Below are 128335 nucleotides of genomic sequence, written 5' to 3'. Positions count from 1 at the left end.
TAGCTGGAGTCGCACAGCCGAGTCGCTTCGTAAAGGCCAAATACTGAGCAGATGGAAAGCAGCCCGACATGGTTCGATGGATTGGCGGCCTGGTGAGACTGAGGGTGGCCGTTGGTGGCGCCGATCGCCGAAGAACCGGGCGGAGAACAATTTTCGGCTGGTATAAAAATCTGTTCGTCGAATCATAGTTCTTTTTGTGGTTCTTTGAAACTCCAAGAAAATCTCTAGTAAGGGAAAGGGTATTCGGCTGATTATAGGAGGACCAAGTTAGTCCCTTTTGTGGGTCTTTGGGTGGTAACGGTGGTGATGTGGGACGAGGCAGAAACAAAAATTCGAGTGTGATGGTGGTTTGTTGTGTCCTGATGGTGGGTCGTTCAACAGTGGGTATGGATTTGGGTATTGGTGGTGGTTGTGGGTTTCGCGGTGAGGGTATCAACGGTGGCTATTTGGAATTTTCTGATGGGATTTCTTTTTGAATTTGGGTACTTGCTTCGGTTTCGTTGTGTTCTTGAACAGAGGTTGTTGATTTGGGGTGGATTTGGGTGTTTGGTGGTTTGTGGTGCACGACATGAACTACGATGTTGGTGTTTGGGGTGGATGCGGGCGTGTCTTAGATGCTTGTGGTGTGGGTTGTGCTAAGATGCTGAATTGATGGGCAACTAGGTGCTGGAGTGGTCGAGATTTGTGGGATTTTTGGCGTTGACAGTATCGGGTGTGCTAAAAATTTGGAGTTTTGTGGTTGTGTTTGGGTTACAAAGTCTGAACCTTTTGGTGAGATGTTGGCGCACAGTGGTTATAACGGAATGTCTGATGGGGCTTAGCTTTGGGTTTGGGTATTTGTTTGATTTGTGTGGATTGGGGGTGGTGGAGCGATTGGCTGACTGAAAGCTCGATTGTTTTTCGATAGTGGTTTGGATATCAAAGATGGCTGTGTTTTGGTTTGTTGTGGTTTATGAAGGTCAGTGATTGACAGTTGGGCTTTGCCAGAAAAAATGCGTGTGAAACCATCATCTAGCCGAGCAGTGCAAAGACGTACTTGGTTTAATGCATGAATAAGGGCGGAATCTCGTTGTTGTTGAATATAACAGTTATCCCCGTACTTCTCTTTCAACTTGAATTTCATCTCTTCCCAATTGGCGATTGGTGGTAGTCATAGGCGGTGATGATATTCTTCAACACTGTGCCACCATTCATATGCTTCACCCTTGAGCGCCATCTTGACGAAATGCACCTTTCGATTTGGAGAGCTACCAATCCATCCAAAAAAGTCTTCCAACGCATCGAGCCAATCTTGGAACGCACGTGGATCCCTTCCGCCATAAAAATTTGACACAACTCTGCCCCCGTATTGAGAATGCTCAGAAGATCGACCATTGTCAAGTTCCTCATACCGCCAATAACTCATTGACGGATATTAAAATCGGATCTCGCAATTGTTGATAGAAAACAATTGCAGGATGCTCTGATACCAAATTCACACAGCAGGAATTCAAAACAAACAGAAAATTAAAATAAATCTACGTTAATTCAGAGTCTCACCAAATTAACGAAGACGAAAGAATAAACCAGCATTTCACTGGCTTTGGTAGCGTCTCACCACCAAAAGATAAAGGAATCACACCTCAGAGAAACAAACATATTTTTTCTTCACTTCATAAACTGTCTTTTACAATAGAATAATACTCTTAAATAGGCTCATAAGCTAAACCCTAACCCTAACCCTAATGCGACTCAGTTTGGGCTAAGGGCCAAGCCCATTATTAAATAACAAATAACCTAAGCTAATGTGACTTTTTTTTAGGCTAAGCCCATTATTGAACAACAAATAATTTAAAACTTTGGGCTAAGCCCATAATTAAATTCAAATAAAACTAATAATTTAAAGAAACTAGAATGGCAAATTTATTCTTGTTTCACTCTGCATCAAAAGGTTTCTTAGGGGTTGTGCGATTGGGCTTGCAGTGTATTGCGTGGGTTTTAGTAGCGGTGGAGGCGTTGATGTCTCAAGGGACCAAGGATTTTGTCAAATCTTTTTGGGAAGAGGCGAAGGCTTGGATCGTTAGGATAGGTAGCAATAAGGATGGTCGATTTTTGGAGTTGGCGGTTTATGCAGAGGGTGGCTGGCAAGGATTCATTTTGTTCTCGGAGGGAAAAGGAGGGCGGGGGTGGAATAGAATGGCCAAGGAGCTAGGCAAGGTGTTGGTTTTCCTGGACACATCGTCTGGGTCTTCTCCCGTTGGTGTGTTCTTTTCGATGGAGAGGAAGGATGGTGAAAAATAAAGATGACTTCTATTTTACCAAGTGTGTGATAGTGTGCAACAAAATATTTAACTTGTGGAATTTAAATGACACAAATATTTTGTTGACGAAGTGAAAACTCAATTAAGAGAAAAATCACTTCGGGGCAGCCAAACCCAGGATATCCATTATTCAGAAGACAAAGCTAGTTACAAAGCAGTAGCAGCTACATACCCTTATGCAGTGGTCGTACCTTGAACTTTGATGTGTAACCCAACACGAACGCTTTCCAACCAAGTCACCTGCTTAAAGGGGTCTTTAATGGAATCCTTTACCTTAGAGCCAACCCTAAGATAGACTTCAATTTCAGCACAGCAATAGCACTTGGCAACGGCTTGAGAGTGAGCAGATCAACACAACAACTCCTAAAATAAACTCTATAAGCACTATGATACCAAATTCTTACAAATTACATATTTAAGGGCCTCTATTTATAGGCTACATAAACCTAAATCATGTCTGATTCGATTTTCCTAGGCACTCTCTGGACAGTAGCTGAGAGTGTTTGGACGGACAATTGTGCAACCGGCTTTCCAAATTTGCTTGAAATTCTTTCTTGAATAGGGCCGCTTCTGGACGGTGTTGCCCTAGTGTCTGGACGGTTGCACTTCAGCTGCACGCAATTTCCATATTAAGGCCTAAGCGTCTGGACTATGGAATTTGACATCCGGACGATTGAACATCTTTTTCACGACTTGCCTTATCAAGGATAGTGTCTAGATGAAATAGCCACATCGTCCGGACGGTTGCAGCTATCTTCCCATATTTATGTTTTGGAAAGAAATCCTTTGACTTGTCGAACATTAAGAGTCATCCGGATGTGTTGCTAAGACATCCAGACGGATGCAACCAAGAGTAGTTTGAAGCTTTTGGACACAGAGGGACATCCGGACGGAAAGTTCTTGTCGTCCGGACAGATGATACTTTAACAGATGAGCGTCCGAATGAAATTCCACGTCGTTTGGATGGATGCAAGGGAACTGAACTACACTATTTTGAATTCTGCACAAAGTCTTCTTGAAGCTTATAACTGAAGTGTAGACTCTGAATAAAACAACATCCCTGTAGAAAAAGCATCATTACATAGAAGTGATTTTGTCCAGTAGAATGCAGCTAGTCACAAACTAACAAACTCCCCATTTGGCCAGTCTGGGACAAAAATCACTTGACCGGTTAAAAATACAATCTCGGTTCAAATAAAAAAAATACTTCCTATTTTTGTCACAAATGGACAAAGGGTAAACTAGAGTATGAGAAAAGTCACAAAATAATTACTCCCCCTCAATGTCTCAGTAGGACAAGGGAAACAGAGTAAAAATAATCCAAGAGTTAAAAATTGTTTACAAACATCCAAAGCAAAAAATAAAAAATGTCTCAAAATAAATAAAACAAAGCACTACATAAACTCAATCATCCTACCCATGGGTGCATCATCCTTATCATCACTACAAGACGGATAATGGTGCTTGAGACACTCCTGGATGTCCAGCTGGCACAACTCCACACGGAGGTTAATAGAGTGAACCTCCTGTTGCATAGAGGAAATAGCCAGCTGCATAGAACTCATGCCCCTTGTAGAGACGTCAGCGCTGCTAAAATATGAGGATTACCTGCATCCTGCTGTGGAGGCGGCGAAGCAGTCTGAGATGAAGAAGCTATGTTCGACATCTCAACATGAATAGAAGGCGGGCTGAGGAGCTTCATCCTGATCTTCACGCCTCAGTTGGGCATTGAACTTCATCAGAGTCTGTTTGCTGAGCGGATCCTGAATCTTCATTTTAGGCTCTCCAGCCACATCAGTGCCTGACTGCAAAATAATTTGGGTAATCAAGCAGCTAAAAGGGAGATTGATATTACTCTCATCTCGGGCCTCCAGCATAATACCCAAGAATATGCGTGCACATGTAGAAAGGCAATCGCAGACAGATGGCATATAAAAACTGTGCCCTCTTCAGAATCATATCACTCTTCCTCACAATAGGCCAGAGATTATGCTGGATGATCTTGGCAAGGGATGGAGACAAAGCACTAATCCTGATAGTAGAAGCTTGCTCCTCGCCATGTGGGACAGCATGAAAGAACTTACTGAGTCCAAAGAAGGAGCAAACACAACTTCATTGAAGGGACTGGCTGAAATTTGAAGCACTGGCTCCCCAATAATTTGGCTGATCACCTGAGGATCAACCAAGATAACATGCCCCGCAATGGTAGACTGTAGGACAACCCCATTGTCATCATTCTACACCACCTCAAGATGAGCACAAAATTCTCAGACCAGTCTGGTGAGCACAATGTAGGCATAGTTGTGGAGGTAGACTCAGTGATAGGTCTGGATAATTTGATGGATATCATCCAGGGGAGCGACCATAATATCAGCTTGAACAACATTCCTCTTTGGAATGACTGGCCTGTTCATTATCTTGGCTTTGAAAGTTGCCACATCTTCCTCTATCCTTTGATGAACTCTGCACTGTGGACTGCCAGCAAACATGGTTCTGGAAATGAGATAAAGAAGCACAAAAGGACAAAAGAGGCTGAGATTATGCGAGAACCCACAAGAAAGCTCACCAAAATGACAAGAAAAATCGAGAAAAAGGTGAGGTGATGCTGCGGCTAGGGCTGAAATGCGATATTTAACCCTGTGGGGTCCCTGTCCGGACTAATCACTAATCTGTCCGGACACGAGTTGCCACATAAGCATGCGACAAGGCAGAGCTCGTCCAGATGTGTCACCTAATTGTCCGGCCGTTTGAGTCGCACCCGTCTGGACGCAAGAGGAGACAGTCTGGACACTTCACACTGAAATACAGAAACTAAAAGAACATTTGTAGAAAAATAATTTTTCCTAAAGTCAGCTTGAGACCATGCATGTATAATCAACTGATATAGCAGTCAGATAGCATCTTTAAAATATGCAAAGATATAAAAGAGAGTTAAGAGTTCAATCAGCACAAAAATTCTCTGTAGATAGAAATTTTAAATAGATTACTCAACTCGTGCAATACGTGTGTGTGTGTGAAGACCTTTTCAATAAGATATGAAGTTCATTGATATGACTTAAAGCAACTGAATTTTCTAAACAAGAGAGAAAATTAATGAAAATCAGTCAAAAGTCAAATTTTATTTTATTATGGCCTAGCAACCCTTATTTGATACACTCCCCTTAAGATGTAGCACTTTTCTTTTACTTAGTCCTTTAGAGACTGTCTATTTCCACAATGATTTGGTCACTGATTGTTTCTATAGGGACAAGTGCAAGAACAGATTTATAACACAAAAACAGTGGATCTTGTTATTTATCCATATTTATTTATTTGAATGTTTTTTATCACTTGGTGCTGCAACCTAGAGAGATTGCTAGAATTTTTAGGCTCTAGGTTCAACTAACAAGTTGGTCAATTTGACCATCTTAGAAAAAAAAATCTGTCTTATCAAATTTTCAGAAGCGAAAAAACAGAGAGTTAAAAAAATATACCTTAGGGGAGCTTTGGATAGTGCACAATTTTTCATCACATGAGAAAAGAAACTATCTAGCATTAAGATGCACAGGAAAACTTAGCAGATATCATGCATAAACTCTCAATCATATATAAACATATTTAATTAATGCACAATGAATTGAGATATCAAGCAAAAACACATACAATATCTGAAAAGCTATCAAAAGAAAAAATAAATAAATAAATAAAATTTTGCATCTTCTCCCCCCCCCCCCCCCCACCCCATTTTTTTTTAATTTTTATTTTTATTTTAATTTTAATTTTTTATTTTCTATTTTCTATTTTTTATTTTTATGTTGAAAATAATGATGTGCAAATTTTAATACTCGCAAGCGCACGAATCGTTTGCAATATAGTGTGTGTGCAAGTGCGAGATCGTATCCACAGGGAATTGCGTTGCAAAAATTAATTTATATTTAAACTAATTTTATTTTAACCTAGTTCCAAATTTGGTGAATAATAGAAAAATAAAATAAAATAAAACAAAACAAAAGAAAAATGTACTAAGGTTTTAGAATCCACACCCACCTAATCACAGTAACGTATTCTCATGTTCGTTAATAGATATCCGAAGTTCTCACTGTAAAAATCTTATGAATGTTCTACTATGCTTCAAAAATTAATTAAATCATTCATTGAATCCGTTTTTTGCACAAATCACAAAAGATATCCGGTTTAAACCGAATCATCAAATGTATCCGTAGAACAAAACACAATGAATATCCAACATTTTGATAAATGAAAAATCCAAGCAATCAATTAAATGAGACAATTCTCAATCATCACATGTATCCGGAAATCACAATAGATATCCAAGAAATAATCTCAAAAATTGAAAAGAAGTAGAATATTGAAAATATTAAATCCAATAAAATTGGATAGCAAAAACTCTCATGAAAATATAGTTGCTCTTCTAAGGTGAGGTTTCATCCTCAACCTTAGTTGAAAAATTAGCTACTCATTACTAAAAAGAAAATACTAAATTTCATTAAGAACATAAAAATAAAAACTTACAAAGAATAGAAGCCAAAGAACCCAACTGCTGTTATGTACAATGTTGAGATTTTCTTAAGTAGCGCCTAGCAGGGGGTATTTATAGCAGAAGATTAGGTTAAACCCAACTTTTACAAAATGGCACCTCTACCCCTCTAAACCCTAATAGGAGAAAAGAACGCTAGGGTTTAGGGCCATATTTTCAAAATGGCACCTCTACCCCTTAAAAACCCTAATAAGATAAAAGAATGCTAGGGTTTGAAGTGTCTGCAGCCGCCAGGAACAAGGAAATTCGTGCTCTTATATTGCGGGGAATTTATGATGTAGCATAATTTCGAATTAGGAAAATTCTATTTCACAATGATTTGTAGTATTTTGAATTAGCTTTCCAACGCTGCTGATTTCACTTTAATCCGATCCTTGAGCTGAAAGTTATGATCAAAATACTATAACTTGTGCAGAACCTGAAATTTGATCCAATCCGATTTTGACTTCCAAACTTTACACTTTTCACTTAAAAATTACCGTTTTCTCTCCATGATCTATAAAATACCAAAATACAAAAACTAACAAAAAAAAACATTAGAAAATAACAAAGCTAAAGGTCCAACTAATGCAAATTAAGGGGTCAAAATATACAATATTTTACACTCATCAAATACCCCCAAACTTACATTTTGCTAGTCCCTTAGCAAAACAAAATGAAAAATAAAATCAAAGCAAGAAACATAAATCCGCTTTCGTGGGAGAGATGATTGCATTTAGCGTATGCAACAAGCCTTTTAAACCTATAAGACTCCCTAGAGGACGAGTAAAGTCTCGTGAGGGTTTGCCAGAAATGATACCCACAAACATTGAAACACTATGTTGTCAACAAGAAAGAATTTCACACAAACCATGGTTCATACGTCATTAGCATGCTTAAAAAGACAAACACCACCATCAACATCAACAGGGGATCCAACATCGAATCACTCATAAATGGACAACTAAGACATCACCTATTCTCAAAAGTGTAAAGTGAAATTAACATACAATCATGGGGTTTCATTTTAATCTCAAGATAAGTACTTCAAAAATTATTGGAATCCCTATCAAATGAAACAACCAAGGCAAGATATGTAAATTATTTTATTTTATTTATAGTTTTTTTTTTTCACTTTTTTTGTTTTGTTTTGTTTTTGTTTTTGTTTTTGTTTTTGTTTTTTTTTTGTAGGCTGTGCAATGCTCGACTCCCTTAAGCTTTCTAATTGACCCATGTAACGGGTGTTGGGCCAGTGACACCCAAACCAGATGGTCTTAGGGCACTAGATGTAAAAACATCCCTACGGGCTTAATTACTCAAGTCAAAAAGGCTACGAAGCCAAACTAGCCATACAATCAACCAAATTGAAATTCTCACCTTTTGACGCGAACACTCAAAGCTTAATGAGGCAAGAGGCCCGGTTACTCAGTGAAAAACTCAAAGTGATCTTTTTTTCTTTTTTTTTCTTTTTTTTTTTTAATATGTAAATATATCTTGCAAGCCAAGGTTATTTATTAATAGATCATCCAACAATTCTAAAAATACACAATGATTAAGCACAAATTCATACCCCACGGATTGCATGCTAATGTGCTCATGATAATTCATCTCAAACAAGTGAAGTCTTACCTAGCCCAAAAATAAGTCAAAAGACATAGATTCCTAATGACATGATGAAATGTTCAACACTTTAAGCAAGCCAATGAAATGCAAACCACAGCTACGGTTTAACTCAAACTTGACAACAACAATTTTTTCTTTCTTTTTTTTTTTTCAAAATTTTAAGAACAAACAAACAGCACACATAAAAAATAAACAAACAAACAAACAGATTTTTTTTTTTTTTTTGCAAAATTTTAAGAACAAAAAGACAGCTATAAATAATCAAACAAACATAAAAATATAAACAAACAAACAGACAGAGTGTTTTTTTCATACCCTCAAACTTGAATCGCACATTGTCCACAATGTGTAGTATAGAAATACATTACCAGGAATAAGGAAACATCAAAGTGTGAAAAAGGTCAGGGCGTCCCCCAAACTTAAACACGAGCACACCTGTCACAAACTAACAGCAATATTTCCTCATGGAAACAAACATCAAAAAGTGAATTGCTGTCAGGGACAAAAAATAAAATAACAAGAAATCAACTGAAAAAAAAAATGAAAGAAATCAAATGTACAGAAAATAAAAGAGAAAAGAAAATTTACGCCTTCCCCGATCACATGGATGTCCAACCAATCCCTTCCACCCTTTCTTCTTTAGAATCTGATACCCCTCTGGAAGAATGTGTCGCCTTCTTAGGTGGCCAACTTGCTTGCTTCGAAGGATCTTTGTAGGACGATGATTCCTAGATTGTGTGTATCGATCCTTGAGGCTTTTAGCAGAGGATGGCTTTTGGAGACATTGAAGAACTGAAGCTTGGGGCTCATTAAATGTCTCAAGAGGGATTGTGATGATGGAATGAGCTTCAGTACTCACTTCCTTGTCAGTGGACAAATTGGGATATGATGGGGGCTCTGTGTGCTCAAGGTGTTCATCTTTTTCTTCCTCTTCATTGCCATCCACAATTTCCTTACTCTCAAATGTTGCGGTGGCTTGGACAAGCTCATGATGAAGATTACTAGAATCATCCTCATCAATCATGTAGTGCCCTTCAGCCATCAGCTGACTCTGAAACTCTTCTTCCTCCAGTCTGTTAAACTCAGCAACCAGATGATTAAGTTGTCCTTCCAACCTTTGAATTGCTGAAGTATTGGCCATAGTGACATCTTTGATCTCTCGAATGGCTGAGCTATCAACCATGGTGACATTCTTAAGCTCTTGCAAGGTTTAGCTAGTGTTCTCCATAAATTCCTTCAGCGTATCCTCCAATGACGGCTCTGGTTGTAAAACTTGAATGGTGGATTGGCCAGTTATCTCCATAAATTCCTTCAGTGTATCTTCTAATGATTTTTTAGGAAGGGGATCGTATGATGAATGATTGAGGACTTGGTTTCTGAACTGCAGATATTCAGGATGATGCAGTTCCTGAAATTGGGGAGCATAATTTTCCATGGCTTGAGCTTGCCATGAGAAATTAGAACGGTTGCTCCAGTCCAGGTTGTAAAAATTGAAATTTGAATTGAACCCTGGGCTGGAGAAGTTTGTGTTCATTTGCTCATATGACAAATTATAGAATTGTCCCCAAGAGGGACAATTATTGGCACAATGATGAGGATCAGTGCAACGTGAACATGGTCCATATGGGTGATAATTCATGTTTTACAATCACTTCCTACCAAAAATATGAACCTTTTTTTTTAAAAAAAAAAAAATGCGAAATCACAATAGATATCCAAGAAATAATCTCAAAAATTGAAAAGAAGTAGAATATTGAAAATATTAAATCCAATAAAATTGGATAGCAAAAACTCTCATGAAAATATAGTTGCTCTTCTAAGGTGAGGTTTCATCCTCAACCTTAGTTGAAAAATTAGCTACTCATTACTAAAAAGAAAATACTAAATTTCATTAAGAACATAAAAATAAAAACTTACAAAGAATAAAAGCCAAAGAACCCAACTGCTGTTATGTACAATGTTGAGATTTTCTTAAGTAGCGCCTAGCAGGGGGTATTTATAGCAGAAGATTAGGTTAAACCCAACTTTTACAAAATGGCACCTCTACCCCTCTAAACCCTAATAGGAGAAAAGAACGCTAGGGTTTAGGGCCATTTTTTCAAAATGGCACCTCTACCCCTCAAAAACCCTAAAAAGAGAAAAGAATGCTAGGATTTGAAGTGTCTGCAGCCGCCAGGAACAAAGAAATTCACGCTCTTATATTGCGGGGCATTTATGATGTAGCAGACTTTCGAATTAGGAAAATTATATTTCACAATGATTTGTATCATTTTGAATTAGCTTTCCAACGCTGCTGATTTCACTTTAATCCGATCCTTGAGCTGAAAGTTATGATCAAAATACTATAACTTGTGCAGAACCTGAAATTTGATCCAATCCGATTTTGACTTCCAAACTTTACATTTTTCATTTAAAAATTACCGTTTTCTCTCCATGATCTGTAAAATACCAAAATACAAAAACTAACAAAAAAAACATTAGAAAATAACAAAGCTAAAGGTCCAACTAATGCAAATTAAAGGGTCCAAATATACAATATTTTGCACTCATCAAATAATAAAACAGAAAAACAACAAGGACATGCTTATGGAAAAGGAAATAACATCTAGTCTCAGCATGTAAAGTAAAATCAAACCTACCCTCAGGGAGAGAGGTTTAGAAATACCAAGACAGGAAAGCAGCCGCCTAATGTGCTTTAAACTGTCATCCCCAAAAAAATATCTGCAGAAGTTTCTCAAGATAATAAGAGAAAATAAAGGGATGGAATAAATGGTTCCTCAAACAGAATGCAAGGCATGAATAAGATATGACATGATAAACAATGCAATGCAAACATACCTGACATGTACTAAGATTTTGGAATCAAAATCATAGGCATGGTGAGACTTCACCTTTACTAGGTGAATCCACTCCCCCCTCAAAGGGTGAATGGTCTCATTATTGTTGACCCATACCTGCATGACCCGTGGATGTGGTTTGCAGGTCTTGTCCATGTCGATCATTCTCATTAGCATACCTTGCTTCAGGCTCAGCAACCCCTCAGCCATGGTTGCTGTTGGGCTTCTGTGGCTTTCTCTTGTAGCGTCTTGATTTGTTCTTCATAGGTTTGCCACTTTGATTGGCAGGAACAAACTTCTACTGATGCCGTGGAGCTTGATGTGCCGCCGAAGGTAGAGTGTCTGATGTAGCTTTTGTTGGCAGCTTCCTCTGAACCTTCGTCTTGGGAGCCTGGAGTTGTGGACATTTGGGTCGGATGTGATCGGTGATGCCGCAGTGATGACAGGTGGGCAGGTTTCTTTTGTTGGAATACTGCTTGACTTTCTCTGCAAAAATATGGTTAGCATTCTTACAAACAATATTGCCCTTACCTTTTATATGTTTCATATGCGGAGGGACATATTTTGATAAGGATGAATCTTCAACTTCACTTTTCATTAGAGCATCTTGCTTAATCCAAGGCTTGTGGAATTTCAACACATAAGAATTTGGCCTAATATGACCATTCTTCCCACAATTATTACACTTATTAATAAACTTACCTTGTATTCTTGATTCCTTGGATTTATGCATCACACGATTAGTTAAGTAAGAATCTTCTATACAAGCTGTATCTATTATCACATGTTTAATAGCAATAAAATCTAATTCAAAATCAGAAGCATGTGAAGTAGAAATACTCAAATTATCAACAATTAAATAAGGCTTGTTTGAAATATCTGTATGAATTCAAAGCATGCTTTTCAAATTATCACTAGAAAATTTTTCCAATTTATTCTCTAGTGCATCAATGGTATTAAGCAACATGGTATTCTCAGATTTCAAAGAGTCAATCAAAACATGTTAGTTTTTGTGTTGGCTGCATTCTGTTGGACAAAATCACTTCTATGTATGTTGCTGCTTTCACAGGGATGCTGCTTTATCCAGTGATGGAGATCAAGGAACCGCTTCAAAGGATCTCGTTCAAGTACCAATTGGGCCGGTTACGAGAGCACGAGCAAAGAAGTTCAAGGATGTACTCAACGGACTCATTCAAGAGTATGGGCTCAAGAAAATTCGTGGAGGCCCAATAAGCATGTTCCACGTGGGCAACAAAGAATTGTCACCTTGATTCAAGTTATAGAAGGATCCGGCCAAGGCTAAGAATTGGCAAGAAATATTTTGGGTCTATTCTAGAAGGATCGGATTGCATGGCTATTCTAGGTGCCACTTTCTTTCCATTTATGTTGTCCTCAAATGCATTAGAAGGCAAAATCCCTTGGTCATTTGGTAATTTGACTCTTGAAATATTAGATCTTTCTTATAACATGTTCTCAGGAACAATGCCACAAAGTTTGACTAGAGATGGCAGCCACCTAGGATATCTAGATCTATCAAACAATAAATTGCAAGGAGAAATGCTCCCAAGGAACTCCAACATGACATGGTTGAAGTGTTTACTACTTGGCAACAATCACTTTGAAGGAGTCATCGCACCCACAATATCAAACAGTCCCGCTTTGGAAATCTTAGATGTTCGAAATAATCACTTGTCTGGTAATATTCCAAAGGGGTTGTATGATCATCCTAGTTTGGCGGTAGTTATTTTTAGTGGAAATCGCTTTGAAGGTCACTTACTCCGAAGAATCTGTCAAATGGAACGTTTGCGAGTTTTTGATATCTCTAATAATAATGTTTCAGGCCGAATTCCCTCTTGCCTTGACAACATTACGTTTTGGAGGAAGACTTATCCAATCAAAGGGTTTAAAAATTCTACATGTCCATTTCGAGTTCACTCTTCATATGAAATTGGAGTGTCTTGGCGAATAAAAAAAATAGTATATAATTTTAAAGGGGCACCATTTTGGTTGATGACCGGAATTGACATGTCATCCAACCAATTGACAGGTTGCATTCCTTCTGAAATGGGAGACTTGTCACTGCTTCGATTCTTGAACTTGTCAAATAATTTTCTAACAGGTCCCATTCCAAATTCTTTCAGAAACTTGAAAAACGTGGAGAGCTTGGATCTTTCTCACAACAAGTTGAGTGAGAAAATCCCTTATGAATTGGTTGGACTCACTTCTCTATCTACATTTAGTGTTGCATATAACAATCTTTCAGGAAAAATCCCATTTGAGAGGCAGTTCTCAACGTTCAGGATGCAGTGCTATGATGGCAATCCGAATCTTTGTGGAGATCCCCTGCCAAGAAAATGCTCAATCACAAACAGGCTTGAACATGAACATAAGGGCCAAAGTAAGGACAAAGAAGAAGGGACTAGTATAATTGATAGCCCTTTATTTTTCTATGCATTTGTTGTTGTCTCTTATGCATTTGGATTTTGGGTTTTCTTTGGGATCCTAATCATTAAGAAGAGTTGGAGGCATAACTATTTTAGAGTTGTGGACAGATTTATTGAGTCTTGTTTTGAAATGCTTTCCAAGTATTGGTGATTTACAACCAACTTTGTAATGGAAGCATAAAAGATATATGAACTTCAAAGTAATGTTTATCTTTAATAAAGTTGTTGTATGGCAGAGTGGTCATAACTTACATTTGGAAGTAAAAGTTGTATATAAATTGTTTTGGGTTCTGGGATTTTATTATAGATTATGAGATTTATTGTTGTTAAATGATATGGCTCTTTACTATGTTGTTAAATGATATGGCTCCCGAAAAGAAGCGTGACAATTGGAAAATTAATAGTCAAGCCGTACGCTAAAATAATCTTTTTAAGTCTAAATATTCCAATGGCAATAATAATGTGAATATTAAAGAAAAAATTGTTAAATAGTGAACTAAAAATAATAATATTACCTCATTGATGACCAAAATTTAACATTTTAAATGGTTTTAAGGTGGTTAAAATTGTTAAATAGGACAAAACTTTCCAACATGCAATTTCATATTTGGGTGCATATTAGTTCAATAGGTGTGCAAAAATTTAATTAACAACGAATAATAAAAAGTAGGTTGAAAAATAACCAAAATTTAATATATCAAATGGTTTCAGAATGACTAAATATATGACAAGTAGCATTTAATGACTGTTTTTGTTGTTGTTTAATATGGGTTTAATTCAATACTCAACCATCACCATAGGGCAAAAATCAAGAGCTATTTGAATTTCATAAATTCCTTTATAACCTTTTTTTTTTCTTTCCCTTTTTCATTATTATTATTTATATTTTTTACTTTGATCTTTTCTAGAACGTTTTTCAAAAAAAAAAAAAAAAAATTTAATGAAAAACTCACGCTAGTTAAGCTTATTGTTATTGTAATATCTATACAAATAGGAGTTAATAGTTATTAAAATCCACTAATTTCTTATCAAGATTCCAATGCACCATACTCTATGGGTGTGCAAGCGGTTATTACTTTTTAATAAGCGCACTCGTTTTGTTAGGGCCGGTTAGCTGCAAACTAGTAGCAATGCGGTTTTTGAAGGCCAAATAACAACCGTTAACTATTTATAAAGTAATAGGTTTTTTGGGGTATTTTTTTTTGGACATATTTTAAACTTTTTTTTTTTTTTTTTTGTATGCTTTGTGAGTTTGAGTGTTAGATTTTTGAAATCATAATTTAATTTTTATTTGGTGTACGAATTTCGAAATTTGAGTTTTTTTAAAAAATTAAATAAAATATGATTTGTTTAGAAAAAGTTTAATAAAATATGATTTGTTTTTTAAAAAAAGCAAAATTAGTATCATATTTATTTTTTAGAATTCTTTTACCAAACATTAGAATCTATAGACTTAGAGTGCTTCAAAATCTGATTGACCACATGCAGTCGCTATGCCAAAATCACAAATTTATATATTTGGTTAGTGATTATTAACCGCTTTAGCTTATGTTTAAAATCGTTAACTTAAACTGACTTAGAAGATTGTAGTTATGATTATTAGCAGTTAACAGTTAATAATTGCTGCGCTTGTACTCTTCTGTCATACAGCCCAAACTTTATTGAGTCTATTCCAACTTGGTGTTGTAGCCACATGACTTGCTTTGGCCTCTCTGTATGAAGATTCTGAATAAGTAGTATTGGAAATAGATTCATAGTATTGACCTCGAGAGCATTATGTTTTGATTTCAAATCGAGAGAATGGGCTATTGGGTATCTTGCCATATGAGCTTGATTATACATACAAGACCTTTTACAATTCCTCACCAAGGCTTGCCTTCCCAGACTGTTAAGTAGATAAATACAAGTATAGTTAGAAGTTGTGACACTAAAATGAGGTTGCCCTGCTCAAACATTCTAACAGCCATGACCTTTTAAGCCCATTCTTACTGGATTTTGCCATTGGAGTCTTCCCCTTTTTAAAGTTTGGTTCTATTTGTACTATTTTATGTTTTTTGTAATTATTTTTTTGCATATATATTTTTTTTTGGTCAAATTTACTATTAAATTTATAAGACCACGTACACATATGTTGTGTGGGGATGAAAGAATGTTGAATAACAATTCTTAAAAGGAAAAAATAAAATAAAAAATTCTGGTTTATTACTTGCGCATAAAGAAAAGGAAAAATCTTGATGATTTATCTCTTTCTCCCACAGTCCTACAAATCTCTTTCCTTAAAATTTGGTCTGAGCGGAAAAACCAAAATAATGATGTACTGAGGTTTCCCTCCATTTTCAAAATCTCAAATCCCCCACAAACCAAACCATATTTCAAACACTTTTCACTTTCCCTCTTTCTTCGCCCCCTCCCCAATACAAAACCCTAGAATTTCCCAAACTCAAATTTGGAGCCAAAACAATCTCTGAAAGATCTCTTCAAAACCCACTTCTCATTTTCACATTTCTTACCAATAACACACGCAAAACAGAGCGTCTGAATCTGCCATGGAAACCCATCTCAGAGAAACCCTAGAACCCGACTCTGCTCCTTCAGATTTTACTATTTCCGAAGAAATGTTTGATGGGTCTTCATCATTGTCTCCTGAACTGCCTGTTTCTGAAGAAATTCTTCGTGGGTCTTCAACATCTTTTCCTTGCGAAGCCCTTGGTGATCTTTCTTTGGTTGCTGCATCAAATCAAAACGGGTCTTCTCCACATTTAGGTAAAAGAGCCCAAGATGATCGATCTTTGGTCCTTTCGGCATCGAATCCAACTGGGTCTTCAACAATTTTACCTCCTATTAACGAAACCCTAGGTGGGTCTTCTTCTATGCCCGCGCAAACAGAACCCGTTGATGATTATCCCAATTTCTCTATCTGTAGTGATGAGGAAACCCTACAACTGGAACCATTTACCTCTTCCCCTGATCGCTTTTTGGGTAACAATTTATTGGACTCTTCGTCATCGCGATGGTCTTCTTCACATGGTTCTTCGCCATGGCCATCTTGCTCTTCCTCCAGAGGCACCTGGTCTTTATCGCCTTCTTCCGAAGAAACCAAGCCTTCAGCCCTTTCATTCTCTATCGGCGATATCAAGCCGTATATGGTGGTATGCTTTGTATGCTTTGTATGTTTTTTTTCAGGATTATTATATAGGTTTGTGTATACGTGTGTATATATATACAATTTGGGGGTATTGAATTTTTTTTTGGGTCTGAGTGCTGGTTTTGTAGGGTGCAGGGCTTGCAAATCTAGGCAACACATGCTTTATTAATGCCGTCTTGCAATGCTTTACGCATACTGTGCCACTTGTCCAGGCTCTTCGTTCTTGCCATCATGCCACGCCCTGTGACCGTAAGATCAAGGATTCTATCGCATTTTCGCATTTTAATTTAACCCTTTTTTTGGGGGTTGTTTTATGTGATTTACTCCTGGAATTAGCACCTTTTTGTTCAATTTTCAGTGTTGCAATTTTCAGGTGGTAGTGAAGGGTTCTGTGTTCTTTGTGCTCTCCTTGACCATGTTGAACGGTCCTTAGCTTCTCCAGGAGGGATTATTTCACCTTTGAAACTTGTCGATAATTTGAACTGTATCCTTTTGAACTTCTGTTTATGTTTTTTCTGAATTTATCCTTTATTAAATATAATGGTAGATATGTCATTAGTTACTAGTTTAGATTTTGGTGCGTTATCCTGAATTTTGTTAGTTATTGTTATTTTGATGACTAACTGGAAAATAGCAATAGCATTGTTGTTATGATGATACAGAATGTGAGCTTAATTTGTAATCATTAAGCTGTACTAGTGCAGATCTCTAAATAGTTTAGCATCCCTTATTCTATCTGTTGTTAATGAAATGCTATTTGTAATACATGATTTCTGTTATTTGAAAATTTCGAAGGGCATTTTTTTTAAAGAACCTTTGTGATTCTTGATGTTGAACAATTAGATATATCATCTTGTTTTCAGAGATACCAGCAGGAAGATGCCCATGAATTTCTGCAATGCTTTTTAGATAAACTTGAGAGGTGTTGTTTGGATTTGAAGATAAAGGATAAGAGTCTCTTACCCCAAGATAATAACCTTGTGGAAAGGGTTTTTGGTGGCCGTCTTGTAAGTAAGGTATGCGCATAGAAGTGAGTTCCTCTTATTTGCAACAATTAAATGTTTATTGTGAAATCATTGCTCTCCTTTTTGTTTGTTTGTTTTTGTTTTTGTTTTGCTTTTTTTAATGTTTGGGTTGTGTTCAGAAAATAATATCATTGTTTGAATTTCAGCTTCGATGTTGCAATTGTGGACACTCTTCTGATACATATGAACCTCTGATAGACCTGAGTTTGGAGATTGAAGATGTGGACACTCTTCCACGTGCCTTGGAGTCTTTTACCAAGGTGGAAAAGATTGAAGATTCAGGGACAAGATTTATATGTGAGAAATGCAAGGAGGAAGTGTTGATGGAGAAGCAATTTATGCTGGACCAGGCTCCTTCAGTTGCTGCATTCCATTTGAAAAGATTCAAAACTGATGGGTCCTTTGTTGAGAAGGTTGACAAGCATGTGGAATTCCCTTTGGAGTTGGATTTGCGGCCCTACACTACTGTCTGTCGGAACAATAATGTGAGCTGCAGTCTATCTATTTCATAAAAATGTTCTTGGCCTCAAGATTTGTTTTCATGTGATAATGGCAATTATATGAATTGAATGATTTGTAAGAGTAGTCATTTCACTCATTTTATAACAGAAAAGAGGAAAATATCTTCATCTAATTTGGAGATCAAGGCTATTTATGGGTTCATGTGCTGAGAGAAAGAAGTATAGTTTGAATGAGTTTATAAGCATGTATAGATTTGGTTGGAATTTTTTTGTTTAATTCACGTGCTATATCTTGTGCAATAGCTGTAGTTGTGTACAGGTATTTGGTAGATTGTTCGTCTTTAGGTCTGCATTTGGTAGATCGTTTTACTTTAGGTCTTCATTTTAAATTATCAAATGCTGAAGTGCTTATTTCCTCTCTCCTGCTTTCTACTATAGGTGGAATTGAGGTATAACCTGTATGCAATTGTTGTGCATATTGGGTTTTCATCTACTTCTGGGCATTACTTCTGCTTCATTCGGTCCTCCCCAGAGACATGGTATAGGTTGGATGACTCAAAGGTAATAGCTTCTAGCTTCTAATTCAATATCTTTGCTAGCTATTAAGCATTACTATGTTGCCTTAACCATGGAGTTAGCCTGTGGTGCCTAAAACCAGAATAATGGATCGATATTGCATTGCCAACCCTTGAGATTTTGGATTTTATTTTATTTATTCTGGTGAACATTTTCCTACCTCAAATACTTTTTGGGTTTGATTAGTTTGATGTTCAACTTGAAACAGTTCTCAGATATATGCGGTTTGCATTTTGAAAATTTTCCCAAAAGGTTTTTGCAGCTTTCCTTGCCAGTTTCTTTAGGTTATAAAATTGGCTGGACAACCTCAGTTTAATGCTTTATCGATGTTTTCTTTGTGGTTAGATTGTTGTATCTGTACTCACCTGTTATTTTGTGGTGTGGACATAAAAATTTGCAAATGTTAAAATTTTTCACTGGTATTCTGTAAAAAAAGTGTTTTTCTGGTTGGCTAATGTCCGTCAGTTTTTGTCTTAAGAGATTGTAATAGCTTATAAATTTGAAAAGAAAACTTATTTTTTGACTGATCTCTTCTAGGTCACTAGTGTTGCAGAAGAGTTTGTGCTATCTCAGGAGGCCTACATTTTGTTCTATGCAAGGGAGGGTACACCCTGGTTTTCAAGTTCAATGGAAGCACAAAAGCCATTCTTTGATCCAAACATATTGAATACATCTCCCAAGTCAGTTCTAGATAATGCGGATAGTGTCTGTGCTTTGTATCCTAGCATGGCTGGTACCATTAATTGTGATGCCAATGAATCCAGAAATGCTGCTGAGGGAAATTCTTCTGTGTTACCCTGTGGATCAAGACAAGAAGGGTTTGAGGTCAGTGATGTTAGAGATGCCGCTGCTGGGAGTTCTGTACATTTGTCAAAGCAAGATGAACCTAAAGATGATACTCCCATGGATTACACTTCAGCACAACTTGGGGCTCGTAATCGCTGTGATGGATCATACAATGATGAGAAATTGTGTACTACATCCTCTCCTGGGGGAAATAACTGGCGTAAGGGGATTGATGAAGTTAAAGACGACGGTTTTCACCCGCTAACTCCACCTGGATCTCCAAGTCCAGAAAAGGTTTCTTTGGCATCTCATGGTAAACCGAATGAACTCCTATAAAAGATTTTTGTCACCTTTTCTTATTAAATAATGCAGTAAAACTAACACAATGAACTGGTGTGGATTTTGTCAGGTGTGAAGTATCATATTCCCCGTGATCATCTTAAAAAGGAGAAGCCAGTTTGCAGTAAAATACAGTTGAACGAGAGTGTGGAAGATTCAGAGAGAAAGGCAGCTTTGAGATGCATTTCAAAGAGTGCGCCCAGTAGGCGCGCGAAACTTATGGCTGCTCTGCTAGACAAGCCGAGTGAAGGTTCTCTGAACAAGAGGAAAAGAATGGTATCTTCCCCATGTAAGAAGACCGGCCCCCATAGTGCTCGCCGTAAAGCTAACCATAATTCAATGATGCAGCCTGTGGCAACTGCAATTTTCCGCTGACAGTGAGTTTTTGCTTAAAACGCTCACCTGTCTTTTGAGACTTGAGAGCTCTGCTTTTGTGATTGATATTACATGAGATGCAATGCTTATGTGGAAGCCTTTGATAGGAGATAGAAATAAATTGAGATATTAACCAAAATTCCATCTTGAATAGTCGAATAGATGATTGACAGCCAGTCCTCAAATATCATATGTTGTCTATATTTGGATCCTGCTTCACCTTTCACTATTTGTTTGTGAATATCAGGAAAATTAAAAAAATAAAATAAAATGAATTCTTTGGTTCTGTAGTTGTAAGTCATATTTAACACGAAATTTAAAAAAAAAAAAAAAGAAGTAAAAGTTAGAAAGTACACATGTATTCTATCATTATACCATCTTGTTGGCGGGACAATTTTGTTAGATCGGGCTTTTGACCATCTCACATGAAAACAAATTGGTGTCCAATTAGTGAGGGAAGTCGGTCTTTCTCGCAAGGCATGTTCTAATAGCTATTTACGTGAGGAAGGCGATATTGTTATATCCTAACAATCAATTTCTCATTGTGACTTCAAAACTGTGGTTTGCAATAGCAAACAACAATATAATCACAATTGATCCCCTCCCCCTCTCCCATGTTTGAATAGAAAAAAAAAAAAAAAACAATATAATCACAATTATTCTTTAATGAAGATTCTATCAAAGAATTGAGGCAAAAGGAATAGAAAATTACTCATTGAATATTTTATATTGATAATTTGATAAAAATACATAAGTTGGAGGTTAGGGTTCGTTTGAGTTTGCGATTTTAAAAAATATGATTTAAAATAACGATTTTAAAATGTGTAATTTTTTGTTTTTTAAAAAGCACTATTTTACTTGCGATTTGAAAAAACAATTTTTTTGTGTTTTCAAAAAAATGCAGTTTTCAAACGATTTATGTTCTGCGAGTTGATTTAAAATCGTACTTATTGTCTACGAAATCGCAATTCTAAACGCACTCTTAAGTTATCTTATTAGGCTTATATAGAGACTAAATTTAATAATAATAAAAAAACAAAATAAAAACACTTTGTGATAAATAAAATACAAAACGACAATTTTCGCTTAGTAAACGATGAAATTATGAAATTTTCATGAAATACAAAATTGTGGCATTCTGAATAATGAAAAAAAAAAAAAAAAAAAAAAAAGGAAAAAAAAGAAAAAGGGCTTGCACCCATAAAAGATTACATCCAAAAATTTATCCGTCTTCCTTTCACACAAGATCGTCTCCAGCAATATTAGGCAATGCTTCTTCATCTTCCAAGGAATGGCGGCAAACTGGGCAGGTAAGATTTGGGCGTTGCAGCCAAGCATCAATGCACGGCACATGGAACTCGTGGTTACACTGAGGAAACACTCGGCACCATTCTCCATCCTTGAATTCATCCAAGCAAATCGCGCACTCGTTGCCGCCGCCGTCTGTCGACGCTATTCCGTTGCTTTTGTCGCTGATTCGTATGATGACGGGCGGCATAAGTTGTTCTATTTCATGGCTCTTGATTATTGGCTCAACAGTGGCCGCCATTAATTTTGGAAGTATGAACTTGTCAAAGAGCCAGAGAAGTACGATTATAGCGATCGAAATTGCAATAAGTACTGCCCAGAGCAGCAAATTATTTTCTTCGTTAAGAGCGGCCTGAGGAATTTGAGGATCCATTGTTTGATTCTTGGAGCTTAACTACTAGCTTCGATCGAGTTTGTGAGTTCTTCTCTATTCGATCGAATATATATATATATATATATAAGTTTCAGCAATTAACGTTGTAGTAGTATTCCTTATGAACTTGGATTTCCTTGTTAGCCCATGAAGTCGGTGGAACAAGCTATCAGAAATTCACAATAGTTTGTTACATTAAATTTTTTGATTTTTAATTTAAGTTTTAATCCATTTAAAATTACTACCTCGGTTTTCAATAAATAAAAGAAAAAAGAAAAAGAAAAATCATATTTAACCCTTAAGTTTTTATCTAATTTGAATTTAGTCATTGAGTTTTTAATTTCAAGAATATGGTCACTAGATTTTGCCCAGAATTTAAATAGGTTTGTCTATTGCTTTTTTGTCAAAATAAACGACTTGTAATATGTCACGTGTCTTAATTGACACGTTAGCGTTTATATCAACGTCATATCATTAAGCGCCAAATTATCTATATATAAAAAAAAAGACACCAACTCAAAAAACAAAAATTATCTTCTTAATTTGTAATCTTAATCTTTTAGATTTGTAGCATTGGAGGAAAAATTATATACTTTGACGTTGAGATAGACTTTGACGTGTTAAATGAGACACACGTAACAAATAGAAAATTGTTCTTTGACGGTAAAGTACTGATAGAAGGATCAATTTAAAACTTGAGTAAAATTTAAGGACATTATTCTTAAAATTGAAAATCTAATGACTAAATTCAAATAAGATGAAAATTTAGGAGTTAAATATGATTTTTCCCAAAAAAAAGAAAAAGAAAAAGAAAAAGAAAAAGAAACCTACTTGTTAAGTATTCATCACTTTCAAAAGCATTCCCTCCATTAGCTGTTTTGTCTAAATAGATGACTGATTTTTTAAAAGTAATGTTATTTAATAAATTGTTATACACTTGTCGTATAATTGGGAATCTGAGACGATGTTATATTAAAAATTAACTATTATTTTTTTAAAAAGTTTTGATCAAATGTTTGATTTTTACTGCTACTTAACTGCCACTTAATCAAATTGTATGGCAATTGTATATAACAGTCTACAAAACAGAAGGAGAAAAATCCTAAAAAAAAAAAAGAAAGAGAAAAAGAATTTTGATGCCTCATGATCAAGAAACTGATTCAACCAGCTAGTTTCCCTAATCTTTTGACAAGTTCTGGCATGGGGCTTGGAGACAGCTTTCATAACCGGTGTCCACTCCTCCTCTAGTCGAAAATAGAAGCCCAACGCCTCGGAAAAAGTAGAAATAAAATAATATAAAAAATTAGAAGCGTAATAAAATGGGGTTTTATATTGAAAAGGGGGAGGAAGCAGGTCAAGAGTCCCCTCCAATCACTACCCATTTTGAATACATCTGACTTGCTCCACTCGCCCGCTCTCAAAACGGATCAATTTATTCAAAACTCCTACAATTTCAAAAGTTATGTGAATTTAAGTTTTTTTCGTACATCGAACGTAATGAAAAAAGTTACATATTAAAAATGTGACATGTTGCTAATAAGAACTGATAATATTTTCATCAAGTTCTTTCACTTTATGTTGTAGAAAAACTGTTGGAGCAAATGACTCATATTCTTTCAGGCTTAGAGAGTAATACTAAAATATCAGTATAGTCGTAAGTTGTTGGAGCGAAGCGATGCCCCCATGGAACGGTACATAGTATTTTAGAGTTTTTTTTTTTTTTTAATCTGTCGGTATAGTCAGATTTTCATACAAGTATATCATGCTATATAACTTTAAATCATTCAGTGAAATATAATTGTTTCGTTTGGTTCATCAGGCAGTAATCATGATCAGCAGTTTTATAGGCATTTCATGAAGAGGCGGAAGATCTTAGACAGCGAGCTAGAGCCGCCGGGCTCGGAAAACTGTCCTGAGAATGTGGTGGTAGTGATGGACCGTGGACGGGATGGATGGAAGAGTTCACAACTGAATGGGCCCTCAAGAATGTTGTTGTGCCTGGTTCTGTCGTCACTCTCGTTGGTGTCATGCCATGGCTTAACATTCCACCTAAATGCATGCACAACTTCATCTATCTAAATTGCTGTTTATGCAAAATAATTCATTTTAAGGAGTAGTGTACGTTATATATTAAGGGTGCGCTTTGCACTGTGATTTCGTACAAGTGCGATTTTAATTAATTAAACAAAAAAACAGAAAATGAACCGTTTGAGATTGCATTTTTTAAAAAATTGTTTTTCTATGTTTTCAAATCGTAGGTAAGTTGGTTTTTTTTTTTTTTTTTAAAAAACGCACAATTTTAAAAGCTAAACTGTGATTTTAAAGGCTAAACGGCGATTTTGTCAAACGCTTAACTGTATTTTTAAAAATCACATTTTAAAATTGTGTTATTACCGTGCACAACAATGATGAATAATATGGAATCGAAAAGAGAGGGAGCAAGAGAAAATTAAGACACAGATTTACGTGGTTCGGTAATGTGCCTACGTCCACATGAGTGTGGCTGTTTCAATATAAGTTTAGGGTTACAGCATAACATATTTATAACAAAACCCTACTGTACGAACATATATGGAAAACCTCAGAATACCATGTACCGTACCATGGGGGCATTGCCCCTGCACTCCCACAACCTAATCGTCCTCAGGCAACATAAACTTAATTACGCCCAATAGTCCACTACTTTGGTACTCTCTATGTCTAAGAGAATATGAGCCACTTGTTTCAACAAATTAATATTGCTATTCTTAAATCATAAACCCAAATGGATTATTAGTAGACTACTATACCACTGTTAGTCTGTCATACAACTACATGTGATGATGTAGTAGTACTGAAAATGCACCCCAACAATCACTCTCTCAACGTGATGCTCCGACGACTTGAACCCATGGCCCTAAGTAATTTTGACACCATTTATTGGATCGGCCTTTGACCATCTGAATTGAAAACTTGGTGTAGTGGGTTAGCAATAGCAAACAACAATAGAATCACAACTCTTTTCAACCAAGATTTTATTAAAGAATTAAGCCAAAAGGGATTAAAAAAAAAAAACATTCATAGAGCGTTTCATATTAATAAACTGATTAATATATATACATAAGTTGGAGGCTAAAGCATCTATTAATTAGGCTTATATATAGCATAAATTCAAAACCCTAAACGATAATAAAAAAAAAAAACAAAATAAAAACACTTTGCGATAAAAATAATACAAAACAACAATTTTCACCCCGTAAATGTTAGAATAACGAAATTTTTATGAAATATAAATTGCAGCATTTTGAATAAGCTTTCCAATATATACTACTAAGTTTTTCTCAATCCGATATCATAATTAGCATGTATGGTTTTAAAAGGAGTGTAGCAACTCTCCAAATCCAAAAAAGAAAACTAGTACGTACCCATAAAAGATTACATCGAATTTTTATGCGTCTTTCTCTCACACAAGATCGTCTCCAGCAACATTAGGTGATGCTCCATCTTTCAAGGAATGGCGGCAAACTGGGCAAGTAAGATTTGGGCGGCGCAGCCAAGCATCAATGCACGGCACATGGAACTCGTGGTTGCACTGAGGAAACACTCGGCACCATTCTCCATCCTTGAATTCTTCCAAGCAAATCACGCACTGGTTGCCGCCGCCGCCGTCTTTCGACGTTGTTCCGTTGCTTTTGTCGCTGATTCGTATGATAACGGGCGGCATAAGTTGTTCTATTTCACGGCTCTTGATTCTTGGCTCAACAATAGCCGCCATTAATTTTGAAAGTATGAACTTGTCAAAGAGCCAGATAAGTAACATTACAGAGATCGAAATTGAAATAACTTCTGCCCAGCGCAGCAAATTATTTTGAATCGGAGAACACATAGTATGATTCTTGGAGCTAAATTACTAGCGACGAGTTTGTGGGTTCTTGTCTTTTCGATCTCCTAAAATTTTCTTACAATTAAGGACGAATATATATAAGAAACCTAGATCGATTTAATTTCCTTGTTAGTCCAGGAGTCGGTGGAAAAAGCTAGCTATCACAATAATTGGCTACATTATTTTTTTGAAAATTAAATAAATAAATAAATTAGGTTTTAATCCATTTAAAACCACTACCTAGGTTTTCAAAAAAAAAAAAGCCCTACCTTGTAAGTTTTCATCACTTTCAAAGAAGCTGTTAAGTTTAATTCTTTTAGGAGTAATGCTTGTTATATGGTTATTATATAATTAAAATTTTAAAATGATGTGGCAATGAAAATTAAAAATTATTATTTTTTAAATGTTGATTTAAAGCTAATTTTCATTGGTACAAATACAATCGTATATAACAGTATATTAAATAATATTATTTTTAGTTTTTATTTTTTACGGTGTTAGCAATTAATAAGTCAAAAATCCCAAAAAAAGAGAAAAGAATTTGGATGCCTCATGAACAAGAAACCGATTCAACCAGTTTCAATTCCTAATCTTTTGACAAGTTCTGGGGCTTGGGGACAGCTTTCTTAACCGGTTTCCACTCCTCCTTTAGTTGAAAATCGAACCCCAACGCGTCCGACACCTCTTCGGAGTTCCACCCAGATTTTCGGCGACTCCGAGAACCGATCCGCTTACAGACGTAGAGCGTCGAGAACCATTTGATTATCTAATTAATGACAAAACCGTGTCTCCCCCTTCGAAGAATTCAGAAGCAGAGACTTGTAAAATTTCGGATATATATATCCGACTCGATCCACCCGCCGGCTCTCAAAACGGATCCGATTAGTTCGATGAACTCGTTGACCCATTTCGGGATTTGGGACCTGGGCATCTTGAAGAAACGCTCCGACGAGATGAGTATCGAGTTCCTCACGTATTCATTCTTGTATTTGAAGAAACGCCATGGACGGAGTCTTAGAGATGAGCATCTTTTGGCATTGTCATAGTTTGCCGGAAAAGCCTTGTTTGTGTCGACCGACGCATAAACTATGCAAATTCTTGTTTATGTCGAACCCCATGCTGATGATTCGCTCAAGACAAACAGGCGCCAACTATTTAAGGACTAGAAAGGCCCTCCATCAATTCCCTTTCTTCTCTCTTTTCCTTTCTACATTGAACGAACAAATTAAGTAGGTTGGCAATATGGTTGTTTCGTTTGGATCACCAGGCAGTAATCGTGATCAGTAGTTTTATAGACGTTTCATGAAGAGGAAGAAGGCATTGGCAGAGGATCTCAGAATGCGAGAGTCGCCGGGCTCGGAAAACTGTCCTGACAATGTGGTGGTAGTGATGGACGGGATGGAAGAGTTCAAAACTGAGCCTCTGGAATGGGCCCTCCAGAATGTTGTTGTGCCTGGTTCTGTCGTCACTCTCGTTGGTGTCATGCCATGGCTTAACATTCCACGTAAATGCATGCATCTTCATCTATCTAAATTGCTGTTCATGCAAAATATATAATTCATTTTAAGGAGTAACCCTATATAACAGTACTAGAACAATTGAGATAATCTGGAATTAAAAATTAATTTTTAATTTTTTGATTTTTTTCTCTATAAATAAGGATAGATTTTCATTGACAAATCATCAAATTATATAACAGTCGTATAACGTACAATAAATAACATTATACTATAGTTTAGTTTTTTATTTTTTCATCATAACATAACTAATTTAATTTACTTGGCTTTTGGTACGTAGTCTCTTCCAAGACATGCCTTGATGTTTGGATGTTGAAATTCGAAGACTTACCTCGCGTAAATGAGAAAAGAGAGTTGCGGAGTAATGCCAAGTATCTAAGGCTTCAAGCAGTCGCAGAACTTTGCGGAAAATATGGGGTACAATCAATTTTTTTATTTTTTATTTTTTATTTTTATATTTTTTTAATCTTTAAAGATCTAAGTAACCATAATATATGTGTTTGGGGGAGGGGGGGTGGGGATTAAGAAGGGCGGAGCTAGGATTTGATATTTGGAGGGGCCAAAAATAAAGAAAAAAAATAAAATTTAGGAGTACAATTTAATTTAATTTTTTCTTTTAGAATTTTTTTTGGGACCTCCTTGAGCCTTTGGGAGGGCTAGACTCCCCAAGCCACAAGGTGGCTCCGCCCCTGCGTGGAAAGTTACATATTACACAAATATCGGACAAATATCCTACAAAGTTGATATGACAAGGGATCTATTAGCAACCAAAGCCAATACATGCATGATCCTAGAAAGCTACATGTAGATTACATTATCAGACAATTCCCGAGTCGATCAGAACCAGCCATCTTTTAAGGATTGATAGAATGCTGAAAGCTAGAGAAAACATTAACTCGAGACCTAATCTGGCCCGAGACAGTTTTATTGTTGTTGTTAGTGTTAGAATATATTAAAAAAATATAACCATGCGGCGCCGGTTTCTTAATAGTACGTACTCTAGACAAGGTGAAAAAAACATGTACTAATTGGAGCAACTTTGGATATATATATATATATTGTGGATGGAATCAAATTTGACTTGAATCATCTGACATCATGGAGAATCAAAATGTCAAGAGGAATGTGAATACAGCCGCTCATATCATAGCCCAAAAGATTATTTTGTGTGTTATAGATAAAGTTTGAGTTGAAGAAATTTCAAATATATCTGTGAAATTATTTCTAGGGAGATTTTGTGCTCTAGGTGATCGATTGAATTTTATTCAATAAAGATTGATTTAAAAAAAAAAAAAAACTCTAGGCAAGGTCAATTAATTAGAGAATAGAAAACTTTATAAACTGAACTTAATATTTTTTATTTTTATTTTTGTGTATGTACATGAAAGGCTTATTTATAGTTAATTGATATGGCCGGTTAGAATAGGAAATGCAATCAGACAATTAATGGAAAATATTGCAAAATAAAATCAGATTATACAAGAAAATAAATTAGTATCTAAAATACCAGGCAAATTAAAAAAAATATCAGAATATATTAGTACTAGTATTTTTTTTTTTTTTACATTTTAAAGATTAGGGCTACTTCATCATGAATTTGGTACTAAATTTTATAGGATATATGTTAATTATCTATGCCACATGTCATAATGTAGGTTGTGCCGCAAAAAAAGGTTGTAATGGGTTATCCCTCACGACTTTTGGTTGTTGAGCAAATCACGAGCCTTCATGCATGGGTGGTGTTCGATAGGCAGGCTTGCTACAACAAATTCAAGACCACGACAAGAACACACTATTTCAGATAAAATTTCACTAATAATTTTTTATTTTTTATTTTTTGAATTTTTTATTTTATCACTTTTTAAATAAGGCACTCAAACTTTAAAAATTAAGTGTCAATTTAGGGCATTACTCTTTCATTTTTTTTTTTTTTTTCAATTTTAACCCTTTTAAAATTTTTCGTTAAATCCTATTAAAATTTTCAAAATACTCATGTGTTTTGTTTATTTTTAAAAAAGAAATTATAATTTTTTTTTTCAAAGATTTAGGCATGAGTATTTTTGTAAATTTTGTTAAATTCTTATCAATACCTAAATCCTTGCAATTTTTTTTTTCCCTAAAAAAATTGAGGGAGATTTTAAAAATTTTGACATGATTTAACAAAAATTCTTACGGAAGGTTGAAATTGAAAAAAATTGAAAGATTGATACCTTAAATTGACACTTTTTAAAGTTTAGGTACCTTACTTCAAAAGTGATGAAACATCATTTGTTATAAGTGAAATTCTTCAATTATTTTAATTAGTGATATGCATGCTTTAATAACTATATATAGTTTAAATTAATTAGGAGTTGATTTCTTTGCTTTGCTTTGCTGCATGCATGGTTACAGGCATCACAGAAAGAATAGAGAATTTTATGCGAATACAATTCCATGTAATATGGTGATGATGAAGGAAGAGGGATCGAGGGGTTGACATGATTAGAGGCCGGCAGCCTGTGATTGATAAGGGAGAGGGCACTGCAGGAGAAATATCACCAGCCTCACCAGTACCCACTCCAAAAGTGATTGTCTCTATGGATCGAGTAGAAAGGAATTGATCTGAAGGAAGGATATATATCTCAAGACAATCAGGAAGAAAATTTGAGAGAAACTTGTCTGTACTTGTGGACGTTTATCCCAAGTCCCAACGTACGTATTCAAAGACAGAAGACGAATGATAAACATGGTATAATTTCTTTTCGTAGAGTGGAACCATAACACAGTACGGCTTTGTAATACCTTCCTATATAATAATTAAAACACTTTGTTGGCTGTGGTACGTAGCTAGATCAACCCCCTCACCCCCCCCCCTTTTTTTTTTTTTTTTTTTTTTTTCAGTGTGCTTAATTATAAATGGAGGTAAAAAAGGTGTCTTTGTAATTTTTGTTTATTGTTTAAGCAGTTGTTTAAAGTTAGACGTGGTTCTGAATCTAGAGGTTTCTTTGTATCTCTTGTTTGTCTCTGTAATACTTTATGGCTTTGTTTAGCAATAGATGTAGCACATGCTATACGTTCAAAACAAAAAAAAAAAAAGAAAAATTTAAAACACTTTGCTCGCATGGCTTTGGCTACTGTACGTTGATTAAACTTTTAAATTTGGGATAGTTTCAGGCCTTTGGAAAAACCTCATCAAATATAATGAGAAATTCGTAAGGTAAAACCATACTTCATTACTTCCGGCGATCTACGATGGTGGCCGGTGATCTTTGGCAGCCTCTAGCGACATTAGGCGGTGGTGGAGAATGAACTGTGAAGGAAAGTGTGCGCGAGAAGAAAAAGCTTAAATTCAAAAAATAATTTATGAAAATAAAAAATGCCAACCTTTGGAGACTATGTCATGGCCGGAGCAAACTCTCGCTAGCTATACAATGCAAACTAATCATATAAAAAGGAAATTGTAGTTAGGATATGGTATATATGAATTATTAAAGTATCAGAATCAAGGTTTTGAGTTTGAACTTTGTCTGCTTCATTTATCTCTCATTTTAATGAAATATTTTACGTATTAGGCATTATCTATTAAAAGAAAATTTGAACCTATGCATGAGGTGAAGTGTTAAATGTCATCTACAGATCGCTTAAAGACTTACTTTTATGCCGCAATGAGAGCTAAACCCATTTCTTTAGGAGGGCTAGCTATCAATAAATTTCTGATTATTAATTTAAATTGCAAAAACCATACTAAAATAAAAAGAGGAACAAGATCTATTGAAATACTTATTTATGGATTACAACCTTTTAAGTACACCCATCTTGCATATATATTGAAATACTTAATTATATTAATATAATTAAGCTTCTTCCCACCCAAATTACCCTTCTTTTTGAATATATAGCATGGGTAAGAAGTAAGAAGTTTTCTGATAAGGCAATGTGATAGCGCAATTGTATTTTCAAGGGGAATAGCCACCATGGCCACCACCTTCACCACTACCACCACCACTTCCATATCCTGCCCCATGTTCACCTCCAACACCATAACCGCCACCACCACCAGAGCCACCTCCACCACCATAGCCTCCACTACCGATACCTCCGCCAGCTCCCCCACCACTTCCATATCCACTTCCATGTGCTCCACCAGCACCGTATCCTGTTCCACCACCACCACCGCTCCCACCACCACCTCCCCCTCCATAGCCAGCACCATAGCCGCCACCGTGACCTCCTCCTTCACCACCTCCACCACCATAGCCTCCACTACCGATACCTCCGCCATCTCCCCCACCACTTCCATATCCACTTCCATGTGCTCCACCAGCACCGTATCCTGTTCCACCACCACCACCACTCCCACCACCACCTCCCCCTCCATAGCCAGCACCATAGCCGCCACCGTGACCTCCTCCTTCACCACCTCCATAACCAGCACCATGCTCTCCTCCTGCACCATATCCACCACCACCGCCTTTTCCTCCTCCTCCACCAGCACCATATCCAGCTCCATATCCTTCACCACCTCCTTCACCACTTCCATAACCAGTACCATGCTCTCCTCCTGCACCATATCCAGCACCACTGCCTTTTCCTCCACCACCACCATATCCTGCCCCATGTTCTCCACCAGCTCCATATCCGGCACCACCTCCTTCACCACTGCCAGATCCGTATCCAGCTCCTCCTGCACCATAACTAGCTCCACCACCACTGCCTTTTCCTCCACCACCACCATATCCTGCCCCATGTTCTCCACCAGCTCCATATCCGGCACCACCTCCTTCACCACTGCCAGATCCGTATCCAGCTCCTCCTGCACCATAACTAGCTCCACCACCACCACCACCGCTTCCATATCCTCCACCATGTCCACCAGCAGCTCCATAGCCCGCTCCGCCACCTTCTCCGCTCCCACCACCACTTCCATAGCCAACAACACCATGTTCCCCTACAGCTCCATATCCAGAACCACCACCTGTCCCTCCTCCACCAACATTACCACCATACCCGACGCCAGTTCCGGGACTATGGCCAGCTCCTTCAAGAGTGAGGAGGGCTCTAGTTGCAGAACAAATGCCTAAACCTAGTAACACAAAGAGAAAAACACTAAGAATTTTGTTATTAGCCATGAGAATATCTTAAAATGCCACGTGTAGTTTCAAATGCTAGGGAGAGTTGCTATATATAGCAATAGATTTGGGGGGGGGGGGGGGGGGGGGGGGGGGGGGGGGGGGGGGTTCCAAGGTGCATCTACTGACAGGGAGTAGTTGAAGCACATGCTAAGAGAAGATGGCCTTCCACACGATATCATGATGTGGCCCAACATACACACAAAAAGAACAAATTCACTCAGGGCTCGTTACACTTTCACTAGCTAGTGTGTTTATGCTGTCCTCCATATCTAACTAAACTTTGAAAGCCATTTTTAGTGCCTGAGTTTGAAAAAACTTAACTTTTCCTTATCCTTCACCTCTCAATAGGTGCCTAGCTACGACAGCTGACTCAATAATACTCCTAGCTTCCACAGTACGTACTCGTTAGGTATCATCTTTCTGGAGAATGTTTGTGGTACCTAGCTAGAATATATTTTTCTCTAACGATTTACAGTATTTTTTTCCCCAGTATAAGTAGCTCAAGATATATAATTTTATATATATTCAATGTCATCTTACTTTAATTTTTTTCAAATAAAAATATATGCTGCATGTATATATAGTTTTGCTATATATATATATATATATATATATATATATATATATATATATATATATATATATATATATATATATATATATATATATATATATATATATATGTGTGAAAAATGCCCTTTACCCCTCTAACGTTTCATTTATTTTTTAATCTTGCCTTGAAAGTTTAAAAAATTTGCAATATAATATTTACCCCAATCAAGTTTTATAAATTTTCAATGTTATCCATCTGTTACTTAAGACCATCTTCTGTGACAACAATAGACCCACATGTGATGCATATAAGTTTTTAAGAGCAAATTTTTCACTTTGGAGACCAGATTTAAAAATGGCTATATATATATATATATATAATCCATCCTCTATTCTTAGACTATGTCGTGAAAATTTCCTACTAGAAGCGTGGTCTGAATTACTTCCATCATGGAGGTTCCAAAGCTGCGTTTACTGCACAGATCGATCGAGAATGATCAATGGAAGCACATGCAAGAGAGAAGGTGCATGCACGTGGACAGTGTCTACACAATGTGGTCCAATATCGGATTAGACAGACAGTAGACACACTAATTCGATCAAGTAGCTTCACTCTATTAATGGTGCGATCGATTATGCTGTCCTCCACCTATCACGTTACTTGCCAATGGGTGCAAACAGTGCAGCTGACTTTATACCACCTTGTTCACACAACGTACAATCTAATTTCCCTTTTTTTTTTTTTTTTTTTTTTTCTTTTTTTTCTTAATTGTGTATCGGTTTGATTTAGCAGTTTCAAAACATTATTAGTGCAAACATTATTTTTAAAAACACACTTCAATCTTTACATATGATTTGAAAATGTAATTTTTTTATTTTTTTTATACGTCTTTAAGTAGTTACTTTTTTTAAACAAATTTTCAAATAGGATTCTTTCTATGATTTTGTTTAAATCGATTTTTTAGCCCGCAAATTAAATCGAATGGCCAAATGGACTCTTTATTATTTATTTCAACAGCTCTTTTGCATAATTTAAACATCATTGTCATCACCATGTACTGGAAAATATATAACTGTTCTATTAGTAGTGTCTGGTATATTTTCAAGGGGAGGCGGACTCTAGTGCCCTAGCTAGTATAAAATTATTTGGTTCTCCGTATTGTCATCATTAATTTATGGTTGGCTATGAGAGGTCGTCTGAATATTCTTAATAAACTGACTTCTTTTGATATGAGTAATACAACATACTACATCATCATCTCATTCTCAACTCACTAGACTAACGTGGTTAATGCTCATCGATCGGCTCTTGAAATTCTGAACCACAACCAACAGAGAACCAAGAACAATTAAACAAAGGCCTACCGGCTAAAAATATCGTAATGGACATCCCCTTGATGGAGCAAGCCAACTACTGTACTTTCCGGCCAGAGAGATACATATGCTTTGGGAGAGAATTATCACTAAATCTGTTTACGATACGCTAGCTATTTAATAGAGATATGCTGTTTAACATTCTCCAGCAATCTCCTAACATTTCCAGTGATCATGAGGTATTGCATATATGTTGCGTCATGAATAGAAGAATGACGCAGAATCTTCAAGACTTCTACCATTACGAATAGAGTAGTCGCAGTCAATGATAGTGATGCATGGCAAAAGGGCTTTACAGTGCTAGCTTCTAACCCAATGAATATCCTCTCTTACATGCACTGGAAAAGCGTCTAAAAGTGGCCAACCAATATGGGGGGGCTATTCTGATAGCGAGGGCTCAATCCAGCTCACAAATCCCCACTACAAGATTCTTATTTCTTGCTGCTTCAATGCTAAAGCCCCTTGTTTTTTAACATGATTTTTAAAGTTTTTTAAACTCCCTTAAAGGCATTTAATTATTACGAGTAATGCAATGTATCATTTAATTCGGGTAACATCCACCATATATAGGCTATCCTTGGCCTTCTTGGATTTCGAAGAAAAACATGTCTCAAAGCGTGTAAATTAACAACTTTAATTGGATCATAATTTAATGGTAATTTTAGAAGTTATAATGACTTTAAGAATTAAATGATAATACGTACTCATTTATTACACTAATTATGAGGCGTTTCGCTTCTTCTGGATCGAAAAAAAGAAAAAAAAAAAATGAAGAATTTTTGTGCTCACAAATATATCTATATTGTATTTAAACCCTAATATATGGATTCAACTACACTAAGGCTAAGATATTATTCTTTATTCATAAAATAAGTGATTTGTTGAAAAACAAAACACCACTTTCTTTTATATATTTTGTCGTGCACTCAAAACAATCGTATTTTATTGAAATTACATCCAGCAATTTATATTAAAAATTACTACTCAAATCCCATGATTTTATGAACTAGCTACCACCTCATTTTATACAACAACTTTCTAGTAAAAGTTATAATACATCCACCACCACTTTTTTCTTTATACAATATTATTGCATTCGTAACCGTCATAATTAAGATAAAACTGTACTCTAGCCTTTCCATATATATTATATATTTTAGTATATGTAAGAGCATTTTCAGTGGAAATAGTCAAAATAACTACTTAAAAAGTACAAATCTCGATTTTATCTACTCATTTTTCTATACACACTCCAACAGATTCTTTATTCTACGCTCTATTTTTTTTAAATATTGTTTGGTATGGGAAATAGTATGAATTAAAAGAAAGAGGGAGAGAGAGAGAGAGTGAAAGAAGGAAAGGGAGATAAAGAAAATAATAAAAAAGCTATTTGTAGTATAAATAGTGAATAGGTTCTTCCTATTCACATTAGAAGGAAAAATTATATTCAGTCTATATATTGAGCTGGAGACAAAAAATGACTATTATGAATTATTTATCTATTCTGTTGGAGATAAAATTCAATAATTTTTTACTTTAACTACTTTTTTTCTATACTATATTCAATAGATTCCATCTTTATTTTCTTTTATTTTCATTACCCAATTAGGGATGGTAATGATTACCATGCACGTAATTAATTAACTTGATTTGGTACGAGTGCGCAGTCATTTTCTAATTATTTAGATTAATCATGTTTTGAGATTTTGATAACTTGATCAAAGCACCAAGCATAACCAAAAGACAGAAAAAAGAAGGTACTGCATATAATTCATTATAATTAGATACGACTTTTTGAGTACATTTATCTGGCATTCATGAATCATGCATACAATACTTAGATATTATAAGCATCCTCTTATCAATACTAATCTTATTTTTGAATTTTTTGTTTTTAATTTTTCCTGCGCATCTTATTTTTTGTTCATATTAATTAGGGTAAGAAGATGTGCATTCTTTTCAGAAAATGATATAGTGAGAAGGAAGTTTTAAGGGGCGTAGCCACCATGTCCACCACCCTCTCCACTCCCACTACCTCCTCCATATCCACCCCCATTTGCACCCCCAGCACCACCACCTCCGCCTCCACCAGAGCCGCCACCGCCACCAGCAGCTCCACCACCATAACCTCCACCGGCTCCTTCTCCACTACCATACCCACCTCCATGTGCTCCTCCAGCACCATAACCTGATCCACCGCCACCACCGCTCCCACCACCACCTCCTCCAGCAGCACCTGCACCATAGCCGCTACCAGCACCACCTCCTTCTCCGCTCCCATAACCAGCACCTCCTGCACCAGCACCGCCACCGCCACCTCCACCGCTTCCTCCACCGCCTCCACCACTGTGTGCTCCACCAGTACCATATCCAGCGCCACCTCCTTCCCCACTGCCACTTCCATATCCAGCACCACCAGCACCATAAGCAGCTCCGCCTCCACCTCCACCTCCGCTACCACCTCCGCCACCACCACCAATTCCACCTGCAGCCCCATATCCTGCACCACCACCTGCTCCACTACCAGCACCGCTAGCGTAGCCAGAAACACCATGTTCTCCTACAGCGCCATAGCCAAGGAGGGCTCTAGTCGCAGAACAAGCAACTAAACCCAATGACACAAAGAAAACAACACTAAGGACTTTGTGATTAGCCATGGGACAATATTGTTGGAGTCCCACAGCGATGGTTTAGAATGGTAGGGATCGAGGGTGGGTATATATAGGAACGGGAAGAGGCCTGGTCCAAAAGCGCGTCTACTGTAAAGAGTGTGGTCGCGCGAGACACAGAGAAAAGGTAGTTCCACTAGTGTGATTTTGCTGTCACCCACAATATTTACGCAAAACATAGCCACTTTGTGAATTAGGCTGAGTTTTTAGACACCTAATTCTCCTAATCCTATTGATCGTGTTTGATGGATTTCCGCCTCACTATATCCTTTTCACACCATGCATTGGCCAGTTTAGTACTTTTTCACTTTTTTGCTTCTTTATTTTTGTGGCTTGAGCAAACGACAATGGCTACCTGGCTATAACATAGTTAATCTTAACAAATCGTTGATGTTCACGATGTCAATAGCAAGTGTCAGTTTTCGAGCCACCCGTATATATATATATTGATGATCATACAAATTAAAGTACTGTACGTACGTATATATATGGCTAATCTGTACGTATATATATGGCTAATTGTGATTCATACATGACTTTTCATAGTGATCATAAACTATAGAGTAATTCTACATGTTCACGATGTCAATAGCAAGTGTCAGTTTTCGAGCCACCCGTATATATATATTGATCATACAAAGTACTGTACGTATATATGGCTAATTGTGATTCGATTCATACATGACTTTTCATGGTGATCATAATTAAACTATATATCAAAGCAAAAACCTTCTAGAGTATATCTTAGAATTGCAACGAGTGTCGTCAATTTAAAGTTATGATGTGTGTCAAATTATTAAACTATCATTAATATTTAATTATGTATAATCGCGGAATCACTAGCTGAAATTGCTGAAAAATTTGACAAGTGAAAGCTTAAAATTATGATGTGTGTCAAATTTTTAAACAATCATTGAAAAAAAAAAAATTACCTCCCAAATAATCAAAATTTAGCATTTTAATTAAATGGTTTTAGGATAATTAAAATTGTTACATAGGCCAAAACTTTCCAACAGTTTTATATTTAATTGAGTGCATATACATTCAATATAAAACTTTGCAAAAATTTCACTAACAATGATTAATAAAAAGTAGTTTAAAAAAGAACCAAAATTTAATATATAAAATGGTTTTAAAGTTGCTAAATTTTTGACAAATAGCATTTTACGATTTTTTTGTTGTTTAATGCTAATCTAACTCGATACATCTGTCTGTCACCATAAGCTAGCTAAGTCGAAATTCACAGTTGTTTGAATTTAATGAATTCAACTATAACCTTTCTTTACTTTCTTTTTTATTTATTATTATTTTATATTTATGTATATTCTTTTCTTGTAGTACGTGGTGAGATAAGATCTTATGATTAATGTATGTAGTGCATAATGATTACGTACCCACTAATCCCTTAGCAATCACCACTTTCGCATGCTTATTAATTGGAAGATAATAGCCATATTACACATATATATGGTTAATGCGTTTTGTATTAATTATTATATTGTATGGTTTTTTTTTTCTTCTAATTATTATATTGTATGGGTTTAATGATGAAGCTAATTATTAACCAAAGAATAAATGGAAGGCAAACTGCCATCACTAGAGGTTCCAGAAGGTACGTACAGCTGGCTAATTAGTTTACCATCTTATTTTGTTTCACGATCCAGTTGGATTAAAAATTCAATGTCAACCAATGCGATATATTGTCCCCTTGCATTTTGCAACGTATATATATATATATATATATAGACGATAACAACATGCACACAAAAGGAAAAATAAAAGATGTAATTAAACTCACTGATGATAGCACTTGATCTTATTCTAGTATATATATTGATACTTGGGTGCTTTGCGAGAAAAACATGAATGTGTGGATTTGTGGTCTTTAATTTGGTTCCCTCTTACAATTCCAACACATGGGGTGGTTCTTGGGTTGGAAATGATCGAAAAATATGTTATTAAAAACCAGTGATAAGTTGTTGAAGTGAGGTTATCAGGGGGATCGGATATGAAGTGTGTGTTTTGCAGGCCCTTTAATTTATTGAAGATAGAGACCACTTATTTTTTGCTTGCAGCTATAGTGGCCGTATTTGAAAAAAATTTCATGACCTTGTCTGATGTTGCTGCTCCCCCATTCAGTTGGAAAGATGTGGTGAATGAAGGGTGAATGAAGAGCTGAAGAACTGGGGGAAGAAAGTTTTTAGAGCTTTTATTGGATATGCTGTTTTTCATATAGCGGAACATGAATGCTATTAAACATGCAAATCATCCACTTTCTGAGGACCAGCTTCTACAGATCGAACATAAAGATGGTGATTAGAGTCCGTACTATGGGTAAAGGCAAATTTAGGAAAACTAAGGGTAATATACACATTTGCTAAAATTGGGGGATTAATCTCCAAATTTTGGTATAGGTTGTTTTGTTCTACAATGTTGCTGAGAGTTGAGGTTTTGAAGTATGTTTCAAAATCTAGTCTCTGCTTTTTTTGGGGCAGATTGTAAAGAGTTACCGTCTCTCTCTCTCTCTCTCTCTCTCTCTCTCTCTCTCTGGGGGTTCCTGGAGTAGTTTCTGAAGCCATTCAATCATCCATAATTGCAGCTTGAAATTGGAAAGATGTGATAATCAAAGTCAATATATTTTTACGACCCTGCAATGTGGGCATTTGATTAATTAGGTGCTAATAGAAACAAGAAAAAAAGAAAAGAAAAGAAAGAATTGATGGCCTATATATATGGTACGTAGGATCCACAAACGTAAAATGGAGGACCGGCCTGTGGTACATCATTAAACTATATGTCACTGACAGAAGAGTTCAAACCTGAAACCTACGCAGTGTGAAATGCTTTCAGTCGTGGTATCGATCTTGTGAAGAAAGATGTAAAAGAATCTTCTATGCGACTGTCCACAGAGCCTTGTGATCACAGAACATGCATTGGTTCTACTAATGATTACGTACAATGATGTGAATGCGATGGTTCTCGGCATTACACCAAGTGGCAAAACATCGTGATGCAGGAGGAAAAACAAAAAACCATAAAATAAAAATAAATCTACGTTAATTTAGAGTCTCACTAAATTAACGAAGATGATAGCACAAACCTGCCTTTCATTGGCCTTAGCAGCGTCTCACCACAAAAAAAAAAAAAGAGAGGAGTCACACCTCATAGGAACAAAACTGTTTTCTTAATTCATCATAAACTGTCTATTACAATAGAACATTATGTTTGAATAGACTCAAAAATTAAACCCTAACTCTAACCCTAATGCGACTAAGGGCTAAGCTCATTATTGAATTACATATAAATTAAACTACAATGACTGATTCTGGGCCAAGGCCATTATTAAATTCAAATAAAACTAACAATCTAATTAAAATCAATGGACTAATTTATTATTTTCTCATTTTATATCACATTGCAGTCTTTGACCATGATTTTTGTTTCTTAGCGAGGGCTCAATCCTAGCTCACAAATCCCCACTACAAGATTTTCATTTCTTACTGCTTCAATGCTAAAGCCCCGTGTCTTTGAACATGATTTTTAAAGTCTTTTAAACTCCTTAAAGGCATTTATTATGAGTAATGCAATGTACCATTTTTTTTATCTTTCAAAATTGGTGAAACGAGGAGAGGGCCTGGCGATCATACCACCGTGCACGGTCGAAAAAGCGTGTTCCCTTTGGATAATATGCACTATATATAGGCTATCGATCCTCGGCCTTCTTCGATTTCAAAGAAAAACAGCATGTCAATATCTCAAAGTGTGTAAATTAACCTTGTCACACATTTTAATTGGATCATAATTCAATGGTAATTTTAAAAGTTACATCAACTTTAAAAATAAAATGATGATACGTAGCATATAATATTACTCATTTATTATATACACTAGTTAGGGGCATTTCACTTTTTTGGGCTTAGAAAAAAGAAAAAAGAAATGAAGAATTTTTGTGCTCACAAATTTATCTGTGTATTTAAACCCTAATATATGGATTCGACTACACTAATTTCTTTATAAGGCTAAGATATTATAAACCCTTATAAGGCTAAGATATTATTCTTTATTCATAAAATAAGGGGTTTGTTGAAAAACAAAACCCCACTTTCTTTTATTTTGTCATGCACTCAAAACAATCGTATTTTATTGAAATTATATCCAGCAATTTATATTAAAATTTGCTACTCAAATCCCATAATTTTATGAACTAGCTACCAGCTCATTTTATATAACAACTTTCTAATAAATGTTATATTAATACATCCACCACCACTTTTTTCTTTATATAATATTATTCTATTCAAAACCGTCATAATTAAGATAAAACCCTTTTGATATATATTACATATTTTAGTATGTAAGAGCATTTCTAGTAAGAATAGTCAAAATAACTATTTAAAAAGTATAAATTTCTATTTTAGCTACTCATTTTTCTACACACACTTCAACCGATTCTCTATTCTACTCTCTATTTTCTTTAAATATTGTTTTGTGTGAGAAAGAGTGTGAAAGAAAGAGGGAGAGAGAGAGTGAAAGAAGGAAAGGGAGAGAAAGAAAATAATAAAAAAACTCTTTGTAGTGTGAATAATAAATAGATTCTTCCTATTCACAATAGAAGGAAAAATTATATTCCACCTATTGAGCTGGAGACAAAAAATGACTCATAATAATCAAATTTGATTATTATGAATCATTTGTCTATTCTGTTGGAAATGCTCTAAGAGTATCTGTAACAATAATAGTCAAAGTAGCTATTAAAAAAATACAATTCTCTACTTTAGTCTTTATCTACTGTTTTTTCTATACTCTCTTCAACAGATTCTCTATTCTATTATTTATATTCTTTAAATATTATTTTGTGTAGAAGAAAGTGAAAATTGGGAGAGAAAGAAAACAATAAAAAAATTGTTTGTAGTGTGAATAGTAAATAGGATCTTCTATCTATTTACTATTTACACTAGAAAGAAACATTATATTCTACTTAATCTGCTTGAGACGAAAAATAATTCATAGTTGTCAAATTTAATTATTATCAACCCTTTATATATTTGGTTAAAGATACTCTAAGCGAACATCATCACCTTTCACTTTCTTGCTTGTAGTTTGGCCAAAATAGAATAGGTCCATTCCTCATACCCCATTAATTAGGGCTGGTAATTATGATTATCATGCACGTAATTAATTAACTTGATTTGGTACGAGTGCGCAGTCATTTTCTTATTTGGATTAATCAACTTTTGAGATTTTGATAACTTGATCAATGCACCAAGCATAACCAAAAGACAGAAAAAGAAGAAGAAGGTACTGCATATAATTCATTATAATTAGATAAAACTTGAGTGCATTATCTGGCATTCATGAAACATATATGCATACAATACTTAGATATTATAAGCATCCTCTGATCAATACTAATCTTATTTTTGTGTTTTTGTTTTTTTTCCTGCGCATCTTATTTTTTGCTCATATTAGGGTAAGAAGATGCATTCTTTTCAGAAAATGATGTAATGAGAAGGAAGTTTTAAGGGGAGTAGCCACCATGTCCACCACCCTCTCCACTCCCACTACCTCCTCCATATCCACCCCCATTTGCACCCCCAGCACCACCACCTCCGCCGCCACCAGAGCCCCCACCGCCACCAGCAGCTCCACCACCATAACCTCCACCGGCTCCTTCTCCACTACCATACCCACCTCCATGTGCTCCTCCAGCACCATAACCTGATCCACTGCCGCCACCGCTCCCACCACCACCTCCTCCAGCAGCACCTGCACCATAGCCGCTACCGGCACCTCCTCCTTCTCCGCTCCCATAACCAGCACCTCCTGCACCAGCACCGCCACCGCCACCTCCACCGCTTCCTCCACCACCTCCACCACTGTGTGCTCCACCAGTACCATATCCAGCGCCACCTCCTTCCCCACTGCCACTTCCATATCCAGCACCACCAGCACCATAAGCAGCTCCGCCTCCACCTCCGCTACCACCTCCGCCACCACCGCCAATTCCACCTGCAGCCCCATATCCTGCACCGCCACCTGCTCCACTACCAGCACCGCCAGCGTAGCCAGCAACACCATGTTCTCCTACAGCGCCATAGCCAAGGAGGGCTCTAGTCGCAGAACAAGCAACTAAACCCAATGACACAAAGAAAACAACACTAAGGACTTTGTGATTAGCCATGGGAAAATATTGTTGGAGTCCCACAGTGATGGTTTAGAATGGTAGGGATCGAGGGAGGGTATATATAGGAACGGGAAGAGGCCTGGTCCAAAAGCGCGTCTGGTACTGTAAAGAGTGTGGTCGAGGCACACAGAAAAGGTAGTTCCACTAGTGTGATTTTGCTGTCACCCACAATATTTACGCAAAACACAGCCACTTTGTGAATTAGGCTGATCAGTTTTTAGACACCCAATTCTCCTAGCTAATCCTATTGATCGTGTTTGATGGATTTCCGACTCACTATATCCTTTTCACACCATGCATTGGCCAGTTTAGTACTTTTTCACTTTTTTGCTTCGTACGTTATTTTTGTGGCTTGAGCAAACAACAATGGCTACCTGGCTATAATATAGTTAATCTTAACAGATCGTTGATGGTCACGATGTCTATAGCAAGTGTCAGTTTTCGAGCCACCCGTATATATATATTGATCGATGATCATACAAAGTACTACTGTACGTATATATGACTAATTGTGATTCATATATAAATGAGTTTTCATGGTGATCATAAACTATATATCAAAGCAAAAACCTTCTAGAGTATATCTTAGAATTGCAACAAGTGTCGTCAATTTAAAGTTATGATGTGTGTCAAATTATTAAACAATCATTAATATTTATGTCATCGATCATCGCTCAATTACTAGCTGAAATTGTTGAAAAATTGACAAGTGAAAGCTTCAAATTATGATATGGGTCAAATTTTTAAACGATCATTAAAAAAAAAAATTACCTTCCCAATTAATAATCAAAATTTAGCATTTTAAATGGTTTTAGGGTAATTAAAATTGTTACATAGGCCAAAACTTTCCTCCAGTTTTATATTTGGGTGCATATACATTCAATATAAAACTTTGCAAAAATTTCACTAACAATAATTAATAAAAAAATAGGTTAAAAAATAACCAAAATTTAATATAAAAAATGGTTTTAAAGTGGCTTAATTTTTGACAAGTAGTATTTTACGACTTTTTTGCTGGTTAATGTTAATTTAATTCGATACACCCGTCTGTCACCATAAGCTAGCTAGGCAGAATTTCACATTAGTTGTTTGAATTAACCAAAGAATTAATAAATTAACATTAAATTAACCAAGTCAGGAATTAGTCATTTACTTTATTTTTAGGAGTATTTGTACCTCTAATTATAGCTTTTCAGATTATAATGAAAGTTATTTCTTTGTTTAAAAAAAAAAAAAGAAAAAGAAAAGAATGCAAACTGCCATCACTAGAGGTTCCAGAAGGTACAGCTGGCTAAGTAGTTTACCATCTTTGTTTCACGATCGATCCAGTTGGATTAAAAATTCAATGTCAACCAATGTGATGCATTGGCCCCTTGCATTTTGCAACGTATATATACGATAACAACATGCACACAAAAGAAAAAATAGAGATGTAATTAAACTCACTGATGATAGCACTTGATCTTAATTATTCTAGTATATATTGATACTTTAGGATGCTTTGCGAGAAAAACATGGATGTGTGGATTGGTATGTGGTCTTTAATTTGGTTCCCTCTTACAATTCCAACACATGGGGTAGTGTTCTTGGGTTGGCAATGATCGAAAAATGTGTTATTAAAAACCAGTGATAAGTTGTTTAAGTGGGGTTATCAAGGGGATATGAAGTGTATGAAGTGTATGAAGTGTGTTTATTGCTTGAAGGGCACTTTATTGAAGATAGAGACCACTTATTTATTCCTTGCAGCTATAGTGGCCGTATTTGAAAAAATTTCATGACCTTGTCTGATGTTGCTGCTCCAGCATTTAGTTGGGAAGATGTGGTGAATGAAGGGTGAATGAAGAGCTAAAGAACTGGCAGAAGAAAGTTTTTAGAGCTTTTGGGTATGCTGTTTTTCATATAGCGGAACGTGAATGCTATTAAACATGCAAATCATCCACTTTCTGCGGACCAGCTTCTACAGAAAATAAAGATGGTGATTAGAGTCCGTACTATGGGTAAAGGCAAATTTAGGAAAACTAAGGGTAATATACACATTTGCTCTAATTGGGGATTAATCTCCAAATTTTGGTATAGGTTGTTTTGTTCTATAATGTTGTTGAGAGTTGAGGTTTTGAAGTATGTTTCAAAATCTGGTCTCTGCTTTTTTACGGGCAGATTGTAAAGAGTTACCGTCTCTCTCTCTCTCTCTCTCTCTCTCTCTCTCTCTCTCTCTCTCTCTCTCTCTCTCTCTCTCTCTGTGTGTGTGTGAGGATGAACACTTTTTACTGGTTTTTGAATGTATATAACTGAATAGGCCAGGGTTCCTGGACTAGTTTCTGAAGCCATTCAATATATTTTTACGACCCTGCAATGTGGGCATTTGATTAATTAGGTGCTAATAGAAACAAGAAAAAAAGAAAAGAAAGAATTGATGGCCTATATATTTATGGTAGGATCCACAAACGTAAAATGGAGAATCTGTGGTACATCATTAAACTATATGTCACTAACAGAAGAGTTCAAACCTGAAACCTACGCAGTGTGAAATGCTTTCAGTCGTGGCATCGATCTTGTGAAGAAAAATATAAAAGAATCTTCTATGTGACTGTCCACAGAGCCTTGCATGTGATCACAGAACAGGCATTGGATCTACTAATGATTACGCACTATGATGTGAATGTGATCGATGACTGTCGGCAATATTACACCAAGTGGCAAAACATTTGTTGGAAATTGAAACCATACATACACTAAGAGAGAGAGGGTGAAAGGGAAGAGAGACAATAAATTGATAAAGGATTTTGTATTCTTTCACTCAACTTAATTAAAATTAACTTAATTACTTATATGTATGAGTATATATAGGACACAAATGACCCTTCTAAGTTCTTCACATTAACTCTATTTATTTACATCTCAAATAACTCCCATGTAACTTCTGTGTAAAATAATTCTTGAAAACCCAAAAAATATAACCTCTTCAAATCACTTCTTAGTAACTTACAAGAATAACAAAATACTCAAATAAATGTTATTAAAATTAAGTTTATTATTCAACAACATTGCAGTCTCTTTCATTCAAACTCAGACAGTACTTCATTAACAAGATCGGATATAACCTACACCCCAGTTCGCCTAAAATCCTTCTATTGATCTACAAATTTTGCATCGGTAAAGTTGTCGCAAATTTCGCCATTTGTAGTAGTGATTCATGCTCAAGATATATATCCCAAAAACACGAAAGAGAAAATAATAGTGATACATGGCAAAAGGGTTGAATATCCTCGATCTCTTGCATGCGCTGGAAAAGCGTCTAAAAGTGGCCAACCAATATAGGGGGGGGTGGGGGGGGGGGGGGGGGGGGGTGGCGCTATCTCGTAGCTCACAAATGACAATGTATCATTTTATCTTTCAAAACGGGCAAAACGAGGAGAGGGCCCGACGATCATACCAGGCCACCGCGGTAAAAAAAACGTGTTATCTTCAGATGACATGGACCATATAAAGGCTATCCGATCCTCGGCCTTCTTCGATTTCGAAGAAAAACATGCATGCATGACATGCATGGCATGCCAAAATAATTTCAAAGTGTGAATTAACCTTGTCACCCACTTTGATTAGATAATAATTTTAAAAGTTACATTAATTTTAAGAATAAAAAAATAATACGTAGCATATATTACTCATTTATTACACTAGTTAGGGGGTGTTTCGCTTCTTCCGGCTTGGAAAAAAGAAAAAAAAATTAAGAATTTTTGAGCTCACAAATTTATCTATGTACTTAAACCCTAATATATGGATTCGACTACACTAGGGCTAAGATATTATTCTTTATTCATTAAATAAGTGGTTTGTTGAAAAACAAAACACCACTTACTTTTATTTTGTCATCCACCCAAAACAATCATTTTGTCATGCACCCAAAACAATCGTATTTTACTGAAATTATATCCAGCAATTTACATTAAAAAATGCTACTCAAATCCCATGATTTTATGAACTAGCTACCACCTCATTTTATATGACAACTTTCTAATAAAAGTTATAATACATCCACCACCACTTCTTTTTTTTTTTTTTTTTTTTTTTCTTTATATAATATTATTCGTCGTAAAACCCTTTCCATATATATATATATATATATATATATATATATATATATATATATATTAGTGTGTAAGAGCATGGAGATGATCTCCGGTAGGAATAGTCAAAATAATTACTTAAAAAGTACAAATTTCTATTTTAACTACTCATTTTTTAATGTACGCTCTAATACATTTTCTTTTCTACTATCTATTTTCTTCAAATATTATTTTGTGTATGAAAGAGTGTGAAGAGAGAGAGAGAGAGAGAAAGTGAAAGAAGAAAGGTGAGAGAAAGAAAAAAAAATAAAAAAAAAACTCTTTATAGTGTGAATTGTAAATAAACATAAGAGCCTTACTATTCACAATAAAATAAAAAATTATATTTTACTTATTTTATTAGAGATGAAAAATAATTCATAATATTCAATTTTGATTATTATTAATCATTTATCTATTATGTTAGAAATATTTAAAAGTTATCATCATCACCTTCTACCTTTTTAATTTGCTTGTAGTTTGGCCAAAATAGAATAGGTCCATTCCTCAAACCCCATTAGGGCTGGTAATGATTACCATGCACGTAATTAATTAATTTGATTTGGTACGAGTGCGCAGTCATTTTCTTATTTGGATTAATCAAGTCTTGAGATAATTAGATATTAGGATCAATGCACCCAGCAAAACCAAAACACATAAAAAAAGAAGGTACTGCATATAATTCATTATAATTAGATACAACTTTTTGACTGCATTTAATTATCTGGTATTCATGAATCATGCATACAATACCTAGATATTATAATTAAGCATCCTCTTATCAATACTAATCTTATTTTTGTTTTTTTGCCTGCCCATCTTATTTTGTGCTCATATTAAGGTAAGAAGATGCATTCTTTTCAGAAAATGATGTAGTGAGAAGGAAGTTTTAAGGGGCGTAGCCACCATATCCACCACCCTCTCCACTCCCACTACCTCCTCCATATCCACCCCCATTTGCACCCCCAGCACCACCGCCTCCGCCGCCACCAGAGCCGCCACCGCCACCGCCAACATGACCACCATAACCTCCACCACCATAACCTCCACCGGCTCCTTCACCACTACCATAGCCACCTCCATGTGCTCCTCCGGCACCATAACCTGCTCCACCGCCACCACCGCTCCCACCACCACCTCCTCCAGCAGCACCTGCACCATAGCCGCTACCAGCGCCACCTCCTTCTCCACTCCCATAACCAGAACCTCCTGCACCAGCACCGCCACCGCCACCTCCACCCCTTCCTCCACCGCCTCCACCACCGTGTGCTCCACCGGCACCATATCCAGCGCCACCTCCTTCCCCACTGCCACTTCCATATCCAGAACCACCAGCACCATAAGCAGCTCCGCCTCCACCTCCACCTCCTCTACCACCTCCACCACCACCACCAATTCCACCTGCAGCCCCATATCCTGCACCGCGACCTGCTCCACTACCAGCACCGCCAGCGTAGCCAGCAACACCATGTTCTCCTACAGCGCCATAGCCAAGGAGGGCTCTAGTCGCAGAACAAGCAACTAAACCCAATGACACAAAGAAAACAACACTAAGGACTTTGTGACTAGCCATGGGAAAATATTGTTGGAGTCCCACAGCGATGGTTTAGAATGGTAGGGATCGAGGGAGGGTATATATAGGAACGGGAAGAGGCCTGGTCCAAAAGCGCGTCTACTGTAAAGATTGTGGTCGAGGCACAGAGAAAAGGTAGTTCCACTAGTGTGGCTTTGCTATCACCCACAATATTTACGCAAAACACCGCCACTTTGTGAATTAGACTGAGTTTTTAGGCACCTCCTTCTCCTAGCAAATCCTATTGATCATGTTTGATGGATTTCCGACTCACTATATCCTTTTCACACCATGCATTGGCCAGTTTAGTACTGTTTCAGTTTTTTGCTTCGTACGTTATTTTTTGTGGCTTGAGCAAACAACAATGGCTACCTGGCTATAATATAGTTAATCTTATCAAATCGTTGATGTTCACGATGTCAATAGTAAGTGTCAGTTTTCGAGCCATCCGTATATATATATATATATTGATGATCATACAAAGTACTACTATACGTATATATGGCTAATTGTGATTCATACATGAGTTTTCATGGCGATCATAAACTATATATCAAACCAAAAACCTTTTAGTATATCTTAGAATTGCAACAAGGTTCGTCAATTTAAAGTTATGATGTGTCAAATTATTAAACTATCATTAATGTTTATGTCATCATCGCTGAATCACTAGCTGAAATTGTTGAAAAATTTGACAAGCGAAAGCTTAAAATTATGGTATGTGTCAAATTTTTTAACAATTATTGAAAACAAAAATATTATCTCCCCAATAATCAAAATTTGGCATTTTAAATGATTTTAGGGTAATTAAAATTGTTACATTGGCCAAAACTTTCCAACAGTTTTATATTTGGGTGCATATACATTCAATATAAAATTTTGCAAAAATTTCATGCACTAACAATGATTAATAAAAAGTAGGTTAAAAAGGAACCAAATTTTAATATATCAAATGTTTTTAAAGCGGCTAAATTTTTTACAAGTAGCATTTTAAGACTTTTTTGCTGTTTAATTTTAATTTAATTCGACACACCCGTCTATCACTATAAGCTGGCTAGGTAGAAATTCACAATTGTTTGAATTTAATGAATTCCTCTATAACCTTTCTTCTCTTTATTTTTATTATTATTATTGTATATTTATTTATATTCTTTTCTTGTAGTACTTGGTGAGATAAGATCGATCTTATGATTAATGTATGTAGTGCATAATGACTGCGTACCCACTAATCCCTTAGCAATCACCACTTTCGCATGCTTCTTGGAAGATAATAGCCATATTGTATTAATTATTATATTGTATGGTTTAATGATGAAGCTAATTAACTATAGAATAAATGGAAGGCAAACTGCCATCACTAGAGGTTCCAGAAGGTACAGCTGGCTAATTAATTTACCATGTTATTTTGTTTCACGATCCTTTTGGATTAAAGATTCAATGCATGTCAACCAGTGCGATGCATTGTCCCTTTGCATATATATATATATATATATACATATATATATATATATATATATATATATATTCACACAAGATGAGGAGGGGAGATTCAAACTGATGACCTCCATTTCATGAAGTATGGTTCTTAGCCGATTGAGCTCACAAAAAAAAAAAGAAGAAGATGTAATTAAACTCACTTATGATAGCACTTGATCTTATTCTAGTATATATTGATACTTGGGATGCTTTGCGATCTGGAAAAACATGGATGTGTAGATTGGTGGTCTTTAATTTGGTTCCCTCCAACACATGGGTGGTTCTTGGGTTGGCAATGATCGAAAAATGTGTTATTAAAAACCGGTGATAAGTTGTTGAAGTGGGGTTATCAAGGGGATATGAACAGTGGCAGACCCAGACTTAAAAATTTAGAGGGTCCAAATTGAAAAGAAACAATTTAGGGGGGAAAAACTAAAAAAAAAAATAAAAAATTTAGGTGTAAAATTTTAATTTTTTTTAGATTTTTTTTTTTTTTTTTTGGGGGGGGGGGGGGGGAATATCTTGGGGCTTGAGGGGGCCAGGGCCCCCCCCCTGACCCCTTAATGGGTCCGTCCCTGGATATGAAGTGTGTTTTGCAAGCACTTTACTGATCGAAGATAAAGACCACTTATTTTTTGCTTGCAGCTATAGTGGCCGTATTTGAAAAAATTTCATGACCTTGTCTGATGTTGTTGGTCCCCCGGCCCATTTAGTTGGGAAGATGTGGTGAATATGGGTGAATGAAGGGCTGAAGAACCGGAGGAAGAAAGTTTTTAGAGCTTTTGGATATGCTGTTTTTCATATAGCAGAACATGAATGCTATTAAACATGCATGCAAGTCATCCACTTTCTGAGGACCAGCTTCTACAGAAAATAAAGATGGTTATTAGAGTCCGTACTAAGGGTAATATACACATTTGCTCTAATTGGGGATTAATCCCCAAATTTTGGTATAGGTTGTTTTGTTTTACATTGTTGCTCAGAGTTGAGGTTTTGAAGTATATATGTTTCAAAATCTGGTCTCGATCTGCTTTTTTACGGGCAGATTGTAAAGAGTTACCCTCTGTGTGTGTGTGTGTGTGAGGATGAACACTATTTGCTGGTTCTTGAATGTAACTGAATAGGGTTCCTGGAGTAGCTTCTGAAGCCATTCAATCATCCATAATTGCAGCTTGAAAAAATATATTGATAATCAAAGTCAATATATATTTTTACGACCCTGCAATGTGGGCTAGCTTTTGATTACCTAAGGGCTAATAGAAACAAGAAAAATAGAAAAGAAAGAATTGATGGCCCATTTATATATGGTAGGATCCACAAACGTAAAATGGAGGAGCTGTGGTATACTTTAAACTATATATATGTCACTGACAGAAGAGTTCAAACCTGAAACCTACGCAGTGTGAAATGCTTTCAGTCGTGGCATCCATCTTGTGAAGAAAAATATAAAAGAAGAATCTTCTATATATGTGATTGTCCACAGAACATGCATTGGATCTACTAATGATTACGTACTATGATGTGAATGTGATCATGACTCTCGGCAATATTACACCAAGTGGCAAAACATTGCAGTCTCTTTCATTCAAACTTAGACAGTACTTCATTAACAAGATCGAATATAACCAACACCCTAGTTCGCCTAAAATCCTTCTATTGATCTACAAATTTTGCATCGGTAAAAATGTCGCAAATTTCGCCATTTGTAGTAGTGATTCATGCTCATGATATATATCCTAAAAACACGCAAGAGAAAATAATACAATATTAATTGGTTTGGTTTATTTATATATATATATATATATATATATATGCTGGTTATTTCGAAGTCTAAAACCTTTCCTTTATGTTGAAGGCACTTGACCTTTTCTCCACTACTTGTGATGTAACATTCATGCGTATGTATAGGTATAGTGGGTGGTCACATGGAAGAGTACCCGTTCTCTACCATGTGTGGGACCAATCCATCTCATTTTGCTTGGCTAATGGATCCTCTTTTTCTTCACGCTTGAAAGGCTGCATGTGAATTCATAACAACAATATTCTTCCCACTACATCTTTCTTTCCTCACGTTTGGCATATATATATATATATTGTCGAACAAATTAATTTATGTCCTCTTTAGCCTTACCTGACCTACATTTTCTTCGTCTTCAACAAACAAGCTAGGCCGTGTCAGACACCGGCCTACTCCAATTCATTTTGATTACATATATATCATCTCCAATATATATATTTAGGTTTGATATTATCTTTATCTACCATATTTGCATTATCTTCACGTACTCCGATTCTCCTTAATAAGAGTCGTTTGTAGTGTAAATTAACATAATCAAGGAATAAGAGTATAATTAATGTAAACCTATATATCGGGTTCTTTCTTAGTGGTGAATGAACATAGATGTCTAACGCCAAATCACCCGAAAATCCTAGTTTTCATAGTTCTTTATTTTCTATATCATTATGAATTTCTTCAAAGAAGAAAAGAAAACATTATTGGGTATATATGGGTGTATGTTAAAGTATAGATTAAATGATTAAATTTAACATTTGGGATATGTACTGGTAATTTAACATAGTATCAGAATATTGATTCTATCATTTAACTTACTTCTCATTTCAATTAAATATTTCATGTGTTGAGCCCCACCTATTAAAAAAAGAGTTTAAGCCCACACGTGAGGGATGTTAAGGTATTGATTAAAGGGTAAATGTATAATAAATCCCTGAGTTGATGCGTGATTTGAAAATGTCCTCTAACTTTTTAATTTTCAACATTGACTCATTAACTTTTTCACGTTTTTGAATTGGGTCCTTCCATCACTTTTCCATCCAATTTTGCAAGCTCCGTTTGGCTGAGTCATTATTTGTCCATGTAAGAATCGACAACTGAGCCTAAAAACGACGTTGTTTCATTTTTGGCTTTACAACTTAGCCCCAAATCGTCTCTATTGGAAATGGGCAACACTTTAAATTTTTTTTCAATAAAATTAAGGACGAAATATAGAATATTCTAGAAAACTCAAGGGCATATTGTCCATTAACCCAAAAATAAGTTTGTGTCTTCGTCGTGGATTGCGTTGCTGTGGAAACCATTCTGTTTCGTTCCAATCTGGTTGTAAGTATCGTCTCTGTCTTCGTCTTCGTAGTCCCTGGGTTAAAGGTATTTTCTCAATAATTCTTTCTCGATTTTATGTTATTGTTTTTTCCAATTTAGGATTTTGGGTTCATTTGTCCGAAAGTGATGTTGGGTTAGGAAATGATGTTGTACAACCATTTTATATACTTTTAATTTTGATATTTATTATTGTGGGCTGTCAGAAGTGGATGTGGATATCTGTCTGTATGTTGTTAATTTCTAGGACATATGGGTCAGATGTGGATATTGTGATTGCTTGAAAAACGGATAGTGGGAACAATAAATTACTCAAAAGTGTTTGTCTTTAGGGGTAGTTGATAATAAAATAAGAAGTTAGCATGTGGGGCAGTGGGGGTCGGGTTTAGTTTTCAACATTTGTGGACCCTCAGTTTTTTTGATTTTTTTTTATGCATTTTACCACTTGATGTGCGTGTGGTCACACATTTTTGACAAAGTAGTGGAGATTATGGTCTTTAAATTTTTTTTTTTCGTGTGTTTACTTCTACCATTTATGTTGCTGCATGTTAGTAACTTTTGAGCATATGCAACGTATAGTTAAAATTGCATGCAAACTTATCCTATAAACCCTTCTTAATTATCAACATCATTTTCTGTCTTATGTTATAATTGTCAACAACTGATAAAACTCAAACTCTTATTCATTTACAACCTGATCTGGAGATATGTCGGTCGATATAACTTTTCACCACGGTGGAATAGTGCAACACAATCTTGGGCTTACGTATGTTGGGGGTATGATAGATTTCATCAAAGACTATGATACTGATTTCCTTTCATTGTGGAAATTTGAGGATCTTGTTAAGGATCTTGGGTATGTGAATGACCTAAGATATTGGTATAAGATGGACGACAATGACATGGATGAATTAGGGCAGTCATTGAAAAATGATGAAGAGGTAGTGAATTTTCTGAATATTGTTGAAATCTACAAATTGAAAAGTGTTCATATATATGTTGAACATAGAGTTGATGAGCTAGAAATTGTTGGGGAAGTACTATTCTTGCCACGCCTGGACCATATCTTGATGAGCTAGATGGTGATGTTGGCCATGCTGAGGGGGATGCCGAAAATGTTGAGGGGGATGTAAATGTTTAGGAAAATGTTGGCAATGCTGAGGGAGATGATATTTATATGAATGTTCAAGTGGAAAAGATTGTCAGACGTCCAAAAAAGAAGGCTTCTATGAGAAAACCTAAGGCTGTGGAGAAAAAAAAGGGAGTTGCCAATGTTGATGTGGTTGGTGCCAGTAAAAGAAAGAAAAGGCGGGCTGCCACTACTAGAAGGGGTCAAGATAGTGGTTTGGCAGATGTAATAGACGAAGAAGAACTACAATTGAGTGATTTCAAGATAATTGATGATAATGAGGATTTGTTCGCAGTTCATGTCCCCCATTAAAGATGACTACATGGATGCTTGGTGGGAAAAGTTTGTAGATTCTAAGCATCATACAAAAATTGCACATGAAGATGACGAAGAGTGCTACGATAGTGAAGAGTTGGTGAGTTTGGATGGGTCCTGTGACGACCCCCCCTTTTTTTTTTTTAATACAAACGTAAAACGAGTCATCGCAGTGGCACGACTACGTGTCGCTCAGCCAACATATGGCACATGCCCCATAACATGCACCTGATTATCAGAGTTACATTTAACAGCAGAATATAGTAATCAATGTGCAGTGGAACACATATCATAAGCAGAAATACATCTAATACATAACAGTTAATTACCACAAGAGCCAACTACATGTCTAACTGGTTAAAGCTTATAAAACATATTACTATAATTACATACAAAAAATACAAGCTCAGCAAATACATGTACCACATAGGATATGAGCAATATCAAAATACCCAAAATGCGGACTACCCATGAGTCTGGCATATGATTGTTGCGATATGCTCCAATTATAGTATCCCATACGCTAAGCAAACTGGTCATCATCTACATTCGCAGTACTTGCACCCAAAAAGACCTCATCTACACGGTTGTAATGGTATCCACATCTGCATAGGTGAAAGAATGATTCTACCGTTTCAGTATAAAACATACTAAGACCTTAGTGATATTAAACTAACTGAGTTTTCACAAAGAACCAACCTTACTTTTATTTTTAGTCATGTGAGCACTATATCAGCCACAATTTACCAATGACTAATACAATAAACATTAACTATCCAAAAAACATTTAAAACATATTATATAGTTGTGAACATATGTAGAAGTTTCAGTCATTCCTCCTTGGAAGTTTCTACATATAGGCTCATCTATAATAATATTTTTCAACGGTGGCTCAGACATAAGTGCACACAATCACTCCATCACAGATATCACGAGTACACATAGGTCTTAAGAAAGAAAACATGTCATCTTACTCCTCCATACTAGGATATCATCCTTCAACATAATACTCGCAACATCATCTCTAATCGTATTTCAGTTTCATGCCTTGAACGTCAGTAGATCATGTGAGCACTAGAGTTAAACTCAATTATGCTAACACGTCTTTTCTGAAGAACAATAACAATCAATCTTCTTACTCATAGACATGACATTACTCGCACCTAGATAATCATGAATCCATGTACTTTTAATTTTAATGTTTCTTAAACACATGCAACCCCATTCGATAGAAATATACAAAAGCTCTTTCCATTTAAGCCACTTATGCATATCAATACGACTAGTAAAAACTACGCATAACATAAAAACATCACACTCATAAAACAATGCTATATATGATATGCATGAACTGGGTTTACTGGGGCTTAGGTCCCCCACGATGCTGATAACTGTTGTTTAACTGTGTTTACTGTTGTTTTATTGCGTTCTGTTACTCTTATACTGTTGTTGTATGTATGCTTTATACTATATGCTCTATGCTCTGTACTTGGCCAGTATATGTTTCACTACTGTATAATACTATAAAATTATGCAATTGCTAAATCAAGTTCCCTTAAAACTAAATCAGTCCAACATTTCATCAAACACTTTGAAATCATTAAAATCATAGTTTCTTCATAAAACATAAACAGTTTTAACATGACATGTTCTCAAATAATTTACATAATTTAAATCCCAACCGCAACACATACTCAAACACTTTAAATCAATTCAACACACTTCACTCATGCATCAATTTCTAAACATCATTGATATAATTTGAACATAATCGAAACTAATCAAATTATCCAAAACATATATATTTCATTATATGGTTGATTCGGAATTATAAAACAATATATATTTTACAAATCCATAATATATAAAAATATATTTTCTCAGTGAGTAGAATACTCACATTGGCTGCACGGATTTAAGCACTAGGTTTCCTAGACACCACCATGCAATGTGTCACTGTAGAATAACACATTTCATCATTCAGCACTCTAAATAATTTGATACCCAAATTAGCACTTGAATTGCTCAAGGCTAACCGCTGGAAAACCCATAATATTTTTAAGGGTTTCAAATGTCTATTCATAAATTATTTTAATTAACCTAGTCGCATAAATTACTATCGTATTTAAAATAACATTAATCCTAAAATTACGTTCACTAATCTTTTTACAATAATTGCTAACTTATTAACATGATTTAACAGTCTAACTTTTAAACACTTAAAAACTCTCATTTAATTTAACCCATAAAACTAGGGTTCCAAACTTAAACCTTAATTTACAAAACATTGCCCCAAACAAGATATCATTAACTCAATAGCATTTACTAAGGGTTAATTACATAAAAACTTAATTAAATCTAAATACCTAAAAGTTAGGGTTTGAAGAAACTAACCAAAAATTCACCAAACCAAAACCTATGGTTTGAGTAGCCTCAAGCAAGTTCCAAGTAAACCATTACCTAAAGAAAGCACTAGATTAAACTCACATTTACAAGATTTAACCAAAATCTCCAAAACATGAATTTAAAAAAAATACCTCAAAACGTTCGGTCAAAACGTAGATCAGGCTTCAAGGATTACGTTACCGAAGTCGGATCTAAGATTGGACAGCTGGATTTCAAGATATCACAGTTTTTAGGTGAAAAACCATATAGAAATAAGGAAGAAAAACTGAGTTGCCGAGAGAAATGGGCGATCTGCCCACTTTAAGACAGACCCCGTTCGGACGGGCATCACAAACCGTCTGGACGCACTCCATTTAAGAAAGTCGTCCGGACGGGCATTAACCACCGTCCGGACGCGCGCCGTTTAAGTGGGCATGCATCACCCGTTGCAAGCCGTTCGGACGCACGTGAAATGAGGCATCCGCCTCGTGCTAATAAGGTACCGTCTGGACGAGCCTCTTGTGCCGTTCAGACGCGCCACATTAATTTCACTTATTTCCTTTATTTTCAACTTTCCATCTCCTTTCTAATTCATTTTCTCACATTTTTCACTTATATGATTTATTTCTTTGGACTATAAAATATTCTCTGCATGTTCTATTGTATTTTCTAGTCGTCTAATCAATTTTAGTCATTTATTCATTAAATTTTATTCTTAAAACGATAAATAATATTCGGGACATCACAGGTTCAATGATGAGGGGACAAGCCGAATAAAGAGAAGGTATCACGAGTTCAATGAAAAACATGACATGCGAAGACCAATCGTGTTAGATAAGAGGGACATGTTTACTTATACTAGTGTATTTAAAAAGACACTAAAATGGTATGATGTGCAAAATGGGTTTGATTTCAAATACAAGCACAATGATAGTATGAGGGTAACCATAGTTTACAAGGAGCAAGATTGTACTTGGAGGATTCATGCATCTTTAGATGCGAAAAAATAATCAATACAAATTAAAACCTTTGTATCAAACCATCAATGCGGGAATCAATATGAGAACAAAATGGCTAATGTAGAGTTTCTTGCCACCAAGTATATGTCTGATTTCAAGGATGATCCCACATGAATCCCATATGCATTGTAACAAAGGGTGAAGAGGGACCACAACATTGATGTTCCCTTAGGCCGATGCTACAGAGCAAAAAAACTTGCATTGAATGCAATCTTTGGTTTTCATACGGAGTAATACCGTCGTGCAAGGGATTACTGTGAGGCCATTTTGAGGTCAAATCATTGTGGTAGTACATATGTGCAAATGAATGGACCCTGCTTCCAGCGGATGTATGTATGCTTAGATGCATGCAAAAAGGTTTCAAGTATGATTGTAGACCAATCTTAAGTTTGGATGCTTGCCATCTCAAAGGGGAATATAGGGGTCAATTGTGTGACATTGGGAAGGATGGGAATGATAATATGTTCCCTATTGCGTACGCGGTAGCAAAGGCTGAGACCAGGGCTTCTTGAGAGTGGTTTATTCGTATTCTTGTTGATGATATTTATGTTGGTAGTGGCGAAGGTCGCGGCTGGACTATTATGTCTGACCAACAAAAGGTAGTTAGCATCAATCATGTTTACATGTTTATTACTTTTTTATTTTATTCTTTTTTTGATGTTGTTAACTTTATTGATATATTTTTGTTTGCATATGTGTAGGGTCCTGGCGATGCGATAGATCATTTGTTGTCATCTGTTGAGCATCGATTTTGTGTGCGTCACCTACATGCACACTTCAAGCTAGGGAAAGGGATTCAAGGGAAAAGCATTCAATGAGGAATTGTGGGCAGCTGCACGGGCATCAAATGCAACAATTTTTAAGCATCACATGAAATTGATTGAAGGTATGGATGCTCGTGCCTATAAATACATTGATGATGTCAATCCTACATCGTGGTCTAAACATGCCTTTTATACCCAGTCCAAGAGCGATATGCTTCTGAATAATCTTGCGGAAACATTCAATGCATGGATCAAAGAATTTAGGGACAATCCGCTCTTGACCATGCTGGATATGATTCAACGGCAGCTGATGACAAGATTCCAACAGAAAAGAGATGGAATCTAATCCGCTATGCACAAAATATGTCCCAAAATTTAGAAGAAATTGGAAAGATCAAAGGATGAAGTAAGGAACTATATATGCAGGTGACAAAATGAGTTGGAGTTCAAGGTGGACCACATGTATGATGTATGTCGAACAGTTAAGTTGAATGAATGTAAATGCACATGTGGGAGATGGCAGATCAATGGTATCTCTTGTGCACATGTTTGTGCTTGCATTTACATGCACAAACATAAGCTTGAGTAATATTTAGACGATTATTATATGATGGCAAAGTATATGTAGGCTTATAAATCACAAATGTCTGCTATGCTAGGTCCTAAAGAGTGGCCAGCTGCTGATGGATGTGATGAAATTATGCCCCCAATTGTCAGAGTTCAACCTGGACGTCAAAAAAAGAAGAAGAGGAGAATGGCACCCGATGAGACCACTAACCCATACAAAATAAGTTGTTGTGGATATGTAGTCACGTGTGCAAACTGTGGGGGTCAATGTCACAATTACAAGGGTTGCCATCTTCCTCTAAACCTTAATCGAAAGAGATAGAACCCAAAGAGAAGGAAGACTACTGGAACTTTTTCAAATGTAAGTGTAATATATTTATATTCTCCTATTACCAATTTTAGTGTTACCAAAGTTCTTACTCATTTCTATGTTCTGGGTACCCCAAAATAAAGATGCATCATCTCAATCTATGCAGACCCGTAACAGAAGAATGATGAGCTAATATAAACACTTATTTTGTACTTGTGATGATCATATATGTATTTTATGAATTCTACCTAAACACTTATTTTGTTGGTTTGCTAAACAAGATATATATATTTTGTTAATGATCTAAACACCTTCTACTAAAATGAACGTTGGTATTTTGGATAAACAATAGATGTATTTTGTGAATGTGTTGAAAGTGTTGTACAGATTTTATAATGCTCTTAATCTTGTGTTGTGCTTGAAATATTGTATTTGAGACAATATTTTCAATTTACTAAACATGTTGTTTGTTTGTGCATATATAATGATATGTTCACCACTGTGAATGTGTTGAAAGTGTTGTACAAATTTTATAATGCTCTCAATCTTGTATAGTTCTTGAAATATTGCATTTGAAACAATATTTTAAATTTATTAAGCAAGTTGTTTGTTTGTGCAGATATAAGGATATGTTCACCACTGTGAATGTGTTGTAAGTGTTGTACAGATTTTATAATGCTCTCAAACTTGTGTTGTGCTTGAAATATTGTATTTGAGACAATATTTTCAATTTACTAACTAGGTTGTTTGTTTGTGCATATATAAAGATATGTTCACCATTGGATAAACAATAGATGTATTTTGTGAATGTGTTGGAAGTGTTGTACAGATTTTATAATGCTCTCAATCTTGTGTTGTGCTTGAAATTTTGTATTTGAGACAATATTTTCAATTCACTAATCAGGTTGTTTGTTTGTGCATATATAAGGATATATTCACCATTGGAGATCTCTTTAAGCAGGTTATTTGTTGGCACTGTATTACCTATTGAAAATGCAAATGCATTCAATCTGGTATTAGGCTCATCCCAAATAACTGTGACCTTCATATTCATTCAACCAAAATATATAATACAGATTCTGTCCACCATCCACATTTACTGATACCAACGTCAAAGTTCAAAATACAACAACATAATGGGATTAGGGTATTATATAATGTTCCAAATTTACCAAAATGTGAGTTGTAGATTCACTCCATCAAACATACAAAATGTTAAAGCCGATGAAACCCTAACAAACACACTACCATTGCATACACTGTCAATGCATGACCTTACTTCCCATCCCCATCAACCATACACTCCCACCAAAGCAATAAATACAATAGACAAAGACACCAACATTTGAGTAAACTGCCTCTTCCTTTCTTGAAGTTGTACAACCTCTTCTTTCAAGTGCATCAATTCACTACGCAATCACATAGGTTTTACTCTTTGAGAAATATCATCAAACAGTGGGGTTACGGTTATTTCACCTTTGATGGGTCGTACATGGCACACCAAAAGAAACGCATCTCAGGATTTGTTGTCATCCACGAGGTCCTTACTGGAGATCGAAGGCCGTATTTGCACGACGATGCATCAACACCCATATCATCTCTCACAGACAACATTGAAGAACCCTAAACAGTCAGATCGGGGAACTTTGAGCAAAAAAACCCGAACTAAAACTATCCATAAACACAGCTTACCGATTCTCAACCATATTTGCCTTCCCTATGGAGAGGTCTTCCATTTCACTAGCTCTGATTCTTTCTGCCAGCTTTGTTGCTTTTCGCATCATCATTCCCCAACGTTCAAAAAATGCTCAGGAACATGTTTAAAGTGCCCGCTCATTTCCAATATAGATGATTTGGGGTTGAGTTGTAAGCCAAAAATGAAACAACGTCGTTTTTAGGCTGAGTTGTTGATGCTTACGTAGACAAACGGTGACTCAGCTAAACAAAGTTTGCAAAATTGGATGGAAAAGTGGCGAAAGGGCCAAATTCAAAAACGCGAAAAAGTCGATGTTAAAAATTAAAAAGTTATGGGACATTTTCAAATCGCATATCGACGCAGAGATTTATTATACATTTACTCTTGATTAAATGATTAAATTTACCTCTTCCTATAAATTTAAGTTTTTGTGATAAATGATAATTTAAGAGAGTACATGCCTATGCTAACTATCCATTATAAGAAACATGTATAAAAAATTTCAACATAATTCCCTTCTACCAAGTTAAACGATCAGTCCATAAGATGTACGATCTTACCCATGTTAAACGTAACTCTTTCAAATAATTAGTTCAGAGTCTCTAAATCACTTAATTAGCTACAAAATTATACATCTCTAAAAAAAAATATATCATCACATTAATAATATCTTCCTATCATATCCAATTTACTTTAAATGTCAAACATAATGTATTAAATCCTTTCAATATGTGCAACGTATGTGTCTAGCACCTGCACCTAGAGTATACAAACCCTATACAACAACAACTAAAGTTTTTATATTAAGTAACCGAGACCAACGTTCTCCGCTGGCCCTAAAGAGAGTTTTTTTTAGAGTTTTGTTCCTGGAGGGAGGTTTCATGCCTCCCTCCCCCGGTGGTCTCCCCCCCCCCCCCCCCCCCCCCCCCCTCCACCTTGCCTTTTTAGGCTAGGGATGGTCTTTTGTTCCTCCATGGCTAGTGCCAGTGGAGTGTTTGTTTTCCTCTAGCCATTAGGTTTTTGGAGTTTTTTGTTCCCCCCGGTTAGATCCGGTAGTGGTTGTTGTTCCCCGACACAAGACTAAAACATGATTTGGGTTGGGAAGCGACTCTCTGGTGTGTATTTCCGGTAGAGTTTCTGACCTGATTTTCTTTGTTTGGGTTTCATTCTTTGATGTCAGATCTGCTCACTTCGACGGGTTCTTCCAAGACACGCGCCTCACCACAGTGGTCTCCCGCTTCTTCCGATCCAGCAGCCTCCAACCACGGCAGTGCCGGTCCTTCACGCTCGGCGCGTGGCCTACACGTGCCAGGGAAGTCTCTCCCTAGACCGGTGCGCGTGTGTCACAACTTGTCTTCGAAGGCGAGGTTGGGGGTTTTCGGTGGATCCGAGGTCTTCTGGCGGATTTCTACTGTTGAGGACGTCTCCGGTGGCGGCGCGTGTGGTACACGCGCCGTCTCCGGCGAAGCACCACCTGACGCCAGTCCTGATTTGTGCTTCTGGTTTATGGTGTTTTATTTCGTTTTTTAGTGTTTTTTCACAATTTGTCTTTGTGATGCTTAAAAGTTACTAAACTATTTGTTGGCTTAGGTGCTAGATCTGCCCTCTTCTATTTGTGAGTTGTGCTTTAAATGTAAAGAGTGGCTCATTGTTGTCCCTGTAACGATTTTGTATTGTTCAGGTTACTGTTTCAAGTCAGATTTATCTGGCTTAGGGTATTGGGGGTCTTGAACCTCTTGTTTTTGTCCTTGCCCTGGGACTTTATTCGGTAATATATGATGGCATATGCTATTTGTTCAAAACTAACATTTTTATAGCAAAAAAAAAAAAAAAAAAAAAAAAAAAAAAAAAAAAAGACCTTCTAACAATTCAATAAAACTTCATATTAAAAAAAAAAAAAACAAAATTAGAAACAGGCAAACCAAAATCAGAAAGAGTATTTACCAATTTATTTATTCTTAGTCCACAACTTGGGTGTTAAAAACTTAAAATTAGGTAATTGTTAATAATATGGACAGAAATTTCTACAACCCACATATAAGATTGACATGTTTAATAAAAAAACGTGTGATTCTCACATGTTTAAAGGACACATGTCTTTTTTATACCTCAACTCAAGCGGTCACCATCTAGCTCTGAAAAAGCCATAAGATTGAATATGAATAAGTTCCCTTCCCTTTTCTCCTGTATTGTAAGGGAAAAAAAAAAAAAGAAAGAAAGAAAGAAGGAAAGAAAGTAGCAGATGTTAATGGTCACTAATAGCATGTTTGAGATTGTATTGGTAAAGAAAGTTTTTGTAAAAGCACATTTTAAACTCTTTAACGTAATCTCAAACAAGCTTAAGTAGCATAACTGATGGATTTATGGAAAATGTTAGTCATATGGTAAAAATTATTTAGAAAAAAAAAAATTCTATAATAGAAGCTAGCTAGGGTAGTCTAGTAGGAAATATTAATAGTCATTTTTTTTTTTTTTTGGATGAATTAATTAATTGTAATTTTCAAGTAGTTGAAACAATGCAACACAAAACGTCTTAAAACAACATATATAATTAATGACCCACATATTATACACTATGACAGTAGCGGAACTATACGACAACCCGGCCTACATCAAGACAAAATGCCTGATTGCAATCAAGTTCGAATAGGGTTGCAAATGGGTCAATCTAAGCTGGTGGAGAATGCACTGTTTGTAACTAGGTTTGAACGGGATTGCAAATGCAACAACTTCTCACACGTGGCCATTTACACGTGGCCAACTGTTTGCCACGTATATATCCTCCGTACACGTGGCGACCTGCAAGTGGTAAATTGCAATTTTTTTTTTGTAGTGAACTAACATTTTCGTATAGCACACAAAAAAAAAAAAAAAAAAAAGAGAGAGAGAGAGAGAGAGAGTGAAAAGAAGAAAGAAAGACCTTCTAACAATTCAATAAAAATTCATATAAAAAAATTAGAAACAGGCAAACCAAAATCAGAAAGAGTATTTACCAATTTATTTATTCTTTGTCCACAACTTAGGTGTTAAAAACTTAAAATTATGTAATTGTTAACAATATATACCTTGACTCAAGCGGTCACCATCTAGCTCTGAAAAAGCCATAAGATTGAATATGAACAAGTTCCTTCCCTTTTCTCCTGTATTGCTCAGACGAAAAGAAGAAGAAGAAGAAGAAGATATTAATGGTCACTAATAGCATGTTTGAGATTGTATTGGTAAAGAGAGTTTTTGTCCATAGAAAAAGCTTGAAAGAGTTTTTAAGGAAGAAAAAAAAAAACTCATTTTCAAGCTTTCCCCTAAAAGTTTGTGTGTTTTTTTAGGGCAAAAAAGTTCAAAAAAAAAAAAAAAAAATGTTTTAAGTGTTCTACCAAACATACTCATTTTTGCTTGATAATGCTTTTTATGTATCAAAAGCATATTTTAAAGTCATTAACGCAATCTCAAATAAGCTTTAAGTAGCATAATTGATAGATTATGGGAAATGTTGGTTACATGATAAAAATTATTTAGAAAAAAAAAATAAAAAAATCTATAATATAAGCTAGGGGTGAAAATAACCGTCCGCTAACCGCTAACCGTATAACCGCAAAACCGTTAAAACCGCTTAAAAACCGGTAACCGGCCTAGAAAGGCGGTTATAACCGCTAACCGCCTTTATTATTATTATTATTATTATTATTATTATTATTATTATTATATTTATTATTATTTTTTAGATATAAAAACACCAAAACCGAAAACACATCGTTTTGGAAATTTAACCTAGACATTAAAAACAAAAAAAAAAACCTTAGACTCATCTACATTCTGTCTCGTCTCCCTCTCCACGCCGCCAGCCCCTCAGTGCCCTCACCTCTCAACTCTCTCATGATTCTCATCTCTATTCTCTCTCGTCTCCCTCTCTATTCGTTTAACGCAGTCTTCGAAGAGAAGCTCCAGGGTGATGGGGAGGAGATCGAGGGTGGTGGAAGCTCTATTGATGGAACCGGAGAGATCGGAACAATAGAGGAGTTGGAGGACGGTTAGGTGGCACTGGAGGGACGATTAGCGATGGAGGACGTGGGAGTGAAGGTAGATCTGGAGTGGTGGTCATGGGTGGGTAGATCTGGAGCGGTCGTGGTGGTTGGGTAGATCTGGAGTGGTCATTGTTGTTGGATGAGAACTCATCAGAGTCTGAAGTGGTGGTGGTGGCTGGGTCCACGAAGAGGCAGAGGATGACGTTGGCGGTGGAGGGGTTGATTTCCGCACGGCCAAATGTAAAAAAAAAATAAATGGTTGCCAGTTTTTAACCGCCAATCGGTAGCGGTTGGCAGAGGCTGTTTGTGATTTTTGGTAACCGCCTAGGCGGTTACGGTTAGCAGTTTTGGCCAATAACCGCTAACTGCCACTGCCTTTTCACCCCTAATATTTCATCCCTAATATAAGCTAGGACCGTCTAGTAGGAAATATTAGTAGTCATTTTTTTTTTCTTGGATGAATTAATTAATTGTAATTTTCAATATAACATGACGCGCGCAAGTAGTTGAAACAAGGCAACACAAAACGACTTAAAACAACATATATAATTAATGACCCACATACTATACACTATGAGCAGTAGCGGAACTATACGTTGAATGTGTTCCCCAATTTTTTTATTTTTTTTTTGTAAGTCCCAATTTTGTTTTTAAAATACTTCTATAACCCTTTCAAAATCATCACCCCCCATCCTAGAATTCTAATTCCACCCCTCACTATGAGCTATAACAAATATCCAATCCAATTTGAACCATGATATGATGTAGGACAGTCCGGCCTAGATCAAGACAAAATGCCCCGATCGCAATCAAGTTCGAATAGGGTTGCAAATGGGACAATCTAAGCTGATGGAGAATGCACCATTTGTAACTAGGTTCGAACGGGATTGCAAATGCAACAATCTCATCTAAGGCAGAACGCCCCGTTGCCTTAGATTGATTGCTATATCAATTTGATCAATGGTGACTACAAAAGAGAAGACGATTGTTATTCACTTTTGAATGAAGAATACACAAGTTGATCAGTTTGAGATGTTCTATCAAATTTTCATCAATTTCTTGCTCAGAAGACGTCGTTTTCTTCTGTTCTTTTTATTTCACAAGCTACCCGCAATGTCACATGAAAAGCATCTCAATGCCGCATGCATACATGTCACCATGCTCATCATTTCCATGTTCATGTATTCTTCATTAATAATCAAGTGAAAGAATTCTACATACCATTTCTACAAATACTTCCATTAACAAGATTTCAAAATACAATCCAATAAAGAGATGCTTTAATACAAATTTTTTTTTTTTTTTTTTTTTAAAAATACTGAAGGAAAGTAAACCTTTTAATTAGAAAATATAATATGAAGAGAAACAGAGGGTGCATGCCTCTTGTATCCAAGTCAAAACAAGCAACCTATTCTACAAAAAGAGAAGTACCCTAAAGAGATCCCCCACTTTGGCTATGCTTTCCAATTTTATTTTATTTTTTCTTTCTCAAAACAAATACATGAACAAACAACTCAAAATATAAAATACTCATAAAAATAAATAAATTATAAACATACATTCTTCCCTTGTTCAATGAATATTTTGACAAAACATGTGCGCCGAAACAGTCTGCTGCAGGTTCTTCCACCTAGTGACCTTATCTTTTAGGCATAGGAAGATTAATCGGGTTTGAGAAAGCAAGCCCATGGACAGTTCATAGCTAGGCTTTGAATGAAAGAGTTATCTTCCCGGGGCCCAAAATGTTCGTAACCAATGTGAGACTAAACAGATGACCGCGCAACACCCTCATAACACAAGCAAGAAAGACATTTGAAACTAGAGTAATACTAGAAGCCCCTCTTATATCACTCTTGTGTTATTCTAAAAATGAGGTGGCTTTTAAAATCACCATTGAAATCACTTTTGAATTTTGATCAAATGGTGATTTTAAAAGCCACTTCATTATTAGAAGAACACAAGAGTGACACATTAGGAACTTCTAAAATTACTCTAGAAACAATGCTAAGAGGGCAAATGTTTTGGAAAAGAAATGAGGAACAGCTTTTTTTATGAACGATTTTGGAAGGGATTGAAACAAAATATAAGCAGGAAATCCATGATCAAAGCATATTTCTAACTTCAACCAATAAAAGAAATGATTTCTACCCCAAATCAGAAATGACCTAAAAAGGCTGCATGCTTCCTTGCTGGATAGTGGTATATTTTGTTGCAGAGGGGACCCTCTATGGAAAGGACACGTGGCATGTGGTTAGGAGGAAAAATGTTATAAAAAGCAAGCTACAGGCTCTCTTTCTACTCCTTCATAGTCTATTTTCATAGCTTTCAATATTTCTATACTAATTTAAGCATCAGAGTTATCACCTGCTAGCAAACTCTTTTTGCTAAGGCACCCTCGATCAGTGTTCTAGCACACGTATAGTTGGAACACAATAAAGTCTATAAACACATTAAATGCATTCTATAGTGTAATTTTTATTTATCTTTAAGACTTTAAGACTTGACGGCATAGAAAAGATAAAACTTTCAATATGATTTTGAGGACTGATGGGCTAGAAAATAAGTATGCAGTAACATAATAATTGAATCAAGAAATCATTTTATTAGTGAAAGAATTAAACATGTTTGAATTTGTAATATCCATAGATGAACAGGAAGAGAGCAAAGGATCATCTGCATAGGTGCATCTAACACAAGATGCGCACTAATGCTAATTCTTATTTCCTGTGGCAGTGATATGGGGACCCAAATGTGAAGCAAAATGTTATGTAGGAAATGGTATGTCCACAATTATCTATTTCAGTTAAGAGTTAAAGCCTGTAGCACTACTGTGCAGTGTTTTTCTGACAACAGATCTCTCATAGTTTATCGCATAATAGGGTTAGGAGTTTATTTTCAAGTCATGGTAGGAGTTTATATTTTGGCAGAGGTAGGAGTTCATGAATTAGGATCCTCTCCGGTTGTACTTCAACCGGAGAGGAGCCAGTCTCTTATGTTGAGAGGTATTTTGGTAATTTCACACCATGCAAAATTGTCAAAATACCCATTAACATAAAGGATCGGCTCCTCTCCAGTTCCTCTCAACCGGAAAGGATCCAAGTCCGGAGTTCATCTTCCGATCTATATATTTGTATCTCTCTTATTTATAGTTGTGAGTGATTAATAAAACTAAGCATAATTTTAATCTCTTGGAAAAAGGTTTTAAGTTTTCTTAAAATCTAAAAAATCTAGGTTCCTAAAAATTTAAGTTCCATCATAACCTAACAATCTCTCTACTTATACAAAATAAAAATAAATAAATAATATATATATAGCAGATCAATTATGCAAACTAATAGAAAATAGAAATTAAAAAATAAATTATGAAATAAAATTAGAGTACCCGCTTAAATCCCAAAACTACCCTTGGGATCTCCGTAAATTTACTCCAGCGGTGAGTCATTTTTGGCATCAGAGCACAGAAAGAAGCGGACCTCATCGAGAAAAGTTCTATCCTTGGGCCGGTCTTCTCTTCTCACATACCCACGCGCCTCCCTCTCGGTGTACTCACTCATCCCCTTTCTCCCATTCCTCTCCCACAATCCCTCCCCGAAGCTCCTGTGCGCGAAGTACGCGTCGGCCTGCACCGGAACGACGCCGTCTGGGGCGTTTGTGTGGATCACCTGAACGGGAAGGCGCTCGTAGTGGCCGAGGCGCGTGCCCTCCAGCTCGTCGACCCGGACGAGCCCGCGGGTCGAGACCGAGTAGAGATCGCCCGTGACCCGGAAGCCCGACCCGGGGAGGTTGATCAGGAAAGGGATGCCGTGGGCCCCGCAGACGAGCGGGTAGGCGTGAAGGGTCATGTGGGGGCCGAGGAAGACGGCGTCGTTTTGGTCGATGAGGGACTGCATGAGGTGGTAGTTTGGGAAGCCTCGCTTGAGCGTTCCGTACGTGAAGATTACGTGCGGTTTGGACTCGTCGGCCATGGCTTAGAATGTCAGATACAGAGAGAAAGGGGTACAAATATAGAAAGATCATTTTATCGGATAGTGCAATATTAATTTTGGGCCGAAAGAAAGATGGGCCTATATGCTAAAAGCCCAAAGTAAAAAATTTTACCCGAAACTCAAAAGGAAAACGGACTCAAAATGTTGTTTAGGCCCACGAAAAATAATATTGTGAGTACTACAAATATGCAGATAGGGTCAAGGGTACCTCTAAGAGCAGTCCCAGCAGCTTATGTAAAAGCCACTGTAAATCTACAATACATAACCAAACCACAAAAACATCCCTCTATTAGCTTCTCCATCCTCACGCCAGAATAGATTCACTGAACATTTGTGAACAGTGCGACTCCACATGTGGCGTCGCACTGTTCACACATCTATCAATTTTATATGATTATTTCTCTTCTTTCTTTCACTTTATTCCTCTTTCCCGTCACTTTCTTCCTCTTGCCGGTAGTCTCTCCAGGAATTATAGGCGAGCTCGTCGTCGCTGGCTTGGGAGTTGAAGATCTCGACAGTGACGACTGCCGGATTGCTGAGCTGGTACACGTCCTTGTCCGTCTGGAGCTTCAGAGTCGGCCGGAGCTGGAGCGATCTAGCGAGCTCGTCGTTCGTCGTTACTGGCTCGGGGGTTGGAGATCTCAACAGTGCTGGCTAGAGGAACCGACGGAACCCCAGCGGCAGGTCGGTGGAAACCATGGGAAGTTTCTGGTATTTCGGTGGAAACCATGGGCCGCCGACAAAGAAGATTCACCGTGGGTTGATTTTGATTTCCGGTGGGTTTGATTTTGATTTTGATTTTCCGGTGGGTTGAATTTGATTTTGATTTCCGGTGGGTTGAATTTGATTTTGATTTCCAGTGGGTTTGATTTTGATTTTGATTTTCGGTGGGTTGATTTTGATTTCCGGTGGGTTTGATTTTGATTTTGATTTCCGGTGGGTTGATTTTGATTTTGATCCGGTCGGTTGATATTGATTTTCCGAAGTCAGAGCAAACAGTGCTTAAAAAAGCAGAAGAAGAAGAAGAAGAAAAAAAAGAAGAAGAATCTCTGTGTTTTCTCTGTGATAATTCTGGTGTATGTGATAATTCTGCATTTGTTTGATGAAATGGCAGAGGTGATTTCAAGGAATTTGTGGAGAGGAGTGGGCATGAGTTTTTAACAAAAATAATAAAAAAAAATATTAAAAATGATTATTTTAATAAAATAGATATAAATTTAGATCATTTGATGGAAGATAGTTTTAAAAGTTGTTATGTAAACTAGCAAAAAGCAAGTTTGATCATGTAAAATAGATTGAAATTTACATAATCTGCTGGGAATGCTCTAAGGGTAGGAAGTTAAGGTAGCGGTATAAGGCCAGAGTAATTTTAGATGTTATATTCATATCTTCCTGTTTCTTTTTTTTTTTCTTTTTTTTTTGTTTATTTAATAATGATTATTAGATTTATGATTGGTCATTATTGAATTTTGATCAAATGGTAATTTTAAAATCACTGTTGGGTATGACATTAGTATTGTTGGATGAATATTAGATATAATTATAATATTTAACATTTATCTTTTTGTATTTAAGATGCAATTTGGGGTGTCATGTGTCTCCAGTTATTAATGAGGTACTCCTAGTTTGTGTCATTTGCGCACGATATATGCATGATGTTAGCCGTATACATAACCGTTGGTCAAGCATCACATCTTGACATTTATCATCCTTTGTTAAATTATCACTCTTTTCAAAACTTTAAGTTAGTAGAAAATGATAAATTTAATCATTTAATTAATATTTTAATATTCCCTCTTACGTATGAGTTAACACGTTAAATATTTAATTTAAATTAGAGATAAATTAGTCAAGTGCCAAAGAATGTTAGAAGCAACTTAAGGCAATGTGTGATGAAGAATGTTAAAGGAGATTTTTTTTTTTTGTTTTTTTGATAAGTAATGTTAAAGGATATTTATTAAGATTTCATTTTCAAAAAGTCTATCTAATGACTCAAAGACACTGAATTTTCATCCCTAACATTTATTTATTTAATTTCATTCTCTGTTTTATTCTATGAATCTTTCATTTTACAATTTTGTCCATTCACACTTTATTTATTTATTTACAAATACTACATATGTTCTTTGAGTTGTTCGATTTTTTTTTTTACTTTTCATCAACAACCATATTCTATTGTTTAAAATCTTATGTTTTAGTTTATTTTGATTCAGTACATTCATCTATTAGAAAAACAAGAAGAATGACTATGGAATAAATTTTTTCAATAATTTCATATTTACTACAAAAATTTATAATATTGGGAATAATCCTACTCCAAGTTGAATTTGGGTAGTAGTTCCAATCCGGGTCCAATAAGGATTCTTTGAAGAATCTGGTCAACAGTCCAACTCCCAGTTGAACGAGGATAGGACTTCTAGATCAAATCAAACTCTAAACACTCCTAGGTTATGTGGGAGTAGAATTCAGGTGTGACTCCACCACTTTGTCTATATATAAACCTAAACGACAGACTGAATATTTTAGGCATCGAAACGATACTCCCGAAAGAGTCTCTTAATTTTGAACATCCAAGAACATGCAGTTCACACCGTATCAGAACCTATACCAACATATAATATCATTATTTATCAAAAATAAAAATAAAATGAGATATTTTGGTTCGGTTATGGAACACATGGTCCACTTGGAAAAGAGATGTGACAGAAAAATCTAGCATGAAGTTGTTTTCTTTTGAGCTAGATCGGCAAGCATCATTGAATCATTTTTCTCCGACAAAGAGCACATGAATTTATTTTGGAGGAAGGTTGCTATCTCTTCACATTCTTTTAAGTGGGGGGGGAGTCGGGGACTACCTAAAGTACTCACTTTACAAATCTTGGGACAGATTTGGCTTGGTTTTCAAATTGGGTAAAGCTTTAGATGATCGTTTCTTTTTTCTTTTTTGCCGATTTGATGGCACACCTGCCTCAATGAAGGAGGGTCAGATTGTTCAATCTGTAGGAATGGCCCTCCAAAGCCAAAAATTAATGCAATGACTCGCCTGGGCGACTCCCAACTAGGCTCGGCTCAACTCGAAATTGTTCGACCCATCTCTCAGTTGTTTAGTGTCGTTCCTCTTTACATCTCTTCTCTTTTTCTTCTTCGCCGCTCCTCTTAGCCGCTTGAAGTCCTTACTCATCATAGAATTAGTTCTTCTAAGGGTCGTTGATCTTGTAAAATTGTTTTATCTGTCCTATACCGATAGAGTTAGCGCTTCCAGACAAAGTTAGGGTTCGCAAACTTTACCACTCCTCCCAAACGCTTGAAGGTTAAGATCATTCGTTATTAGGTTGCCCAAATATCACATAAATTCGGGCAGCTTGAGAGAAAAAATTTGCCCAACTCATCTACTCCAAGCAAATAGACTTTACGCTCTAAATTATCTAAAATAGATGGACTCCACTGTTAAAGGACATAAATTTCTTATAGGCCGAGTAATTCCTACAACTCAATCTTTAAAAAGTGATATATATATATATATATATTCTTTAAACATATAAGAAATATATACTTTTTTTTATTAATACTATTAAAAAAACATGTATTTTTTTACCTCGTTTATTAAATTTAAAATCTTTAACCTATATTAAAAGTATGAAAATTTCTTATAAATAAGACTCTAAAAATATTGGAGTTATTTAACGTGTGAAAAATACGTATTTATTTTATTTTTTGTCCTTTTCCTTTTTTTTTTACAGGGAACGGAAGTGAAAAAGGCTCATTGGCCCCCTCAATCCCATCTGGAGGCCCGTGCCATGTTCGGCCAACCACTATAAGCCACGCAAATTTGCCTTCAATTATTTTGCTCCACATAATCATACCTTCTTTTGAATAAAAGAAAAAAATAATAAAATAAAATAAAATGGTTGCGTTCGTGTGCGTATGTCTGTCGCAATCCTGAACGCACAAAACCCCATGTCGTATAAAGAAGGCTGTGAGCCTGTGACGTCCAATGAAAAAGGCATTGAGGAAAGATAGAAAGCTGAGAAGTCTTTGCGTGCGCCCAGATCAGAACAGAACAGCTTCACGTGTACGGTGGGGGCAGGCGCCACATGAATGATGAGTTGTTTCACCCAACGTTTTTGGTTCAATCGCCATCGCAAGGGCGCGGGGTGGGGACACGGATCATTTGGCCGTACACGTGGACATTGGGATCGATCTACACGGCTTGAGACAGTAACACTTCGATGGAAGTGAGGGTACAGTGTGTCAGATACATATGCTGTTTCGGCAAAAAGGTCTGTACCCGATTTCTGATACATTGCACCCGACAGATATGTCCTTCATTTTTTATTTTATTTTTTATATTTTATTTTATAAAGTGATTTTCTGATTATGGCAATCAAAATAATACACAGTTTATTCCAACGTAAAATAGTTCTGCAAAATATTTTTGATATTTTTTTGGTGTTCGGTAGGATAAAAATAATAATTAACTTGGAAATAATTTTTTTTTTGACAAAAAATGCTTAATCAATTTCGTAAAAGCGTAAATCATTTTTTTCATACGGTAGACACAGTTAACCTTCATGCCCAGCCAATAGATCATTGTCGAATTCCAACAAGTCAGATTCCGACACCGGTGTAATGTGACTATAAGATTATATGACTATTAAAAAATAAAAGTGATTTTTATTTCGTTAAAAATATTTTACGACAATAATCATTTTACATCGAAACAAACTGAACAGAAGTGAAAATGTAAAATTGAAATATGATTCATTTTTTTTAAGGGTTTGTTTTGTTTCTTTCAAAATTACCTCTAAAACTGTGGGTCCGTGTGTAATGGGAAAAAATCTCTTTTTTGTTAAAATTATCTTTTGTTTTGGAACAAAAATATTAAGAAACAACTCAAATATAAAATATTTTTTTATCTTTATATTACATCATAACATTTTTTCAAATAATAATAATAATAATAAATGCTACAATGCATTAACGAACAGTTTTTCAAATAATAATAATAAAAAAACCCTAAAATGCATTAACAAATGTAATCACATTCTTAGGCCCTAACTCCTAATAATTATATTTGAATGAAAGATAAATTACGAAGATAATATTTAAATTCAGGACTACTGTTATGATACTATATTAAATTATCATTTATTTCAAAATTTTAAACTAATAATAAAGAGGTGAATTTAATAAATTAATTAATATTCTAATATTTTTCAAAAGAAATTACAAAAAAGAAAATAAAAAAAATGATTAAAATAGAAGGATTGGGTTGGTAAAATTTGGAGAAGTGTTTTGGGTTTTGAAAAAGGTAAAAGTTGAGAATTAATTTTGCTGTGGCCACATTTGAGAAAAGTTTAACATTAGTTTGGTAAAATTTTGAAAAATTTTGTAAAAATTTAAAATTGAGACATTTTTTTTCAGTAAAAAAGAAAAAAGAAAATATATAAATAAATAATTTAAAAAGTGATGCACCATAGTGGTGACACTATGGTGGTGATTCGACGACCCTGGAAGTGGCCACCAGGCCATCAAAACTAGCTGGTGGCCGCGAGACAATGGCCGTTGCCATCAACTGTAGCTTGCAGTAGCACCACTTTTTTTTGTTTTTAAAATAATTTTAATTATTTTTTAGTTGTTAAAAAAAATATATTTTTTATTTATTTTTTTATATAAGTGTTTTAAATTTTTGAGAAGAGTTTTGTAGTCTTCTTCTTTTCTTTAAGAATGTTAGTGGCAAGGACTACATTTGAATATTCATTTAGTTAATTAGTATGTGAGTAGAGTTTTCAGTGTTTGAGAAATGATAGTGTATAAATTTTTTGCCAAACTGCCCAAAAGTTTTTGAAATTACGAAAACAATGCTAAAAAAGAATTTAGAGGTTTTCTCTAACTTTAGTAATTGTAGTCCAAAAAAAAAATTCCATTTTAATTTGATTCCCATAAATTAAATTCTTATACTAGGTTCATTCCCATATGATTGAATAACCTCAAGTTTGTAGAAAATTTCATACAACCCACATATGAGATTAACATGTGTCTATTGGCATGCGAGAACTTCTCACATGCTTTTTTAATAACATTAATAAAAAAAAATATGTTATTTTTACATGTTTAAAGTACACATGCCACTCTTATATGTGGCATGTGGATTGCATGAAATTTCATACAAATTAGTTTGTAGAAAATTTCTGTCATAATCTCAAATTACAAATAAAAAGAACGGGCTAGATTTTGCTCATATTCAAGAATCAAGATAATTTATTTTCTTCTCATTTTTTAGATGGAGACATTTGTTGTTATAGAAATTCAGTGACACATTTTCATTGCTCTTCAATGGGAAAAATAAACCATTACTTAACACCATTAATATAATCCTGAAAAATAATAAGTATAAAAAAAAATAAACCAAAAACCAAAAACATTATCGCCGGTCGACCGGGAACAAGATTTCGACCTAGAATTCACACAATTTCAAAATTTTCTTGCAACATCTTCTAACGTTTTCTTGAAGTTCAAATAAGAAATATATTACGTCAACTACTAAAGAATTAAATTTACATGTTAATTTTTGTGCTTAATTTTTTAACCACTAAAATATTGTCACGTCAATGAATAAAAAATTGTAGTAAAAATAATAGTATCTCAAACTTTTTTCCTTATTACTTACAATTCTTTGTCAAACAATAATAAGAGATCAATTAGATGGGTCAAACAAGAGTTCAGCTGCACTAGCCTCAGGATTTCTCACCATAATTGCCTATATTAGACGAAATTTATTGCATGTCTTGTCTGTCTTAATTATATTGTGAACAAGACAAATATCACAATATAATCAGAATCAATATCACGACAAGAAATCTCGTTTGATACAGGAAATTATGGTGAAAAATCCTGAGGATCATTCGCAGAAATTTTGATGAGAAATTTGATTGACATCGTAAGACAAGAAATGTCGTATGAAACAGACAATTATGGTGAAAAATCCTGAGGATAAGCAAACAATTTTGATTAGAAATTCGATTGATATCGTAAATATTTCGAAGATGGGTTACAGGGGATAGTAAACAAGTACTTAATTAGTATCATCAAACCTGTGATTTGATTTCTTGTTTCAATTAATTTTAAAGATAAGAAAGATGAACAACTCAATGGGCAACATGTTGTTGAGTCAATTACTGTATGAGATGTTGCATGTTCCCCCTGAAATGAACTAATTAGTCGGTGAAGGGACTTTACACATTCAAGAATTTGGCCTACTTGCAAAATATATATATATACTTATATATTTATATTTATAGACATATGAACTAATTTTGATGCATGTTACACCCTAATATATGTTTCTGCTAAGATAAAGTTCTTGCCTAGCCTCCTAACCTCCTAGCCTGCTTAAGAGGCCTCACAAATTAAAAAAGTTGGTGCTCCATGGTCCAAACACTTATACAAATAGTTTTCTTCTTCTTTTATTTAGAAAAAAAAATAAAAAAATGTATGTTTTTTTTTCGCTAATATTAATTGACCAAGACAGAAAAAAAAAAAAAAAAAAAAAAAAAAAAAAAAAAAGAAGAAGAAGAAGAAGAAGAAGAAAAAAAGTAAATGTTGCTTCAAATTCACGTTGAATAGTTGATGGCGGCTCCAGAAGTTCTTCATTTTCTTGGTCTCTCTAATGTTTTAATCTCTTAAATCAATTTTTTTCATCATATTCTTTTCTTCTTGTCGTTTTATGAATGATGCCGTGAGTAGTTTGAGATCAAGATCTATCAGTACTGATGCTGAGAGTATTAATTTTTATTAGAAGAACGTCGCTCATGGCCTTTTTCGACGGAGAAACTGTGACGACTTGTCGTCAATAATGACTTTTAGCGATGACTTTTGGTTATTGCACTAATAACCAAAATTCTTGTAGATGAGGAGAAAAACTAAATTGAATCAATAGTGGAACAATAGATTAGTTTCTAGATCTCAAAATTTTTTGCATGATATGAGTACTAAAACAATATAATACAGTTGATCTATCATCTTATGCTAATAAATTGGTTTCAATCGAAAGATGAATTCAAGTCTCTCTGATTTGAGTCCGTACAGACGACGCCAAACTGTTAGAACAGTTGGCCGTGGGGCGAGCTAGCGATCAAAAGTTCTTGCAAAGAATGAGAAAAGTATGTACAAAGGCTTGCTAGAGCGGGCCGGAAGGTGATAGCTCCAATACTTAAGTCAATTTTACTGAGACGTATTGTCAGAGAGAGAGAGAGAGAGAGGGAGGGGGATGAAAGTCTCATATTTACCTGTTCTCCATTCCCTTTTAAAGTAGACTTACACAGTCGCCGGCCATGTGTTATGCACTAATTGGAGGCTAACTGGCTGCATCATTCCCTAGATCTTATGACCCCTGTAAAATGCCACTTTTTGTTGGGATTGCTAGAATCGATGCTGATGTACTAAGAGATGGGATCTAGTGTGATGGCGTGTGGTTGCATTCGAGTCCATTGGTCGATAGCACTACAAAACAAAAAGGGCATTTATGGACGGGTTTTTTTTAGACGGTTTCTAAAACAGTCTAAAAAATAAATTTGCAGACAGTTTTCTCGAAACCGTCTGTAAAAAATTTATTATGGACGGTTTGATTAAATCGTCCATAAAATTACAGATGGTTTTAACTAAACCGTCTGGAAAAAATTTTCACATGCCATGTCATCGATCCGCGTGATACCCCCTTATTTCACCACATCCATCCGATTTCTTTCTCAACCAAAATACAACCGTCCGATTAAAATCTTCACGCACACTAGCTGTATTGAAAACCTTCACGCACACTGTATTCTTAAAACCATCGATCTCTTCTCTCTCTCTCTCTCGTTCTTCTTCTTCCTTCGACCCAATCCCAAAATTTCTCGTCTCTCTTTGTCTCGCTATCTTACTAATCTTTCTTCTTCTTCTTCTCTTTTTTTTTTTTTTTTTTTTTTTTTTTTTTTTTTTATTTTTCAGAAGACGACGACCCACCCCACTGCAGCATGACTCGGTCGCCGGTGACGGAGATCTAGGCGTCGAGGTCTCGCTGAGGGGGTGGTTTTGACGTCGTGGTGACGGAGATCAAGGCTTCGAACTCCGATCCGCTCCAGGCCAGAGTTTTGGAAGATCGGGTTCGATCTTCCACTTTTTCTCCCCTTTTGAACTCTCTTGGAACTGTGTGTTGGCCGGATTTTAATTCTGGGTTAGATTTCATGGGGGGAGGAAGGGGAAGATTTCACCGGCCCTTGAAGAAGTTTCCGACGAAGGAGAAAGGAAAAAAAAAAATGTTTTCGGCGAGGGCCAGAAACAGATCATCGCCGGCGATAGAAAAAAAAAAACACAGTTAACGCTGGAAACGAGAAAAATTCTAGACGTATTTAGACATTCTGGACGATCTTAGCTGAAATATTAACATATATATATATATATAAAAGAAATAAATCGAGTCATCGAAAAAAAAAAAAAAAAAAATTAAGTCTGGACGGTTTTGGGCAAAACCGTCCATAATTTTTCTAGACGGTTTTTCCCAAAACTCAGTTCTGAACCAAATGGTCTGGAATTCCAGACGGTTTTGTCCAAATCGTCTAGAAAAAAATTTAGCTACTTTATATACTGGACGGTTTAAAACCGTCCAAAAAAAACTGTCTGAAATTGATTTCAGACGGTTTAAAACTGTCCAGAATTTGGTTTTTTTTTTTGTAGTGTAGGTTGGGTATTCGGGTTGATAGACTCAACAGGGTTGCCAGGCCTAGGTGTGGTTTTTTTATCTGAGTTTTATTACTTCTATTCTATATGTGTTTAATGGTTTGTTCATATTTCATAAAACAGTTTAAATAGATAACCTCAACTAAGCCTAGTTTGTGATTTAATAGGTTAATTTTCGGTGTTCAATTTTTAGTCTTTGAATTGAGAACTTTGTTGTAATTGAGTGTTGTCACCGAATAGACAACGAGAAGTTTGTTAGGTTTTTAGTGTTGGTAAATTCAATTTCAAAATATATTTGATTAAAAGTTTTAAATTTAAGGTTAAGTCGGTACAAAATTTGATCCAAATCAAGAGAATTCAAGTTTTTGTATACAGTTTAACATGGACCAATTCAGAATAAAATGGTCATATATTTTGATTCCAACATATGATGAAGGCATATTTGGTGGTATTGGAAAGTTGACATAAACTTTTAAAACTTTGTACTTCATAAAAAATTTTAATTTCAGGGCCACGGTGTTTCCGACCGTTTACGCCGGTTGTCGGAGTGGGAAGTGTTTTCCGGGAAAGTCAAGAAGGAAACAAGAGATGAAAATTCAAGGAATTCGGTAATTAACTTGGGGTAAAATGGAGAAGTTTACGTGAAGCCATTTCCGTCGGAGCATATGGAAATTACTAATAGATTGGCCGTATTGAAAAATTTGAAAACTTTGTTTGAGAACATTACAAATTTTTAAAGATTTGAGGTAAGATTGAAAATGTGGTCAAACTTTTGAGAGAGTTAATTGTATTTAACCCAACTTTTTTCAAGAGACAAAGGGGCATTATTTCTAGAAAACAAAGAGCCTATTTCTTCCTATCCTACGACAGAAAAATTATGTTATGTACTTACAATTGCATCTGTCTTAGAGTCTATGTTTTTTTTTTTTTTCAAAAAGAAAAAAGAAAAGACCCACTTTAACCAGAGTGAGAGCAACACATGTATGCAACGAGGAAGCTAACCAGCTTCAATCATCAAAGCAAGGCCGGCCACCAACAAGAGAAAAACAACCACCAAACAAAGAAAAACTAGGTACATGACGATGACATTAAAACAAAGTGTGAACAAAGAAGCTATATATATTCAGAAACAACGTTCGCTTTCAGCATTTACTGGGAGGCCGGCCGGTTGACTGTTGAATTCTTGAGCTACGCTACCTTGTTTATTCTGTAGCTAGCGTGGCACCACTTCGTAGGATTACGTAAAACCTTGATTCTCATCGCTTCTTTTCTCTGACTTGACTCCTAGGGAATTGACTATTCTATATATATAAACTATCTCCACCTATCAAGTAGAATAATATGCCAACTATATATGAAACTTAATTGTGGACAGTTTAAGAAGACCGTAGCCTAACAACGACACTTACGTTCTATTCCAATTTACACATGATTAATTAATAAAGTCTTAATACATGGAAATAGAATGGGTAAATACATGTATTTTCTTTTTAATTGCATTATTTTTATTTGTTATTTTTCGGTTTAGTGAGTGTATGAGCTTGTTTTGATCGATCAAAGAAAACAACCACAAAAGCACGAGGGTATACCCTCACCAAAACTATACAAGTTGTACATTAAGGAAAAAAAAAATTAAAGAAAAGTTCTTCCCATTTTACTGTCCACGTACGCCCTTTATTTCATGACGTGGTAGCACGATAGCCCTTGCCTTGGGGTAGTCCGTCCCATCAATCGAATCTTCGAAGATTGTCGCATCACTCCGAATGTCAAATTTGGTGGTCGCAACCACGAGATTGACCACCAATTTGGTGGTCACCCGATCTGGTGGTTACGACCACCAAATCGGGTGATTCCAACCGTCACGAATCCAACTATTCTCGTGTAGGGGTTGGAGGTGGTGCTGATCACAAGGAAAGATGTTATGCTAAAAGGAGTGGAATAAATAAAATGAGAGTATATGTAACTTAATTTATTCAAAACTAAAACCAAACTGAGGGAGTATAAGAACACAACTAATTAAGTACTGATTTCAAATCTCCATAGATCAGCAATTGCCTTTGAGATCAGCAATTGTGTTGATCTGTCACTTCTTCAGCATACAAAGTCTTCCCTTCAAACAATTTTCAAAATCCTTTTGGACAGCAAACACGCACGTGTAGGCTCATGTTGAAAGATTATAACATGGCATTCCCCCTAAACAAAATAATTTGCAGCTAGCTGCAAACATAATCTAATCACTACTTTGGGAATTGAAGGGCAAGGGCTAAGGCTTAATACTCCTCTTCACGTATGAGTTCAAACTCTCTTTTAACATGATGTGAGGCCCAATGTGTAGACTATTTAATTAAAATAAAAGGTAAATGAAAGAGTCAGAATTCAAACTCAGTACCTCTGCTATTATACCATGTTAAAAGGTAAAAATTTAGTCATTTAATCATACTTTAACAAATCCAAACCCTTTGAAAAATGGAACAGAAAATGAACGGGATAGAAGCCAATTCTTTATATTTGAAGGGCATTTTTGTCATTTCAAATTTTTTTTTTTTTTTGTTGACAAAAATAATCATCAAATGCAAGGAACCAGCTCCTCAATGAACCGGAGAGGATCCGAATTCTTGAAAAAGGGTCATCCCCAAAACCAATTCTTGGTAATCTCTTGGATCTTTGCCATGGAAAATTTGCATGTTTAACATGAATCTTAGCTTGGTCTCTAAAATGGAAACGGAATCCAATAAAATAGGGGCCAATAGTGGGTGACATTGGCAAGGACAAAGCTATATATGGTCCCCCGCTCGAACAGGGAAAATTGCAATGTTCATTGAAGACTTAGGGTACTCGTAGGGGCCTGTTTGGCAGTTTCCAAAAACATGAAAAGTGATCCTGTCTTACTATTTGCTAACTTTTTGGGTTGAATTACAACCATAAACTTAGTCTCCTCCTGTCAGAACCCAAGATTATCTTCAAACTCAATTTGCAATTGAGACCTCAAACATTCTCTACTCTCACCCACTCTTGCTGTCCAGCCTCTCATGACATCCAATTATTGTTAGATATTGTAATAGTTCTCCACACTTAATTACATAAAAGTTATAGAGTAGATGTGGTGTTCGAAGTTAGGATCACCCGCTTTGATAGCACGATAAATTATCATTTATTTTAAAAGTTTAATTTGATAAAATATTATGAATTTAATTATTTAATTAATATTCTATTAATAATAACAGTCATTCAAAGAGAGATTAAGTATACATTTTGTAACCACCAAGAGAAACAGATTGTCACATATGTGTTATCTATTCAAAAGAATTAGTTAAGTTACAATTAAAATTCTTTAGAACCGTTTATAAAACTTAGATTCACTTAATTAGAGTTGACAATTTTTTATACGAACTATGAATTCAACACGAAATTAGCGAATTAGGGTTAAAGATTTTGACCCGTTAAATCAAATGGGTCAGGTTATGATTGACCTATATACTTTTATATTTATGCCTCAATACAACCCAAACCCGACATGTGACATTTATGATTGAAATTCTTTTATACGACAAAAAAACCCGACACGAAATTAATAGGTTATAGTTGAGAGGTGTGACCCATTTTATTCAATGTGTTAGGTCAGGTTAACATATATATATATATAGTTTTATACCCAGACTCGACACGACTTAAACTCAACACGCGGACATGAATTGCCACCCCTATACATAATAAGAAATTTGTGTGAAACTAAGTACCCATGAGCAAGCGCGCTACCCTCCCAAAAAATAAATTAAAAACCCCATAGAGTTTTTTAATTTTGTTATTATTATTAAACCTTCCCAAAATTAATTTTTGGTCTCCAAAATTTTTTTCTCTTAATTTCACCACCCTTCCCCATACCATGTATCTTGGTTTCTCCCTAGACCTTTAATGCGACGCTAATTTTCTAAGATGTCACACGTTAAAAGTTAGACTTGTTTTTTTATTTTTTTTATTTTTTTTTCTAATTAAAAAGGCGGGTATAGGAGAAGCTAACTGTAGTTATTCTAACTAGACGTGATCATAGTAGCACCTGGTCGCTAGGAGGCGCACATAAGGGGCCTAAACGGCCGTGGGAACTCCAAACGTTCCTTCAAATTTAACTGAACCATAGCCTGACTCAGCCCCATTCGAGCATCAGTAGGATTCTCAATACAACTAATACTAATAAAATTGAGAATTCCCATTTCAAGAGTAGAATTCTCACCCTAATACATGCCCAACCATTTGAAATTTTTCTTAAAGCCACTAAACCACCACCGTTAAAAGTTTGACTTAATAAAACATACGTCTTTTGTCTTGATCAGATACGACACATTTCTCAAGCCTTTCACTATCCTTAAATAAATGAGTTGTGTAATTTGCACATGCTCATTTTGTACATACACTCACAATAGGTATATATAATATGTGTACAAAATATGTATGTACAAATAGGTATATACAATATGTGTACAAGATATGCATGCACTCTTGCCAATGGTATTAATGTTGCCTTGTCGGCAATCTAAATTGCTAGGGGGGTCAGTGTTTGGGTTTACTGTTGTCGCTACTACAAGTGGTAGCCACTGGATGATCACCGTTTTGTTTGTTTTTTTATGGGAACTTTAGTGAACTATCTATACCCCAGAATTTCTACATTCTGATTGTGCATTGGTTAACATAAAATAGTTTTGAAGGAAAAATGGTTTTTTGTTCAAAATATTTTCAGAAAAAAAAAAAAATCATTAATTTTTCATTGCTTGGTTGAGATCCTAAAAATAATATCAAAATTGTTTTCGATTATTTGGTTGGTACAAAAATACTTGTCTACTGCAATTGAAAACTAAATAAATAAATAAAAAATGGCAAATATATCATGTTTTTTTAATTAATATTTTTTGCACGTACCAGACACTAGACATTTTATATCGGAACAAATACAACATTTAAAAATAAATAAATAAATAAAAAATCAGAATGGGGCCTGTGGGTAGTGGGGTTGGTTAGGGTTGAATTTTTCAGTAAAGATGGAGAAATTTCCAGGAAGAATGAGAATTTGTAATAAAGGCTTCATCTCCATCTCCATCTCATAAAGTTCTTTTTTTTTTTTTGGAGGGGGGGTGGTTTCTTTCACACCAACCACATCGTAGAATTTTAGGGTTGATCTCATACGTCCATAATTTCTCAAACTCAAGTGTTTGTCTTGTGTTTGTTGGATCAATGACTCTTAATTACATACGACAACTCTTTTCCCAGCAATGCAAGTGGTGGCTACTTACAAATTAATATAATATTAACAATCAATTTGGTGGTGGTGCTCATTTCATATTATGAAACCCACTTGTCCCATGGTTTTGTTTTTAGAAATCTTCAAAGTTTTCTTTTAATCGGGATTGAAGGAAATTTTTTTAATTCAGTTTAGCTAGTTGTTAAACTGACATATGTCTTTATATAGATTATGTGATTTTTACGGGATTTTTGTTTGTTTTTTTTTTTTTTTTAAAAAAAAAGGATAAATATATTTTAGCCCCCCAAACTACCACAATTTCTCCAGATAGCCTCCCAAACTACCAATGCTTAGATTCTAGCCCCCCAAACTACCACTTTATGATTTTTTGGCCACATCCGTCCATTTATGCCGTCAATTCTAAACAGAAATCCGAAAATACCCCTCCTACACTTTGAAATTCCCACGGTTAAGGGAGGGGTATTTTCGGATTTTTGGCCAATTTTTATTAGAATTGACGTCATAAATAGACGGATAGGGCCAAAAAATCAAAAAGTAGTAGTTTGGGGGGCCATAATCTAAGCATTGGTAGTTTGGGGGGTCATCCGGAGAAAGGGTAGTAGTTTGGGGGGTTAAAATATATTTATCCCAAAAAAAAATCCGTAATCCAAATTAGACTTTGTTTCGCGGAGTGAAAACTATTGAGAGTACCATCTGCCAATAAAGTCAAGTGGTCATTATTAAAGTATTCATTAAATGATTAAATTTGTTAATTCTTATCCGCTTAAGCTTTTGTGATAAGAGGTAATTTAACTTGTTAATAAAGCAAAAAGTCATGTTCAAAAAAGAAAAGAAAAGCGAGAAGTCATTAGTTTAAACCATATTTTCATCATTTACCTTCCATTTCAATTAAGAGAAACGTTTGGTTTCATTCTCCTACACATCTCTCATCCATCAAATTTTTTTACGGCACCTAACAATACCACTTGAAAGGGACTTTGTGGTCAAAATTAAAGTGCATTAATATAAGCTATTAAAACAGAAAGAATTCTCATTCCCACCACAACTAGCTGGTTTGCTAGTTCTGTCAACCAAAGTGCAAATTTCTGTACCCATCATGTGGTAAACTGAGCCGCGACCAGACTTCATTCTGGCTGCATTCTCTTTTCTTATGTTTCTAATTCCTTTTCCCCCTGTTTAGGAAAAGCAGTTTCATCTTCTTTTTTAGTTCCTTAATGCCTGTACTCTTTCTCTTGTACTTTAAAAAAAAAAAAAAAATGCTTAAATGCTATTTTGCATTCTCCCGACTTACACGGCCAACGTTGCATATTCAATTCACTCTTAAACCTTTTTTCTTTTCCAATTAAGATTTATTTAAAAGTAAATTAAGCATGTCACGTCAGTCAACAATTAATTATACTAATAAAATACTAATACAAAATAAAGTTTCTCTTTAAATAAATATATTTGTTACCGTTGGTCTGTATGCTTCAGAATCTGTGTCATGAATATTCATTGAATCAATGACTATTAAATTATAATAATAGCCAAGACGATTTCTACGCCCACTTGAAGACTTATTATTATGATTAAGTAACGGTTTAGTCAACATTCCAGCGCTAATGGAACCATTCAAATCAGGGCAGAATATATTGTCAATAGGATGAACATGTGCTAAGGTTCCATGGATTTGCATAGAAAACTGTTGCTAGCTGCTTTTGTCGATCCAATGGTCCGAATCTACTTAGAGATTCTCAATGTTAATTAATTAACCTTTGAATCTTGCCTAGGCCTCCAAGTATATATATTAATTGTGAAGTTAAAGGATGCCCTAGGGGAAAAGGGCACCACTGCCCTTATGGATAGGTAAGAGAAAATGTAACGCCTCCAAAATTTAGATCTTATAAATTACAATTAAAAGTGATATTTACTAACTAAACCTTGATTTACACTTCATTTGAAGTTCCATCTATATTTTCTCATTGCTCCAAGAACACCAAAGCTTTCATCTTTCTTTTACGATATTTCTTTTTTCTATTTTCACTATATTTTCTCCCTTTATTTTGCAACTTTGAAAAGTGGGGGCCGCACAAATGAGCCCCAAACCTTAAATGGTTACGAAGATTTAGGTGTTAGTTAGAATTTAACGGAATTTGCTTTGAAATTTTTTTAATTTTTTTAATTTTTTAAAGAGAAAGCACGGGTATTTTAAAAATTTTGATCAGATTTAACGAAAAATCTTAACGAACGGATGAAATTGAAAAATGAATACACTTTTTTTTAAAATAGTGTATATAACGTACAAATTTGTTTGTTTGGAAGTAGGAATAAATAAATTAAAATATTATAATTGGTTCACAATTCTCAAATTATATACCCCCAGCTCATCATTGCCTTGATGCTTCCATATTGATATTACCTTTTCGAGACATGAAATAAAACAAGTGTTATCAGATGGTTCCAAAGATGTCTCCTTTTTCTTGACCTACTATAAGGGGCCAATACATGCTCTACTATCTTGCACTTCACAAGAAATCGATATGCTTAAACCATTTTTAATTCACAAATCACGTTGTAATCTTTGTTTAAAAAATTATAACAAAAAAATAAAACCCATTTTGTGACATTGACAAGCATGCCGCCTTCAAACCAAAATTTAATCCATGTTTGTTAACGATTTTGTTTTCTGTTATCAAGTTAAAGATATTAACAAACATCCAAAAATATCAAATAGTTTTAAAACTAAAAAAGAAAAATTAATTAACATACAGAGAGTAAGTTGTTCACTCCGTACTTAGTATTCGGATCTTCTCCGATTTAAATGACCGGGAGAGGAGCCCTTCAAATATAAGGGACCAGCTACTCATAAGTCATACACAACCCCACTTTAGAGCATCTCTAACCGCATTAATTATTTAGCCATCCAAAAAAGCAACATTCTCTATTTTAGCTATTTATTTATTTTAATACACATTCTATAAATGAATAATAAAAAAAAAAAAACGTTATAGTGTTTGTCTAAATATAAACAATCACGGTAGCGTTACCTCGTTTTAATGATTATGAAGAGAATATGTTGGTGTGATTTTGGGTTTTATTTATGCACACTTAATTGAATGATACTCTTCACACCAAATTTTCACACCAACTTCACATCGATTTGTCCGTCACTATGACTTTTCTCCAAGTGACTGAACTTAAGCACAAGCATTCCCGTTCAAAATTGTACCACCACTTTCCAAAACCTATCAAAGTACATATTAACAGATGCCCAATGAGCTAAAGACTATGAACAAATTAATAATCAATCACATTAGTAGAACCAGAAATAATCTGCAATTCAAGATCTGCTATGTTTGTTAAAGTTTTTGTTTTCTAGTATAAAAAAGATAAAATTAACAAACAACTCAAAATATAAAACATTCTTTAAACACAAAATGACAAACTTACCGTTTTCACCTTTACGTCAAATCAAAATACTTTTTTCAAATCAAAAAAGAGGAAAACTCATTCCAAAGGACATGAAGAACCACAAATCTAAAACTTGGAGATCAATCAGTTAAAAAAAGCATGGGTGTTATTCAGGTGGTTGCTTTTTATGCTAAAACTCTCCAAAGTACATTCATATCCACATGCAAGTGGGACCAAAATTCAAAAAAATCATTATTAAGTTGCATGCATTATGAGGCAGTTAACACTAAAAGATTCTTTAACTAACACCACAACAACCTAATCAATCATACACTCAATGACTCAAACTAGTTGGCAATCATCAAAAACCCAATATTTGTAAGATCCTCCCAAACACACCACAAATTCATGTTTAAACAAAGAGAGAAAAGAAAAATTATACCATAATTAATGAGAACATGAGCAATTCAAGCACAACCACACTCACTCAAAATTGCATATTTGAATTACATAAAGCCAAATTTCCATTCAACTTGTTACTATGAACTTCAAAATCAAATTCCTTTGACAAACATTGCAACTCAAAGATTTGCCAATACAATTCTCCAAAAAAAGAAAATTAAAGAAGAAAATGAAAAAAGCATTAGTCTACTATTCTTTCTGATGTTGATTAATAAAGATTAGAATATGATGAAATATTATTTTAATATTATTCATTAGTTTTTTATTTCTACAAAGAAAAAAAAAAATCAACCTCTGTACAAAGGAGACCGTTCCTGAACCACCTTCGCAATCTTTGACTGCCGGAGAGCCTTCATCGGGCTCGGAAAATACCAACCCCTTCCCTTCGCTCTTTTATCTCCGACGCCGGCAACGGAATCTGCAGTCACCGAAACGGCGACGGATCTCGACTTTGTCATCATCGCCCTCCTCGCTCTCACGTCCTCGTCCTCTTCTTCGTTAGTCTCAACCTTCTTGCTCTTGGTCGACCTGAACACCGACCAAAACGGTGACGCTTTGCTTTTGTTAACAGACGGCGGAGGCGACGGCGGTTCTTTCCGTTCGTTTTCGGCGCCAACATACCGGGACCTGGACCGGAGGAAGGGAATAGCTAGCGATCTGGACCTCCGGAACGCTGGTTCGCTGTCGATCAGATTGGAGACTCTCCCGACGGCTCCGACTCCGTCGGTCGAGAAGAGAGAGACGGAAGACGACGAGGAGGACGAAGACGACGTCGTCGCGGCGTTAGCGGAGCACGCACAGGGCCGCGCGTTGGCGCACTCGGGACAGAGCGCGGAGAGCCGTTCACGGAGACACACCGGACATATCCCAGTCCGGCGGCGCTTCGTGGGGTGTTTGATACATTTCCACACCTCCTCTTCGTCCACGTAAAACGCCATTTTTACTTGCGAACCGCAGATTTTCTCTCGGATTTTCTCGCGGTGTCTGTTTTGTTTCTCGCCCGTCTCTGTGGCTTCCCTTTGGGTGAGGTTTTTAAAAAGGGAGGGGTTTGATTGGTGGGAGACAGGTTAACCATGGTTAATTTCTCAACCACGGTTGCTGTCGTTTAGCAAACTTTGGTGGACTGAAACGCCGCGTTTTTTAAGGTTCACACGTGTGTGCAACGAGTCGGGCACACCTCATATCTGGAAGTGGACGAGTCGGGCGTTCAAGTTTCAACAACTAGGGATGGGTCCCGCTGCAAAAAGATCGATTGATTAATTCTTAAAGTGGGTCTACCCATTTGACGTTTCGATTTGAGGGTTTTGACGTTTGGATCGTATTTACTGATTGCTTTTTTTTTTTTTTTTTTGGCCTTTTTCCTTTTTTCAGTTCTGACCACATGATTCTTTTTTCAGTTCTCTGGCTGCCAGATCTTTTTTTTCAGTTAGATTTTATTTCTTAGGATAATTTTTTTTTTTTAATTTATAATTTTAAGTATTTTTTTTTTCAAATGTTAATTATTATTTTTATAATAAATATCTTATCATATTAACATTTATTGCGGTATAATTTTCTATATTTATTAAATTTATTATCTTATGATAAATAGTAAGAATAATGATTCAATACCACCTAAATATACAATTTTTTATCATCTTGCCTATGTGGCACGGTGGTCCCCCACTACTTTTTAAATTTTTTTATTTTTTAACAATAAATTAAAGTAGAGGACCACATTTCCACATAGAAAAGGTGGTGAAAAGTTGTATATTTAGGTAGTAGTGAATCATTACTCAAATAATAATGCTACATAACACGTGGCAAAAAATTTACGAAGCTGCTGTGCTAAGGTCTATTAGCCCTTAAGTCAACCCTTGTAATAATATCTTTTTACAAGGGCTGTATGAGCATACTAATGAATTTTTATTGTAATAATAATGAAAAAAAATTGTTTTCATTCTTATATACATCTTTGTATGAGAGATATCTATATTCACCATTGAATCTGTATGTATTTCACAGATTAAATGGTATTTTTTTTTTTAAAAAAAAAAAATGATGGATAAGAGATATGTAAGAGAAGACGCTAAACACATTTCTTATCTCACACCAATAGATTATTATTATTGAAATAATGGGAATTGGCCAATGAATTTATTGTAAAAAAATTATAATAATATAGTTTAATTCCTCTTAGTTACAATGGATAAAGATTGATTTTAACAAATTTAAGGCGGGGCATCCTCTCCGAAAGAAATAGATAATATCCATTTGTAAAAGTTTAAACAACATATTCCTGTTTGGTTTTTTTTTTTTTTTTTTTTTTTAAACAAATGTTGATTTAGCGGCTAATTTTTAAAAAAGTTGTATGGAAAAAGGACAACAATTATCTATTAATTTTATGTTCAATATTTAAAGTTAATATATCTAATTAACAGTGTACATGATGTCAACATTAGCATATCTATTAAAAAATTTAAATAATACGATATCATATATATATATTGTTAAATACATTAACTTTAAATTATAAACATAAAATTAATTTAAAGTGAAATGGAAAGGATCTTTGTACAGACGGAACCAACTTTTATTATCCAATTAAGAAGAAAAATACAGTAGGGCACAGCATAATTAATTAGAGAGGCAGGCATCCGAGCAAAGCATCCGTCTACCTCGTGCTCTACCACTGCTTTGAAAATTCTTCATTTTGACCTTATTTGCACTGTTATTGACCAGACAGAATTACACTTTTGTTTTTTAACAGGAAAAAAAAAAAAAGAAAAAAAAGTGTAATATATTTGTGGGAAAGGTCAAAAAGGTCAGGAAGAAAACTCAAAAATATCATTTATCACCACCCTAAGTAGAAAGGTACCAATATTAAGCCGATTGTGACCTTCACTTGCTCAATTAAGTCAAATTAGACAAATTGGACCAAGTCCTACTCCTACCCCCATTTTTCTCCTCCACAATAATTAAAGCTTTCATCATTTTATTTTGAACAAATATATAGTTTCTTTTTTTTTTGAAGGGGAACAAATATATAGTTGGTTTGACAAAAATAATTTATTGAGTATTTTTTGTTTTTTAGTTGTAATATCCCATTGAGAACTAATATTTTGCTACCCAATATCACAATTATTAGAGTAGTGCTATAAGGCACACTTTCTTCACACTATTGGCAGATTTTTTGTGCTTACGTAGCACTATTCCAACTATTGACGCAATTATTAACTTTTTTTATATTCTTTTATTTTTATTTTTATTTTTTTAAAAAAAAAAAAGAAAATCACAAAACCAACCACCAACCCATTTACATGGTTTTGTATTTTTTTTTTTTTTTTTTAATAAAAAAAGCCAATAGTTTTGTTAATAGTTGTGTCAAGGACTCAAGAGATGTCAACATATCATATCTCTATGCGATAAAAGTAAAAATAATTTTGAATATTTGTAATTTTTTTTTAATTTTGAATTGTTCGTCGATGGTTTTGCTTTTTTTGCAAAAACAATTACCTTAAAAAGTGATGACAAACAAGACATTTTTTTCCATCTATTTGATTTTTGCAGCCAAATATCATGGGCAAAGTTTGGGGGAAAAAATCCTTCAATTCTGTTTAAACTGACATTTATACAAATATGAGTTTAATAGACTGAGTTGAAGAAATTGCTCATGACCTAATTTGGAGAAAATTTTGTCCAAATATGATATATTGTCATTTTATAGGAAAGATAAAATATTCAACCAATAAGAGGAACGGATTTCTCTACTTTACCAAGATTTTTTTTTGTTAAAAAACAGTCAATTGCAGGTGACTTCTATTAATAAGGAGTGTCCTTCCAAATGTCACGTAGCTTTAAAATAACCACTGGATCAAAATTTAATAATGATCATCTCAAATCTAATGGTAATTTTAAAAACTACATAACATTTGAAAAAATACAAAAACGAATCTAGTCCTCCTTGTACCATTACTCGTGTGTTTTTGATAAATCAGGTTTGTTCTCATTAACTCTTTTTTTTTTTTTTTTTGACATGTCCACGCAAGAGGATGGAGGAGGGATTCGAACTAGTAACCTCCGCTTCATGAGGCGTAGTCCCCAGCCGATTGAGCTACCTCTTAGGACCATTCTCATTAACCATGCAAACAGTCATCTGCAAATTCCCTTATAAATTACGAATTTTGGAACTAACAAATTATTTCACAATGTTCACTTCATCACATCTAAGTTAATGTCAAAACTAATAGATTAATTTGCAGGTGAGATATTAGAATAAACTAACCCGTCAAAATCAACAAATTAATTTGTAGCGTTCATCCAATCCCACTCTAAAAGATTAAATTCATCATTTTTTATAAGGTTCAGATTTTGAGATAATCGGTAATTTAACGTTGTATCAAAAGGTAAAGGTCCTAATTTTAAACCTTGACTCCAATGTTTTACCCCATTTCGGTAAAATATTTGATGTGCTTTGCCTCACTTGTTGAGAAAAAATGTTAAAGTATTGATTAAATTATTAAATTTACAATTTCTTATAAGCTTAAGCTTTTGATATAATTGATTATTTAATGCTAGAAATATGTGAAGTTTTACTCTTATTTGGATGATGGGGGTTGGCATTGGAAATTAATCTTGAATTAGGATATTGATTACAAAATTTTATAGTTAAGATGCAATGTCTCCATAGATTGGAGTGGATAACTGCAAGAATAATGCTATATACAACACGTCCCGTATTCTGCTAAGCTAATATGTTGAATCCATTTTTGTTAAAAAAAAACAAAAAATAAAAAACTTAAAAGGCCGATGGGCAATGCTACATCAGCCTAACAAGATGGAGCGTAGCATTACTCTAATTGCAATTAACTCTATGGTTAATAATAACTATTAAAATCAATCAGTGGGCTACATGCTGTTGGGCTTTAGTTTCATGAATTTGGGTGAGGGCGATCAAATTGACCAAGTCAAAGGAAATTTTTTCTGGGCCACTGAAGCAAAAATTTCGAGTCCATGCAAATGATTTTAGGGCTCTTTCTACATGTTGGGCCCAAATATTTGAATTATCACTACCTTATGAATTTGGGAACGAAAAACAAATCCTTGAGAGTTGGGCCACATTTGGGCCGGCAATCACCTGCTCCAAAGCCCAAAAACAGCCATTTCTTCTTGGACACTAAAAACAGTTGCTCTTCTTTTAAGTATTAATTACCGTAAATATAAAGTTTATTAATTATTAAAACTATCATCAATTAGATTTCTTACCAACTTAAAATCAAATCTAAAAGGTTTCTGCAATAAAAATGTAAGATTAGTTGTGGTAGTTGGGCTGAACAGTTAGCCCATTTTCAATTATTAGGTTAATTGATAGGCCCATTTCAATGGTAAGAGTTGCTAGGGGCTGAGTCTGTAAAAGGCCCATGAGTAAGATTGTAAAACGAGGTTTAATAAAAAAGAAAAAAAAAAAAAAAAGATGTTATTGAGAATTTAAATCATATGATAAAAGTGTGTGTCAAGGATTAATAGGTCACAATAGAGTGCAATTAAAAAGTTAATTGCCTACAAGGATATATTCATCTACGTACATATCATTTGTGATAAAAACATGGGTGACAATACATTTTTTAAAGTAAAAAATAAAATACTAGCAAAAAATAATAAAAAAAAATATATAGTTCAAGTAATAAATAAAGAAATATATGGATGAAAAATTAAACAAAAGTAATATACACGTTTAACATTTACTAAATGAACTATTGAAGTTCTTATGTATAATACAACCAGAATTTTTCCAACCACATGCTCAAGATTTTTTTTTTTTATTAAATTATAATTTTATTTAACATTCATCCATCAAGTTAACGTCGCACTCAATTTTAATGATTAATTTAGGGTGCGTTTGGGATTGCGATTTCGTAGACAATAAGTGCGATTTTAAACCAAATCGCAGAACATAGATCGTTTGGAAATTGCGTTTTTAAAAATTGCGATTTGAAAACGCAGAAAATCTGCTTTTTCAAATCGCAGATAAGACGGTGCTTTTTTGAAAACGTAGAATTTTAAAAGTAAATTCGCGATTTTAAAGACTAAACTGTGATTTTGCCAAACGCTTAACTGCGTTTTTAAAAATCATTTTTTTTTTTTCAAATCGCACATTTTAAAATCGTTATTTTAAATCGCACTTTTTGAAATCACAAACCCAAACGGATCCTTAAAGTGCCACGTCAACTATGATAGATAAATATTGAATAAAATTATAGTATATAACATTTCTTTATTTGAAAATCCAACACATGGACGAGTTGGCAATCACTTTTGGCAATCACAAGAAGTTCTGAAAACAATGCTCAATGGCATTCTGGTTTGGCATTCATATTATCTACTTGTTGTTAACGACCATACTTAGAATATATCCAAATACCATGTCATCACTCAAAGTAACTTATCAGCCACCACAAGATGTTGTTGCTGATGATACGTTATCAGCAACAAGAAGTTATCGTCCAAATACTTTTGGCAATCACAAGAAGTTTTGAAAACAATGCTCAACGGCATTATGGTTTGGTATTCATATCATCTACTTGTTGTTAACGGCCGTCCGCCATACTTAGTGTTGGGTTTTTAATATTGGCAAATTTGGTGTCAAAACTTAATTGGTTTATTCAAGAAAGGAAATGGCTAAGTAAGAAAGAATATTGCAGAATATTACTCAAGAAAATAAAAGAGCCAAGAAAGAAAGAAAGAATATTGAAGAATATTCTTCAAGAAAATGAAAAAAAACTGAGTAGTGAAAATATTGTAGAATATTAATCAAGAAATGAAAGATCTGTGATGTGAGAAATATTCTACATAATTAATTATTGCTAATTGGTTCTTATTTTGTTGACAAAAAGATTCCTTATCAGGGCACTGCTCAATAAGGGACACCATAATTCAAAAGTCTTTCAGATTGTTGCATAATTAATATTCCAGCGTGGAAATGACTGAACAAAACAAGATCTGCAGTATATCGCTCAAAAAATGAAGGTTTCTAAGATAAGGAAAGTGCTGGCGAATTTACAACTCAGCAAAGGTGGTTTTCCCTAGTAACTACCTGGACGACCAGAGGAAGCGTACGGACGCCCTCCAGTGTTCGATGAAGTGTCCAAACAATTCAACAGACACCAATCACAGAAGCTTATGTTCGCACAGATGTCCAGACGGCCCAATGGACGAGACCAACAGAGAGCACCTGTGTGATGATGTGTCCGAACAACAATGCGATGGTTGCAAATAGTGGAAGGAACTTATGCAACCATCCGAATGCTAGGCCAAGTCGTCCAGACGCGCTTCAGCAAACTTATGAAGAATGTTGCTTATCGTCCGGACGCCCAACATCCTGTCCAGACGCCGCCTATAGAAATCTGATTTCTTATAGAATTAGGTTTTCTAGAGCCTATTTAAAGGGGTTCCTACGCTGTGTTTTGTAAGAGTTCCATGGTAGAATTCTCAATGTGCTAAGAGATGGTGTTTAGACAGAGATTGTAATATTTGCTAGCTCTCTTAGAGTTATTATGTGTGATTTGATCGACCGTTAAAGTCTAGTTTAGGGAGGAGCTCTAAGCTAAAGGAGTCTATTGAAGAACCCTTCAAACAGGAGGTCTGATTGGGAGGCGTTCACGTATAGGTACGTGTTAGAGTTAAAGGTACGACTACTGCATGTGGATATGTAAGTATGACTGCTTCGTAACTAACTATTTCTTTTGAATAGTAGATTTTTTTGGTTTGACTGCTCCGGAGTGACTTTTTTCTTTGATACAAAGATTTTGATCTACTTCGTCACCAAAATATCTGTGTTCTTTATTTTTCACACTTTATATTTTGGTTGCATGTTTGGTTATAATTACACACACCCACATTATGAGTCATATTTATTTTTCACTTAGAATATCTTCAAATACCATGTCATCACTCATAGTAACTTATCAGCCACCACAAGATGTTGTCGCTGATGATACGTTATCAGCAACGACATGTTATCGTCGCTTTGTCGCTAATTATACTTTAGGGACAACTCTTGATACCATATCATTAAACATCGGTTAAGGCTCCAAGGCTATCTTCAACGACTTTTAATATGATTAACGACGATTTATGTTGTCGTAGATAATGATATATTAGCAATGACATAGAAGTCGCCGCAAATAACATTTCTTGACGAACAACTGCGACGACTTATTAGAGACAATCGGTTGTCGCCTAAAGTCATTTGCGATGACATTTGGACTTTTAGTGACGACTTTTCGTCATCACTAAAAGCTAGAATTCTAAACTCGCAAGCTATTTCCATATTAACGCAGTTATATGGCAAAAATGGTCCGCCTAGCTAGCTCATTTTGTGAATGTATTTCCATATATATATCTTCCTCGATCTTCCCGTTGTCTATTTGGTTGACAATGAAAACAACCCTATAACGCTATTATATGATAAAATGAGCTGCCTCCGGATCCTTTTCGATACGTATTCGGTATTCCCATATTCTCTCTGCTTGACTTGACAGGGAAAAGCTCTCCTTCCCCGGCCCTTTTAGTTCTCTTGGATCCCCCATCTTACTTTCCAAGAAAAAAAGAAAGAAAATAACCACGACGTTATGGTGTGAGCACTAACTATATATATATATAATGAGTAGGCAGCATTAACAGTCGAATATTGTATGCAGCCTCCACATAATTGGACTGCCTTTAAGTCTTTGTCAGATTCTACAAAGTAACAATCGTAGCAACCTAATTTTCAAGTTGAAAAGATATATAAGCAATGAGTTCCAATTCGTGACGCAAACCCACCCAACCCAAATGCCCAAGAGCACAAACCATATATATTATTACCCATTATTCATGCCTTCAAACTGGCCGCTTGCAATCATCCCATAATTGACTTTATCGAATTCTTTCACACGGAAATCGGAAGACCATCGTTGACGATGAATTCGATCCACATATATGTTATGAGTTTCCTCTAAAGGAGTTGTTTTTATCGAGAAATATTAATTGGGCTTCTGAGTGGGAGTTTCTTAGAAATGATTTACCTTTGAGTCACCGACCTCAGGCACAACCTGGTGATTTCCAAACTCTATTATTGTCATGTCCACATTTGACTTCAAAAATGATATGTACCTTCAATGAAGCTTCGTTCGTACCAAGACTTATAATCTACATTTCATCATCATTTGCATTTCAGCTTTAGAGGAAAAATTGCAGCATTTCCTTAGTGGATTAACACAATGAACATATCATTTTTATGTTCATAAATGTTTTTTTTTTTGGGGGGGTACATGGAAATTAAGGGGGAGAATTAAAAAGGGGATCTTTCCCGTTCTTAATTCTGATGGAAGAAGTGATCGTAGGGGGTGAACCGGGAATGCTTCCAAAAATATAATGGGAAGCGGCTCAATACTTTATGATTTGATGTGCATAGAAATTGTCACTTTTATAAATTTATTAGGCTGGCCGCCATCTTTGACAAAGTTCGAGCTGCTGTTAGATGTCTGCAGTGCTAGAAGTAAAGATCCAGTCAGTTAAGAGACTAGGGGCTCGTTTGGCAAGTCGGTTTCTGTTTTTGTTTCCAAAAACTGTTTTTGAGAACGAAAACAGAAAACTGTTTTTTGTTGTTTTTTTGTTTAAAAAGCGTTTGGTAAATTGTTTTCAAAAACAATTTTTGAAAATAGAAAACAGTGGTTAAGGCGTTTGGACAATTGATTTTAAAACAGTTTCTCCTTAGGGAAAAAAAGACCAAGTTATACATATGTGAAGAATATACCAAGCTATAAAACAAGGAAGAAAAAAAAAACAACTCCATAAACATCATGGATACATATCCATTCACGAATTTAGTCTGAAAAAAAAAAAGGATAAGGTTACATCCATCAAACAAAATGACACTTGCATAAGAAATCTCATCAAAAAATCTTCAAAAGTTATGATTTTTGCACAATGTCATAATCCATCTGAAGCACCATCCATAGTCTATAAAGAAGTTCACATAAATCACTATCATGAAACTCATTATCATCATATGATTGGAACTCAATATCCTTCGTTGCATGCTTCCTAATGAAGTTATGATCATGAAGAGCCATAGACACCAACAATTTTCATCTTCATCAAGACAGAAGGAAGCCATCCAAAATATAAGATAGATTTGCATCTCGCTCATTAAGAATAACCAAGATGAGTGAACTTCATGTAGCAACTTCAATGTGAGAATGTCTTTGGAGTAGAAACAGAGAACAAAGACAAACCACTCAATTTGCTGAAGTGGGCTTAACCTTCTCTCTAAGTAATCGCAGTATGCCAGTATATGTTCGCGTTTCCAGTTGTCGATCCTGTGACAAGGGAAAAACATTTTCAATAAGAGAAGTTTGTACAACTTATTTTCTTCTCTTGAATGATGCAACAAATGTTTCTCTGAAACTTGGACACATGCCAAACATAAATTATCAGCCAATTAACATAGGTGCAGTTCAGTCTATGGTGCATGACAAACAGGGGATAAATGAAAGTTGAAGGGGCCTGTCCAAGCAGGAAGATGTTATACATCTGCCAGTTTAAGAATTTTCAGCATTATCATCAATCAGGTCAAGCAAATCTCTCCACTCAAACTTTTATTCATCCAGTGGAGATACTGGGGCTTAACAGTTAGTGACAAAAAGAAGCTAACCTTATAGTTTCCTTGTGTTGGCCAGCATCGTCAAGCATCATCAGCTTTGGTGGAGAATTGAAGACATATTGAACTTTAATTTAAGGGAATCGATCCTTCTATTCTTCAATGAAGCCCACAATTTCAGGATAGAAAACCAGTTTCCTCATGCAGACCTCCAGTACAGCACCATAAGCAAACTTGAGTCCATAAAAATGGCTGAAAGTAACACATAAAAATCTTACAGATGCAGCTAAAACTCCATAAGCAAACTTGAGTCCAAATAGAAGTAAAAATGCTGAGGAACGAGCTAATCGATATATCAATAAAAGTCAGTAGTCCCTAATACAAGGCATTAGCATCCTATCATCTATTATCCAGTCAACATATATGTTCATTCTAACAACCCCCTGCACATAGACCGTAGAATTGCTAGTTCTAGTTGTAATAAATTTTATTACAATGCTTTCAGTATGCTTAAGGAAGAAGACATGTCTCTAGACTTTGATCAAATTCAAAATTTCCACTAGAAATGTATATCTTATTGTTGAGCATGTAAACACGTGGTGAAAAAAAAATGAATTCCCATATTGGAAACATGTCATAACTGTTAGCTATTAATATAACATCATTAGACTTAAACCCATTGGCTTACGCTTAGAGATCTTTGTATTATATCTATATGACTCCATTGGTATTTCTTGCTATGAAATCCTTCCAAATCTTCAACTTAAATCCAACAAACCCAACGCACAGGTCATGATTATTAGCCAACACTCACACTGTAATGCCTGGAAAACGAATGACACAAACACATAATATATAAATCCATCAATCAACTCAAATCATTTGCACCTGAAAATTGTAATTCTAAGATCAGACAAAACACTTAAACACCAGAGTATTCAAGACACACCAATAATCTGGGAACAAAATTCAGTTTTTGAATTGTGTGGTACCCAAAGGATTAATAAAGAATACCTGGGTCCTTGATATACTTAGCAAAAGTATTGCAATCAGAGCAAAGAGCAAGCCCCGTAAAATCCAGATCCTCGCACTCCCTCGAGCTCAGTTGCTCTTTTGTGGTACCCAAAGGTACTGCAGCAAATAGCAGAGCTAAAATACAAATATAGATCAACGAGCTCATCTCTCTCCCTGTCGAAAATTTAAGGATTTGTTCCAATTTCTGTCGCCAGAGAGAGAGAGAGAGAGAGAGAGAGAGAGGAGGAAGACGAAGTGAGGCGTGGTGTGAAGAAGAAAGAGAGATGAGGTTCCTGGGGAGGTTGAGATACAGGAAATATTTTTGAGTATTCCCATGAATCGAACCACAGATCAACCATACTTTCTTTGTCACTGTGCACTTAAAAATTAAGGCGCCTTTTCTTGTTTCGTAAGAACGGTTTTCGGAAACAGGTTGAACCTGTTTCCATTTTTTGTGTTTCTTCGTGTTTTTGTTTTCTCAGTTTTTGTTTTTAAAACAGCTAACCAAACGCTAATCTACAGTGCGGAAACATGTTTTGTTGTTTTGGAAACAGAAAACTGTTTCCAAAACAAGTGGCCAAACAGGCTCTAGATTTGTTGATGGCGATCAAGAATGATCATCAATGAATCCCCTTGGGGTATGTTTGATAATGATTTTGAAAAGTGTATCAATGTAATATAAAAGTGAAAAATGTTTTTTTTAACGAGCCTACACTTAAAAAGTATTTTGTGTTTTGAATTGTTTGTTAATTTTTTTTTTTTAAGAAAATAAAAAAAATTTCAAAACCGTTGACAAATAATGCCTTGAAAAATGTGATTATTCCAATGTTCTAGTGGTGAGCGTGAAGGTGATTATGAACCTCTCACTAAAAAGTTGGCCTTTCTAGGGCTTCACCTACTCCCTAGTCCCAAAAAATATCCTTCTTATGACACTTTCCTCTCCTTTATTACGCGTAAAGCAAAGGAACATAACTAAATATCCCAAATAGAAAAACAACGCATGCACTATTATGATGGCCACTAAACTCCAATTGTAGAGCTTTTGCATCATCTTCCGGAAGGCTTGGGGTTATCCAAAAGCATGTTTATATTAATCTCTTTTTCAAGCTTTACTTAATAACCAAATGAATGGTGAATAATGAATATATGAGAGAGGCCAGGGACCAAAAAAAAAAAAAAAGTGGCGTTTAAGAATCCTTTTTTAGAGGTGTTTTGGTTAAAGAAAAATGGTTAAATATTAAAAAAAAAAAAAAAAAAAAAAAAAAAAAAAAAAGTCACCTGAACTAATAGCCGATTTTAAAATAGCCCACTAAATTTTCAAGTGTGCTAAAGTGAGCCATCAAAATACCAAGGTATACTAAAAATGCCACTTTTTCTTATAAGAACAGAAAGGCGATCTATTTGTTAAAAGTGAAAAGGGTTTTGACGTACATGACATAAAATTGAAATTTTTTTTTGAGTTTTGTGAGGAAAATTATTTGTTAATATTTTAAATTTTTTGAGTAAAAGAAACGTAAAGGGAAACTTCACTTAACTCATTGAACTTTCATCACATTTGCAATTGCCTCACTAAACTTAAAAAACTCTCAATTTAGTATATCCATTTTTCAATTTTTTTTTAATTTCACCATTCGCTAAAATTTTCCATTAAATCATTGAGGAGATGGTGTCAAAATTCCCAAAATATATCTCATTTTTTTGGAAAAAAAAAAAAATTGCAAGGATTTAGGCGTTGGTCAGGATTTAACAAAATTTACAAAAATACCCACACTTAAATCTTTATTTTTTTTTAAAAAAAATGGATATTTTAGGAATGTTGATTGGATTTAACAGAAAATCCTAATAGAGTAGTGAAATTGAAAAAAAAAATGTAAAAAAAATAAATATACTAAATTGAGAGTTTTCAAAATTTATGAAATAATTACAAAAGCGATCAAAATTCAAAGAATTAAACAATGTTTATCCAAAAAAGTAAAAAAGAAAAATAATTAGCAAACAAACCCTTTCACTTGTCAAATCACAACCCAAAGGATGTGCAACAAGTCATTTTGGCAATAGAATCGTATGCTTTTGAGTTTCGCTGACGAAAGAGAAGAACAGGGACAAAATTGTTGAAACAACTTGCTTGGCCTCTTCGTCAACAAAGTCATGCCACTTCTTGGCAACTTGCCCCTTGGTCCTACAATCTCCCAAAATCTATTCCTCGTGTAATTTCTTTTAGGAAAATAAAGTATTTTCTAATATGAGTTTCTATTTCGTGTGTTTCATCCACGATCTTGTCCCGAACAGTTCAGAGTGCATGGCTTACCTATACGAAGCAAATGAATCTCGCAATTTCCGCTCTAAATGGCTGTTTGAATTGTAAATTTTTCGATGTTCACGGGACACGAATGTGATGCCATTTGGTTCTATTGTACTTATGCTGCATTTCATTTGGCAATTAGTTTAGAAAACTTGAAGCAAACTAGTCATATATACTTGGTCATCCAAATCTGATTTTAAAGCATCAATATTGACTCATAATTGAGACTTTTCTAGAAGCAGAAAGCAAAAATTATTTCTTTTCCTTGTGAAGATGAGTAGACACAAAGAAAGCTTGATATGTTGGATTTTCCTCTTTTCCGTCGTGTAAAGTCACATATTTCTTTTTAGGTAAGGATTAGACACAAGAACTTTTTCTTTTCTTTTAATTATTTTTTTTTAAAAAAAAAAAATTAGAAACAAAATCTCTTATTATTACCATTTCAAGTGTCCAACATTGTTTAAATGCAATTTTAATCATGCGTATATAAAGTTTTCGACACACTTTCTTTGCAAGTCGGCTTTTTTTAAGGTTTGTGTCGCAGAGACAGTTTTATTTACATGAATTTGAAAAATAATTTTACTTGAAATTATGGGACAAAATTTTCCTTTAAACATGGTTGAAGAAAATTCTTCCAACTAAAAATGTCTCTTAAACTAAAATGTGAATTCTCATATGCATTTTAAACTAACTTATGTTTATCAAAATGCATGTGAGAATCACATACTCCTAAGGACACCTATCGGTTTATTAGATTATCTTATTAAAAAGGAAAAAAAAAATACAAAATCAGTCACTGTAGTTACACTGATTTGCAATAAGCTCCATAAATGGCTTTTTTCACTTTTTTTTTTTAAAAAAAAAAAATTATAATTTTATTATGACTATTTTTTTTTTTTAATGGGGACATTGACATTTTTTTTTTTTTTTTTTTTTTTTTGTAATTTAAGGGAGTTATTGACACAATTAATAGTTTTGGGTGACATTGACAATTAAGTGATAGTTTGAAGAGCTATGTGTGTTTTTTTCTTTTATGTTTTATATTTATATTCTTATTATATGGGACATGTGCTCGTAACTAATTAGTATTATTATTATTATTATTAGTATTAGTGCTTATATGGCATTATGAAGGTTTTTCGTCAAAATTTCAAAAGGAAGTAGGGACCGGAGACTTGTTATTTATGCTTGTCGCATAGAGTTTTAAGTTATTTTTAAACCTTAGGAAATTTATTGCAAATCGGTGCAAGTAAAAGCGCTAATTTTACATTTTTTTTTCCTATTAAAATGCATGTAATGTGAGGGTCACATGCCCTAAAAACACACGTCATTTTAATATATTAAGCTGGCCGGGAGAAATTTCCTCCGACGTACCCACATTTAAAAGACAATTTTGTCCTTCAATATTGGGAAAACTTATTTTTGTCAATTTCATGTAAATAAAACTATGCTTCTCTCACTTTTTTAAAATTTAAAAATAATAAATTAATTAATTAATTATTACGATAGCAGAAAAAGCTACGTAGAATCAAGTGATTCAAGTCTATAATTGTAAAATAGGGTCCAGATGAAACGAACGTAGAAGAAAGGGAAAGAATGGCAGTTGGACGGCGACGGAAGGAGTTGGAAGAATTGCTGAACCGGGGGTGCGGTGGGACCCGAAGAAGCAGCCAGAACGCAAAGCTGGTGTGGGGCCACGTGGAGCACTTAAAGCGAGTAGGGGCCAGGGATTGCTTTTGAGAATCAAAGGACGCCGTAGGATTGGGAGTCAACCGGTCATGCCTGGTGGGCTGCCGCGGCATTGGGGTTCAATTCAAACCGCCTCCCTTTGACTAAAAAGTACCCACCTTCCCCAGTCAATTTCACCATTATTCACAGCCTTTTGTTCTTTGTTCTTTTTTATTTTTTATTTTTTATTTTTATTTTTTAACAAAAACAAAGAGCCCCTTCAAGACGGCAGGAGGCCTATGACATATATTCACACTACAATAATTATCCAGTCAAAATGAATATAATAATAATAATAATAATAATGGAATTGCAATGATAGAGGCTTAGTGAGATTGAGATTGACTAAGTCCGAAATCAATAGAGATTTTAATCACAATTTTTAAATAGAGATTTTCACTTGAGTCTCGTGTATTAGGATAAGAACCAAATGTGACCCATAGATTCGCTTTTGTCTTTCATATAAATATAAATATATGATTGAAAAAGTGACGATGCTCGCTTAATTAATTATCGGAAAAAATATATATATATTTTTAAAATTTTTACTTAATTGTCAATATTTTTTTTAAATTATCAATTATGTCAATGCCATCATAAATTATTAAAACATGTCAATGTCCCCCTTAAGACTAACAAAAAAAAAAAAAAACCCTAATTTTTTTTCAATTAGACAAAAATGGTCTTTATAAATTCAAAAAAAAAAAAAAAACTAAAAAAAAAACTTTTTAAAAAACAAACTAAAAAAATAAAGAAAAAAAGAATGATTTTTTTTAAAAAATAAAATAAAAAAGGAAAAATAACTGAAAATTATATAAAAAAAAAAAATTAAAAAGCAAACAAAAAGAAAAACCCGTTTTTATTTTTAATTTTAATAATTTTTTGGTAGTTTAGGGGGGTAATTAACACAATTAGTAGTTTGAGGGGGTTATGTATATTTTTCCCTTAATTATAATATGAGAAGAAGTTTGTGTTAGAATATTAATTAAATGATAAATTCAATCACCATTCCTTATTATTTTAAGTTTTTTTTTTTTTTTTTTGATAAATAGCGATGTAATATGGTATCAGAGTAAAGGTCCTGAGTTCGAACATTGTTTCCGTAATTTACTTTCAATTTTATGAATTAAAATATGTCACGTGTTATAATATTAATCAAATGATTAAATCAACATTACTTATTAAGGAATAGTTTGAAATAACAGTGATTTAACCATTTGGGATATCATTTATCAGTTGGAGTGTACGCTCTCAGGAAGTTCGAATACCAAAATTCGGATATCTTTGTCGGTAGAGTCGGGCTACAACAAACTTTAATGCCTGGCGGCGGCAGATTCACACAAACGTGCATGTAAAAATGAATAATTTAAATTCTGAAAATGATTTATGGTTTTAGAGGCTTTTATGGTCAAATTGAAAATGATTTCCGTTGACCATTATTTTTCGCCCCCACCAAACACCAAAAAATGTAGAAAATATTTTTCAGAAAACATTTTACGCTAGAACAAACGGGGCATAAATGTAAATCTAAATACTATATTGTCTAGACTCTAGACATTAAAATTCCACTAGCTACTTTTCTTGGAGAAGTATTTGGTGGAGAAAAAAAAAAATCAAATGATACATATATATATGATATAATACACTAAAAAAAAAAAAAAAAAATTGATGTTCAGCTAATTATGATCACCAATTTATCACGAACATATATAATTTTCTTTGGGGTATTTCCTTTTACGAAGGAAGTGAGAAAAAATGGGTGTGGTTGTTGAACCAATTCAACAAAATATATATACAATTTAATTAATTAAGGAATACAATATAATAAATTAAGATAATTAACAAGCCCCGGCCGTAATCCCAGGGGTGTAGTAGCTATTTGGTTTCTTGTACGTAAGATATATGTATTAAATTAAAACAAAGATCATTAATTTAAGTTTCAATGTGTATATAAAAATAAATTTAATATATATATTAGCATAGAAGAAGTAGTGGTTAATTGGTTGATGTTAAGTGTCAACCCTCCCCCACCACAAAGAAAGAAAAAGAAAAATTATTCCTTTTTTTAAAAGAGTTATTTCTTTATTGTGAAATAATTTGCTATGTTGTTGGAGTAGAGAATACATGATCTCACGAGGGTTTAGGTCAACTCACGCATGCCTATTGCAATAGTTGTTAGCAGTAGAAGAATCATAATTATAATAATGATCAACTGCATTTGCTTCAGGAATTGATATGCATGTGGGTTGATTTTTTATTTTTTTTTCAAAAAAAAAATATTTGCAACATACATGCACTATATATATATATATATATTATGAGTATCAAATATGCAGGCCAAGTTTAGTATTGTAAACAAGCTGAGTTGAATTGAATGTTAGGTTATTTAATGTTGCAAGAATGAAAACATGAGATACTCAAGTAATTAACAAGTCTTCAAACTTAGTTTATTAATCTTCTTAGACATATTATTGGTTCCTCGAATAATCCCAAATAAAGCCAACCTCGACCAAATTGACGTGGCATGAAAACGTAGTATGTATTTGATTAATTGTTATAAGTTTCTCCAAAACTTAAAGACTGACTGTTTTTTGTCAAAATTTTTGTTCTATCTTTTATTTTTTGTGTTCAAAACAAAAACATTACAATCCACCCAAAACATAAAAACAGTCTTCACATTAAATTTATATCACATCGGAACATTTTTTTCAAACTAGAAATTAATGCATTAACAAAGAAAACCATAATGTATTTTTAGCACTTAGAACTCATGTATGTCATTTTGTAAAATACAATACCAAATAAGCAAGCATATATATATATATACCAATTACCAAAGTGCATAATCATCCTTAATTGAAGAAATTACAGAAACTAATTAATGTTAATTATGTTTCACCTTTAAGGTATCTTTTAAAAATCCTAGAATCATGAACAAATTAAACCCTCTATTAGGGCAAGGATGATGTCTACAGCTAGTTGTGATGATGAAATGGGACATATATAGCATTTCTAGGTTATCTTTTTACCTCTCAAAATTAACCAACTGTCCTCTAGCTCACTAAAATTCTTAGGCACCTTACCTTAGACTATAGAGCTTTCTCCGATTTGAACGAGGTTTTCTCGATTTTCATGGGCAGCCCATGTGCAGATGCTGACTTGGCACGACAAGCTTCACACTCTTACTGGTCTGACGACACATATAGGGTAGAATCATGCAACTTGGATAAAGAGTTTTAAGGATAAAATCACCAAAAAAAAAAACAAACCCAAAGGCATGGATAATGGCAATTGATTAATCATTGTACTACATGTGTAATATACACTGAATATATGTATGTCCCACAGTTAATCATGCATGCATGCATGCATCATGCATGTAGTTGATCAAGACTGCTACGATATTTTCTGTATTTTGTTGTAAGCGGCATGCACCTAGCTAATTAAGAGATGAGTAGATCCGGAAGCAAAAACTTCCTTTGTTAGAAATTTGTCTTCTTCAAACAGTACTCAAGAGAAGAAATTCGATAATGCCATTAGGAATCTGTTACTATCAAAAGGGTCTAATTTAATGGATATCATTCTCAATGAATGTTGAATAGGGGGTTCCATAATCATGCATGCGTATATGTTTTAGTGCTCAAGTGTTGTAGTAATTAATCTAGGGGATTCTAAAGAAAAAAGGTGTTCATGACCTCTTTTTAGAGAGTATAATTAATGACCGAGAGGTTGAATTCCAAACTTTTCTCTCGAGCGGATGCAGAACCACGTTGGAACACTTGAAACTCTAGCTCCGATCCGCCCTGCTTTCGAGTATACCAATTAAGTTATGAACAAAGGATTACAAGCGAGTAGAAAAGCAACTCTTGACTAGAAGGCGGCCGGCCTCTTTAGAGGCTTTCTTAGTGACCTCGCCAAGATTCACAAGGCCACATGAGAATGCATCTTATTTAGAGGCCAAAAACAAGATTTCGGTATTCTCATGTAGGATTTATTGAATCTCTAGTTATTTCAAAAACTAAAGCAAATAAGAAATTTAATAATTTAATTAATATTCTAACGTTATTTCTTAAATGTTGGCCCAAACTGTTCATCAATAAGTGATGACTAACATGTAAAATAATTCATTAAAATAGAAAGTGAATTACATTCATAATTGTTCTATGTTAATTGTAGGTAGGAACTTGAATGTGAATTCTATTCTTCTTCTTTCTTTAATGCATATAAAACCATAGTTGAATATGTCTATTCTTTGTATCTTTGGTTTTATCTTTTAGTTCATCACTAAGCAGGCTGAAGTCGTGGACCCCCCATGCCACTTTCTTTCTTCAAAGAAAAAGTAGATACTTTTTTTTAGTACCAAATTAACCTTACCCAACAACAACTATCTCAATTACATGCAATTCAACACTCTGCCTTAATTTCTGTTTATATCCTTTAGGTGTAGTCTAACCCAACCCTCACCTCCTCAACTCTTTCACAACTAAAGATAAGGACCTAGATATGATTTATTAATGAGTAATTTGTTTAGTGGCCCTCAACTTTTATATTGGGTGGTGATAATATTTACCAAGGGCCCACTTGTGTCTTGGGCCATGTTTGGCTCATCTACCTCTCGGGTTGAACTATGTATATATGTTAGGAGATGAGGACCAGCACTCTCGGGTGGGCCTCCTCGCCCCCTCGGAGTGTGATTGACTGATAGCCTCCAGCGCGAAGGGTGCAATACGAGAAACTTGTACCTTCTGTCACGTCACCACTACGACAAACAATAAGACCATTCTAACCTACTCCACCGCGTCCATGTCTGCCACACATTCATATAGAATAACCCGTACTGACTAGATGGTCCTCAACTAGATTGGGTCACGTAGCTCAAGTTGTTATTAACCCCTCCCCTATAAATAGGAGACTACTATAGCAGAAAAACTTTTAAGCACTTTCTCGCTTTCTATTCCCTCAAAGAATTTCTCACCGACTTAGGCATCGAAGTGCTCCTTGCCAATACCTTTAGCGAACCACCACTACTTGTTTTATGTCTCTCCACATGTCTCTCTGGCTGGATTACCACGAGTGGTCAGCCGTACTAACATTAGGGATTTATGACCCATAAACATTAATCTAAAGTAGTCTTGCATGAGTAATATTGCTCAACTTAACCAAAAAGAAAAATAAATTTAAACAAAAAAGGGTAATGCTCAACCTTCTTTTCTTTCTCCTCTATTCCATTTTATTTTTCAAGAGAACTAAAATTCCAACAAGCCTTTAACTTGTAGGGCATCAAATTGCTAGGTTGAACAAAATTCTTCCAACTCAATTTTTTAAATTGACATATATTCTTAAGCATATATGATTCTCCCATGCTCTTTTAAAAATGCATATAAGAATTGCATATTTTAAGAATATATATTAATTTAATAGACTAAATTAAAAGAATTGGAGGAAAACTTTATCCAACTAACTCAGTTAAGTAGCCTAAATTTGGGGGCAATTTCAAACAAGTTTCTCACTTTTAATTTGAGCTATAAATTAATCAAGTTTTGCAATTTCTATTTTGTACCAATAATGTCCGATTAAAGATATGGCTGCTCATATATATAAAATATATTAGACCTTGACCAAACGTGATGACATGGCTTTCACATGGGTTGTTTGGGAAAAAATATGCGATGGGGCATTAATCAAATTTGCCTCTCATATATATATATATATATATGATCGTATTAATTTTTCTAGCTGAACATGTCACAATAAATTGGTTATATTGTGATTAGTTATTTACAGGAATAATTAATTAATTAATTTGTCATTTCACATGTTATAAGTTAAGAGGTTGTAAGAGATCGAGTCATCGGCATCATGTTCATCACGGTTTGTGCATGTACGAAAGTGATACAATTAGAAAAGTCTTAAGAGCTTGATTACTTTAATTAGAACAAATAGAAATTCATCAGTAGAAAATGACCCCTACTTTTAAAATATATAAGTGTATACGTCACAAGAAAACAATATAATTGTTGTAGCCTAACTCTTGAACACTTAATATTGGTTGAATTTCATTAATTAATAATTTTTTCTGTCTACCCTAATGTTAATCATTAAGTGCTATATTATCCGGGATCTATTTAAAAACCCCATTTTAAATAACTTTATATTTTTATGAAATGTGGGATGAGTTTGAGGTATAGGACAAACTAATCAACAATTTTGGCATCTTCGCTATGTATCCGTTCATCTATCTCTGTGTTGTACCGTTCATTTCCTTCCCTGGCTGCTGCTACTGTTTGTTGGTTGTATATATTTTTGCTTTGAACAAGTGTTTTCTTCTCTTTAGATCTACCCTCATGAGCAATATATAAGATGAAGGCTACTCAAGTGTGATGGGTTATTTCTCACTGTCTGGATAGTTCGGTGAAATGGGTTATCTCTCACAGCCAGTTTAAATAATTTTTTCTAGGATATTTGGTTACCTTTGTCTTAGATCTTTAACTATTATTGTACATTGGTTAGCAGAAGATGAAAGTTATAGATAACACTTTATTGTAAGAATATTATTTGTATCTATGACTATGTAACCTCATAGCATATTGCTATGATTTTGTAGAGTTTTATGCTTTGTGATGTAAGAGCTTTATGCTCGTGATCTTTAATCAATGAAATACTCAGATCTTTCGTTCAAAACAACAACAAAAAAGGCAAGGGGCGGCTCAATAATAATTATTTATATTAAATATTAAAAAATAATTTCAAAATCACTCTTCTAGTTTTTTGAGATATAAAATTACTAATCAAATTTCATGTTCAAGTTTTCTTAATATATTATTCTCAATAGATAATATGACTATTTTAGTTTATCTTTATTGTAAGATAAACGATTGTAAGTAAGATTTAATTGGTTGTGTAACAAGGTTTAAATGAAAGTCAGCTTCCCAAAAACACAATCCAAGGCAGCGTCATTCAAACAGGTTAGTAGCATATTCGAAAATCCTAGGGTTTCACAATTTTCAAGTTGGTAGCATTCGAACATGCATGGCATGTTTGGAGTTACAATCAAGACTCTCGGATCCATCTCAATAAAGATAGTGTTTGATCATTCGTCGAATGACTTGCAACTAAGCTTCTCTATGGCTCTCAAGAAACACTTCCATTCGAAATACAGTCTTTCCCATTTTACTTCTTCTTGGTTCAAACTTGATGCAATCGCCATTACAATCGACCTTTGTTTGAATCTTCTATGATTGGGACTACACTACCAAAGCTCTCGGATCTTAGTTGTTTTAAAACGCTTGAAGACCACGTTCGAACGTCTATCAACAGGCTTGCTAACGATCGACAACTTCTATTCTTCAAGAGTAATGCTACATATCATTCATTTGTCCTCCTTTGGTCCCCCAAAATTGATGTGACTCTTAAAATCATCATTTGATCAAAATCCTATAATGACCTATTATAAATCCAATGGTGATTTTAAGAGCCACATCAATTTTAGAAGGATAAAAGGAGGAGAAAGGGATGATATGTAGCATTACTCATTCTTCAATTTCATGTACCAATTCAAGTCCCACCTAAACCACAAAACCTAGACTTATACCCAACTCAATTTTGACATTGAATTAGCCAAAATAGAACCTACCAGAAGCTAAACCTAGAACAACTCTAGTGCTAATATTATACTTTATCTCTGTATCATGATTTCAGCCAATAAAGAATCGTTTCATACCCATTAAGTTAGAGTAGAAATTTTGTCAAAAAAAAAGTTAAGAGTAAAAATAATAATAAGCAAAATATCCTTAATTTTTTTTTATTCTAATTGAAAATATCCTTCATGTAATACTACAAACATCAGCATCATAATTTTAAATTAAACCAAAACCAAGACTGATCACCTAACTAATTAGACAAAACCTAATTAAACTGAATTTTGATCACTTTTGTACTTGGGTCAAAGTAAAACCCACCGGCCATGTCCGGTTCATGGAACTATCAAGCAACCACGTATAGCCCGAGACAACTTTTAAATTAGTAACAGGCTTTGATTGGTAAGAGAGGAATGAATCAATCTTGGCTAATAATTCAATCAATGATCAGTATCATAGTTGGACTTAAGATGTCATATATATATATATATTGTTGTTAACTTATTGAACTTATTGATTTGTTATATCTTATACTAACAAGAAAAAGGTTAATTTCTAGTCCAGTTGATCCATTCTTCTGATTTCATTCAATCTTCAACCAAAAATATTGAAGTATTAGATTGCGGTTTTTGTTAGAATATTAATTTAATTATTAAATATATTGTTTGTATTAGCTTAAGCTTTTATAATAAGTAGCGATATAATAAGTATCAGGGCAGAAGTCATCATTTCGAATCGGAGTAATGCTATGAGTAGGATTCATGTCCCCATTTTATTCACCAAAAGTGATACGGCTTTTAAAATGACCATTGGATCAAAATTCAATAATGATCTATCTCAAATTTAATAGCGATTTTAAAAGCTACATCACTTGGGGGATAAAAGGGGAACATGAGTCCTACGTATAACATTACTCTTTCAAATCATGTGTTTATAATTCACATCTCATTTCAATTAAGTACCCTCCAATTCTTTTAATGTTATTAAAAAATTGTGATTCTCATATGCAAAAGAATACATGACAATTTTATAGACTAATTAAAAGAGTTTCCTTCAATCCAGTTTGGAAGAAACTATCTACTTCTATTAAATATTTCATGTACTGAGTCTCACTTATTAAGAATGAGTTAAGCCCACATATGAACGAAACTATTAGAATATTAATTAAATGATTATATTCATCATCTCTAATCAACGTAAACTTTTGGAATAACATGCGATATAACAGATTTAATTTGTAAAATTGTACTCAAAAATTTGCACCATATGCCTTTTGTAGATTAATGATTCTTCTTCCCTTTATGGTAAGTTCAGATTCAACCCTTACCACAAATGTTCTTATGGATTTAAACTATTTGATTAAACGATTAAATTTATCATTTTTAATCAATGTAAAATTTTCGAATAATTGGTGTTTTACAAAATTTAATAGTAATTTTAAAAAGCACATCAACTTTAAAAGGATAAAAATAAGACAAAACAATTGCTCCTAGCATTACTCTTTTAGAATTGTACTCAAATTTGCACCATGTGCCTTTTGTAGATTAATGATTCTTCTTCCCTTTGTGGTAAGTTCAGATTCAACCCTTACTACAAATGTTCCTAGTAATATATATATATATATATATATATATATATATATATATATATAGCTACAACAATATATGGATCCAAATAAGAGAGATGATGTATTCAATCCCTAACTTCCAAAAAGAAATGGAGGCTGCATAATTTAGAGTCAAATCACACTCTCATCGGGTCAATTAGTAATGATCAAATATAGAGGAGTAATTCTAGAAGTCCATTATGTGTCACTTTTATGTCCATTTAACAATGAGGTGGCTTTTAAAATCACAATTTGATCAAAATTCAATAGTGATCAATCACAAGTCTAATGGGGATTTTAAAAGCCGCCTCATTTTTAGATGGACACAAGAATGTCACATGATGAACTTCTAGAATTACTCAATATAGAGTTACCTCATATCTATACAACAGACATATTACATGTACATTTTTTGTACATCTTTTTTCTAAATTAATTATTGGATCTGTATGACCCACATGTGAATTTTACAGATCCAATGGTTAATTTAGAGATGTATGATAAATATACAAGAATCATTTCTCTCTATACAATTTAATCCAATTATCCAAGACACATCCTTTCTATTTTTTCTTGAATATTTGGTATCCATGTAGCATCAAAAAGCAGCCAACCCATGTTTTCTTTCTTCTTGTTTTTTCTTTTATTTGGTCAGAAGGGCAATCATATAGGTATGGCTAAATACTTGTATTCTGCCTTATCAAGAGTAGAAATAGAGAAGGGAAACAAATGTTGATAACAATGGCACTAATGAGCTTTATGATCTTTCATCAAGTCATTGATCAACTTGAAAGATAATTCTTGCACTAATTAAAGCCAATAATGATTGATGTGAAAATATTGTGATATATGTCTCAATAGTCGGTTAATCCTATTGACCATGATTCACATGGGATTTTCTTTTTCTACCAAAAAAGTTTTCTTCTGTTTTGAGGTTTAATAATTAACACTATTTTCTTTTTTTTTTTAAAGAAAAAACAAATCGTTAGACCGCAGCCACAAATTGGAAATATGAGTTTGGCATTAATTCCATCCCACTATTGGACCTACCAATGGAAGAAATTGATTATCTATTTTATAACATTAGGTTACAATTATTGATTATTAGCATTGGTAATTTAGAGGTTACTTTCGGAAACTAAACTCAAACTATTAAGGTCAAGATCAACAGTAAGTATGTTGCCAGAATCTTTGTACATTGGATAAATTTTTTCTTTAAAATGGGTTAGATGAATTATCTAATTGAGAATTGTCCTTAAATTATGTAATTTTTTTTTTTTTTAGGGATAACTTCACAAAAAGGTATCGAAATATAGGCCGTTTTGAGAAAATGTTACTGAACTATCAAACATCTCAAACTGAAGTATCCACGTCACCAAAAGTCTCACTGAAGGGTACTCCGTTAGAATTTGCTGTTATATTTTGCCAAAATTTTCAAAATACTATTCTTTTTTTAAGAAAAAAAAAATGCAAGAATTTAGGTGTTGATCAGAATTTAACGGAATTTACAAAAACCCGTCATATATTTAATCCCGCCCAGATATGTTTGCAAGTGAGATAATTGTCTCTTCAGCATAGCTGAATCTCGTTTCAGAAGACGGTTGAGTCTCCCCATCTTTTGTTCCGTTCTCAAGTCCCTGAACTTATGAAGTATCGTTTCCATAGTATACCAATTCGTTAATCTACCCGTACTTGAATCTTTGAAATTTTTATAAATTTTCTTAAAAAAAAAATAAAAAATAGTTTGATACCTTTTTGTGAAGTTATTTCATTTTTTTTATGTATTTTAAAAAATTATACGGAATAGTCGCATCTTTATTTGAGGAATTTACATATGTATTTAAAGAATTTCCACCAATGTAATTTAGTTTAGAAAAAACTTTTGTCTATTGTCCATATGTCTCAATACTTTTTTTTTTTTGGTAAATTGATAAAAGAATCTCTTGTGTTATAAACCTAACACTTGATTGTTGAAATCTGAAACCCTTATAGAGAGGAAAAAAAAAACCCTAGAAGTTCATTTAAGATTACCAAATTGTATTGCGTTTGACAACCAATTTGCCTTATTTCTTCCAAGTTCCAACATCTGAAGTCAGTCCATTAATAATACCAAACTTAATTAGGTTTGACAACCAATTTGCCTTATTGCTTCCAACATCTGAACTCTATGAAATTTCCTCTTACATTTTACCTTGAATTCAATCTTAAAAGTCAATTCCCTTGAATTCTCCGTTCCCTTTCTTCTGTTTTCTATTCTCTAAACAAAAATATTAACAACCAACACAAAAAAAAAAAAAAAAAAAAAAAAAAAAAAAAAAAAAAAAAAAAAATTATTCTTAAAAAAAAAAACACAAAACACAAAATACTCATCCAAATACATTAAACAATTTTCACCATTCTATCACATCAAGATACTTTTTCAAGAAAAATATTATATAGCACACAAATATTTTACTTTTATTCTAATACGTTGACTTGGTAGATTGTAGTAGCATTTATATCAGTTATTGTTAAAAAAAAAAAAAAAAAAAAAAAAAAAAAAAAAAAAAAACCTAGTAATACCATAAGCTACATTTTTATCTCGTAATACTAAGGTGACAGTTCCGACCAACCCTTGAATCAATTTTTACCTCTCTATCTATATATATATATAATAGTTACGTATCATCAGTATAGTAGGATAAATATGTGTCGTATGGTATTACTACTTTTGAATTTTAATTTTTTTTTATTTTAATTTGGAGCTAATCAATTGAGCTCAAATGTAGAGACAAAACAAGCTCCGTAGGATGTGGATATTAGGTGATTAAAATCCAAAATAAACAATTGGACAGGTTTGGACTTTGGATTAGGACAAGAGACAGTGCACCTCAAAGTATGTGAACTAAAAAAACCATAAGACGAGTGCTAATAATGTGGGTCTAATTAACAACTTAGAAAGAATGGGAAATGGTGTGCCCAAAACAACATTGGAACGAATAATTAGTGTTAAATAAATATGTTAATCTCTTGTCATCAATGACCTCAAAAAGCATACTCAATTTTTAAATTCCTATTAAGAAAATTGAAAAAAAAAAAAAAAAAAAAAAAGATGAAATAATGATAAAGACCAAAGAGGGCATGAAAATGAAAGGAAATAAAAAGGAAAGGAAGAGGTGGGTTCCTTGCTCTCAACGGATCTCTTACTCTTAGCGTGTGCTTTGGGTTCGGTGCTAGGCTCAGGTTCGGAGCTAGGTTTGGGTGTAGACTTTGTGGAGATAAGAACGACCCCTTCCTCTCTCTCCACTTTCTCACATTGTAAACACCATCGACCACTGTCTACAAGAAGAACTCATTCGCTCTCTGCCCCCTCACTAGCTCTCGAGAAACTCTTCTCTCTCTCTCTCTCTCTCTCTCTCTCTCTCTTTAGCTCTCTCGCTCTTTAAGAATCAACAGAGACAGTTTCGCTCCTTTTCTCTGTGTTTGCACGCATTTGAGAAAGAAACATTCAAGAAACAAACAGAGCACCTCTGTTTTTTTTCAAGCTGGCGATCGAAAATCAAGAAACCACTGTCCGGGAAATCAAGCCCAAGAACCGGAGGATCATGGTATAAAAAGAGGCTTTCTACTATTTTCTTTTCTTTTCTTTCTTTTTCTTCTGGGTCTGCGGAATGTGCTCAGTTTTTCTTGAATTTGGTACCGTTAAATTTCATCTTTCCATTCAAGATTTCTACTTCTTGAATAGGAGAATTGTGGTACAACCACTGTCCTCTCTTCTTCATTCTTTCACTTTTCATTGGAATCTTTTTTCTTTTTTTTGGTTTTTTTTTTCTTCTGGGTCTGGTCAATGCGCTCTGTTTTTCTTGAATTGGGTGCGGATGGATTTTAGTTTGTATTCAAGATTTCTACTCCAACAATTTCCGCTTTCTGGGGTTTTCTTAGGTGGTTTTTTTGTTTTACTTTGGTCTTTTTCTTCTGGGTCTGGTGAATGTGCTCTGTTTTTCTGGAATTGGGTATCGATGGATGGATTTTGTTTCTTATTCACGATTGCTACTCGTATGAGTTTTGCTTTCTGGGTCTGGTTTTAATATTTGGTTTTTCTTCTCTTTGTTTTTTGGATAGGGTGCTGGAGGCCCTGATGACGAGGACAATAGGTGGCCGCCGTGGCTGAAGCCTTTGCTGAAAGAGAGCTTCTTTGTTCAATGCAAGTTACACGCGGATTCCCACAAGAGTGAATGCAACATGTACTGCTTGGATTGCATGAACGGTGCTCTCTGCTCTATCTGCCTCAACTACCACAAGGACCACCATGCTATTCAGGTATAATTTTTAGCCTCTGAATTCATAGATTTCTCACCCTATTTTGGTATGTGTTCTGTTCATTGTAGTCAAATTTCTTGATGCCGTATTTGGGGCCTGTTCATTCAATGATTCTTTTTCAAAGTTCAGTCTTTTCCTTTCTCGGAACTACAGGATTCCCCTGTTTCAATTCTTTTTTGAGCGAATTTGTAGCTTTTCAATTACCCAGCCTTTTTCCTCTCTTGAGTAAGCTTGATTTTTTTCTTCTTTCCCTTATCTTCAAGATTTGCTTTCTTTCTGAGAAAAATGGGGGTCAAAGAAAAAGGTTTTTCTCTTTTTTATTTCAGCCTATGAAATTCAAATCGGTTGTGAGGCTCAATTGGGTGAGCCTCTACTTTTCCACGCCTCGAAATTTTCTGTTCTTGCATTCTTCTCAGCATCCAAACAGCTCAAATAACTGAGTCACGTACGCAAAAAAGTTCCCATTCTTCATGCTCATGAGTCATGGGTCACAAATACCACATGGGGGGTTTCTTTGTTCCCCATTTTTAACAGCCAAAAATCATGAATTTCTAATGGGTTTGCTGTATCACAGATAAGAAGGTCCTCATACCATGATGTGATAAGGGTCTCTGAGATTCAGAAAGTTTTGGACATAACTGGGGTCCAGACCTACGTTATCAACAGCGCCAGGGTCGTCTTCTTGAACGAGCGCCCTCAGCCTAGGCCCGGCAAAGGCGTCACCAACACCTGTGAGGTCTGCGAGCGCAGCCTGCTTGACTCTTTCCGCTTCTGCTCTCTCGGTTGCAAGGTACTTTACCGTCACAATGTCCCCAATATCCACTATTTCTCACACTGTTTGTCTGGTAAGAATCGGACGGAAAAGTTAATGGGAAAAAAGACGATTAGGAAAAAGAAGTAAATGTTAACAAACTGATTATTTTTACCGTCTATTCATAGGATTGGTTGGAATGGGTTGACTTTTGACTTTGCATTGGCTATGAGGGTGCTAAGATAATGTGAGCCACAGGAATTGAAGAGGCTTTTTCTAGGTTCATTGCAATTACCCCTTGTCAAATCTATTATTTAATTACCACATTTTTCCAATTAGCCCTTGTCAAATCTTGTAATTATTTGGTTGGCTCTGGCTGGGAGTAATTTTTGTTTCAACCTATAATGTGAACAAAATTGAACTGGGCCTTGTGGGTTATTTGTGAATTGTGATGGGGTGTTGATGTTTTAATTATTGGTTACAGATTGTTGGGACATCCAAGACTTTCCAGAAGAGGAAGAAGCACTCGACGACGGATCTGGCTTCCGACTCAGAGGACTCCCAGTCCAGCAGCAGCCACGGCCAAGGGAAGAGAAAATTCCAGAGCTTCACTCCCCCCACGCCGCCGCCAACTGCCAATTACCGGACGGCGAGGCGAAGAAAGGGAATCCCACACCGTGCACCAATGGGAGTAATCATGGGGTACTAGCGCTAAATGTTTTCTTCTAATTACTCTACTACCGGTGGCACATAACTTCTGTGCCCCTCTTCCAATGGCCGCAGTCTTTTTAGCCTCTTAAAAGGCCGGCGTTGGATTTAGTATCTGTACATAGAAGCAATAGAAGTGAACAAGCTAGAAAAATGTGAAAAAATAAAGGCAAAATGTGGAGATGGTGGAGTCGGTGGAAAACTTTTTAGAAGAAGAATATTAGAATACTATATATATATATATATATATAATATATAAGTCTATAGGGTTGGTTTTTAGTGATTATACATAAGATTTGGGGCTTTTGTTTAAAGTGTAAATGCTGCTTGGGTTTTAGAGAGGTGGTAGGGAATGGGAATGGGATTGGGAAGCAATATGTACTCAGTCTTGGGGGGAAATGTCTATATAAGGAAAATGAATAAATAGATTTTTGTTTTATATGTTTGGGAATCCAAATTGCACAAAATTTCTATTTTTGGAATGTTTTGGCCTTGCTGAGTTGCTGGCTGTGGGTGGTGTGTTTTCCAATCTCGTGGGTCCAAGGCGGCCGACTCGCGTGGGAAGGGTTTGGATTAAAGGTGGGCTGTCCGATTTGACACGGGTCGGATTCACATTCGTTGTTGGAAAGCGGGGGCGTCTTGGTTCTCGGAATCATAAAGTAGGTCAGCCGCCCTCCGCAAGATGGATGGATATTTTATTATTATTTTTTCATTTTTCTAATTTTCAATTTTCGTGAGTCACAAAGGCGGTTCCTTAGCGAATGGGATTTCGTACGGGTGGGGACCCCTGGCATGGGTCAATCATGGCCGCTGATTGGTCCTTGGGATAGCGATGATGCTTTGATATTTTTTGTGGGCGATTATGGCAGGGCCAGAACAGCGTGAGGTCAAAATTGTAATTCAAACTTTTGTTGTGTCGTATTCTAAGAGCATTTTATGTCGATCACATTTAAAATAATAATAAAAAAAATTATAAAAAAGCCGTACAAATTATCAGCCGTTTTTAAGTAGCCTATGGACTATCAAGTGTATTAAGGTGTATTTGGTATTACGATTTCGTAGACAATAAGTGCGATTTTAAACTAAATCACAGAACATAAATTGTTTGGAAATTATGATTTGAAAACGCAGAAAATCTGTTTTTTCAAATTGCAGGTAAGATGGTGTTTTTTTGAAAATACAAAATTTTAAAGGCTAATTTGTGATTTTAAATGGTAAATTGCGTTTTTAAAAATCATTTTTTTTAAATTGCACATTTTAAAATCGTGATTTTAAATCGCACTTTTTGAAATCTCAAATCCAAACAGACTCTTAATGACTCCAAATTATCAAAAAGTGTCAAAAATGCTATTTTTTGTGAAAATATTTCTATAATACCTTTGTCATGTGTCATATATTCAATTAAAAAATTACATTATTTTTCAAAAAAAAAAACACACGTTTAACATTACTCGTAAATGAACCGCCAAGTAAAAAAAAAACCCTATTTTTGTTTTTTTACCTCAATTTTGTTTTTTTCTTGGGTTTAGGGAATCTTTTTCCACTGTAACTTTTTGGATTTAATGAGTGAATTTTCAATAAGATTTTTTTTTTTTTTTTCACAGGATGTGGTCTCAAATCCGTACATTGATCAATGATATATAACAACAGGATCATTATCTTTGGGCAATTTTCTTCATATAAATACAATAGTACTTTCGATCTTATGTTGTTGTCTCACATTATGTTAACACTTTTTTGTTTTTTTCTTGAGTTAAATACAAAAGTTATTATTATTACTTTTATATCACATCAAAATAATTTTATTTTTTTAAAAAAAAAAAAAAAAAATCTAAAAACACGTTAATTAAGAAACATGGTAATAGGAGGATATGGGCTGTCGGCAGAATCCATTTGAGTTATAATCTGTCGTTTAGGGGGTTATTAGAAAGTTTTAGATGGTTGGGAAATGAAATCTGCTCCTATTAACTAAACAACGACATGCCTTTTATGTTTTTGGTGCATCATTCAGTGTTTGACTTTGTATTGAAGAGGGTGGAAAAGATATGTATGATCTCTACCATGTTGATGTGTGTCATATCGTGCTCCATGCTCCATATCATGCCATAAACGTGTCTCACCATTTCGATAGCGGATCAAATCGCTTTTCTAGAAGAGAGACCCCCCATTCAGCAATAAAAGCCTCATCAACAACAACATTTTCAAAGTTTGTTGACTCTCTTTAAGTATTAAGATATTCTCAATTATTTCAAATTATTTGTTCGAATTTTGACAAGTGATTATTAAAGACTGTTTATGAGACCTACCTGATCAGATAAGTAGTTAGACATCCTAATTTTTGTTTGGCCAAGTAAATTGCATAAGTGATTTCTCAAATCAAAGGTTTTGAGTTTGTGCTATTTAGCTCCCATTTAAAATAAAATATTATACATATTGGGTCTTAGATGTGAGGAAAAGTATTATAACATTAATTAAATAATTAAATTTACCATTTTTTTTATCTGTTTGGTTGGGACTATAACTGAAAGCTCATCTCACCGACGTATCAACTCATCAACCTAAGTACATCGAATCATTAGGACATAAAATCCACTCTCTCACCACTTTTGTGCCACATGGACAATTGCCATGAGCACATGTTGATTCTCGGATATAAAACAAGGGGCACGATAGAAAATGGGAGAACATAGGACAAACTATTCTGGAAATGGTCATTTGTGGGACAACCAACGATAAACAGTTTAGACACCGTCATTATAAATAAAGGAGATAAGGGATAAAAGGAAACTTTTGTCTCTCCTCTAAATACCCTTAAAATTTACAATTCATGATAATTTAAGCACATATATGTTGTAGTTTTCACTACCTAAGTTAAATCAATTGTTCTAATCTAACCCACATGTGAAAGAAATTAGCTTGCCGTGGCCCGTGACAAAGTGCATTTGTTTTGCTTGTCTGAACTCTGAAGTCCTTGATGACCTTTCCGGTATAATATTTGCTTTTGCTTTTGTCTCTCTCTCTCTCTCTCTCTCTCTCTCTCATCATGGGTCAATCCATTTTGGTCTTTGTACTCTTGTTAAGCCTCCTTTTACCGTCCATCTTTGTGATTCACCTTTGACTGGTTTTTTTTTTTTTTTTTTTTTTTACATTGTTCCACTGCCTGGTTTTGCAAGTTGCAACGAGTTTTGCCATTTCTCTTTCTCCTTCAAAGTTTACCAACCACAATATATTCCATTCCATTCCTTTTCTTTCTAATTTCACATTTTTTTTTTAACATACTTTCTTTAGGCCAACTTTTTGTCTTGGAGAAAATAGAGACTAGAGAGTCCTAAAACGGTTGTCATAATTAGGCTTTCTATTTCGCTTTTAAAAACGATAAACGGCTCTGTCGACAACGCGTTTTAAGCTAATTTTATTATTTTAGTAAAATAAATAAAAGTATTAACAAATAATTTATTAAATTAACATCTGTTCTTTTATCAGAGTAACAAATTGTATGCATTTTAAAAAAGAATGCGAGAGTTATGTACACGTAATGTCAATTTAATTAGACTTAGACTTCTTCTAAACCAATTTTTTTTTTTTTTTTTTTTTAAAAAAAACTTTATTTATGTTTTCAAGATAAATACATTAATAATAACAAAAAAATAATATTATTTATTAGATTATTAAATGACAAATGACAATCATACAATTTGATGACTTTTGTCTTTTTTTAAGATTTATGGCCCCATAGCGTATAAGACCCTCTTTATTCTCTTGATTTTTTTTTTATTATTTTTTGTTCTTCTTTGTTTCTTACTCGTCAAGGAAAAATTAAAAATTAAATAAAAATAAAGACAAAAATATGCGTGCTCTCTGGAAGACGTAGGACTGACGCGTGGACTTTTTTATTTTTATTTTTACCGGTTCTATTTTATTTTTAGTAGTTTTGCTTAGAGAGCACGTAACCCAACATGTCCAGGGGCCAATTAAACAAATGAAGCCACGTGCTTCTCAATGTTGATAGGTATTCGCCGAGAACCATCTAACACAGCACCACTTGTGTTCCACGTGTAAGAATCGTAGACGGGGAGAACATTCTTGTAGGACTCGGAAGCCTAGTGGGGATGATTGTGATAGGGTGGGCCCCCTTGAGGGATACTGCTCCGAAAACATGCGGTCCCTAAATTTTATGGGACTTTCCCCAAAATGAATAAAAAAAAAAAGTAGGGAAGTTTGAGGAACGTTCTACCGTAAAAAAATTATATATATATATATTAATTTTAAATTCTTAGAAAAAAAAATAATTTTAGATTATTAAAAAAAAAAAAATCTCTTATTCTCCGAAGCAGGGGCGTAGCTAGGTGAAGGCATGGACCCCCAGCCTCAATCTTTTCCAAAAAATAAAAAATAATTAAGTTTTACCCCTAATTTTTAATTTTTTTTTTTTTTTTTTATGTTTTTAGTTTTGGCCCCCTCAAAAAAAAAAAAATCAATTTGGCCCCCCAAAGTCTAAAAGTTGGCTCCGCCCCTGCTCCTAAGACTACCACCCAATTGTTAATATCCCTCAAAACTATCAATTGTGTTAATGTCTCCCTCTTAACAACCAAAAAATATAAATGTTCTACTTAAGACTAATATAAAGACAAAAATGACTCTAAAAGTTTTTCAATAGAATAAGACCCTCTCCATTTTAAGTAAAATGGAAAAAAAATATTTTATGGTCAATGCTATATTTTACATATTCAAAGGTGAACATGATGTCACATTATGATGTAATAAAATAAAATCTTAATAATAAAATGACGCATCTCCATTTAAGAGGATCTTGATTTGCACATGTTAATACATCATTTAAAATATTTAATAACGTGATATTATATATACCGTTATAAATGTGTTTGATGTCATTCTCTTGCACATCTTTTACAAATTCACCATTAAATCTATAGAACTTACATGTTATCTCATATATTCAATTATGGATTTGCATATCTCTTGTACGAAGATGGATAAGAGATATACAAGAAAATGAAACCAAACATTTCTCATATTGTTAAATGCAAAAAAAATAAAATAATTTAAACCATAAAACAGATTCTCTTACTTCCTAATCCATAATTTATTGCTCAATCATTTCATGTTATGTAGACAATAAATTCCCAACTTTATTTTTTATATAGTTTCATTATTATTCCAATCAAAAGATTTCACGACTTTTGCTTCTAAAAGATTCGACACATATCAAGGGACATGTTACACATTCATCTCCTAATCATTTTTTACTCATACAACCAAATTTTAAATTCTCCATTAGATTTGTGAGATTCTACAAATCCAATAATAAATTTGAAGATGAGATAGGTATGAGATAGATTTATATAATTTTCTATTCTCCTTTATGGCCAAAGATCCAACTATACGCATTATGAGAAGATTGTGGGAAGAAAAAATATTTGGTTTCATTATCTTGCAAATTAAATTTGTGGGACAACTTGTGAGTTTCACAGATTTAGTGATATATTTGCAAAAAAGATATGTCAAAAATGTGCAAGAGAACGACATTAAACACATGCATCTCTTGTTGGAAGCATTGTTCGAATAGAAATACAAAACAAATATTCCAGGGCCATATCTTAAAAACATGCTATATAAATAATATGATTTGAACTCTATATTAAATGCATGTTTAAAAATCGTGTTTTTATTAATTGTGTTTCTCATTTATTTTTTTCAAACTGCATATTTTAAAATGTACCATTGAATTAAACGGACACGAAGAAGATTGAACTCTATATAAAATGGTTCAACCAGCCTAGTGCAATTTTTGAAAATACACATGATATTGGTGTTTTTGAAAATTTTATAAACACTTAATATTCTCATGACCACAACCATATTCTCCAAGCGTGTAGAGAGCATCAATGAGCTAGAGAGAAAACCCTAATTGGGTGATTTTGTGTGTAAATGAAGAGGGGAGGGGGCGTAGATGTTTTGAGAGAAAAATATTTGTCTACAAAACTAGGAAAATGTGACCAAAAAGAAGCCGGCTCCCGAGGATCAAGAGCCTTCGATGCTTAAGTTAATTAATGAAGTATTTTTAGAGAAAAATAAATAAATAAATAAATATATATATATATATATATATATATATATAGAGAGAGAGAGAGAGAGAGAGAGAGAGCGATTTTAGAGTAATTTTACATGTACATTAAGTATCCATAAAAAAATGAGGTTGCTTTTAAAATTACCATTGGACATGTTATTGATCAAATTGTGATTTTAAAAGCCATCTCATTTTTTGATAGTCACCTGATAGACACTTAATGTACATGTAGAAGCACTCGAGATTTTGGGGTGAAAGATTATATTATTTATTTTTAGAGTAATTCTAAACATTATACCTATGTCGATCTCTCGTGTCCCTTTAATAATGATGTGGTTTTTAAAATCACCATTCGATTAAAATTCAATAATGATCAATCATAAGTCCTATAGTAATTTTAAAAGGCACATCATTATTAGAGAGAAACAGAAATACATAAATATGACATCTAGAATTACTCATATTTTTAGGAATGATAACGTTTTTATTGTAAGGCTCTTTTATAGGTAGCCCGGATAGAATCCGGATTATTTGCCACGTGGTAGACTTATAACTCTATAATAATTGCCTGACTATTTACCACATAATGGGCGGCCCTTTGTTATTTATCTCCATATCATCGTATAATAGATGTTGGGCATGCAACATTAATCTCAAATCTTTCCAATTAATAATTTAATTTATGTAGGTATACCACAATATTAACTTATTGTTATCAATTTGTAAATATTATTATATCAAATACAAACGAAACACACACACATATGATGATATGAATAGTCAATTTTTTAATAAGCTTGTAAATAGATTTCATTGTATTTTTATTTTATTTTTTAGTTATTTTTTAATTTCATTGCACTTATTAGTTTGAGGGAGTACATGAGAAAGAAGTGAATACTATTGGGAACTATAGTTATTGCCCTTTTACGACAAAATAAATATTGTGCAGCACTTATAAAGGCGAGTGGGTGAGCTATAATTGCTTCTCTTTCATTGTACATACATTTGATCAGTTTAATGTCTCAATGGACGACCAAGACTTTATAATGCTTTTTATTTTACGTATATTTTTGTTGACTTGACATGCTTTATTTATATTTAGTAAAAAAATAATAAATAAATAAATAAACACCAATAACAGATGGAATATATCAACTCATCAAAAATGTAAGCGAGATGGATGCCAAAATGCAAAGAAATATTTTTCTATTTGTTAATTTATTTTGAGATGTATTTTTTTTATTTTAGTTGTTTGGACCTTTTTTAGTGTTTATTAAGGCCTATTTTAAATGATTTTAAAAATAATTTAGGCCCATTTTTAGTGCTTTAGGCTTGTGTTAATTTTTATTAAGCCTTAATGTTTTGAAAATATATCGATTTCATAATACTTTTTCCATTTTGCTCAAATGTTACACGAGAAATCAACAACGATAACCAAACCATCAAGACTAGAGACGAATAACACAAAATATAGTTATCTTTACAAAAGAACACAATCATAAATACTCCAAATGTAACACTTCGATCCCATATTGAGAAGAGATGAATGTTCACATAAAGTGAGTAATTTATAAAGATACTCATGAGTGTTAAGTCCCACATTGCCTAGTTAATAAGTGAAACTGAGCTTTATAATGGATTCTAGGAAAGCTCCAAATTGACTAGTTCTTTCGGGGTGATAAGAACAAATGTGGCTAGTGCTTTTTCCTGAGTCATTACAAATGGTATCCGAGCCACCTAGTAACGTCAGGTCATGTGGTACTGGAGCACCACATGAAGTGGCCCTGATGAGGACGTCAGGGGTTTAAGGGGGGGAGTTTGTAACACCTTGATTCCATATTGGGAAGAGATGAATAGTTCACATAGAGTGAGTAGTTTATAAAGATACTCATGGTGGGTGCTAAGTCTCACATTGCGTAGTTACTAGGTGAAACTGAGCTTTATAATGGATTCTAGGAAATGTCCAAATTGACTAGTCTTTTTGGGATAATAAGCACAGATATGGCTAGCGCTTGATCACACGTCTACGCTTCTCACTTCCAATAAAAAGTTTCAAATTTATTTTTTAGAAAATACTATTAGAGAACATTTTCTAAGTAAAAGCTCGTGGATTTGAGCTCTAGCACATCACAGCAAACTGGTGAAGTGAATGAGCGAACCGTGAAAAAAATTACTTCAAATAATATAAACATAACCCATAACAGAAGTCGGCGGTTAATATCGGCCGCATATATATAACCCTACATGTAGGTGTAAAAACCAAGTATATTTTTGTGAACAGTATAAGGACACGATTTGTTTCTCTTTTTCTCTTGTAGAAGAATATATTATTGTTTTGAAAGATTCGAAATTGAGTGCTAAACTTGTATATATGGGAACCAAAATGGTTGGAACACGTGGGTTTAGGTAGGAAATCATATATGCTTGTGTCCAAAAGGGTAATATTGGCTTCGGATTTCGTAAAGCTCAAAAGTGTGTGATTGGGGCCTCCTGGGAAATAGCCGCATGTACGTCCTACACACTACACAGCCTTGCTAACGCAAAACATGTGCCCTATTTATGGTGACCTATACTTTTGGGGTAACTCATCATCATTGTCGCACCGACTAACCGTACCGTATATGTGAAAGTAAAAAGTTTTTTTTTTTTTTTTTTTTTTTTTTTTTTTACCTCAATGGAATGGATTGGTCAATTGGGGTAGGGCATTATAGAAAATAGTTGTCAGCGGTTATTATTTATAATTGCTAATTGCATAGTAATAATCGCTAGCTATATGCTTTGCCTTAAGTGAGGAGCAGTTTTGACTAATCATTGGTTAGCGGTTATTTATGTTCAAACTGTACATCGATAATTTTTGTTCGATACATGCCTTTTGGGTATAATTTTGATGTTTTTAACTTCTTTTTTTGGCCTAGTTTTTGACA

At 34.7% G+C, this 128335-nt stretch overlaps 10 protein-coding genes and 1 long non-coding RNA gene across 14 annotated transcripts; 3 read left to right on the top strand and 8 right to left on the bottom strand.

The window, feature by feature from the left end:
- Positions 1–13218: 13218 nt before the first annotated feature.
- On the top strand, positions 13219–13973 carry LOC133854682 (receptor-like protein 56). Its single transcript, XM_062290936.1, has one exon. The coding sequence runs from the start codon at positions 13287–13289 to the stop codon at positions 13869–13871; it is 585 nt and encodes a 194-aa protein (XP_062146920.1). The 5' UTR covers positions 13219–13286; the 3' UTR covers positions 13872–13973.
- A 2015-nt stretch (positions 13974–15988) lies between these two features.
- Positions 15989–20639, top strand: LOC133853635 (ubiquitin carboxyl-terminal hydrolase 21). The gene is made up of 8 exons (XM_062289630.1): positions 15989–16869; positions 16994–17114; positions 17239–17349; positions 17709–17881; positions 18037–18375; positions 18790–18912; positions 19465–20026; positions 20123–20639. Exons 1-8 carry the CDS (start codon positions 16267–16269, stop codon positions 20425–20427), a joined length of 2337 nt encoding a protein of 778 aa, XP_062145614.1. The 5' UTR covers positions 15989–16266; the 3' UTR covers positions 20428–20639.
- Positions 20640–21664: 1025 nt separating this feature from the next.
- On the bottom strand, positions 21665–22108 carry LOC133853989 (RING-H2 finger protein ATL75-like). Its single transcript, XM_062290012.1, has one exon. It carries the CDS (start codon positions 22106–22108, stop codon positions 21665–21667), a length of 444 nt encoding a protein of 147 aa, XP_062145996.1.
- A 9103-nt stretch (positions 22109–31211) lies between these two features.
- On the bottom strand, positions 31212–32607 carry LOC133853755 (glycine-rich cell wall structural protein 1.8-like). The gene has a single exon (XM_062289772.1). The coding sequence runs from the start codon at positions 32593–32595 to the stop codon at positions 31423–31425; it is 1173 nt and encodes a 390-aa protein (XP_062145756.1). The 5' UTR covers positions 32596–32607; the 3' UTR covers positions 31212–31422.
- Positions 32608–36270: 3663 nt separating this feature from the next.
- Positions 36271–37216, bottom strand: LOC133853756 (glycine-rich cell wall structural protein 1.8-like). The gene has a single exon (XM_062289773.1). The coding sequence runs from the start codon at positions 37179–37181 to the stop codon at positions 36513–36515; it is 669 nt and encodes a 222-aa protein (XP_062145757.1). The 5' UTR covers positions 37182–37216; the 3' UTR covers positions 36271–36512.
- Positions 37217–42514: 5298 nt separating this feature from the next.
- Positions 42515–43433, bottom strand: LOC133854693 (glycine-rich cell wall structural protein 1.8-like). The gene has a single exon (XM_062290950.1). It carries the CDS (start codon positions 43372–43374, stop codon positions 42712–42714), a length of 663 nt encoding a protein of 220 aa, XP_062146934.1. The 5' UTR covers positions 43375–43433; the 3' UTR covers positions 42515–42711.
- A 4707-nt stretch (positions 43434–48140) lies between these two features.
- LOC133855001 (glycine-rich cell wall structural protein 1.0-like) lies at positions 48141–49107 on the bottom strand. Its single transcript, XM_062291295.1, has one exon. It carries the CDS (start codon positions 49054–49056, stop codon positions 48373–48375), a length of 684 nt encoding a protein of 227 aa, XP_062147279.1. The 5' UTR covers positions 49057–49107; the 3' UTR covers positions 48141–48372.
- Positions 49108–57684: 8577 nt separating this feature from the next.
- LOC133853698 (putative gamma-glutamylcyclotransferase At3g02910) lies at positions 57685–69842 on the bottom strand. Of its 3 annotated transcripts, XR_009896710.1 has the most exons (4): positions 69234–69842; positions 64898–64972; positions 63941–64016; positions 57685–57702 (listed from the first exon to the last, which is right to left on the bottom strand). XR_009896710.1 is itself a non-coding variant. In XM_062289702.1 (2 exons), the coding sequence occupies exon 1, from the start codon at positions 69814–69816 to the stop codon at positions 69274–69276; it is 543 nt and encodes a 180-aa protein (XP_062145686.1). In that variant the 5' UTR covers positions 69817–69842; the 3' UTR covers positions 63760–64016; positions 69234–69273. The 3 variants fall into 3 exon arrangements, 1 of the variants encoding a protein (XP_062145686.1); XR_009896709.1 differs by lacking the exon at positions 57685–57702 and having other exon boundaries at positions 63760–64016; XM_062289702.1 differs by lacking the exons at positions 57685–57702; positions 64898–64972 and having other exon boundaries at positions 63760–64016.
- Positions 69843–88883: 19041 nt separating this feature from the next.
- On the bottom strand, positions 88884–89679 carry LOC133854354 (uncharacterized). The gene has a single exon (XM_062290513.1). It carries the CDS (start codon positions 89593–89595, stop codon positions 88945–88947), a length of 651 nt encoding a protein of 216 aa, XP_062146497.1. The 5' UTR covers positions 89596–89679; the 3' UTR covers positions 88884–88944.
- An 8905-nt stretch (positions 89680–98584) lies between these two features.
- LOC133854941 (uncharacterized) lies at positions 98585–100700 on the bottom strand. 2 transcript variants are annotated; one of them, XR_009896889.1, is made up of 4 exons: positions 100293–100700; positions 99967–100102; positions 99333–99530; positions 98585–98997 (listed from the first exon to the last, which is right to left on the bottom strand). It is a non-coding gene; the product is annotated as an uncharacterized LOC133854941 (long non-coding RNA). The 2 variants fall into 2 exon arrangements; XR_009896890.1 differs by lacking the exon at positions 99967–100102 and having other exon boundaries at positions 98586–98997; positions 100293–100681.
- Positions 100701–116856: 16156 nt separating this feature from the next.
- Positions 116857–119764, top strand: LOC133854122 (protein RGF1 INDUCIBLE TRANSCRIPTION FACTOR 1). Its single transcript, XM_062290169.1, has 4 exons — positions 116857–117152; positions 117667–117864; positions 118439–118654; positions 119100–119764. Exons 1-4 carry the CDS (start codon positions 117150–117152, stop codon positions 119322–119324), a joined length of 642 nt encoding a protein of 213 aa, XP_062146153.1. The 5' UTR covers positions 116857–117149; the 3' UTR covers positions 119325–119764.
- Positions 119765–128335: the final 8571 nt, after the last annotated feature.

The sequence above is a fragment of the Alnus glutinosa genome, chromosome 13 (assembly GCF_958979055.1).
Source record: "Alnus glutinosa chromosome 13, dhAlnGlut1.1, whole genome shotgun sequence".
Taxonomy (NCBI): Eukaryota; Viridiplantae; Streptophyta; class Magnoliopsida; order Fagales; family Betulaceae; genus Alnus; species Alnus glutinosa.
The sequence above is the reverse complement of the archived record's forward strand: the minus strand, read 5'-3'. Positions and strand labels throughout refer to the sequence as shown.

What these genes read in the sequence shown, in the direction of transcription:
- LOC133853635 (XM_062289630.1), top strand. Translation starts at nt 16,267, where the DNA reads ATGGAAACCCATCTCAGAGAAACCCTAGAACCCGACTCTGCTCCTTCA. An exon ending in ATATCAAGCCGTATATGGTG is followed by an intron (nt 16,870 to 16,993) that starts GTATGCTTTGTA and finishes CTGGTTTTGTAG; the next exon opens with GGTGCAGGGCTTGCAAATCT. An exon ending in ATAGGTTGGATGACTCAAAG is followed by an intron (nt 18,913 to 19,464) that starts GTAATAGCTTCT and finishes GATCTCTTCTAG; the next exon opens with GTCACTAGTGTTGCAGAAGA.
- LOC133854354 (XM_062290513.1), bottom strand. Translation starts at nt 89,595, where the DNA reads ATGGCGTTTTACGTGGACGAAGAGGAGGTGTGGAAATGTATCAAACAC.
- LOC133853755 (XM_062289772.1), bottom strand. Translation starts at nt 32,595, where the DNA reads ATGGCTAATAACAAAATTCTTAGTGTTTTTCTCTTTGTGTTACTAGGT.
- LOC133853698 (XM_062289702.1), bottom strand. Translation starts at nt 69,816, where the DNA reads ATGGCCGACGAGTCCAAACCGCACGTAATCTTCACGTACGGAACGCTC.
- LOC133854682 (XM_062290936.1), top strand. Translation starts at nt 13,287, where the DNA reads ATGACCGGAATTGACATGTCATCCAACCAATTGACAGGTTGCATTCCT.
- LOC133854693 (XM_062290950.1), bottom strand. Translation starts at nt 43,374, where the DNA reads ATGGCTAATCACAAAGTCCTTAGTGTTGTTTTCTTTGTGTCATTGGGT.
- LOC133853989 (XM_062290012.1), bottom strand. Translation starts at nt 22,108, where the DNA reads ATGGATCCTCAAATTCCTCAGGCCGCTCTTAACGAAGAAAATAATTTG.
- LOC133855001 (XM_062291295.1), bottom strand. Translation starts at nt 49,056, where the DNA reads ATGGCTAGTCACAAAGTCCTTAGTGTTGTTTTCTTTGTGTCATTGGGT.
- LOC133854122 (XM_062290169.1), top strand. An exon ending in AGGACCACCATGCTATTCAG is followed by an intron (nt 117,865 to 118,438) that starts GTATAATTTTTA and finishes GCTGTATCACAG; the next exon opens with ATAAGAAGGTCCTCATACCA. An exon ending in TCTGCTCTCTCGGTTGCAAG is followed by an intron (nt 118,655 to 119,099) that starts GTACTTTACCGT and finishes TATTGGTTACAG; the next exon opens with ATTGTTGGGACATCCAAGAC.
- LOC133853756 (XM_062289773.1), bottom strand. Translation starts at nt 37,181, where the DNA reads ATGGCTAATCACAAAGTCCTTAGTGTTGTTTTCTTTGTGTCATTGGGT.